Genomic DNA, 108,282 nt, shown 5'->3' with positions numbered 1-108,282 from the left:
GGATGGCATACAATCCAACTGAATAGTGTTCAAACTTTGAGACGCAGTGTGAAGTCAAAGTGAAAGAGTAATGATATCGCCTTCACTCATTTTAATGAGTCGCTCGGCACTTTTATGAGTCAAATTCAATCGACTTTTTTAAGTCTCACACAAGAGCACTCACATCAGATGGATGGATGGAGGATGGATGGATGGATGGATGGATGGATGGATGGATGGATGGATGGATGGATGGATGGATGGATGGATGGATGGATGGATGGATGGATGGATGGATGGATGGATGGATGGATGGATGGATGGATGGATGGATGGATGGATGATGACAGAGGAAGAGAAGAATATCCAACATGTACGGACATAATAACAGTGTGGATGACGGCAGATAGAAGAATAGTTTGATTGGTACATTACATTCTGGCGTGAACGAAAGAACGAACAAACGAATGACACTAATCAAGTTTGCGTAACCTGGCACCAACTCGGCAGCGTCGTGTATTTTTGTGTGTGAGTGTTTTTGTGAGTTATGTGTGTTGCAGGTGAATCACGCGCGAGACGTTGATGGAGTCAGCTTGTTGTTTCCAAGGCTGCTGGCAGCATCCCGCAGGCTTATCGTGGCTCCGCAGAGACGCTGGCTCATTCTTCTGCTTTGCTCCAAAATGACTTTCTCATCATCTTCTTCTTCTTCCTCTGCAGCCCCTGAAGCTCAGTTGTCAGCGGGAATCACCGCGGCCAAACTCTGGAGTCTGATGGTGGTGTGACCTTGACACACTGTGCTTCTCACACACTAACAATACGAACAGTAAAATTCATTAGCACCATTCTGGAATTAAAAAAAAATTAAAAACAAATATATAAAAATGAGAATTTCCCCCAAACTCTGTTATTTTTTAAAAAGTTTTTCCTCCTATATAAAAAAAAAGACTTTAAATCTAAATGAAATGTGACACTATCTGTGGCCTATATCGACTTTCTGGAGCTGGGCAAAGTACACCTAATCAATACCCAGCCCAAATCCCTCTTCCCCCCAGCCAAGCAGGGACACAACATTATGAATTGTTCTGCAAAACGCAAACTCACAACATCAATAAACGTGAGCTGAAGCCGGCCGGGCGTATCCGCTGCCGGCAATTCGCCATTAAGGACCAAAACGTGTCGCCGTGGGCTTGATGCATGGAAGGACGGAAGCTTGCTTCTCTCGAGAAGAGAACAGAAGCAGTACCATCGGGAATTTGTTCCATTTGCGCCACTCGGTTTGCTCGCGGCTTCCATTTTCTCCCAATTACCTACTTAGCCCTTACATACTGCTTGTTGTCCATTTGCACCGAGCCCAGAATATCCTCCAAATAATTGAACATGTCAATTGATCATCAAGAGATCTTAACAGAATGTGTTCAAGAAACCGTGTGACAAGTTGTCACACCAAAACACAAAACATTAAAATCATAAAAAAAAAAAAAAAAAAAAAAAAACTGTCAACATAAACACGAGGACTGGATTTGACGCGTTTTTTTTTTTTTTGTAAAAAGTGTTCCCAAAATGAAAAATCACCAGCACCAAAAAAAAACATAGGGTAATTTGTGAGGTTTAATTTTAAACTGCATGACTTTAGTATTTTTTTTTACACACATCAGATACATTGTTAATATTTACAGCAAACATGATAATAAAATAAGAAAAACAGATCATTTTTTTCTTTTTAACTTCACATGACGTCATCATTCCAGTAAGAAGCTACTTGGGTGCTACCCTTGCATAAATGCAAAAAAAAAAAAAATACAGAGTAAGAGGAAGGTGTGTCAGGTCTAAAAATAAATATACATATTTAGAAAAATAAAAGTTACAGTCTTACAAAAAAAAATACACACAACGGGAAGTGCAGTCAAAAGGTTTTGAGCACTAAAGGTGACAAGAAAACTAAAGTTTTGACACAGTGACAAACAAATGAATGCCACTTGAAGCAGACTTAACAACCCTTATACTTACATATACATACATAGTCATCATCAATGCTATAATAATTGTGTCACAAATAGAAGACAACAATGTGTTTCAGTGGTACGCTAACAAGCTCCTCAGCAGGAATTCATACTCGCTCTTTTAGGAACACCCACTTAAAGAAAAATCACTTTCAACACCTTTTTTTTTTTTTATCACATCAGCACAAACACAAATATATATTTTTTTCGTATACATCCGATATGGCAAAAAAAAGGAGCGAGCAAAAAACAGTAAATAAAAGCAAAAAAAATTGCCATGTCGAGAGTTCATGTCTGTGTTTTGTTTGTGATGTATTTATTAGCTTATGTATGGTTTCCAATGTAGCGTCACAAGAAGTGACGCTAAGTGCTTCTGTACAGTCGCAGGTTTCGTCAGGAAATAAAAGTAAAAATAGTCACAAACTTGACTGACATCTGGTACATGTCGCTAATTTGCCTTTCAAATTGTTGTTGACTTTCAAAGACACCGAGATGACGTTTTAGCCCCAATTATACTCCCAAAGCTAATGCTAATTATGTTCCTAACTACCAAAACAATTTCAAAGTCATTAGCTGTTCCTCAACCGGCAATGTTGTCCGTCCTTGTGAAATGTCGTAGCCGTCGTCCTATCCTAATTAAAAGTACGACTAAAAGAAGAACGCACGTAATACCTGGATGTTTTTCTTATCTGCTAGCTTAAAACAAGAATGCATCGATTGTTGACTTGTGAAGCCTTTTTATCATCGAAACAAATAAAACGACCCTCAGTGATTGTATATCTCGCATTGAAAAAAAAAATGGAGTTACTGTATGTGTCTTTGGCAACTACGACTAGAAAATATGTATTTACAAAAAACAAAGAATGCCTTGCGCGGATGGAACTAGAGAAATACAAAAGCATACTCTCGTATCGCAAGCCCTTGTTTTATTTTTTAATTTAATCGTGTGTTTCCTCATAACTATACGTGCTAACGTTCACCCTTAACAAGCCAAAAGGTCAAAAACGACGAGAAGGTTCACCATCACGTAACGGTCCTGCGGCGGTCGTAAAGGTTTTGCGGAACTTTTCACCAAGGAAAACTTACGCTCACTATACACTGCAAAAAGTTGAGCTCAACCTAATATATTTTCTTTATTAGTGTAGAGCTACTAAGACATTGATGGCATTTTTTGAGACTTTGCATTTTTCAATTTTTTTTTTTACAGAATCAAAATGTTCCTAATGCACTAGCAAATAACTTTCATTAACATTCTAATATATTCTTTATTTAATGTCTGTTTGTCTCTTTTTTTTAAAGACTCATTTTTGCAGTGTATTAGAGGGGAGAGCAAGCAAGAAATTCGATTGGCAGACGAAGGGGGGAGTAAGTAACGGCGGTTAGGGAAAAAGTGACAGCAAGCTAGCAAAGTGCCAAGAAAAAATACTTTTTGTTTCCTTTTTTTTTTTAACACAGTAGAAAACGACGCAAAGCTGGAAACCGGTGGGGGCAGGTGGGGGTAAGAGGTGGTTTTGCTGTTTGGGGGGGGGTCACACGGATTGCTCCTTAGGGAATTGTGGTCGTGGGGCGGCGGTGGCCGAGAAACCGGTGTTGGAGTACATGGGCTCGTTGGAGGGCGGCTGGGCGTAGGCGTGCTGCGGCAGGAAGTTGATGGGCGGGTGGTTCGGGGGCGCGGCCGGCTGACACTCGGGCTGCAGGTCCAGGTCACGCTGGTGGCTCATGTATTCGGTCGGGTTCAACGGCTCTGCCGGATGGTTCCCGGAGTCCTGTCGAGGGGAGGAGAAGAGGGGTCGTCAGGCGGGAGCGGGCGGGTCATGTTACCACGACAACTCGGCAAACCAGATGGAAAGCCATCCTGGACGTGATGCACCCACTAAAAGCCAACAAAGCCGTTTCGATAACTCATCAAGACGAAAGTAAAGAAACAAAACTTAAAAGGACATAAAAATAAACTACACGAAAACTCCCAAACTCGATTTGTACTCGCTAAAAGTTTGGGCCGTTCTGAAATTTCATGATGGACCTAAACTGGACACTGGGTCATCCTGAAATTTCACCCCAAAGCAGAATACACTTTTTTGTGAGCAGTGTATTTGTCAGTGTCTCACACACACATACACACACTCTTGACTGTTAAAATAACATTTTTTTTCCGTCTCTGGGCGCATCTCCGTTCACCTGCCCAGAAGATTTATTAGTCCTCCATTTTTGTTTGGCACCAGAGGAATGCGGTTGCAATTCCACACCGGAGCAAGACTTGATTCTTCCTCAGCATGGGGATCAGTTATTATGAAGCAGCAAGCCCGAGGTCATCTCGGATGGGAAAATAAGTCTACTCAAAAGTAATGGGACAGTTCTACTGTAAATGAGACTTTGTCCTGCCTGCGTTGGGTGGCTGAAATAAAACCACGGCAAGTTACACAAATGCTCTCCAGCAATGGCGGGAAAGAAAAAAATAATCGGAAAAACATTCTGCAATTCATCATGTGACAGTGCTCACTTACGCAAATAAAAGCCACAATGTGGCGATTATTTTGGTGGCCCATTTGTTTACAATCATGTATTTGGCATTCCGTGGTCTGCAGTGAGAAGGGGAAAAACTGAATTCATGATGGGAAGTTTCAAGTGAACAAAAACAATGCTATAAATCTAATAAGTGTCCCTCATAAGAGCATATACACCCCCCACCCCCGTCTATTTTAATTAATTACAAATGGTAAGCAAAACATTTGACACAACAAGAAAAGAAACAAGACTGAAGAAATGAGACAGGTGGGAGAGAAGGGAAGGAGCTGATTGGTCGGACATGGAGGGAGTGGGTGGGCCTACCAAGAGAGCCATTAATGGATAATGAAGGACATAAAAATGAACAAGTAAAATGAACAATGTTGACTAAACGAACAAGCACAATGCAAGTTTGCGGTCGCTGGCGGCACTTGTATAAAATTTTGGAATGATTTCAGAAATGCGACGATGGTCCCCCGCCGTTTTTACATTTGTGTGACTGGCAAATCAAACACACACAGCATGGAAACACTCGTTTTCCATTAGAAAGGAATTTGTGCGAGTCCGATTTGGGAGATTCGGAGCCGCGGCAGCTCATTACTCAGAGGAGACGAGCGACATTCGTTTAAGTCTGACGGGAACGTGTTTTGTTGTTGTTTGGCCTTTGGAATTAATTGAATTTAAAATTGCATGCATGTAATATTTTTGATGCCAATTGGCACCACGTGTAATGAAAACTTGGAAATTTGTCAAGCTGACCAAAAAAAAAAAAATGTCTCATGAATGCGAAATGTTTGTTTCGTTAAATATTTTTGGCAAAGTAAATTTTCTAGAATATTTAAAAAAAAGGCCATCGTCTCATGAATAAATAAAAATCAAATAAAATTTCTAGATCATTTCAAACTACACAAGAGAGGGGGCGAGGCACTGAGGGAAAAAAAGTGGTAAAATTATACAAAAAAACAACAACAACCATGCATCAAAAAAAGAAACGATAAGAGTGGAAAAAGAAAACTTACGAATATTCGTCACACATCTCTACATCTACGAAAACGACGATCCCCGCTCTGAAAAGGTTTCAGCGACAAAACCACAAACAGACTTCAAATGAATCTCACAACAACTGTTTGCATTTGAGAATTAAAAAAAAAAAAGCACAAAAGCTTAGCAAAGAATTAATTTTGAAGGGCAAAACAGAGGGAGCGTTGATGTTAAGCAGATCAATCGGGTGAAAGCGTCAAAGCACAAATACACAACTAATTTAGATTTTCAGGACCCGTCACTCAAACTTTTCAATTCTTCTGCTCCTTTTTCCAACTCATCAGCAAACACTCACTAACCACTTGGACCGATCACCAACCAGCATTCTTCCAAAAACGCCTGATGGTTTACATCACCGTATCAAACCGACAGCTGTATTGATTTCACATGCTAGTCAACCCGAAATGTTTGCAGAATCCAAAAATCACAAAAAGTTGGTTGTGTAGCTAGGATAAAAACATATGTCCAGATTGGCTCCAGAGGAATTGATCAGGTCAAACGGTGGCTAAAATCTTTCTGGCGAAATGTTACGTTTTACAGTGTATTCACCTCCCGCGGGCGGCTGGAGCAACACAACTCAACACGATTCACTCGGCTGTCAAAGGTTATTACTTCTCTGACAGTAAAATGATGGACTGAGAGGCAAGAACTCACATTGGCAAACATGGAGGCCAGAGTTTGATTGCCATCGATTTTCCAGAGAAAAGTGAACCGAAACTCAACCCGGCCTCGACTACCCTTTAACGTTGCGACACGTTGAACGACAACATTAAGCTGTCACTTTTGATGCCTTGCACATTCAATCTTTTTTTTTGGGGTCATAGTCAAGTTTACAGACATCTGGATCAAACATTGTCTGGACCCGGGATTGCGCAACCAGAGCCTGGAGCCCCAATTTATTTTTCAGTTTTTAAATTCCTGGCATTGTTTAGTGTGAATAAAGGTCAAATGCCGTCTCTTCAACACTTGACCAAACTATCGTAATATTTTCCGAGTCCATCGTCTCAACGTCGCCTTTTTCAAGCTCAACTATGAGTTCCTTCCTCTCTTCCCCTACTCCAATTAAAGTTCTTTGGAACTTTGAGCAAACAGGAGGACCAGGGGGGAGAACGAGGGGAACTTTATCAAGCGCATACATTTGAACCGGGGCGCTAATCTAAATGAAATCTGGTTCACCTTGAAGTCATTTTGTAGTAGTTTAAAGTCGAGGGGCCCCCAAATATCTGATAATGTAATAACTCTGTCAAAGCGACGCTCGGGAAAAAAAAAAAAAAAACACACAGGCTGCGATTAAAAGGCGACTGATTCATTTTATAGATTATTGTAGACTCCCAAAATGGCTGAAGTTGAAAGCATTTACTAGAATCGGTGTGATGTCGGGCGGGATGAACGAGAGGTTCAATCAAGCGCCGGACGGCGGATTTATCGAGCGGCGCAACCCGGGGGTAAGGGGGGGGGGGATTTCGACGGACCATTCTTCCCGGAGGACTTTCATATTGCAGGCGCGACTACCTGAGCTGCTGACGGAACAACCCATATTTACCATACTGCAGTCGATTTATTTTCTATTAGCCCGTCCATCGCTTTGACGATTCATCGGCTTTAAATCGTATTCTGTATTCTGAATGTTTCAGAAATTGGAATTTTGACCTTAACCTGACTTTAATCTGAATATTGGAACAAATGCGTCCCCACCAAAATGGAATTGGCTGACTGTCCTGTCACGATGTTCTTCCACTTGTACAAACTAATACGATTTGAGTAAATCATTCCAACACTTAATTTAGTCCGATAGGTATCGATTTACCCATCGGTTTGGTGTTGTCGTGTCTAGTTGCATAGCTTCCAAGTGGGAGCAGCATGACAGTACAGCTGTAATAAAATAAACATCATCATGAAATCAATATCCATCCAGCATTAATACCCGAGTAAACATGCCACTTCCACGGGATGTGGCCGGACGTAAGAGTAAAGGGAACAGCCGCCGCCGGCGCACTGTTTCAACAAGCCCCTTGACTCTGGCTCGACCCATCGGCACCTAAATGGCAAGGGGTTGCCATGGGGACCGCTCTGGCAACAAAGACCCCTCGGCTGCGTAGCCGTAATCCAAAGTGACTTCAATTGATCGACTGCTTTGTTCCTCACCGGCGCGATGTTGTCGAGAGCCGCATAGACACTTGACGGCTGGGCTTGATTTCTGCTTCTCGGTGACTGGCCGCACAATGCACGCGAAAGTGTGCTTAGCGGCAAAGTCTTTTGAAATAAGACATGTTGAATACAATGTCTGAAGACTAAAAGGCAATTTCTATTGTTATCTGGTCACACAAAAAATGTGTCAAAGACATGCTCTGCTTGACGTGTATCCTTTCGCAAAAAAAAAACTTGTTTTCTCCGCTTTTTGCTCAGAAACCATTTCGGACCGGTGATTAACAAAGAATAAAACAGCGAAATTTTTTTGGGGAGATTTTATGCAAGTACAGCATACTTTCGGCGTGACCTTTTGCTTTCTCCTGCGAGCAAAACTAACATCTTACGAGCTCTCGCCTAGTTTAACAGGCTCATTTTGTTCGCCACTAAAGTACGCGTCTGAGCCACGAGCGTTAAAATAACAGCCCGACGGCATTTCTCTGCAGAGGCGGCGAAAGAATCGGCGGCCAAGACCACAGGAGCAGCTAGATAGCGGGGTTGGAGGCAAAGTAGGTGGGTGGGGGGGGCGTGTATTATTCAAAAGGGTAGTCGGTGGATGAGAAAGAGGAGGAGTGCATCGGTCTGTGTACCTGGAGGCCAAAGTCTGAGGGGAAAGGCCTATAATGGCATGCGCTAGTGTGAGCTAGGCTGGATGGTTGCGTACTCGACAAGGTCCCCGGGGCCAGAGTGAGCCGAGCTTCGCGGGCTGGGGGAGGAGGCCAAGGCTGCAGTATCCAGCTCCGCGTACTGGACCTCGCAGTCTTTGTGGCCTGAGTTCTGGAGACAAGAGAGGGCGAGAGGCGAGTGAGGAGTGGACGCGAGGGGGGGGCCACCGAGAGCGGCGGCCGGCGCACGACCACCGATGCTGAAATCAACACAAATGACAGATGAGATGGAAAAATGCTGAGGTTGTTTGTAGACACTGGTATTTTTAAAAACTTGACCTCCATTATGTCGCTCCTTAGCTGTTTTCTGCAAAACTTGCCTATTTGTATTTTTCTGCTTGCTTTAAATGTCAACGACAAATAGGCTAATAGGAGAGTAGCAATTGGGATCAAGGACGGCTACTCAACTAATGCATCTTGATTGAGGCATGAGCTTTTTACGAAGCACTAACGTAGGCCTGGATTGCTAAATTGAAGTAATGGAAAACAAAAACAAACAAGCAAATATTAGATAGATGTTGACAATTTTAGGAAGCTTCAATTACTGGCTTTTTTCCATCGTCATACACCTAAACAGTGGACAAAAAAAAAAAAATGCTGTTTTTAAAAATACCTGCGTAACCTCAGATTCTTTGCATGCAGATAACAAGATGGCCTTCCTGTTTTCTTTCGGAAAACAGCCTCAAAACGCTTCCCATTTAGGCAGCGATAAAATGTTGATTTCATTGTCCTCGGAGATGCTGAGACGAGAATGTTAACGTTCGTGTGATTGAGCCACCAATTGACCCGGTGAGCAATTGGCCCGAGTGGATGACTGCGTAAATGACTTTGGCGAGCTAATCAATGGACAATAAAAGCCTTCAGCATTGACTCTAAAAAGACTTTTTTTTCCCCTCCACCATCCGCAGTATTAGCGTCCGTCGCTCGAGTGGACACTTGAAGGCGGCCTGGCCTGTCAATGATCCTTAAAAATTGAAATAGAAAAGAAATGTAACATGGATCGTGTATTTTTTTTTCCTAAATAGGCCACTCATGAGGTAATAAGGGTTGCAAAAGTGACAAAATCCATCCATCCATCCATCCATCCATCCATCCATCCATCCATCCATCCATCCATCCATCCATCCATCCATCCATCCATCCATCCATCCATCCATCCATCCATCCGTGATAATTGTTACTGCACAAAGTGCAGCCGGAAATGTCAACACATTAAATAAGTTCAACGAAAGCGGAACAAGTTTTAATAAAATGCAAATGCAGGTTCCATTTACTGTCAAACTGCAATCAGTGCAAAAAGAAAAAAAGAAAAAGAAAACCTCTGACAATTGATTAAAACCACAAAAAAAACATCCGCCTCCTCAGTGCGTTGGAGGAATGCAATAAATTATGAAAGCGATCAATAAAATTAAAGCCAGATATGAATTTTGCATTCAGTCTTTGGATGGCAGGCGAGGTGATGCGATGCCACCTCGCTTGCTCTCCATCCGCATCCATGGCGGGATTACAAAAAAAGATGGAGGCTTTTACAGAAAGGATTGTTAATAATTCAACTCTCTCCTCCTCCGCGTTGTCGTTCCTCGCCGGCTGCCTATTTAAATATCTCGAATATTTGTCACGAGCAGGGTGCAATCAGAGGGAAAATTACAGCCGCTTCGCTTTGGGAATTGGCGGATAGTGTTTTGCCCCCGGTGAATCGTCATTAGCAACAGCTGGAGCTCGCCGTGTTGCTCCCAAGTAGCGTTAGGCAAAATCACAATTTCCCAAAATGGAATCTTACATGAGGCAAGAATGGTCAGGTTCTTTTTTTTTTTTTACCTCCTCCGAGGCCTTAATTTAATACAGTCAATAACTCGTGTACCATAAGTGAAGCCATCCGAGGGAAAAAGGGAGTATTTAGTCACTGAATGAAACCCTCCAAGTTCAGACGAGCCTTTTAAAAAAAAAAAAAAAAACCTTCATAAATGCCGAAGCAGCAGTTAAAAAAATAAACTATGCTGACAGCTGAGAAATGCATCAACAGCGGAGCTCGCTTTTCCATTTTAGATGATGCCTGAGAGCACCGAGAGCTTTGACTTGGCACTTTCCCCTGTTGTCTATTCAAAGTAGCAAAGCGAAAAAATGTGAAAGATGCTCGCTATTGGGAAAACATTTCAACCAATGCAAGCCTTGACTGCAAAAAAAAAAAAAAAACAGAAAAAATGCCCAGAAGCTTGAAAGACTGTTTAGCCCACTCGACACCAATGGGATAACAAATTAGTCGGCGACCCACAAACATACCAACATTTCACAAAAATACATTATTTTTATACTGAATCCAAAACATGATTAAATTTTCTACTGCAACTTCATAATAATAACATAAATGGGTAAGAAATAAGCAGAGAATGTCGATGTTTGAGAGACTGTCAGCAATCCTTAACAGCAATCGAAGACTCTCCACACTTCACCTTTTTTTTTTTTTTTTTGCCACAGGCACATATGAAATGATAAATATGGTAAACATATCGCTGTAAAAAGCAAGATATAAAGTATCGGTGCTGCTTGGTAGTAACCGGCGGGCTCTTGCTCAAGGTAATTTCTGAAAAGATAGTTCTTGTTTAATTCTACGCACAAGTGGACTGCGCTGTTTATCGAAGAGACATATGGCTCGAGCATGAGGTGGTATGCTCCCAGCTCCAAAGTTCACTTGCTATAAAAAATGTTGAATAAATAAATGGGTCATAGTTCATTTTAGTGACCCGGCAACTTTTTAAATGGCTCATTTTGTTTATATGTGTTGAGAAAAAAATCTCCTAGGGCAAATGTAGAAATGAATTCAGACATCTGCCGCAGGTGGGCGTCAAGATGGAGCCTATTTGGCCTTGGAGGAGGTCTGCCCGAACTGAATGTCACTCTGGGGTTGCGTCGTTGAGGTTAACTTATTTCTTTCTTTCCTTGTATCGTCTCTGGCGTCGACATCAACACCATCTGCCGTCAAGGCTGCGATTGAGGAAACGTTCTCTCCCGACTTAACTTGGCGGCGGTGTTTTGTTTTACTTTGTTTATGAGGTGCTAATATATCACAATTAATGTACAGTATATTAGCGCAAAATAAAAAAAAAAAATATTCCGGAGCAACAGGTGCGGAGGCAGGTAACTTCCATCAGCTTGTGATGAATATGTATTTAATGTGTGCATGCGAGTGAGCTCGGTTAGCATCATTTCATCGTTGCATATTTTTTACGTTTGTCGCTGGAACAGAGTCAATCATGATCACACCAAGTTTCTTCTTGTCTGCTCTTTGCTAATTTAAATATTCAGCGCCCCTATGACTTGGCAGCTAGGCAGATGGAAAATGCGACATAGATGGAGCTAGCAAAAGATAAAGCTAAGTTAGACAGGGATAGAGAGTAAATGATAGCTACAGGAGTGTGTTGACTATCTTTAGCCACTGTAGCCAGCTAGCTAAACAAACAAAACAAAATTGTTAAACAAAATTAACAAGCTAAAATATAAGAACCGGTAAACAAAGGCAAACGCTAGCTAGCTAGCCAGCCTGCGCGTTAAACAAAATAAGCAAGCTAAAATAAAAGAACCAGTGAACAAAGGTAAGCGCTAGTAGGTTAGCACCCCGACCCTTGCGTGCTGAATGCCCTCGGCAGCGGATCAGCGTTGTGCGCCTTTGAACTCGGTTATAGTTGGATAGTTCCTGCAAATATTTGCATAAAACCCAGCGAGACGCACTCCACACACGCACACAATTCAGGCTCATTGTTTAAATGCCCCAAAAGACTTTGTGTAACTGAAACCGGGGACTGCAGCCAAAGCAAACGAAAGCTGCGAGGGGGGACTGGAGCGTTCCCAGGGGTGGGGAGCGCCTGATGCAACAAGGCAGCCGTTTCATGGTCAACACTCGGCGCCATGATGCTACACTTATCTTCACGTGCCAGCCCCACAAACGGCAAGTCATTATGGTGGATTAGTGGAAAGGCAGAGTGGAGGTGAGGCGGGGTCGGATGCGCGGCGGCTAGGTTAGCATAGGAAGCTCTGCGGGGGTTCTCAAAGGGGCTCCTTGAAAAATTATATTAAAGCTGTTTAAGACCTTTTGTAATGCCGCTTGCATCAAATCTAAAACCTACACTGGCATTATAAACAGAACTTTGTCCTTGATTTATGAAAATCCAACATTTTCATACCGATGTAAAGCGTGAGTCAAAACGCTTCGTCCAGCTCACCCTTTGCCTTTCACCACCGGGGGCGGAGGTCATCGCACGCCGACACGCCTCCGATCAAAATCAATTCTCCAGCCCGCTCGGTTTTTCACTGGCAATTACGAGCGGCTGAAGGCGGCGGGCGAGGACGCGCCCTCGCCGCGTACGAGTACTCACCGGCTTATCGGTGAACGGGGTCGACTCGGAGGGCGCCATGTCGTAATAAGGCGGCTGGAGAGGAAGCTTCTGCATCTCTTCGTCTTTGTCCAGATGGACCACCTGTGGAAGAATATGAAGCACGTCATCAAATGATGATGTCACAACAATGAATTATATTTTTTTAATCACATTGGATCATTTACATATTTGAATGAACACAATTTTTTTATGAAGATACTGAATAATTTCATTTATTGTGTAATAAACCACAAAAAAATCTTTGTGTTAATTAGAAAAAAAATTCATGTTTAATATTAATTAACATAATTAATATTAATTAATATTAATCTAATATTTTTTAATCACATTGGATCATGTACATGCACATTTCTTTATAATTTATAATTTTTTAATCACATTGGATCATATACATGCACACAATTTTTTTATGAAGATATTGAATAATTTCATTCATTGTGTAATAAACCACAAAAAAAATCATTGTGTTAATTTGAAAAAATGTACATCGTTTCAAAGTGAATTCTTTCACTCTCATATGTGTTTTTCTTTTAGTCTAAACTTCAACAAAACATTGCTTGCTTGACAGCGGTTTCAACTTTCGCCGCTCGGCTGAACTTGGCATTTTGCGTCCAGTTAACGGCTCACGCGTGCCACATGATGCAAACTGTGGAAATAACGAGACGCCGATGCTAAAAGAAGCGTTTGCCTCGCAGAGCGAGAAATTCAACACGCAGAATGAGCACCGCTTATTAGCATGCGTCCATCCGTTGCCTTTTGCGTGTGCTCTCATTAGGGTGCGCTGAAGCCTTTCTCAAGTGACTTTAGGTGAGATGCAACCGGCTCCGCTCTTGAATGATCACAGCCAATTGCAGGGCACTTATGGACAAACAACCGGTCCCACTCATGTTCACACTTCTGGACAATTTAGAATCCTCGGTGAACCGAATATGGGCGTTTTTGGCTGCTGGGTCCAAAAATATGCAAGCACATGGAGAATAGAAACTTCTCAACTATCATGTGCTTGGTCCACCAAGCTGCCAACAAAGAACATGGCGTAAGTGCCCATTAGAATGGATGGATGGAAGGCTCAGGTTAGCAACAGGGACGGCTAACCGTTAGCGTCACTTGTAGGATGCTGAAGCCAGTGTATGAACGTGATTATTATGCTACTCAATAAAGTAATTGAAAATGCACCGGCGGCTGTATCTGTCCTTGACGACTTGGTGTGGGTTTTGCAATATGTTCTAGCTAGCAGAGGTCAGCGACCTCTGTGTCCACGTTTGTAAACGGCGTCCTCCACAAGATGAATTGAATGGTCTCAACATTCCTCTTCTTCTACTTGCTTCTACACGAGGCTTTTCCAAATTTGCTACGGTTTATGCGGTCCTGCTATTGTGCACATCGCTAGCTCTTAAATGAGCTAATACGCTAATGCTAGCAATCGCAGACATTTGTTTTTGCGATCCTACCTGGATGTCATCGGATGTCAAATGTCCCTTCGTGTCGTTGTTCTTCTTCTTGGGCGGCGGCGGGGCGGGCTTGTGGGCAGGCGGGAGGTCGGTCCTGTTGAGAGGGAGACAGAGCGCAAAAACAACGTGACACTCGGGCAACGTCAGCGCCGGCCGCCCCGTCACATCTCCGTCACCTTCTACAACGCTCTCTAACGAGAAGGCCTGCCTGCACTTGCCTTTTTTTGCACTCTTGGCTTTTGATAGATCGGGACTTGGCGGTTGCGTGACGGCGGCGGCCGTGCGGTCTGCCCTTTCAAAGGCTGCAGACAGACACTGTGCTAACGAGAGTAGGCTGTAATTGGACACTGAGGTGAGGGGGATGGGATGGAGGGGGGGTTAGAGGGGTCGGGTATATGAGGGGGGCAAGGAGAATTGTGAGTCAGGTGCTCCGGGTCGGTCCAGCCGACCGGCCTGTCATGCTCGCTTGACATGACATCATCGACCTCAAGGCCGCCTCCGAGAACTGAACAGGAACTTTTAACCCTGATGATAGCGGCAACGTCCTCAAAAGCAGCAACCACACACCACTTTGACAAAAAGACAAATTTTGATCGACTGGATGGATGATAACTAATTATTGAAAATGTGACTGAGCATTTCGGTGAACCAAGCACTGTAAACGTGTCATGATTTTAAGTTCCCAACTGTTTGACGGATGCCGAAATAATTAGTTCACAACCATCAGGTTGTCACAGTCCAAAAACCTTCGCGCCGTGTCACAAGTCACGTCTCACATCCTGACACGACATCACCAGCCGTCGCGGATAACGAAGACGACGCGCCTTATCTGCGCCATCCGCCACCTCCCATTCGCGCTGGTTCACGTCCTTATTGAATAACACGACCTTTCCCGGCAAGGCCAAGCCGGCGCTTTAATGCGTAGAAAATTTGTGCATGAGCGCACCACTTAACTCTTTTTTTCACGCTCATTATTTCCGCTCTGCCAAAAAGCCCCGACACGGCAGCGAGACGAGACAGACGAGTCACTTACGCAACTTGAGCGCTCGCGTCTGAAACGACGTTGTCACTAAAGTCGTGTTTCTCTTCGCTTCATAAAACGAGGAGAAATGGAAACATGTTTTTTTTAACTGACATGAAAATAAGAAAATCGTTTTTATCGGAGTGTGCGGTACAGCACAACTCGACACACAACACCGCACATAAATTTTGCTTCCGACACATTTTGGAATTTCTTCCTTCAATGTCGCAAAGGAATGAGAAGAAACATGTGGGGAATAGAATTTTGGTATTATTTTTACAGACCCCCCCCCCCCCCCCCCCCCAAAAAAAAATCGCGTGACGAACGAGGACGTGCATCATCTCGCAGAGGTGAGACGGCGGGCTCATTAGACGACATTGTAATCTCGCTCACTTGATGCAGTCACAAACACAAAAGCTTTGACAGCTGCCTTGGAAGGAAAAAAAAAAATCTCATTTCCAGCCACAGTCGACGCAGCGTGACATCGAAACGCAACGAGTGAGCGAGAGGAGCTGCCGACCTACATGTCGCTCCTTTTCAATAACATCAGCTAACGTTTGACACTTTGTAACATCCGCCTCCATGTTGGGATGAATGGCCCGAATAGGCGCACGTTTTGCGGTGACATCTCTCCTCCAAACCTGCAGGGCCCCTCATGATGACATTCAATTGGCGGCGGCGGCTCGGGGAGGGGAGGCGTCACGTTTCACGGCGCGCGCCCGCGCACGCACGCAAAGACCCACTCTGTCCTTCCCGTCGCACCTTCTTTTCCTCCTCGACCATCGCATGTGAAAATGAGAGAATGCAAGGAAAGAGGCGACTGAGTGAGATGGTAAGGTGAATTTACAACAGTCACGTGGGGGGATAAATAGATTTTTCTAAAGACTCTAAATTCTGTGGGAATTTGTTAAAAACGGTTATTAATATCCAAAATGGTGATGCGGTTCAGACAGAGGTTAATACGTATGCCAAATATTTGCGCTCTCCCGGTTGAACAGCTGCCGTCCGCTAACGTCCGCGACGTCGCTGTTTGCACGAGTCGACGACGCAAATTTATTTGGGCAAAACTTGCGCAAATTTGGAAAAAAAGCTCACGGGAGAATATAATAACCGATGCTGTCGGATTAAAAAGTCATCAGTTTCAATTTGTACGCCTCTCAAGGCTTCAAAACGACAGCTGTCGGCATCCCTCGGGGGAATGCTTGCCTCACAGGCTGCCTAAAGGACGTCCCATCCCGGGAAGTTGGGGACTCTAACCCTTTTACGGTACAAGATGGCATTTGGGTTTGCAAAAAATGACACTGACGATGAATGGCCGCGGGGACCAACTCAACAATTCTCCGCCCTCGGAGACGCAAAGCTGTAACAGAGACTGGGTTCTTTTTATATCAAGGTCGCAAATGGTCCTCGTATTTTGCAAGGGTCATTTTGACATCTTCGGGGCCGACCACCTTACTCCTCATTATTCCGGCTCAAAACTTGACTTGTGAGACAGCTGCGGCAATATATGCCGAGTCTTCCCTTTTGGGCTGTGCTGTCGCAAAATTGAGCTGGGGAGTAATTAGTTCAGTTATATTTCCATAAAACTCCCTAAATGACATGAGTGTATTTTGCATACTCGTGGGTTCCCAGATTCCATTTTGAAAACGTCTTCCCGAAAGACAAAATCCCATTGAAATGCTAATAAATAAATAAATATATAAATTTCGATATTCGGGACGTGTCGTCTTTGCAGTCACAAAGCTAATCGAGCTAACCGGCGTGCGTGCCGCGTGTGGCGTCGTTGGCCAACTTTCGTACCTCAGCTGTGGCACGATGCAGTAATGAAGGTGGCGGCCATTCGGGGGCGACTGACGCTAATGGAAGCTGACAAGTGCCGCGCGCCCGCAAGGATGCGTTGAGCAGGGGGGGGGGGGAGCTACCAGGTTTGCACTCAGGCGTCCACCTTGAGGATGTTTCGCCCAGCACGCTCAGCCGGACACCAAAAGCTCAGGGCAGCTTAAAGGGAGATTTAAGGGGGATAGTGAGCGGGAAAACATTGCTAATCCCCAAAGTGAGAGGAGTAATCTGGGCGGGAGATTTATGGGCCAAGACCTACGACACACTCACAAAGAGGCGACCGCCACTCTTGACCGTCACTTCCAAACCCGCAGGAGCAATTTTTAGCCAATCAGGGCGAAGCCTGTTGGGATCACAATGCCGCTGTTTGACTAGTCTGAAACAACTCGGCGGAACGCTGGACTTGACCCTCGTCGCTCTCATTGATTTGCGCTGATCACAATCTTATTTGGCAATTTAAATGCTAATGATAGTTTTAATTGCGCTCAGGGAATCAAAGCGATGTGATCATCGGGAGGCAATTACTTTCTCGTTTTGTCTCGCGGATGAGGGGAAAAAAATAGAAAACACAAGAATGCAACAAATGTCTTTTGTTCTTGGATAAGTTTATCAAAAAATAATTCTGGTGGTAGCGCGGAACACTTCACTTTTACAATTATACATCCAGACCTCAGGCATTGAGGGATGAGACATCCACTGCGACGACAAGACGATAAACACCGCATTGTACAGCATTTCACATTCCAGAAGCAGTTTAGGAGCAATTAACAACAACAGTGACGCTTCGGTGGACATTTTCGAGCTAGCGGAGATCAACCACGCACACTTTGCATACATCTGTCATTCACACCTGGCGTTAGCGGGTTAGCATCTGTAGCGACACAAGCGGAATCCTCCAGTTGGGTTCAATAAAGCCGCGACGACGAGGAACCCGTGGCGTGAATGTATATTTGGCAACAGATTGGCAGATTTAAACCAGCGCTCTCATACACCGTGTCGAAATCATTCAACTGATTAGAGGTTTGATTAGAACTTGATTAAAAAGATTCTGATGACTTGCTTTAAGTTGTGGTAAGCGAGTACCGAGACTACGTATCGATATCGAACCGATATCAGGACTTATTTTAAGGTACTCGCGGAAGCTTTTTGTTCCTCTGGTTTACATTTGAATAGTTTGAACAGTTTAGCCTGGGTTGTTAGCGGAAAGCTTCTGTCGCATGTTTTTGCTCTGCAGAATGACCGAAAAACTTTTCTATGGGTTGCAAAGTTGGAAATAAATTTTTTTGTGTTATATTCATGGTAATTATTAATAAGGGCAGTGATCAAGATTTTCAATTATTTGCGGCGTACTAAATTCCTATGGGACGGTGGATAACGATCAGACCACGTGCAAAATTCTACACCAGGTGTGAACATCTCCACGGAAGCACTTTTGCATATTCCACAAAAATTTAAACGATATATTCAACATTCCCGCTCAAGTCAAATGTCTTTTCAGTCCCAGTTGTGGCAAGGCGTTGACGACGTCCAGCGTCAACGGGTTTCCCGCATCAGCAGAGACGGTGGTCGGTGCCAAAGTGATTTATCCCGGTGAATGTTTGCAACTGTGTCAATGTCAGGAACGCCAGTGAGCAAATTCATTTGGCGAGGGGGTGCGCCGCCGCCGCTTCACCGCACTTACGATTGCGGCCGCATTTTCGGGCGGGGGGTCATAAATCACAGCGGGGGTGAGCAAGAGCGATGAACACATTCTTACCAGACTATCGCTTTTGACAAACGCCCGTCTGTTTTGATAATCATTAGACGCTGGGGCCGCTAAACGGCCGTGTGATTTATTAGCCTTGACCGACGGCGAGTCCCGCAGTGTGCCGCTTGGCAGGGGCAAAAACAATCAGCAATGTTTGTGTCGACGTTGAGCGGTTAGCGTTCCGTTCTGTATCCCGATGTTTGGAAAATTAGCGATGGGCTAAACACAATCAGTGCACTGCCCTTTATTTACAACAAAAATTCTGATCTTTCTTTCATGAAATTGTAGACTATTGTCTTCATTTTGTAGCATTGGCGAGTCTATGTGGAAGCCTGGCATGGTTATGCTAGTTGTGTCCTTTTTTTGAATTTCTTAAAGTTACTTTTTATTTTCGTTCTAACTTTTTTTTCGAATTACTTCTAATTAGATCAGAAAGCAAATTTATTTGACAAATAATTCACGCTTCCAATGTAGCCGTCGCGGCTAACGTCAGCTTGTCTCCAGTGCTAAGGCTAGCTTAGTATTCCTAGCAATATTATTTATGTTGAAATAGGACATAGGTCCTGCGTGACTTTTTATCACGTCTGCTGTTGTAAATTTTTGTGAATCGCACTCGTGCTCCGAGAGTCGCAGCTTCCCTGTCAGGCTCGATATGTGTGAAGTGAGGCTCACTTTTAAATCTTGCTAGCAGCTTTAACACTGCAAACTCCCCCTTGAATATATTTTGTTAATCAGCACCTCTGGAAAGTATCATATATTCTTGATAGTTTTCAAAATCTTTGTCATGTTATGAAATGAAAATTGATCCTGTAGCGCTCCAGATGAAATTCTTGACACAGTTGCGTGCCGCCATATTGCAGTATTGACGAGCTTTATAATTGCAAGATGATAACGGTGCCATAAATCCCCCAGATCAAGTCCCCGCCGTACGCACCGATAAAACCGAAGAACCTCGTTCATTCTCTGGATGAAAGCTCCGAACACATTTTCATCTTAAGACACTGAACAAAGCGAACACTTGAAGCTCTAAGTCACATTTTTAACGACAGCGCATGCACAAGTTACACGGCACGGACACAACGCTCGTCATGCGCGGGCGACGACAATCATGCACGGCGGTGACCGGGAAGGGGCTTTCAGACCGGCAGACAAAAGGAGAGGAGGTTGCACTACTCTTAAATGACTTTATCGGAGAAGAAGAAGATGATAACAGCAGCCAAATCCTCTATCAGATCACGGATGATTTGCCTCTGATTAGCAATTTGATTTGATATGTTTGCCACTAGTCAGGCTGAGCTGGCCCAATCAGATAAACTTGATAGTCCCTCTTAAGGCTTTTAATGGAGTGTGATTTATCGAAGTTTATCAAACGAGACAGATTCGTTTGAGCAAAGTTTGATATCCAACGTGCGGCGCTGCTTTTTTTTTTTTTTTTTAAGACTAGGTGACCCAATTATTTTTTCCCCCTCACAGCGGCGTGCTCAAGTACGTCACTTGCAGGCCGCCGTTGGAGGCGGGCAAGAGAATAGAGGATCCGGGGGGGCAGGGCTCGGCGGGGGACAGACTGGGGTCGGGTGCCTCTACTTTCCTTGTGGCCGACTCTGGCTTCTCCGCAGCCTGTGTCACGCAACTGTCAGTTACGGCCGCGACGGCGATGCTGAAGGGAGGCGAGAGCGGGTGGGAGACAGACAGACAGGCAGACAGACAGCTGTTACTTCCATGTCTGAGTGAGAAAGAAAGACAGATTAGCAGAGGGTGGGGGGTGGGAGACTGAAAGCAGTGGTGTGTGTTGTGGGAGGGGGAGTGTTAAGAGGCTAGCGTGGTTGATTCACACTTTTAGAGCCAAAAAACATATTTGACACTCAAGAAAATCTCACAAACTCATTCACTGTCACGGACAATTTTATCCGTCAACTGGAATCCAACCGTTCACCGCCACCTACTGTATATTTGTCAAGTACGTTTTCAACAAGTCGGAATTTTGCCCAGCACGGTTGCCAAATTCAATTTTGTGGACGCACTGCAATGAAAAACTGTTTGAGTAGAAGATGAAGAATAAATGGTGGTTATCAAAATGGCTGACAAGTTCAACGGGCAGTGAATGAGTAAAGTAAAATTGGGTCATTTCTCACGGCAGGTTGAGAATCACGTTTAACGTAATTCCCGGTAGATTTTATTTTATTTTCAACCTGGACTACATTTTCATTTCATTCTCCCACTAGCTTAATTTGCCTTCTGTTTCGTGACTCGTTTTGTTAATATTCCCGGAGAGGCTGACCCCTACGCCCAAGCATGACACTTTCCTGCACGATTGCTCTTCGCATCTTTTCTTCCCGAGAGAGTGGCGGTAACCTCGGCAACCGAGCAATCTGCCCAGACCAGGTGCCTGCGACAGGGGTAATCAGCGGGACGCCACGCCGGCACTCACGTTTTTGTGCGGCGTGGCTTTTTGCGATTCTCCCTGCAACCAACAGATGGCTTTCTTTGTTCCTTCCACTTTTGCAAAGACATTTCAAATGATTTCAACTCAGTGGCTTGGGCTCTGCGGCATCTGGCCACGTTTATGGACCTGGCTTTGTAAAGAGGCAGATTAGCTGATAAATTTTAAAAGCAAGCTGGCTGTCTTAAAAGTCTCACAGCGCGACACTACTGATAAATAGCGAATTGATTCACTCGTTGGCTTTTTAAAGACCTGTTTGCATTGGAAAACAATTTTCCACAACATTAGATACATCTTTGTCAAGCCGGCATTTCTAACGCAGGGTCGCGTTTAAGACTTTAAGGCCACGTTGATCGAATAAAACAGCTTGTATTTTTGTTTAACTCACACATTTTCAAATGGCCGTTTATACATTTTTAAAGTGTATAAGTATGTCAAAATTCAGAATTGCACGTTGTGCCAGAACAAAAGAGAAAAGAGGAGGATGCCCCTTTATTGGAATGCAGAAGCATATTTTTCTATTTGAATATTGTATATTGATTGAATTGAAAACATTAACTATGCAAATTTCTGTTCGACTAATCATAGCTAAATGACAATATAAGCGTGCTGATAATTTCCAATTTTAGAATAAATAATAATAAAAAATACAAATCTGGAAAATCAAGTCCAGATGGATATTGATCTTTTTCCAGGCATGAGCGCCTCATCTCCAATTTTTTGCTGCACTTTCTTTTCTCAATAGGGTGCCCTTGATTGTTGTTTTCACATGAATGAAGCCTTGTGCATGCATCAGCCAACTGCTGCTCGGCCGCCTCAAATTATACATCTCAATGTACTCACAAATATTTTGTTGAAAACAAAGCCGTCCTGATGCGGTACCAGGTGAATATATTATATGGCGGATGAGCATTTAATTTATCTGTTGCTACACCTTACTGACATCCAATAAACAAAGAAACATAATTTGTAAAAACAGAAATTTCAATTAATTGATCAATTAAATTGGATGATTTCTCGCTGGCCTCAAAAACAAGCTGTCTCGCTCATTTCCATCCCGCGAAAAAAAAAAACCGTCCATTTTGTCCGCCGTCAGCCTGACTAACAGCGTGCTTCTCGGAATGAATGGGAGGGAGGCAGGCGGTTGCCTTTTTGCACTATTAACTCAAAGCGAATGGTGTTTTGGTGCCTTTCAAAGCCTTCGTCTCTCTGGAGGGACGACATGAGTTCACATCTAATCTCCCGCCTACCTCACCTGCTCGACAACACTCTTTTGGCAAAAGGCACTCGCTACTCACAGGTCATTATCTGTCTCCGTGCGGGTCTTCTGCTGGCGCCGGTGGACCATAACCACGGTGACGGCCACGCCGATGATGAGGCCGATGGCCACGATGCCTCCGAGGATCCCGATAACGCCGCCCGGGGGGCCCCGTGCCATCGGTTTCTCTGCGTGGGCGGAAAAGAAAAAAATCACAGTGTCAGCTGTCAATTGTTGCCGAGCGACATGTGGCAGGATTCGTCGGATACACATGAAAAGGGTTCAAAGATTAATTTGGCAAACTATACTCGGTGTCGACAAATTGACGATGTAGGCGGCTAATTCGCCACCTGCTGTCGAAGGAAAATGACTGGGAGTTTAGGATCAGGGGATGTTTGAGAATATTTGTCAATTTTTGCACGCCGTCCTGAATGTTGTTAGCTACTTAAATGTTGCACAGAGGCCGAGATCTACTGAAGTCAAATTCCTTGTTTAGCATGCTCAAACTTGGCAAATAAAAGATTGATTGATTGATTGATTGATTGATTGACCGATTGATTGATTGATTGATCACAGTACCTCAGGTAATGACCAATCACGGCTCACCTGTTTTCTGGGTTCGGTCATGTGACTGTGATGTCATTTTGGCAAAATGGCCACTACCCGAGAAGGATATATTTCATTTTATAGCAAACAAATTTTATTTTTTTGCATAATGTAACAATAAGACAATGTGAATGCTAACAATAGGATAATGCTCATGTTAAGAATAAGACAATGCTAATGCTAACAATAAGACAAAGCTAAAAATATTTAACCAAAAAGTTGTTTGCGTTTATCTGGACGCTAGCAGATCACTCCAAGCTTGGAAAACCCCCGAGGTGACGTGTTCACAGGAACTCTTGAACCGCAATGTGTTGCAGATAAAAATGACAATTTACAGCCGTGAGCGAAATGGTCACGGCCATCTGTTTCCTTGGCTTATCGGCGAGGATTCGCGATGCTCTGCAACGATGTGTCCAAGCTGTCTGTGCGAGCGTGCTCGCCAGGGACCAATCAAAGGCTGAGGGCAGCAAATTCTCGCCGTCTCCTCTACGAAGGGGAGAGCTCCCCTCGTGATGACTCCATTATTACGTGGCTATCCGTCCCCGCAGTGACAATACAAGGCCTCGTTCACCCGCTGCTTTGATTCACCGCCCATAATAGTGCATCCTCAAAGGACTATCTCACATATGAGCGCATGATACCGTGATAACGAGTCCTTGGACACAACAATGGCCGCCACGGAGCTCACCATTTTGATCTTCACAGAGACGTGATTGCAGACCTTTTTTTGTCCCTGTGTGTGTGTGTACAGTCAGGAAGAAAAAGTCAAGCTGGCGGACGTAGGATATTTTCCCGGGAGGTTTCTGGGGAGCTATGAAACAACAACAAAAAATAAACAAACCCCCAAAATTCTTCCCCAAAAAATTATTAATATTCAATATATGTTCACTACAGGGGACTGAGGGAAATGTGGGGGGGGAAAAAATCAAAATTTGAAAGTAAGTCAATTATAAGCAATTTTACTCTGCATATTTTTTAATATTTGATTTGTATGGCAAGGCTTGGCCCATTTTACGTCAAACCGCTTGATGTGACTTAACCGTAAACTTAAAATCAAAAAGTCTTCCTCTTAGCCTCCCACTTGTTGTTTTTGTGCTGCTATTCCCCCCCCCCCCCCAATATGATCAGCTTTGAAGCATGTGATCTAGCTGCAGCATGGCAACAGCTGAGCCGAAGCCGCTACTGTTGTCTCACGGCGCCACGCTCCGCGCCAGCTAGTGGGCTGATGCAAATGCCAGACACAATAGTCTGTTGTGTAAGCAACGCGCACATGCGCACGCAGCGACTGAATGGAGTCGAGCCCGCCAGCAGCTGGCACGGAGGATTTTGGAACTGGAATAGAAGGAGCACGCCGGCCATTGCGCTTCATAGGTGCCATCAAAAATTGAACACCTCATCCTGCGTACATGAACCGCATCCGACATCACAAACCCTCAAACGGATATAGCTGCGGGCTCTTGATGAAGAGCTTCATTTTTTTTTTTTCTCTCAACAAGAGAGGCGCAACGGCCATACACCTTGGCTCTCCGTTCAATGAGGCGGACGTGAGCTGGCGTGACTGGACCGAGTCAGGTCATTGTTTTCCTACCGCCGTGTTTTTTTTAAGGACATGCCCCCACGAAACAACACCATCGTGTTTATATAGGTAGCTCTGGAAATAATGATGAAGCAAATGACAAATACACAAAAAACAGCTCAAGCTCCCCGCATTGGCTCTTAGTAGCTAGCAGCAAATAAAAGTGACCCGTGAGTTCATTTCAAATGTCAGCAAGTTTGGTCTAAATTGACTCCTTCATAGCGTGCGTTCAAACGCAATCTGACTGATGTTCAAATATGTCTGGCCACCACCGCCGAGACATTGCAATTGATTTACAATAAGCGTGACGCGGCCGAGCGTGCGCTGCACATCGCTCCTTCGCTGTGGTGCATCGAACCTTGGCTTGTTTGCCACTAGCCTCATCCTTCGAGCAGGTTCTGTACTTCCAAATTATTTTTATCGTAAACCCCCACGTCCTCATGATTCTTCTCTAGCGCTGAGCATTTCCCCACATTTCACATTCAATTTCTACAGAATTTGCATCCAGCAGTTACTGTGATTATTTTTCGCAACCCCCTGGAAGGTGGCAGCAACCTTCATCCCGCTGCGCACGGACTCGCCTGCTGTTATTCACGGCCGCGCTTGATGTATGAGCAATTGTTGCTCGGCAAACATCCGCGTCTTCCCGAGCGCCCGCTCACTTCCCGTCAACTCCGTCGGGGCTCCCGAGCGCCATGATGGATATGTTGCAGAGCGTCACGCTTCCCACGCGAGCCTTCAGGTGCAGCCCCCGCCCCTCCCTCGCTGCTATTCTATGTTTGAGTCCTATGTTCCGAAGATGAAATGAAACTGGTTTTGAATAAGATTCCTTTTTGGCTCATATTTGCGGACCACACTTCCAGAGAACCACCCTTATATGTAAACAGTTGGATAACTGTAGTGAATGACCAACCTTAAGGATTAAGCTGCTAAATTAGCTACCTAAATTAAATTTAAAAAAGAAGAATTCAGGGTTGGGTGACCACAGAATGAATGCCTCGGCAATCGAACTCACCCGCACAAATATCGACCACTGGGTTAGCTGCTGGAACAGGAAGCATGACCCCTTAATACAAAATTGCCTATGAATAAATCTTTCAGAATGAAATAACATGTCAAATCAGTGTTGGGGGGGGGCAGCCGTCATTTTCAAATGATTGTATATCCACTTTAGAGTAAGAGCTTTGCTGCATTTCAGGCAGCACAAACACACCGTTCCACTTCTTTTCTGATCGGCCCCATGCTGCTACACGTTCCCAGCAGGAGGTGGTCAGCGTTTGGAGGAGCTCTTGCTAGCTCGAATCGATTAGTGCAACCCTCCTGCTATCAGAGCTGGCGGACGTTTATTTGCAATGACAATTGAAGCCATTTTTTCTGGGGGTGGGCTGTTGCGCTAGCATGCTCCCCACTGAACCAGTTAGTCTCACATTCTGAACAGAGCAGGTGGGAAGTCAAAGGATGAAAGGGACACCTGGAGAATGAGAAAAAATAACAACACCCGAGTCTTGACGTCATATAAGCAGGTGCTAGCAAGTGCCCTAAACAACCATTTGAACATTTAGATGAATAACAAAACTTGTGCATTTACTCTTTATCATCTGCAAAGAAAGTTTTATATGATTATTTTTAATATTAGATTAATATGTATTCTTATTTCCATGCATGTCTGTATTATACTGCCCCCGTGTGGCCAAGACCCACACACCAGGAGCATCACTATAGCCACGAAAATGAAGCAGACAATGAGGCAAAAACAGTTGACTTCTTTACGTCCTATTAAGTCATTCCTATATCTTTCTATAAAGTGCAATTTTGCAAAGTGCCAATTTCCTTTTCTTTTCAACGTCGCCGCCACATAAGTGGATGCAGGCTGTTACTGTAAGCCACTGCACTGCAATTGGAGATGATTGGAGCAAGCCGAGTGTTTTTACAGAACAGACAACAATGTGAGCACCTGCTGTGCCTCTGCAGTCAATTGGACAGTTTTTTTCCCCCCCAACCGATCGTTTTAGTCCAAGTGGTGCAAGGATGGAATGGGGTCGAGCTCCTTGAAGGTCTTGGCATCTAAACCGGACAACCACGGCCACCCACTTTGGCTCCAGCCCGGCGGCTGTCCTCGCATGTCAGCAGCCCCAGTTTAGGTATTTAGTGGCCTTTATCACCTCATTTCATCATTACATGAACCTTATGTGTGTGTAAAAGAGCAAGCTGTTTGCAATTAATCCACAATCACCCCCCATCCCACCCCACCACCACCACCACCGACCCCCCCCGCACTCACACACACACAAACCCACACATTTGGGTAAATACTGCAGGGCTGTCCAATAAAAAGACAGAAATGTAGCTTAATGGAGTTCATAAATCTGGATTTCACACTGCCAACTGGGACCCCCCCCCCCATCCCCCTACTAGAGTTCGGAAGTAACCTCGTTAAAGTTTCCACTGCGTCCTCCTAAGGGAACTGAAGGCTGCTGATGTCACCTTCTTCTACTTTTTTTTTTGTCTTCCTCACGCAACATTCTCTGGAGAGCATCACTCACACTACCACCTTGGCCCAAAATGGACTACAAAGGTAATTGCTGTTCCACACTAGCCCACAGAGGGCAGCACTTGATTAGGCCCAAAATGCAAGCACAGTAGAGGTGGCAAATAGACTCGCACTCAAGTTGCACTCATGTTGAAATACAGATATGTTAAAAAAATAAAAAAATAGTGGTAAAAGCAGCATATTATAATTTAGCTCAACAAACAAAATGTTTGTACTGTCATTTCCCACCACTGATGGACCAGTCGTGCGCCTCCTGTGTTACTGCTGTTGTCGTTCCTGCCGCCACACGGCTGACTAGACACACGCTGAGCTCTTTTTACAGCCCCCCCGCGTAGTTAACAATTGGCGGCTCAACAATACATCAAGAAAAATCCGCGCAACTAATCAGCCCGCGGGAATAATTAGGATGGAAATAAACAGTGAGGCAGCCGTTCACGCACGAGTCAACGGGAAGTGAAAATGAGATGAGCGGCTGCATTGTGAAGGACAAGTAGTGCCGTTTGTTCTAAGAAAACACATTTGAATGAACTCCATTTTTATTCTTTATTATTGGTGTAATTCCTTTTCGAGCCACTAGGTGGCGACCTATTGTTTTAACACTGTAGATAGGTGAAAGAAGAAGACAATAACAGCGTTTCAAGATCATCCTGATTGCAAAATACCCTTTCATCCTGCTTTTTACACCTACAGAAAGCTTTTTTCAACATGTTTAAAAGCAACAGACATCGGAATATTCCACAACAATAGGGGAGCCAAGGAGCAAAAAGGTCCAATTCCTCCATCACGCCCACGTAGCCCCAGAATTGAACCTGTGCTATCTTCAATACGCGAGGTTCTTGTTACAGCAGCCCGTGAACAAGTGCACGCATCATCACTAATCTACAAACCCGCTTCTGTGGCTCCATCAAATGAGCTTCATCTCTTCCGCCCTCCCTCCTTTTCCCTTTCATGTCTCGGCCTCCATGTTGGGAATGTTAATGCGAGCATCCCTTTGCTCTTCCTCGCTCGCTCGCACGCACATTCCCTCCGAATGTGTCAGCAGAAAGTCTCCACGCTCAGGTCACAGCTAATTTTCTCCGGCCAGTTAAAACCCGACAGCTCGGCTCGCTCGTGTTCTGCACAGACACATTTCAATTGTAAGCTTTTGAGGGGGGCTTAGTGAGGAGAGGGAGGGGGGGTTATGGAAGACCCCCTCTCCCTTAGTCCATCTTTTCTCTGGCTAAGCTGCCATGTCATCGCACGGCGGAGTGCATTCATACAAGCTCGGGACATTTGTATTCGCTGTCGGAAGTGCAGCTCAGTAATGCTAGCGTTTGTCGCGTCAGGCGTGTATTACTACTTTTGCTGAAGCGTGCATTTCTGCTCTCCCTTGTGGGGGTGGGGGACTGAGCAAAGTATGGCCTCCGCCGGTCTGGACCGCACCGGTCTTGTAATATTTATCAGACCACCGACGCGTGACACACAACAACTCAGATACTTGCTTCTCAAAGTTATGAGTGCCAAAGGATGAATTCACTTGGCTGTCATGATTCCTGCAACCTCTCGCTTTTATTTTTTTCAAGGCACGAGTGTACTATTTTGACTCCACCTGCTGATGAACCCAAAGTGGCCCATTTGCCGCTAATAAACAACGGCGCTCACCCGTCGCGACGTAACGACACATCGGAGACAATATCGCAACGCAATTAGCAGCTAGCGACAATCAAATATTTACAAGGCGCCGTGGGCTTTGTTGTTTTAACGACCGCTTCCATTCCTCGCCGTAAAACTGGAGATAGTTGGCCTGGTTACGCTGTGAAGATTCTGTTATATTTGAAAACATGAACGGTTCCAACATGAAGGTGACACTCGCAAGCTATTTTTCAAAATAACAGAGCCACCAATCAGCACCTCACGCTTGATTAAGAAGGGCAAAAAATATCAACATCAGCCATTAACAATTTGGCATCCTCTCCTTCATGGATGACACTTACTCACATTTTTTTACACCTTGACATCAATCAATCAAAACCCAATTAATATGAATTATCATCAGAGTGCGCCGAGCCTTATCATGATTGGATTTTGGACTGCGAGAAAAATGACAGTAATAAAATCTTTTTGTTACACCAGAGGAAACAGATTCGTTTACATTAAAGATGCTGTCGATGTGACAGATTAAATATGAACACGTAAAATGATATATATCATGACATATTATGAGTGGAACGTGGTCCATATTATCCATAAATATTGCGTCATCAAAGTCAAAGACGATAAATGAGTCGACACTCACTGGTCACTTGATTAGGCACGCCTGTGCAATCTGATGACGTCCGTTCAAGACAATAATAATAATATCATATCAACGCTCAATATTCGTGCGAAGCGTCTCGCTACTTGCAGTCAAATAAAATTCAGCCCAAGTGTGCAAGCCTTGGAGAAACTCTTCACTGAGCAATCAATACTTCTTTGTTCCTTGTGCAGTATTAACGCAGCCCAAGAGCCGATGATGTCCGATTCTTTAATGAAAAACACGAACGGGAAAAGAAAACGAGGCCCGAGGCCTGAATTTCCTTCTCTCGTTTGATCGGAATGAAGACAAAGAGAAGAGGAAAACAAACAAAGGTGGTCTCCTGAGAGATAACCATCTCGACTTCATCATGACATCACCAGAAAAAGAAACAAATACCCGAGGCAATCCTGATTGGTATGTTCATAATTATTCACGATTGAATATATTTCTATTAGTTTTAAATGGAATTTAATCTAAATGTAATGGAATGTACATTTTATTTCAAGATTAAGATGCAATTTTTATATGTTTCTGAGTAGGATTTAAAAAAAAAATTAAATATGCCTTTTCCGACAATTAATTTCTTCTGGATTCTGATTGGCTAACAGTCCAAATTGATTCACCTCCCACTTGATGCACTTCATAGCCTCCACATCTGCATTTCCACGTGGATAGAGATACCAACAGCTCATGAAGGGTACTTAATTAATAGCCATAACATGACATCACCGGGGGCACCAAAATTTAGTTTTTACGACCCGACAGTCTTCTTCCAGACTCCGAGACGTTAAAAACAAACACTAAAGCGACGGCGAGGCAGTTTGAACAGGCTGTGTGCTGCTTGACTGGAAGGTAAAACTCCTTTGACGTTGCGCTAATACGCACTCGACTGTGATTTATGGGATGCCGGCAAGCTACAAAAAAAAAAAAGCACTCATGCTCACCAAATTTGGCAAGACAAAAACTTTTGGGCGGAGCTGTAAGACAAGATGGAAGCGGTGTGGGTTGTTTTTTGTTTTTTTTACAACAGACTCTTCGCTGATGTGTCAGAAGAGCGCACAAGTGGAGTGGAATCCATTAAAGCAAGAAAAAATGCAATACCATCCGATACAATTGGCTGCTTTTATGCAATGAAGCACAACAAACAGAAATAGATCACGACATAGGAAACCAAAACAAACAATACAACAACTTAGAGACAATTTACAACTAGCGTGTCGCTAAGCAGAAAGCGCCGTTGTCGCTAACAGCTGTTAGCAGCTGTCTTTTCGTGAACAACATGACAAATATCCACTGTTAGATGGAACAATTCAGGTGAAGCGAGAAAGTCAATTGAGATTGAAGATGTGTTACTTTTTGTTTTAGTGAATTAGCTGAGCATGATGATAGTCCTCAGACTTGGCGCTAACCTTTAAGTAAAAAGAAAAAAATACACAAAGTAAATTTTGGCAAGGATAAGAAATGGTTTATAGATACATGTGTGTAAAGTTGTTTTTTTAAAATAAATATCTGGATAAATGTCAACATTTTGTTGAAGATCTGATGATTACTACAAAGAAGCACTGAGCTATCTTAGCTGGCTAAATTGGCTAGCATAATGTTGGTCCTGCGATATACTAATTGGCTAACCTACATTTCACTTTTCTGAGTTGATTGCTAATACCTCCACCAGGCCCAAAAAGCTACACTAAAAGTCAAGTGCCAAGGCTACAAATTAAGATCTTTTCAGGGCTAATGTACCCCTAAATGTAGTTTTTCTGGCCCCCGCCCCTGTTAGGGCGCGAGAGCGGCTCCAAGAGACGCTACGCTCGTAAAGTGCGGCTGTGGTGTTTGCAATGGCAGCGCTCCGCTAGCTCTCCGGCGCCATAGCGACGCCGCTCATGTCACGCTGATAAAAATGCAGGCATATGTGCACATTTATCTTTGCAGAGAATGGAGAGGAATTATTTTTTTGGTCTTTAGACAGCTGCTGATTTCTGGCTCTCTGTTGGATTTGTGAAAAACATGAAGCCACAAAGTACAATTTGAAGGCGATTACAGTCATTTCGATGAATGATTTGCCTATTTTGGGGGGTCTCCATATCCCTGAAAACTCACCAATTTTTGTGCATGTGTGCTTTTTATGTCAGGGTTTCTCAAACTTTTGGGGTCCAGGGGAAAATCATTTCCAAGGACCCATTATAAATCTAACACAAATTTAGAATAGCTATCACGTGTAAGTCTAAAGATGTAAAAAAATAAAATAAAATATAAAAAAAATAAAGCTATTTATATTTTGAGGTTTTTTTTTCGTTTTTCATGAAAGAAAAAAATATTGGATTAGAAATCATAATGCTATGAGACATAATTTAAAAAAATAAAAATAAAATTGAATACAGTGTTATGAAATTAAAGCGTAAATGAGACAATCATATCTCAAAATTGAATCAGTATATTTTATTAAGGCCACAAAAAGGTCACGTGAGTCCTTTATACTGTATTTGAAAGACCGTATTGAGTTTGCTTGTACAGCATAAATATGTGGTATTCTGTCGGAATGTACGTTTATGATGCATATCTTTTTTTCCCAAGAGTGGGTGGGGGTGGGGGGTATTGTGTGTGTGTATGTGGGGGGGAATTGTGTGTGTATATGGGGGGTGACTAACAAAAACCAGATCTGCCCTGTGATGTACGTCCGAATTACTTTTTAAGTTGAAAGGAGGTAGCGACACAGATCTGTCGAAGACCACATAACACAAAACAGGGGTGACGATTGGGATTCTGCATGCATACCAGCCGGCCTGCCGCCCAGCTGAGCACCCCCGCCCTCCCCCCTCGCTCGCCTTATAAGACGTTCAAAGGCCCTGCTGCATCGAGCCGCTCAAGCTGCTGACTTCCAGCGCTAAATACCGCCGGAGAATCTGGAGACTCGGCTGCGGTCGCGCGGAAAACGATCCGTGGTGGGAAAACTGTGATGGGAGAGAGTAGATAGGGAAGGTAGTAGGTGGGTAGGGGAGGGTCATTGAAGCTTCCCAAGAAATATAAAGTTGTGCAAGTCTTTGGGAATATAAAACAAGAGCAGAGCAGCATTACTGTCAAAACACTGACTTGGCTTTGTAATGGAGAAATTTGTGAGCCACATGCTGCTTCACCGAGACACCAATGACGACTGTTCTGCGGCCGCATGGACAGCGACCAAAATATGAAAATGCTTTTCAATTCTTCTATATTGGCTTTCATGTTATACTTTCATGTTGACAGAATGGTGCTAGCTAGCTAGCAACTTGCTAATTGCGCCCAACAAGACGATGTGAATTTGAAGACCTTGCAAATGGTATTTAAGTGCAGCTTTGCAATATTCAGTTTATACATGATGAATTTTCTTTTGTTGCATGAGGAACGCCTACACAGGTCAACAGAATCTTCCATTGTGCTAGCGAGACAAAAGCCAAATGGAATTTGCCTTCTCTTGACTGTTTATTACTTGGAAAGATCAGTCGGTTGCGGTGATGGAAATACAGGAAGGCAAATTAAGGGCAAAAAACATACTATTATGACCCTGTAAAAATATCCTTCATTATTCCATGGCAGCCTTGGAATAATACGCACACGCAGGCCGACAAAGAAGCCAATGCAAACACACGCTAACCTCGACTCTGCCTGCGCTTGTCCACCAAAAATAAAATCCAACACAGGCATGATTGTTTGATTCCAATTTTATTTCCGCCATGTTTACTACGGCATCAGTCCGGCTGCCAATCGCCACGTCAACAGGTTCATTGTTGAAGTTTTTATTACGTACCGAGGCAGATGACCCCCAAGTCGTTTGCCCCTTAGCCGCTACTCGCATTTACTCGCCAAAACGAAACTTGCGTTCTGGAAGTTTGCCCCATTCCAAAATGGTCTCCATTTTGGCAGGCAAAACGATAACACTGTTTGCTCCGTTGAATATTTGAAACATGAGAGTGGCTGGGGAGATGACACACACACACATGCACACACACACACAAAACAATGGTCGCTTATTCTGAAATCCCAATCATGGACTCGACCTTTACTCCAATTGTATCTCCCACTGAACATCTTAAAGTTGATTCGTCCAACTACATAAAGTCATAACAGAATGAGAACCGCCTTGAGCCCTGCTATTCAGTTTTAAAGTAGACTGTTGCTGTAATGATTGATTTAAAATAGTACAGACATGCAAATACTTTTAAAATATTCAGAGGGCAGAAAGCGCAATAAATTAGAATAAACTAATTCGTTGTTTTTTTCCCCCCTAAACGAACAAACTTAAGGGTTCGTTTCACATTGCATTTTAATAATGTATCTCCCCTAGTGGGTGAAAATGAAATTGCACTGCAAAATAAAGACCAAAACTGATTTGTATAACGCGAAATATAAAATAAATAAAAATGAAAGGAATGCAAACCCGCAGCCTTTGAGTAAAGTTGGGGCGGTTACTGTAATTCCCTTTTTTTTTTTTTTTTAATCATTACGTGTGTTTTCATTTCACGGTCGGCATGAATTTTTCCGTTAAACCGATTTCCCTTATATTTATAAAAGCAAACATCTGGTTCGGGACTCGGGATAGATGTTCGCAATCCCCTTTAAAATGTCTTGATGTCTAGCTTCAGTGCTCGTGAACAAAAGAGCCCGCTTAGCCGCCATGGGCCGTGCCCAGCGCCACATGGGAACACTTTGCAGGACGGTTTAGCGACGTGTCCCCAAAGTGCTTCTGTGATTTCTGCGTGATTAGCCGTCACGGGCCATCCTTCACTTATCACGAGTGACGCCGGGCCGTGTTTAATCAATAGCGGCTCGTGTAGGGCACGTATTAGGACGCGGATGACTAACAGGCCACTCTTTGCCTTGCTTGTAGGCTTCACTTCATTGAGCTTTTCCACATGTCGAAGTGCTCATTATGGGAAGGCTGAAGAGCATTGGTACATTTGCATTTTTTTTCATTATTCCCCCATATTTTGTCCTTCCAAAACATCCCCAGACATTTGTAGATTCATTTTTCTTATATTTTTTAAAATATATTTACTTCCTCCTTTCATATTTTGCAACATCAAAATAATCAGGTCATGTTTTAATGAAAGTATAACATGAAAGTCAATCTAGAAGAATCGAAAGGCATTATCATATTTTGGTCGCTGTCCATGCGGCCGCAGACCAGTCGTCATTGGTGTCTTGGTGAAGCAGCATGTGGCTCACATTTCTTAGAGCTAATATAGAGCTCACCAAGTGAGATACCAGCCAATTTCCATACACCACAGGTGTCAAACTCAAGGCCCGGGGGCCAGATACATCATTTTATGTGGCCTGCGAAGACAAATTGTGCATCAAATTCGTGTCATTACTCGAATTGCAAATTGTCTTTACTTTTAATATCTTTTTTTTTAATATTTGACCAGTTTTTACTCGTCTGATTTGAAAATGAGTTATTTGTCAGTTTGTTTTGTAGCTTTTACTGTATATAATACGAGGTGCTCATACATTTATTTGGGTTGACAGTCACAATGGCCCTCCGAAAGAAGCTATGACTACAATCCGGCCTGCAAAAAAAATGAGTTTGACACCCCTGCCATACACAAACACCCAAAAACTGAGATTCATCGGTAGTGCAACCAACAGCAGGTATTTTTTTTTTGTTTGTTTTACTACCAGACAGTCTACAACACTCATCGCGTATATCCAATTGACCCACGAAGCACAACAACCAGAGGCCGTGACGCACCTCGAAGCATCACAACCGGCAATTTACTGCAATTTGTAAACCAATCAAAATTTTACAGCCGGTTCGCCCGACAGGTGCGAAGCTTTATTCGTGCCACTGACAGCTCCTATTTCATTAACTTGTCTCAAGTGTGAAATAGGACGTCTGATTTCGCCTTGTGTCTGTTCGTCGTTGCGTAAGGCTGACGATTGCGGTGCACTGCCAAATAACCCATACTTAACGAAACTTCAATGGCTTTCACGTTACCGTAAATATGATATCGCAAATTGCGTCGAATGTGACGCGTAATGACAGTGTTTGAAGAGCTTGTGTTGACGCGGGTCACATGGGGAATAAACACTTGTTATGAAAGCGTTTTTCCGAGTTGCGTTCCAAATAAATCTTGAACTGTAGTATGTATTTTTCATAAGTAAACACCATTTACCAATTTGTAATTTTATGGCTTTATTATGGCTGCGGTGCATGATTTACATTTTTTTTCCCCATAATGCCGCAGGGTATGCAGATGTGGAAGTTGATACCTCGCGGCATTATGGGAAACAATCCTGAGCATAAAAAAAAAACACATAAAAGATAATAATTATTAATAGGCAAAACTCCAACCGAATATTATTCTTCTTCCAAATATTAATGGATTCTCTGGACCAGACAAAAAAAAAACCTCGTTCCAATACATGTTATACCCCAAAGACTGGTGCTAAGTGTTTTGATCCAATTACCCTTTATAAAAATGTCCCAACTATCTCAAACAAAGACCATTAAAATCTCACCTGTGCGCGGGGTATGCAAGTGTGCTCTAATTAAAGTTAAATGTTTTTTTTTTTTTTTAGTAGGAGGAAAGAGGTGGTAGGCAGAGTTTAATTTAGCAGCGTCAGAATGAAAAATGGTCTTGTTTTGGTGTCTTCATTTCTGTCGCTTTTTCTTTATCTCCAGTGCAGTTGGGGGCAGCTCGCGGGCTATCGCCAAATGACCCACACAACTCATTTATTCTTCACTCCGATTGGACCTCGGGAGAGAGGAGGTCGGCTCAAGCAGGTATTTGAAAACGAAAAGGAGGAGGCAATGGATTGAGATTAGACTTCTTTCTTTTTAACTTTATTTTTAGAATTTTTGCCTGCCCGTTCTTTAGTGTTTGGTTTCACCCAAAAATCTGGTTACATATTTTGTAAAAAAAAAAAAAAAAATTTTAGATTTATGGTTTACATTTTTTGGTTTGTATGGCGCATCAACCTTTTCGGAATGTTTGTTGTTTTGTCTTCAGCATGACTTTAAATGATTGTGAAAAGGATGTTTACAAAGTAAAATCGAAGCAGCTGAATGCAGAACAAGGTTGATCTGCATAAAAAGTGTCACCTCTCAGGTCCAAAGTGATTGAATTGAAAGTCTTGGAAACTTTTTTTTTTAATGCAAATTAAAAAACGATTTTGACCCAAGGCCATCCTCTGCATCGCACATACCTTCTCACTGGGTGATTTGCACTCAGAGACGGACTAACAAATAACCTTTGATATAAAAAAAAAAAACATCTGCGAGAAGGCCGTCGCGTGACGCACCGGTGCTTTTGTCAACTTCACAATGGAATATCAGTCTATTGAACTCTCTTTGTGAGCTCGAAAATTTTAAGCAACTTTTCCACAAAATTAACCATACTCATTTCACAAGCGCTACTGGAACGAAGCCATGTTGAATGGGCAAAACCTCAAGGTTACTCAACTAATGATTAGCTCGTCAAATATAATATAAATCTCAGCTCTTGCGGAACGCTTATTTAATTTGAGATTCTCTGAATTTGAAAAAAGAAAAAACCTAAATCGAATGTACTTTATTTCAACTTGTCGCTGCTGTAGTCCTGGTTTTTACGCCTACGGAAAGTCACGGCAGTAGATTCATTTTATAAAGTACATCTTGGAACAAGATCACTTTTGTATCTAAGTGTACTACAAATATGACTTATATCAGCACTATTATTTTTCTGTATTTTTCTTTATTGCGAATTTCACCGATTTCAGGGGTGGTCAGGAACATAACCTGGCAATGTTTACTGTACTGTGTTAGAGAGGATCTAAAGATTTCATTATTAGCGCTCCAGAGAGGATAGCAGACCAAAGCAAATGAGCCAAGATAGAAGAGAACGCCCCCCCCCCCCCCCCCCCCCCCTGAGAAATCACACTGGGTGAACTAACAAGCAACGGCGTCTCACCACACTCATGTGACAAGAAAGGCGGAAAAAAAGAAGAAGACAGAGTTGATGTCCTGTTAAAAACGATGCGGGGACTGAAAATGAGAAATATGCTCCTTGTAATCCATTTTTTAAATTGCAGCCAGTTGTTCAGCTCATGAATATAAAAGACATCTTTTCCCACTGCGTAATTACACCAGGGCTTGGCCAGCGCAGCTAACAGTGCTTCTTTCACTTTGTGCCTCGTGAGAAACATTTGGATAATCAAATCCTCACGTTGTTCGTTTGTTGTGCGCCTATGTGTGTGCGCGAAGCACTTTTAAGAGCGTCAGAACGGTCGCCACGGAGACAGGCCTCTCAATGATGATCCTTGCGCTCCCCCTTCGAACAAACCTCAGCTCCCAACATCTGCTTTCATTTTTCTGGCTTTGTATGACAAAGAGCAACAACAAAAAAAAAGAAATTCCAAACTGTGGTCACACCAGCCCCCTCTTCTGGCCTCGGAATCGTGAGCGCTTTGCCAGGCGGTCAGGCCCGGCGAGATTTAGAGGAGGGGGGGGGGGGGAAATGGTGGAAACCCGATCTGCAGAGGCGCTGTTAAAGCTTCCCATAAAGAGCCGGGAGCGTGGCCAGCGAAGACTAAAAACAACAGACTCATTTTAGGGCTGCTTTGGAAGAGTGAGAGAGAGAGAAAAAATGTACAACAAAGTTTTCATCTCAATAAGCGCTGAGCAGATGGAAATGGAGTGCGTCGCCTTTTGTTTCAAAGCAAGCTCTTGAAGTCTCGATTTGGTGGACTCCCATCATTTTGATAATTCCAAATGGTTGCCATCATAAATCGTTCAGTAGCTGGACATGGCGAGGTGAGTTTGTGAAGCAACATTTAGGGCGAATCCATTGTCAGGGATAGAAATAATGAGCTAAAAAAAAAACAGGATGAAATGAAAATCAAGATAAAATAGGAACATAAAAGCAGGACAAATTAAAAGATACACCTGGAAAAACACAGATTATAGAGATAAAATAAAAAAGCAAAACAGATCAATTCATCGAGGCAAGCCAGAGAATCCACAGCTAGCATGGGATGCTAACATAGCAAATCACACGCACCTACCAAAATAAAACCAGGATGCCAACACTTGACACCAGTCACATTTACAGTACTTCAAAGTTCTTTGGCCACAAAAAAACAGTCAATAGTGGCTCTAAAATCAGAGTCTGAACAAGCCAAAGCGAATCTTAAAAACAAACAAGCAATAAAAAACTACCAAAACAAAATACAGCCTGAAATTTACCAAGCTAAGAGAAATTGGGACGAAAACAAGTTGTCAAAAAATACCAAAATAAGTTACAAAAGGTGATGAATTAGTATGCCCGCCTCTGTGCGGTCCAACTTTATGCGGGCACTGAAAGTAGGGGGTAGCGACGTAGCGACACATGTGATCGATTAAGCGGTCTTAGATTTAAAGTTCCACCAGCGGGGCCGACCCAAGCGCCATCCGTCCTGGATAATTGCATCCTGAAAAGAGATTGCTTTCAGGGATGGTGTAATTGAGTGGCACGTGAGCCTAATCATTTCTTTCCCTTTCTGAGTCCCTCGAGGCCATCGGGAAGAAGTGGACTCTTTATCTCCACACTTTCCAGAAGAGACGCGGCACCTTTAATCAAAGTAAAGCACGAGGCGACGGCAACTAATGGGAACGATTGGGAACCCAGCGTCGTCTTTGGAGTCGCTCTGACGACGTTTCAATTTCGGCCTGTTCAGTGTTGTCATTCCGCGAAGAGGCTAGCTAATTAGTTTATTTGTCAGTTAAGCTGAAAGCAACTCATCTTAATTAACACGACGAGTTACTCGAGCCTCTTGTTTTTGAGAAATGATAGAAAATGAAGATTGGTGTGAATGCTTCTTAATCAAGCAGAGCGTCTTCACTTAGACTCGGCCCCACAAAACCTGGCCTGAAAGTATTTTTGGGTTAATCAACATCGTAAAAAAAAAAAAAAATACATGACCAAGCTATCGAGAAACTAACAGTGCTACTTCTGATTAAAAAGTACGAACAGATTAAGTCAAACCACTCTCAGAATATCCAAGGTAAAGGTCTTTTGTTTCCAAAAAGTAGCTCTGAGCATGCTAATCAGCTAGCGTGTAGCTAACATGCTATCTATATCTTCACTCAGTGCTTGTTGTGAGGTGATACGAACAGACGGTCGGTCGCAAATGTATGACAGCAGTCAAAAAAAATATCAAAAAGCTGTTCCGAGAGTCTTATCGGGCTAGTGTGAAGATAACTTGCGATAGATGTCTTTACTCGGTGCTCCATCTTGTCAAATGTCACAGATTGAGATACAAATGGCTGACAGCAGTCACAGAAAGCTCAAATTGAAGGCCTTTGTTCACAAAGATCTGCTTTGAGAGTCCTATCAGGTTTGTGCAAAGTTAACTTGTGATATACTTCACGATATACTTCACGTATGACAGCGGCCCCAGAAGTTTAAAAACAAAATCTTTGCTTGACTAAAAGCTGTGAATGGGCCACGGTCTGTGGAGTGCTACGAGTCAGGTTTGAAATGGAAGCCGTCATCGTGCGACCAGACGCATCGCTTAGTTTGCTTGTCAGTCGAGGCAAAAAACGACTTATCTAAATTAACGCGAAGAGCCACTTGTCTTGAGAGTATCTTGATTTTGAAGAATACATGGCAATGAAAATTGAAAGTTGGAGGAATGGCTTTTTAATGATGCAAATGTGAAGCTGCACTTGGAAGTGGAAATGGTCTGATATTCTCTTCCAGGCCAATAAATAGCGCTAATTTTAATGCATGGCTGACTTGTACGGCGCTGAAATAATTTTGTTTTTGTGGGATTCAAAGAACTGATTTTGAGGTAATATTTTGAATTCCAAAATAAGCTTCTTTGTGCTTTGTTAGTCCATAGAATTTCATACAGTACAACTGTATTGCATTATACTGAGAGCTGTCTCTAATATTTTGCTTCGCTGACTTCACAATATCAGAAACAGATCTCGGGTTTGATCCTCCACTGCTGACTACAACCACCCAGAGCACGACTGGAAGCCTTCCAAGCTTCAGTCAAAAGCTTGCCGGCTAATAGATGATGCTAGCGCAAAGGCATTAATAGCAAATTGCAATTGTTTTTGTGTCGGGTTTTATTAGCAGCCAGTGTGCCAACCGGAGACCATTTTGAGGCCGGCTGAGATAACTCATGAATGGCTTCCGTTTTTAGTTTGCATCAGAGGGTCGGATGACGGTCACTAAGCCTGTGAAGCGACTCCTCCATTTCGCCTCATCCGATTATATTTTATTGCGGTTCCAAAAAGAAACCGCTCCTCATTTGCGATAGGATCTGAATCAAAGTAAATTAATAACACGGCTTCCATTTTCCGCTGCTTCTGCCGTCAGCAGTCATTAGACATCTGCAGGAAGCGTGTCGTCACGCAACTGACACAACGGAGCTACTGGACGGGTGGTCATGTAAGGCGGGTGAGGGGGTGAGGGCTTTGGAATTGTATGTTGAGTCAGCAGAAAACTGCTGAGCTGTTCTCCAGAGCGTTGGCGACACAGGTGGTTGCCATTACCACACACGGGGAACTGGCTAATGGTCACATGCGCTAAATCAACACAAATTGAAACATACTCCATATATTTATCATATATTTATGTTCCTCCAAAAGAGCAGTACCTTTCCATCCCTGCCAAATAGCTAGCGCTACCGCCGCCGCCACGTGACTTCTTCGCTAGTCCCGTTTGAGCTTTTCCAAACAAAGTCAGCGTCTGCACATGCTCCATTAACTGAGGCCGCTGTTGAGAAACAAGCGTTGACACCCGCAGTCCGCCAGATTGTTTTTGTGCAGCTAAAATATTATTGATTCCACGAGAAAAAACAGCAACAAAGTTTACACTTGGTTTTGCTCGTCCTTTTCTATCCGCAAACTTTGTTTGTCTTTCCGAGCCGACGGCCGAGCGCCGACGGACGCCGGGGCGAGCAAATGAAGACGTACAAACCGCTCCTTCCTCATTTACGCTTCCAACAAAACGAAAACAACAAGCTCATCGATCAGCATCAGCTGGCCGCTCGGGTGTTTTTGCTGCCGGTTCCGCTCCGACGGCACGCCGACCAATCAGTCAGCTCGGACCGCTCAGCGCTTCATTACAGTTGAGATCAAAACAGAGCACTTTGGAAGCCTGATGTGGTTAGCCGCTCTCATAAACAGTCCATCCATCCGTTTTATACTGCACTTATCCTCATTGGAATCGAGGGGGGAGCTACAGGCACGAGCGGATAACTGGACTGCGAGTCAGCCAATCACGACACGTATAGTAAAGGTGGGATCAGGTCACAAGGAGGTAGAAAATACGGCCGGAAACCCGTCGTCAACGGTGAATGACTGTTGGAAGAAGGTACTTCACTATTGGTTCATTTGGATACTTGCCCCGCCCACTTTGCAAGCCACAGGCCTTCATTGCTGATCACAATCTGGTGGGTGGACAGAATGTTGAAGAAAGTAAGCATTTATTCGGGTATCTTTCGGATTTTGTTTGCACTTGGCCTCGTCAACACCCGCCCCCGTTTCAACCAATCAGCTCCCTCCAGCCGTTCGTGCCTTGTCTAGGTGCACTTCATTGTCTGCTTGCGCTTAGCTATTATTTTTGTTGCGATTTCATTATCCAAGCTATTTCCTAACTGCGGTGAGTCAATTTGTTCTCATTTCTTTAAAATTAATTAATTTGTCAAAAATCTGTGGAGAAAATGTGGTTAAAAACTTTTCACTGGCACATCCAGACTGACTTCCACCTCATGCTTGTTCACTTGGATGCTGAGTTGAAGTGGTTTTATTCACATGCTGCTAGGCTTTAGTTGATTGTTTCGGGGAGGACAGCATGAGATTAAATTCTTCCCGCAGCTCGGATCTGATTAAATCAGAAGAATTAGACTGTGTTCCATTGTTGGCGTTAAAAAAACACACAGGAAAAAAATCCTCAGTTTTGCCGCTCAGCTTGGATGGAAGGAGTGCATCAGGAGACACGGCGAGCACAAACGTCATTAGCCGCCGCGCAAAACGGCGACAAAGCGTGTGGCCTTTGCGTCTTTTTGCCGCCATGCTTGCGGCCTTCAGATTATAATGTACCCTGCCGTCGCTTCAATAGCATTGACGATTGAATAGACGAAACGGTTTTCCCGGTGAGCACAATAGATCACCTGATTGATGGCCGCTCCCGGGAGGAGGGACCCTGAACAAAACAAGAGCCTGCGCTTCAATTCCCTCGCCGCCGATGAGTTTCGTCAGGCGTCAGGACGGACAAGAAAAGGAGCGCGCGTTCATTGTGGCTTGAAACGAGATGACAGAATGAGGCTAAGGCGGTCAGACATTCCCGCCAACGCCAAACTAAAAGACCTGATGAAAAAAGCAGTTTAATTAGGCGCTACAACCAATCACATCCACGACGACAATTACTGCATACAACAGCCAGGTGGGCTTTATTTACGCAAATGCAGAGGGGAGGGGCCGAGTATTTGCAGATGGATGTTGCTAATAAATACGATTATCACCCAAGTAAAATTCCCAAAACAGTCAAATGTTGGAACTGTCGCTCAAGAACAAGATTTTGTCATCGCTGTCCACCATCACATAAGTAAACCTGAAAATCAAGATGGCCGCCCATCTAACAGTCCACCTGCAGCAAAGTCAATTAAAAACAGAACGGAACAAGAGCAGGTTACATTCTCCTTCATTCATTAGCCCAAAGTGCGTCTTCCCCCGAGAAGTCAAGAGGGTTGACATGGAGTGACCCGAGTTTCCATATCAAGCAAGACCGTGCTCTTGAGCGTCATTACGCCTTGATTGCAAACGGCTTCGCCTACGTGAGCAGAGCCAGGTCACGACATGTCAACGTGTTGATGAACGCCGCTGAGTTGCACGCACATGATGGGCTCATTTGCTGCGTTGCGCACACTTTGTTGGTTCCCCCGTTGGCACGGAGCCCCTGTGGCTTCACCGCTCCCCTGGCAGTCGGACCACTTCTCATCATTTTTAAAGACGTATTGATTGGTTAGCATTTCTGTTATGCTAACAAATAGAAGTGCGGTTAATGCGCAGCAATGGTAAATTTGATCATCATCACTTTTATTATTATTATTATTAAGTTGTGAAAAAACAACAACAGCATGACTACGACTAGCATGATAGCACTTTCCCTCCACTTTGTATGAATTCCCAAAAGACTTGATACAGAAGAAATGCCAAAGTGTATCTTTGTTCTTGCAGGTACATTCTTGTCTAGAGGCCATCAGCCGGCACACACCTTCCACTTCAGACGAAACCTCCGACAATAACAACAACAAAGCCCGCAGATCGCATTTCGCTTTCTACACAAAAGTTGCTACCCGCTCGCACGCCTCGACTTAGCATTCTATGAGGAAAACATGTTACACTTCGAAAAGAATCTTATAGCCGCAGGTAAAGTACTTTCAATTCAACAGAAATATTTTTTTCAGTCAAGTCACATGTGCTTTGATTGAGCACAGAGGGAGGCTAAATGCTAAGCTAAGCCTATCGAAGTCTGGCAGAATATTCAGCAGGTTATAAATAAAGATCAACAAGTCGCCGGGAAAAGCAATCAGCGAAGACGTTAAAGGTCGCCGACAAACAAAATAACCGCCTTTGCCTCGCATCGTCCTCAAGGAGGCATAAATAAACATCACTCTTGCCACTGCTTTAAATTATGCTAATACCTTCCCAGTTTTGATTGCTCAAGTAAAGCATGGAAGAGACCAAAAAAAGTCATAAAAAGACACAAGTGCGGTACTTGACGAGTGGTGTGCTCAAAAAGGAGCAAAAGGCAGCTCTGGCGGCTGATTAAAAAGATGCTGAGGAGTTTTGGCCACATAAAGTCACGACTAATATCACAACGGATTAAACGTGCTACGCATACCAGTTGTTACTCATGGAGTCCTTTTAGTGGCACCTAAGAGCTGCTTCAATGTTTTTCAATCCACCACGGTACATTTGTTTGCTACACGGTGTGTGTATATGTGTGTGTGTGTGTGTGTGTGTGTGTGTGTGTGTGTGTGTGTGTGTGTGTGTGTGTGTGTGTGTGTGTGTGTGTATTGGAATAATACAGCTGGCTGCAGTGAGTCAGCGGTGTTATTAGTTTGAGCACTTTGTGTATTAGTTTCATTCAAGACATGTGGAATGACGTCATCAAGCTCAATGAGAGTGAAATGTCAATCCAGAGCATAAAATAACTAAGAGTAAATATTAGTTCTATGGAAATATATTAAAAAGATGGTAACTATAGAATAAAATAAAACTTAATTTGTGTTTAAACATTCAGCCGTGCCTATGATAAACTCATAAAAAGGACACAAGCTAAAATAAAACATGAAAAAAGCACAGGAAAATATCATAGATTCGTATACTGAATTAATAATTAAAATTGCCCATGTTTTATATCATCTTAATCCCATTCAAATTGGCGCGTGAAGCACGCCGACTACCGTCGCTATCATTGCTTCCATCAATGCAAACATTCGCGTTTGTCTGTGTGACTGTTAATCATGGAGTAATCCTTTTTTTTATTTTACACAAATTAAACCGCAAATCAATATGCAATCAGAGATGTGGCAGCGTGTAATTAAAACGCAAACTGTGGACTGTTTGGGGAAATCCCCTCAAAGGCATCAACTGGAAATACGACTCTCATGTGCACACATCGGAAATTATTTCCACATAAGTAGTGTATTTTTTTTTTTTTTTGCAGTCATCATATCGTCATATATTATATATCATATAATGTGCGTATACGTAACAACATACACCCACAGCCGTTTGTTTAAGTTTCATTTACGTGAGATAATTTGTCAAATCACAGCCGATCCATTCCAATTAAACATCAGCAGGGGGGCAAAAGCGGCCAGGCGACGCTCTGCGACTAATCGATGCGCGTCACACATGACACCAAAGAGAACAAACAAAGCCCGGAAACGAGAACAGAAAGCTAATTGGAAGTGACGACAGGAAGCTAAACGTCATGCGGGAGCAAAGTTGGCTCGTTGCAAACTTTTTACTTGTTGGCTTGGAACAACGAAAGCGTTCACTGTTGGACAAAAACAAAACAAAAAAAAAAAAAAAACGACGCTCATCGATCAACGAGCGCTTTCCATTTCTCGGCAGGTGGATTCGTTAATTTGTGCGTCACGTGCACAATTGTTACAATTGTTACAATTGTTACAATTGTTACAATTGTTAATTAAGTAACAAATAATTCTTTAGGAATAAATGCAATTATATTTTAATTTAAAGTAAAATACAACAGAACTCCACGAACATTGTACGTACACACTTTGAAAATTGAATTAAGTATTCTCGATTACTGGCAATAGCTGAAGTACAGAAGTTGGTAACGCTACTCCTTCCAAGACAGGTTCATTATTTTGAAAAGTTATCCTCAAATAAACAATTGCTGCTTCATCCCGTGGCTTCTAAACACAAAAGTTGAACCACGAAGAACGAGCGAGCGAAACCGCCTCGACGTTAATGATTTTTTCACGCGAGTACACTTGACAATGATTAGCGAGTGTTGCTAACTTTGGCACCCAATCACTGTTTATCTAAGCGAGCCGACGCGGCCGATAATAGTCGCGCGGGGGCGAATGGAAGAAATTCTAATCAATACCATTCACGAGAGAAGCGTAAAGAAAACTCATTAGCTCTTAGCGCCGTACTTCAACTTCTCCTATGAAAAAGCCCCAAACAATCATCAGATTATTTTGTGCTTTGTCTTTAGTTAATAACAAATCGATCGCTTTTAATATAGTCGCGCCGACACTTTCAGCTTTTACATAAATTTATGAAAAATCAGGAGAGGGAAGCAGAATGGCGGCGCATGCTATAAGCCAAGCTTGGTCGTCTCTGTCAAAGTACTCTGAGGAGCAAACGGATGGCGCCGTTCCACTCCGCTTGGGTTGTCATCAAAGTGCCGATGGCAACATGCAATTACAGCATAGAATCGATAGAAGCCGCAACACCCTCCTTTATTAATTGCATACGGGTTTTAATGGGCACCCGCTGGGATTCCTTATATTGATTTTTTTTTTTTTTTTTTTTAAAGAGCTGTGTCCACACGTGGAATAACATCACTGAACATAGGAGAATTTATTGGGGCATATTGTCACTGTCCAATTAAATCGTTTATCTCATTCTCAATAAATAAATGAATCAGAATACGCATTTCTATGTATGTAGGAATAAATATAATTAAAATCCAAGAAACGAGCGTTTCATTTGATAGAAACAAAAAACTAAAGACTTGCTCCTACGAAGAAAAGACAAACTATTAAAGTAGTTTTCTCACGGGAGCGGTTTGCGTTTGGCTCAAAGTATCCGCAGGCACGTTTTCTGATACTGTGCGGTAATGTCCATTTTTGGGATTGATGTTCTTAAGTGTCGACTCGACTGTGTTTGCATTGCAGGAACGGTCATAGTCGATTCACATCATGTCGTGAGATGTGAGCTTGCATGCTGGGAAAGGGAGGTTGCATCAAGAGAGCCCCGCAGACATTTTATAGAACATTGGAAGTTCTCGTGCACGCCTCCATGTTTCGCAGGTGTAGGTTGAAGCTACAGTGGACATCTCGCCTGCTGGGTGGTCCGCAACATGGGCCTTTAATGCGTGCGCCAATTCGGCGAATAGCGTGACATCATTGCGTGGTGATTCAAGCGCCGTTAAATTCGCCGAGGCCACGCAGTAAACAACAATGGAGGACATTTTTCTTCTTGACATTTATGACAAGAAAAAGACAAGCTTTTGGTTTTTGTCATCTTTCCCGTTCGGGAAGTGATCACTCTTTTTCCCTCATCTGTAAATAGACAGCAGCCATGTTATGGCATTACCTAGTGCAATGTTTTCCAACATTAGAGCCAAGACGCAAATTTTCCAGGAGAAGCATCTTTATATCTAAAAGTTACACGAGCTGTTCATGTTGCATGTAAAAAGTCTCATACTAAAAAAAAAAAAAAAAAAAAAGGGGGCATTTACTTCTACAACACGCACACACCGAGTTGACTATTGAAATCATTTAATGCTTAAAACAAATACAAGTTACTTCACTGGGTCATCACAATTTTGAACAATTGTTTTTTTTTTCCATCTTTGTAACACCCTCAGAAATATACATTCACGTCGCTGCAGAAAAACAATTTCTCTCTTTTTTTTTTTCCTCACTGCCATCGATATCCCGGAACGTAACATGGACATTAAAAGCGAACGTGTCAACTGGCGCCCCCTAGTAGTGGTAAACTGAGAAACACGAGCGTTGGGGGGGAAGGGGGGGGGGGGGGGGGACGCTTGACGTGGAGTCTCTGGGGCTGCAGTTCCATTTAGATAACACCCTAACACACACACACTCACACACACACACACAGTGGACCTACACTCTCAATCTTATGTACACTATTTACAGCGCGATGAGTACAAAAAAAGCAGGATGGAATGAAGTTACAGTCTATTACAAAATGGTAAGACCATGTAAAAAAAAATGTCAACCAGCGTCTATGGCAGGACGTTGACTTTGTGCTTGGACAGCGTGCAAGTTTGTAATCTCTTTGATGGGGTTGTTGTGCTTACACATGGGGGCTAAGACTTTTTTTTTTTTTACTTGGTGGGGAACAAAAACATGTTTCATGATGTGAACTTATTGGCTGTGATAGGCACTGAATGCACCGGGATATTAACATGGAAGGAAAAACTCAAATTTTTCTAACGTGAAAAAGACAAAAATGGACGTCAAAGGTGGAGAAAAAAACGTGTTGGGTATTTAAATGGAATCCATATAAAAAAAAATACACAGAAGAGAAACGTCTTGACACCCTTTACTTTGTTATATTTTTACAAAAACGTTGACATGCTCATCTGAAAAAAAATTGTAAAACATTCACCACCTAGATACTTTCCCTCTCTCCTATTTATTTATTTATCTATTATATTTGTATATTTATATCGATGTCATTAAAATGCGCTAGCGTTATTTGTGTGCCCATCAACTTTTGACTGCAAATGAAAACACACTCTCTCTCTCTCACACACACGCACACAAACATGCACGCAGTGGCGGCAATAACGACTTGATCCCCTGCTGAATATTTAACAAGGATCATTAAAAGTCTTAAATTTGATGGATTTTATGGACACCCTAAAATAAAAGTTATTACAATGTGGAGTTCAGCCAGATCATCTGGTGCCTGTCAACCAATTGGCCACTTCTGATCTTAACAGGTCATGTGGAAGGAGACTGGGAATTTCAAAAGCTCTCAAAATCCAGATCCAGAAATTAGAAATGCACAGTTTGGCTTTAGCCACAGGCGCTAATCGATTGATTAGAAACCAAAGTGCGGCAGACTTTTTACTTTCTGGACCTGGTCTTGACCATAAAGTTTTGGGCCTGAACCTCTCGCCCAAGACCAGCTGGGCTACGCTCCAGCACACTCTGGGCTCAAATGAGGACAATCGCTATAAAAACTGGATGGACAGATGGATTCTGTCTTATTACCCTAATCAATTCTAGAAATTGCACATTTTTCCAAGTGAGCAAACTTCCAATTAATACCAGCAGGGAATCAAATTGTCATTTGTCCCACTGTAACATAAGGCCTAATACAATTTCAGTATTTTTCCACTCATTAACAGTGATTTTTTTTTTTTTATATATTAAAAAGACAAACAAGCATTCATTCTCATCAAAATAAACAAACATGAAAGCTGTAGGCGACCTGTCCCGCTCCAAGACGGCCGCCGTTCATGTTGGAATTCCCTTTTAATAGGTTGGAGCTTCCGCTGCAGTCCTTGTACCATAAACAGACGCTTAGCGCGCGACCTCAATCGCGGTGAGCGCTCGAGTGTCATTGATGACATTTGCCACCCCCTTGAGCGCTCTTGTAAATGTCACGTCACGGTGGACAAGGGGGCGGATTGAAAGGGGGGGCTCCAGTCCGTCTCCAAAAACGCCCCCCCAAAACAAAACAATAGCTGCTGTCTTTTTGATCGCAATATTACAAACCAAGTGAGACACGTAAAAGAAAACGATTTTTAAAAGCCACGATGAATCCAGTGTCAGACTTTTTTTGCCCCATAAATGTGCCCGAAAAAAAACCTCCACCGGCGAATGATCTACACGATAAGACATTTACAACAAAGCGATCAAAGACACCAATGAGCTCTCGCCTCCAGACTAAAACGGCGGTAAATGATCTTCGACTGGCGATGATTGGTGTCTGGCGAGACGAGCGGGCTTTGACCGACGTGGGTTGGTAATAGACATACCGAAAAAAAAAAAAAGCCCCGATGTATCCAGTGTCAAACTTTTTGCCGGGCGAAATCTCTCCCAGCGAGTGGTCTACACCTTAAGACATTTACAACATGATGATCCATTAAGTCTGTGTAGATTCTGCGTCTTCCAGGTAATCAATCAGTCGAATGGCGGCAAGTGGACTCTTCTTGTCGGTGAAAGAACTTTCACATATCATCCAAAACATTTCTTCAGTTCTAAAATTCTAAGTGTGGTGTCCAACAATAACATTTATCTCTACTATCGTGAACCTTAGGGCGTCCAAACCTAAAACTGAAGAATCATTTTCGATGAATGTAGAAAGTCTTCACCGACCAAAAAGTAGCCAGTTGCCTCGAATCAATTTAAGCGAGCATGGGTTGTGCCACCGTCCGAGTTCCCCACGTGTTTTTTCCAACGAAAAACCCTTCCACCTGCAAGCAGTCCACACGTTAAGACATATACAGTAAGATAATCCAAGAGATCAAAGACACTAAAGAACCAGCAGCTCTCGGCACCGGGTCAAAGTTTGTGATCCGATGGGGCTCCAGACAAAAACGGCGGTAAATAGAAGTGATTTCGAGGGTCCGGCAAAGGGGGGCGGGGTTAGTGAGGAAGGGACGGAGGGCCCCGAGGGTGGGGGGGGTGCAGTTTGACCAGTGTGGGTTGGTGATGGAGGTGAAGGGGTTGGGGGTGCGCCACCGCAGGGCTGGTAGGCTTCCTGGTGGGGGCGGCGCCCGCTACACGTACCACTCCTTCTTGGAGATGACAGAGCCGTCGGTTTGGGAGATCATGTCGTCGGCTATCTCGGGTTCGGCGTCGTACTGGAAGGCCAGAGTCCGCTCGTCGTAGTCGCGGCTCTCGCCCTCGTCCACCGTGAAGTAGGGCCTCTTCAGGTCCTCGGCTTCCGCGTCAAAATCGCGCTCGCCCCCCATCTGCGTGGGTTTCTTCTCATCGTCCGAGTCGTCCGGGTACTGCAGGTTCTTGGGCATGGGGGGGTGCACCGGGAGCCCCCCGCCGCCACCCGCCTTGCTGTAGCCGTTGCCGAACACGTGCTTCTTGGTGCTGTAGTCGCCCTTGAAGGTGCGCTGGCGGCGGCGGAGGAATACGAAGAGCAGTATGGCGGCGACCCCCAACAGGGCCACGCCCCCTACCGCCAGCCCGATGGCCACGCCTGCACTGTGCTGCTCCGGCGGGATCTCATTGCGCCCGGATGGGTTGTTAGGGAATTCTGGGTAGGAAAAGACAGATGGAAGGGAGTGTGTCAGTGCTCTGGTGGGAGGAGGTGTGGTTGTGCAGATGGAAGGACAGGAAAGACAAGGATGGGAAAGCAAAGGGGGAAAGGGAGGACACCCCAAGCCCGTGGCGGACCCCCGAACCACCCGACCCAAAAGGAGGCGGCATGCAAGTTCAGACTGGAAAAACAAAAGTAGAGAGCCCCAAGCATAACCAAAACATTGTGGCCACAATACAGTCATGGTTAACCAATTCCGGACCTTGGACTCCTCTGGTGACCCTTGGTCTCTGGACCACATATTCACAAACGACTTTGTGAGGGCTAACTGTTTTCTATATTGTGGCCACAATTGAGTCCCCCACCCCGTGCTTCAAACAAAAGTGCATCGTGAGTTGAAAAGGAAAAAAAAAGAATGCATGCATGAAGTTGGAATTGTCTGGAATTCCACGTGGTGTCATCAGACAAGCGACAAACATTCAATCAAAGCTCATCATCAGCTTGGAGGCAATGAAAGCAAACAGCCAGAGAGCAAACAAAGCAGCCGAGCCGTCACACAAACCAAGACGACCTCCTAAAACCACACCGAGGTGCTTTCTGTCAAATTTGCGTGACACAAAAAAAACTTTCAAGTCGCTGCCTGCACAACGATGACATCATCCACTTCCTCAGGCCGGGAGAATACCACAGCCGACAACAATTTCTTCAGCCGAGAATGAATTACCTGCATTCCTCCACAATTTACGACACCGTAATTCCATCCACTGATCAATCAGAAAACATATTTTGATGAGCGAAATGCATGAACAAACACATTTGCCATCACATCCCAGGCTGTAAATTCTCAATTTTACCACCCTTTGGTCATTATTTAAAAGCAATTAAAATAAAGACATGCTTCTGACAACACATTATTTTCACTGTCCCAAAGCGTCTGCCCATCCAGGCACTCAATTTTGTCACCAAAACGTTCTCGGCTATAAATCTTCCACCTAATCGCGTCTGATGTAAACGCGCTATGATGAATGCACTTCTACAGGGCATGGCGTAGTTGAAGTAATAAAAAAAAAAAGAAAAAAGATACAAGAAAAAAAAAAATAGGCTGCAGTATTTCATGTTATTCATTGCCCGTATAAATCTATCACGCCCCTGGATTGAATTATCGCCTCTCACTGCGCATCTTGGCACCTATTAATCTCAATGGTAGCTTTTAGTGCTTCCAAGTCAAGGTTAAGGCGCTATTGGAATATTTTCTCGGCGCATCGCGAATAGAGGCTGCCTTGTGTTGCTGGGAACAGGATCAGGGCTGTTTTATCAGTCTGTTGGCAGGTGTTGCCGCTAGCGACGACGCGTCGGTGGGACGTCGGCTCCCTCCTGCGCGCTGTCACAGACGATTCCGCACAGGCGATGTCATTTTCAATGTGCCATATTAATAGCGTTTCGATAACGACAAATTAAGACAAGGTGAGGATGCTGAGATTTTTGGCGCAAGGCCGACACCAGTGAGGCCGGGATGGACTTTTTTTTTTCCCCAGTGAGGGCCACATACAGGAAAAAAATAAATAAAAATAGCGTGTGTGTGTGTGTGTGTGTGTGTGTGTGTGTGTGTGTATATATATATATACACACACACACACACACACACACACACACACACAGACTATTTTATTCTATATATATATATAATAGTTTATTTTTAATGTATTTCAACAACTGTCGGTGCAATTTTCCAACTTGTGTCAATGAACACAAAGGATTGGAAAAGATAACATCAAGGCCATTAAATGACACAAGTAAGACGTTAATAGCATTCAATTTGCGTTCTCTTACAGGCAGACAAAAGAACAATGACCAAATGTGTGAACATCTCTAGTCAGTTTTGATCCACCGCTTTGTTTCAATCCAGATGTAAAAAAAATAATAATAATCCTAACAAGCTGCACGTCATCGTTGTATTTGTTCTTGCCTACTTGTAATTTCCCTCTTCTCCTTTTCATCCTTACTTTGTCACGTTACCACGCCCTATGTTTCACTTTGAAAGAACCCCCATTCGCCCCCTCAGCTTGTCCTCGCAGGGATAGGGATGTCTCATCGAAGCGTGTGCAGACACGCAAGTGGAAAAACGAGCGGCTGCAGGTTGCTTTTGATGAACTCGTTTTCTTCACAGCAGTGTTTGCTTGTCGCATTCTTGCTGGCGTCATGTTTATTTAACGTACGAAAATGCGGCGTGGTAGCTTCATGCTCGAGGGGATAGACCAAAGTCTTTGGACACGCCTTTGAATCAATGTTACATCTGTCGAGGGTTGGACTCCACCCCTTGAATGTTGATTCCTTATCGACGCAAACAGTTATTTGTGTTTGTGAGCCGTAGGCTCATGGCTACACTTACTTAGGTCTTCAAAAGCTCAAAGCCAACCAAGATAAAGCTATGAGACTGGGATAAAGCCGCGCCGTCGTCCGTATAGTTGAATGCCTTAAAAAAAAAAAAAAACTGGCAGACCTTTCTCTGCTTTGATGTCTTCGTATTAGCGCTACACCTAGCTTGAAATGCTAACCAACATCAACATTCATCGGCTCTTACCTGGCCTTTATTGTTAAAAAAACACATTCGATACCTTTTAGGGTAAAAAACAAGGCCTAAGCCAACCAAGTAAACCCATGCGGCTATTCAATTTCACACCAATCAAAAGCCACATCTTTGTCGTAGCTGTAAAATCACCATATGTTGTTGTTAGCTTCAAAGCTAACGTTATACTACCAAGGCAGCGACATTACACGCCCCTACTGATCAAACGTGAATTAGTCAAAAGAGCACACACGGCAATTTCCATTGTTCTTTTCTTAATCTCAATGGCACTCAATTCAAAGACTTGGTCTCTCTCTTTTACAAAGACGGCGTCTCCAATATCAACTTTTAAGCCAAGCAGCTAATGGGATTACAGAGACACAGCTCCTCATTACACACATGAATCAGAGGTCACCCTCCGCAGGAACACCTTGTCCCACCCAGCCAAAAGCGGGATAAATACGGTAAAGGCTTTCCCGTAATCCTCGGCCTTCGATTCACGGGTGCGTTGTCGCTCTCGTTATCGGAGCCTAATTAGCCCGGACAAGATGGACGACATGAAAGAGCGCCCGCCGCCCGGTTCCCATAAAGGATCAGGTGATGCCACCCTTTGACACCCGCCTTGGAAATTTGCTACAAGCCGTTGAAAGCAGAACTATTTTTAAAAGTTCCCAAACTAGAAATATTAGGATCGTTAGCTCCAGAGGGTTAAAGATCACAATATTTTGCTGTGAAGCCGTTCTACCGGCTTGACCGGTATTGAAAATGATTTCAATCCAACAAAATGTCTACATAGTGATTAAAGTCTATTCACGGAAACGACATGAGGGCCACACATTTTTACTTTGCTTCCCATGGAGGGAAGCCTGTGGAGCCTTTTGCCTTTCACATAAATCTGCTTTACCTGCCACATTTACTAAAAACCCCAAAGTGGTTTGAAAGAGGCAAGTACAAGTCATAACGGGTGGAAAAAAAAATCTAACAACTTTCTTTTTAAAAGCATGTCAAATGTTCCCCCGGCAGAGTCTCAGCGTACGTGTGGGACAAGATAACTCCGCATCAAAACACCAATGATGTCATCGGTGGAGGATGTTGTGTGGACTCAGAGGATGCTTTTTTATTTTTTTAACTTGCACAGTGGCAGCCTGCCCAAAACAAACATTTTATTTTCATTTGTGCAATATTTGCTATTTCATTCATTTGTTGATATACATCTTTTCTTCGATTCACTGTTTGCTTTTTTTTTTTTTTGCTACTTGATGTATTTGCGGAGGCGGCCATTTTGCTGAAGGGCTCCATAATGCGCGCATCGGTGTCAACAACTCGTCTGGCCTCCTTGATGCACTTTTTTGCAGTCGAGAGTCTGGAGTGCTGAGCGGACACGACGTAAAGAAGAGTTACTGGGTCAGCGGGTATTCCACCGTGAAGGCTTTTGCTCTTTTTAAGCAGGCGGCCATTTTACCCCAAACCTTCTACTTGTCTTCTTGCTTCTTCTATGTATTCTTTTTTCCCCTATTTTATCCGTTGATCATTATTATTTTTACATATCTAGAGCCGACGGCGTGTGACCTACATGACGCCGCTGTCGTTGAGGCGTGACTTGGAGATTGAGGACGGAGAACGCTCGGGCAGACGCGTCCCCGTTGCTTGTATCCTCGGGAGAGGCCAAACAAGCAGAGCTGGCGGAGAAAAATGTTGATGATAAATGGAGCTCGCCTGTCACGTGCGCTCTCCTGGTGACATTTTATTCCTTCACAACAACAAGATGGAGGAGCATGCCCCTAAGCCCCTTCTCCATCTTGTCAAGCCTCTGTCAATACTTTTGCATTATTTAGAAAGTATGTGCTAGCGGGACCGAGGAAATCCAGCACGGATTCGTTCGTTGTTGACAAAAACTGCAAATCTGGTCATTGTTGACACTAAATTGTCTATAGTAATTGCAAAATTGTACGTAAAATCATATATTAGGGTACTTGAAAGTGTTTTTGATGTTCTCCAAAAAGTTAGGCTTACTGTAAAAAAAAAAAAAAAAAACCTCTTGACAAATTTTTACATTAGGCTCAAGGAATCCAAATTGTCTTTCTTTTCATAAAAATTGAAAACGACATGGATATTTTCAAAAATGTTTGAAGAATACATATAGTGTGATGTTTGGGAAACTACTATATGTTCAGAGATTAAAGATTGATCGGATTAAAAATTGAGATTAAAGAGATTAAAAAAATTAACATTCAAGAGATTAATCTCATCCTTACGATTAAAAATTGAGATTAATAATTGTCTTTGGCGCGAACAAACAAATTGTACAAGACTAAATAGGATTGTCATGATAGGACGCACAAGTCTGAGGACCAAAAAATGCACAGCTTGGATTAACACGTCACTTTCAAGGGGTTTTAATTAGCATTAGTGGAAGCACTAACTCAACTAAAGCACGCACGTTCGCGTGGTCTGGAGGCGCGTTGACGCTAATGCCTCATTTGGATAATGAGGGGTGATCTTGGCCGAGGCAAGGCCTCCCGCAGCGAGGACGCGTCGCTTCGCCGTCGGCCCGACCGTGTCTGCGAAAGAGCGTTTCGGCCGACAACAAGGTCGAACCAGACAAGTCAACCTGCCGCAGTGTGCGATTATAAATATCTTTGCATTGCTACTTTCATTCCGTGCAGCAGAAGGTGGCTGTTTGGCCTTTGAAAACTCTCTTGGAAAATGTAAAATCTTTTTGTGGATGTTCTCCAAAGGTTATTCCCTGGCTAACTTTTCATCTCCATTTTGTATTTTTCTCAACGCCGACCGCTGCTTACTTGGTAACATGGGAATCTTTAAACAGAAGCACTGGATTATTCACACGTACTCCAAAAAGAGGTTTGTTAAGGGAGTAAAGTTTCTTTTGGCCTTCAATCCTTTCCAAAATCCACTTTCATCATGTGCCTGAGCCCGTCCCATTTCCCATTTTTTCCTACTGCCGGGTGTTAGCCATGCATTTGTCGACTTTCTTCCTGTTCCTGATGGATCTGGTTGAACAAAAAGCTTTAGTGCACCTTAACTCAGATAAAAAAAGAAGCTTCAGATAGAATAAAATATATCTCTGGAAGGTAGGTTTGCCCATGGGCTGAACCTTAACTTCTCTGATCTCATCTCCTCCTCCTTGATGGTGATAAAACAAGGATATAAAAATTGTTTTCAGCGCAAAGCACATTACAAGTATGGTTGCCTTCCTTAGGCTGGTTAAAACAGTGGAACTGCACAAATGTATAATTGTGTAATAAAAAAAAGTGTAACTGCACACTATAAACATGCTTAACCTTATCACGAACTATGTCAAAGTGAATTGCTGAGTTTCGTGCGGTGATTTGCCGCCACCTTGTGGCCGTTATTTACATTGCACCACATCTACAGTGAGATGGAATTTTAATAACATCAACAATAAACCCGATAAATTACACAATTCCCCCAGCATTTGATTAAACGTCTCTGTGGGGGTGTATTTAAAATAAAAAACCTAACAATAATAATATTTAAAAGAAAATTTCCACAGGTCGACCTACCGGAAGGGAAAATAAATGTTCCCACATTTATCAGTACAATGAAAACAAAAGACAACAACGACAAGAGAATCGGTAATTATGGCATAATTGAGAACAGAGAGGCCATTCATCAGCACTTATTGTGCGGGGAAGAAAATGAAGACGGCGGCATCATTTTGCCCGCCGCACAAAAACAGAGCGGGCTTGTTTCCGAAGGTGATTAGTGTAAAAAAAAAGAGGCTGATTTCCTTTTCTTACATGACCACAGTGCAAGTTCATTCAATGTTTATAAGAACTAGATTAGTTTGAACGTTTTCTTTGAAATGTATGAATATATACGGAATGCTCATTAGGTTGATGACTCGGAACTGTCTTTGGCTTTTACAAGAAAAGATTCATTCGAGACTTAACTGCTTTGGATGTTTACCAAAATGTACATTAGCTTTAATGAATGCTCAATTGTGTTTCATGTTTATATAAACATACTCTAGCGCAAATGAAAACACTTGTCTTTGTTAATAACGGTCTTTGATGGTCACAAAAAAATCCTGAAGAATGGATTGTCTTATTAATTGACAGTCATGGAAATGTTGAGTTGATTAAAGACTGAATTGCGTTATAAAATAGTATTTTAAAAAGAAAACACTAAGTAGTCATCATTGTCCAAAGTTGGGCATCACTTTTGCTACCGAGAATGAAATGGACAAACTGTAAATATCTGACTGCATCCCCAGCAGGAACTCTTGAGTGTCAGTATACTGTATTTTTCTTGAAATTTCCGATTTCCTAGTTATTGGAATAGCCTCAAGATTGACAGCTTTGACAGACTTCAGCCAGTCTGTGACGGTGACCAGAATAGGCAGAAGAAAAAATAATGGAAAAATGGACGGATGGATGGATGGAAGCTAGCCACAACTATTCCACACTGTTGCAAAGATGATACACACAGTAGAATTTACCAGCCAATTGCGGGTGCGTACAAATTAATTTTGACCTTTTCAATTTGCTGCCTTGATTGTTGAGAATTAGATGATCAAACGTTCACAACTTCAACAGCCAGCTGTGCATAGATTAATTTTAGAGCAACTATTTTGTTTCCGGGGTCGATTAGCATATCAATTTTCATTGACAAAAATTTAAGACCTAAGATTTGAGAATTTGCTTGATTAAAAGTGGGTAACATCAATACCCAGTTGTGGGCGTAATTTATTTGAGTCCAGCTAGTTAGCTACTAAACTAGGCTAAATGAGAAGCTAGCATCCCCATATCTATAGTAATAAGTATGAAAATTTGGCCAAATTTGGCCCCAACCAAAGAAAACATTCCAAAGCAAATTACAATTTCACTCGGCTAATTTGCTACAGAGACAAGCTAAGCGACCGGGTTTGTTTAACATCCGATGCCCTTCTCCAACGATTTGATTAATCGGAGCCGACTACTTGTCGGCTTCCCTTCTGTAGAGTTGTGAGCGAAATGGGAATAAGCTATTTGTTTTGAGAAAACCAGGCCTGTTTTTCTTCGCTTTATCTTAAGGGAGAAGTGATTAAAAGACGAAGGTGCTTCATTAGATTGCAACGAACGACGCGTGTCCTTGGAGGAAGCGCTCCGTGCCCACGTGACTCATTGCGGTTCGACGCCTTCCCCCCCAAAACTAATTGAAACAAGGCGCTCCTTGGCCGCTGCTATCTGCTGAGCGCTGACAAATGGCGGGGCGAAGAGCTTGATTAAAATTTGCCTCTCTTAAGTGCTCCATCAGCGTTGCTTCCCGGCGCGGCGAAAACAGATTTCCTCGGATACGCAACAGCTTGTCTCGGACGTTTTATCTTGGCGAATAGTGGAAGCAGGGATGTTTTCCCTGGCAGACTTATATTGCTGTGTCAGTCCACGCTCATGCATAATGCACATCGCACGCAGCGACCGCGCATTCGGATAACTTCCCATTTTGATAGACGCCGGACGTCTGATATTTCTTGTCAGCGTCTCGGGTAAAGGCCAAGGCGTGAACGCGTTATTGACTAAATATGAAATGATTACATTTCTGCCCTTTAAAGCAACATTTGGAAATCAAATGTAAGAGCAGGTAAACAAACTTGTCTGGAAGGCCAGAAACAAGAATTGACCGGAAGCCGACACCATCAAATGAAGTTATTCGACCACAAGAAACAATCTGTTGACATTTTCCGGACCGCAAAATCACATTGCTGTGGACTAATGCTACCTGTTAGCAGGTACGCGATATTAGCTACCAGTTGGTTCAGTAGTCTTCTCATCATAAGATATACTTTTATAGCACTTTTTCTTAATCAGTAAGGCGCTAAATGTTAGCATTACATGGATCTGAAAATTTAACAGAAACTAATACCAAAAAAGTGCTATTGGAAGAGTCAAGAGGTCCTTTGTAGCTAAGCACTCAGCTAGTTATATATAATGTTAGCAATCTTAATCCCTTGTGTGACACACTGCTAATCTTGGAGTGAGCAGAAATCAAGCTGTTAGCATTTTAGAGACTTCAAAATCAAATCGCTCCGGATAATGCTACCTGCTGGCAATGACACACTGTTAGCTGCCGACAAGTCGCTGCTAAGCTTGCCCCAAGAGTCTTCGAATCACAATTTAGCATGTCCTCGCTATTTCTATCCTGACAATATGTCGCTACACATTAGCATTTCATCCAAAGAAAAACCTTTCGCATCTGTTTAAATTCAAAACGCTTAAAAATAACTGTTTGGAACTCAAACTTTGAGATCGTAACCAATCTTGTCTGAGCCAAATAAGGATTCCGCTGGAAACTGAGTCGAAAATTTTAGACACAAGCTTAATGTATTGTAAACAATGCTAATCGTTTTGCAGACAGGTCATGTCAATATTTAGATGAAGCATTCCAAAAACAAATAATTACTTTGGCATTTAGGTCGTTAGGTTAAACTGGCTTATGAGGCTCTTTTTAAATGTACTCTCTTGAATGTAAAGAGTTTAAGAACCTCTGGCTTAGAGTGTGTCTTGCATTTGCTGCTCCAGATAATAAACAAGGAATTGGCATCGTACATAACGAAAACAAGTCTCGACTTGAATCGAACCAGGAAACAGTTTCATCTCCCCCGTCACGTAGCACCTGCAATGTCGAGGCGCGTGGGCAGGTTCCAGCATGCCGCCGCATTCCTCGCCACATCAAACGGCAACCAACCCTGTGTTTGACAGTCATCTGTTGCCCTGAAATTTGACAGGCCGGCGTGTTGGAACTCCCAGCAGCTATGTTGGGTTATACTGTGACCTTTCACCGCTCATATAAAAAAATAAAACCTGATTGTGAACCTTTGGGAACTTGTATATAGAAACTTGAAAACAAATATGTTGTTACTTCACCAGCAAGAACAAGTCAAGCCTGTCCTTACTCGTTGACTAGCTAGATACGCCTTGATTGTGCTTTATCGACTCGCACTAGGCCACTTTTAGTGAGCTGCGAAATCAGGCGGAAAAACCAAGTGTGCATTGAAACGACGAATGCAAACATCCAGCAGCTGAATGTGCTTAAATGAAGTATCGTCTCTCTAGAGTCACTCAACACAAAGACACAGACGGCGGCAGTAGAACAAAGCGTGCTCATTGACAATAAATAGAGAAAATGACTTCAGTGGCTTTTCCTCTTTGTCTTTGCGTCGCATTGTGTGGCGTTCAGGGGCCCTTTCGTATGAGCCGATTGCTTCCTCGCTTTCCTGTCTGGTGACTAACGGCCGCCTCTCACACCTGAATTATCACACAATACACCCCCCCGCTCTCCTATCAAGAAAGAATAGCAAATAAAAATAAAGGCACTGTATGGCAGTTGTTCCCGAGATGGGATGTGAGTCACCAACAATCCTAGAGTGTTGGTACAGCACCACCCCCGCCTGGAAGGAACGCAAAAAAAAAAAAAAAATCCATACGTTTAAGTAAGATGTTTCTTCGCCCACCACGGTGTTGCTGAATCATCCGTCAATAAACGCGCTACCAACTTCCCCGACGTTATTCAGGGTTGCACAACACTGCTTCATTCCCGCACTTTTACGATATTAGCATCGACGTATCATTGGCTACATCCAAGTGAAGCTAGCTTCTCCAATTTTGTCGCTAACCAATGAAAATCTCAAAACAACAAAAAGCTCACGGCGATTTTGGCAAACCCTGTCACTTAGCCAGCTAGCGCTTAGCGACTGCGGATTTTTGGCAGCTGCTAGTCACTTAAGTCCTTCCAACACTAGCAACTTGCATTTTTTACAACTTCTTTCATTTGTCAGTAATTGCTTAGCGACCCCACCGGTCGCTACACACTCACTACCACACTCATTCATGAGCAAGCTGTTAGCGAAACATAGAATCGGAGACGGCTTGTAGCTTTGTTAGTAGCTTTTTGCTCTTGCCAGTTATGAAGCCATGCCAGAGAACGCCAAAAGAACAAGAAAGCGCCGAGGAACGGCCGCCTACCGGTGATGTTGACGTCCACGATGCCGGTGCGCGTGCCGATGCCGTTGGTGGCGTCGCACACGTACGTGCCGGCCAAGTCGTAGGTGACGGGGCCCTTGAAGAACAAGCTGTTGTTCTTGATCTCCACGTTGCTCGGCAGTGAGCCGTTCAAGCTGAAAGGTGGAGGGAAAGAGCGTTAGAGAGAACGTAGAAAATACAGCACCGCTCACAGATCGCAACCATCATCCATCTTTCTAAATTACGAGGGAGGCCCCAACAGGAACATTCCACGCTGAAAGCTGAAAATTTATGAGAAACAAACATCCAGTATAACAAATAAAAATAGTCTGAAATAAAACGAATTGTAAAATTGTCAAAACTGGAAAAAAAAGACATTTTAATGACAAAAAACAAAATATAAATAGCAGAAAATACATATATTGAATTAAAACGAATTGTACAAATGTCAGAACACTGAAAATAACGTCAGTATATGAGAAGACTTATAGGCTGTGTTTCGGGGCTTACTTTGACAACCGGCTTATTGTCTGCATTTCATCAGGTAAGCTAGCTGCCCTGCGGGAGATTAGAAACCAGGAAAAAAAAAAAAAAAGAGCATTCGCAGGGCAGAAAATGGGGAAAGAGTAGCGTGCATGTCTACGCAATATTAGACAGTTGCATGTTGAATGTAATCTGTCATCCTAAATAACTGAGCAACCAGATCCCAACAGGTATGCTGCAGCCTGAGGGGGGGGTCGTTAAACAGGTATGTAAGTGGGAGATGGAGTCAACATTTGTGTTCGGGGGGGGCTTACTCCCCCTCCCACCCCGGAAGACCAACTGATCAAATGATAACATGTCGATGAAGTGGCCTCAGGTGTTTGCCGCCACGGCAATGCTTCCCCTCGCTTGATCAGGTCATGCATCGGATAGCCTCTTTATTCATTTACACGGGAAGGAGAGGCCGCCGTGTCGTTTGCGGCCGTATCGACTTCCAACAACAAGTCGCCCGTTTCCTTCGTTGGCTTCATTGACCGCGAATGGACGAGAGTGTCTGGCGAGTGCGCTTGGACGGTCGCTGTATTAACGGGAGTCCATTTCCTTGTGTTTGAAAATTTGAATAACATCTAAATAATGGTTAACATGTGTGTTTTATTGTTTTGACATTTTTAGTACTGACCGTTTAACATTTTTGACACATTTTGACACTTTTACTGTTGACAGTAGTTAACATGAAGAATTATTGTTTAAAAATGCGGTTAACTTTTTAAACACTCTTAGGTGGGTGATTCTTTTGACGTTGTTAACATTAACAGCAATTCAACAGACCTGAAATATGATGTCACGCTAATGACATGAATGTCAGTGGATGCACTGACACCTCTGCTATTTGCTAAGTGTGTGTGTGTGGGCGGAAGCCCTGGACCAGCCTGTTCCGGATGCTTCCGTCACAGCCTTGCGCTGACCTCCAGCGCCGAGCCCAGGGGAGCCTTCACAACAAATTTGGCGTCTGGCTTTCAGCGCCGCAATGGCCGTCCCCTCCGATCTGTCAGCGCCGCGCCCTCGTCTTGCTAGATCACATCTCTCCTCTCTGCCGCTTTTATCCACCCCCCCCCTCGCTTGCATCGTCCTTTGAGTTCTTTATCCAAGCTTCTCTTGCTGAGAGCTAGCTTGATATATATGCATGCATACATAAAAGCGCTAACCGGAGGGAGGCTCGCGCCGTGGCTACGATGATCAATTAATCTACGTCTACTCCGCTGGCGTGACTTATTTGTTCACCTCGCCGCCGCTGAGCATTTAGCGCATAAATTGCCGCATTTATCTGTGTACTTGGCCTCGACGCTGCTGTTTACAAAAAAAAAAAGTCTCATGTCCACGGAACAGTTTTTGTGGTACGCTGCGAGAATACAAAAAGGATGAAATCGTGGGAAACGTTAAAAATCTTTGTTCCTATATGAACTCTAGCATGTTGGCATTCGATTATATTCTGATTATATTAGCAGCTACGAGGGTATAAAAAAAATAATTGAAGTCTTACACTGTCAACTCGTGAACAATTTGAAACGGTCTCCGAATTTCCATTCAAGGACGGAGATTGGAACTGTTGTTTGTTTTTGGCATCGTTGCTCCAATGGAGCCATTGTGATCGGCCTCGGGTCAGGCTTCTTATCGCCATCAAAACAAACAAGCGACCAGAGAGAAGTAGCACGGCAAGGACACTGAAGATATCCTAGACGTGTTCGTACAACTCAAAAAAAAAAAGTGTCGAGCATGATACAGAAATTTCTGTCAAAAGTACGAAATTTGGGGAATATTTGTGGAATACTAAGAAACGTTACAGAATAACTGCAATACGCCATGCAGGAATGTTATTCAAATCTTTTACTTCCGCGTTTTATTGATCGACATAATTGCACCTGACTGGAAATGGAGCATTCTTTTTTCCATTTGTGAGACAGTCAAGACTTCTTTAGCTGTGTATCAGGAGGGCTGATTGTTGTGCTGTGTACGGCGCGCATCGACTGCTATGCGACGAGGCCCTGCTGTCATCATTTTAAAAAATGCGTCGCCACACGGAGACCAAGCTGAGCGCGCCCACTCATTCTGTTAACTTGACTTCATTATGCGCTTTTATTATGCTTTATTACCCGCGGGGGGTGCAAATTTGTCATACATTAGCCTGCCGTGTCTGCTCGGCACAGAAACCTTTGCAAAACTCAAGAAAAAAAAAAAGTAAGAAAATAGAGCTGTGCATCACTCTGCATGAAGCTTTAAACGGTTGGGTTAAAAAGAAAATGTTAAGAATGATAAATGAATAAACAGGGTAAAAACAAACAAACAAAACCTTTGAGTATTAAAAAAAAAACAGGCAAAAAGATCATTCGGATAAAAGAAAAATAGCTTAGGTGAAGTAAACAGACAAACCCTAAAATAGAATAAAATGAAAAATGTATAATAATAAAAAAATAATAATAAAAAGAGTTTTTTGTGACGTGTGGGCACCACTCACAGTTTCCATTGGTAGATGGTGACCGGCGGGTTGGCATCCGCCCGGCAGGTCAGCTGAACATTCTGGCGGTTCAGGTACCAGTTGGCATCAAAGCCCTCGATTTTCACCTCGGGTTCATCTGCAGAGCGAGTACAAGAGGCAGCTGGGTCACACAAACATGCTTTTGTGGAACCTCCAGATTAAAAAAAAAAAAAAAAAAACCAGCAGGAATTCAAAACAAGCGTGTTGAGTTCTGTCCTCGCTGCTTGGCTTCATACCGAAGTTCAGACGGCAGTCTCCACTCATCACGGTCGTATAATTTGTCAACAACTCATTCATCGCCTGGAGCTACATACTGTACGATACGTTTGACTTGGTTTACTGAGAGCAGCAAAACTTCAAGATGTATTTTGTTGTTGTTCGAATAGCACGATTGATACTGCTTAACGCTAAACAATAATATTTTGCTGCTCTGTAATTTCCTTCTCAATTCTCTAACCAAAAATATTCTTCCAAAATCCAAACAAAATCTCAATATCCTGACCAAAACCACAAATACAATTTTCACTCCCCTTAAATCCTAGAAAATTGGGGGGAAAAAAATCCTATCACCGTCCCAAACCCCTCCCCCCAAAAATCTCAAAAAATGATTAATTGGTGACCAGAATGTATTCCTGCCAAATCATCATCAAAAAATTAATATTGGTTAAGCCCTATTTAAAACTGATCAATTGTTCTCCAAATGTCTCCAAGGACAATAAAAGCAAATAAGCGAATGCTTACACTGCACATTGAGCACCACGCTGTCGGTAAACCTCTCATTGCGGTAGGTGACGATGCACGTCAGCTTCTGCTTGTGCGTCTCCCGGCCGGGCACGATCACGTAGTTGCTGCGCACCGTCACCGTGCCGTTCTGGTTGCGGATCTCCTGGAAGGTGGCCTCGCCCTTCAGCCTGGTGTCCCAGCGGATGATGCTGGGCGGCTTGCCGTTGGCCGACACGCACGTGGCCACCGTCATCTTGCGGCGCTGCGAGCGAGCCACGATGGTGGGCGTGGTCAAGGTCATGCGAGTCATTGGGCGAGCTGCAGAGGCGGGGAGAAAAATATTGATTCAAGGGGCAACTTAATTGTTATTAATTATGCAAAAAAAGGCACATTTTTACTCCTACCTTTGGTATTTGAATTCAATGAACAAAAAACTTTGTACATGACATGTGTTACCTCCCAGGGGGGGGCGTGCTAAGTAAGCAAAGATGCGCTAATCAAGAAAAGTTGTGCCGTGTTCTCAAAGCGAAAATGCAAGTCTCGCAGATGGAGAAGCCCAACGTGCGTACTCATCTTATTGGAAATCCTTTGTGAGGTGCCAATTAGCAATCTCCACTTAGTGCACGCTTGATCTTAAAGTAAACGCAAAGAGGGTAGGCGCTTTCGGATGCGAAAGAGCTCAGCGGGCTCTAAAGAAGAGCGCAAAGGGGCTCTCGGATCTAAAACGAACATCTAAGAGTTGTTTGGGAATAAGGGCCACTTGGGGTATTTCTTTCTTTCAAAGGAAAATGTATCAAGCCTCACATATTGGCTTTGATGAGAATTAATTCTTGTATTTTCTTCTAAAACCAGATGATTCAAGCACAAGTGAAGTTAAGGGGGCCGAAACATTTCAGTTTAACCAGTAATTTTCTTGAAAAGTGGATTAATTAACGTTTTCCAGCCAAGTTTAACTCACTCAATATCGCATGTTTCGATTTCCTAGAATTTGCTTTCCTGGACATCGCAGGACATTGAATTAAAATTAGCAACTAGAAATAAACTCGATATTTGGATTACCGAGATTCACCGGATTGGAAGAAGACATTGGATTTTATTAACACCAAATGAAAAAAGCAACAAAGTAACACCCCAAATATCTTGCGGAAGGAAATAAAATATAACTAGTAGGCCTTGTTAGCTAGCTAGCCAACGACATTAGTTCCAAGACAGCTAGCCAGTGAGCTAGTTAGCTAGCTAGCTAGAGACAGATCGATACCAAGGAAAAGGGTGCACCCATTGGAAGTCATTAGGTTACGTGGTTTAAACAAAGCTATAACAAGAATCTAACACAGAAGCGTGCTGTAGATTCTTGCCGGATCCTGTAAAAAAATCCCAAAAAAAACAACGCTTTGGTGGTGAGGCGTTCAAAGGGAGCGCCTCACCCCAATTAGCGCACTCGACCCGTGGTGGCGTCACTGTCAGAAGGCGGGGCGGGTGACACAGAGGTTGCGTTTATGCAAACTGTAAAAAGTCTCTTCAGACAAAAGTCTTCAGAGCGAAGGGAAAAAAAAGTGCTGCTTGCCCAAGGCCTTCAAAGGCAGTTTGGCTAAACAAGCGCCGAACTCAAAACGCGGCGATCATTCTTTAAACGCTTCACTAAATAGGAAAATTTACCTTTGACCTTGCTTTATCTGACTTGTGTGTAAAAAAAAGAAAACATTGAAGCATTTACAAGACTAATTCGACTTAAAAACCTTTGACCCATATTAAAAGAATCTTTCAGCAGCTTATCATTTTTGATCAATGGAATTTTTTTTTTTTATAGAAGACGTTCACTGCCATCCTCAAGGCAACTGGTAAATATTCTCAAAATTCAAGTTGTTTTCTTTATGAAAGAAGAAAAACGTTAAATATCTCCTAAATGCAACATAAGACTAAAACCCAACTTACCAAAGACGGTGAGGTTGACCATGTTCTCGCGGTTGCCCGCCGGGAAGGTGGTGTACTCGCAGATGTACGCCGCCTCATCGTACAGCTGCAAGTTGGAGAAGACGATGGTGGTGTCCTCCAGCGAGGGCGTGCGGTGGCGCACGGCCGCCTGCTTGAAGCTGACGCGCTCCTTGAAGGGCGCCAGCACGGAGACGCCCAGAGCCGGGTTGGCGATGGCCACGTTCTGCTTGGTGCCGTTGAGCAGCTTCTGCCAGGTCACCTGCGAGATCTTCACCGGCGGGTTGCTGTTGATGAAAATGCAGCGCAGCTCCACCTGGGAGCCCACGAAGCCCGACTTGCTCGAGTCCATCTGGACCATCTGGGAGCGGGCACCTGAGGAGGCAAAGATGAGAACGTTCGTCAGGAATTGCAGCCAAGTTCTGTGACGGCAAGAAACTGCGATCTGCTTTCATAGAAAAAAATCCAAATGGTAATAAAACCTACATTGAAATCCCCAAAAAAGCTTTTTTGTTTTTTCCCTCGAATCTATGAATGTCATGTCTTAACAATGACATTTTTTCTTGAAAAGTATCAACTTTTTTAATTCCCCTGGCATTTACCTCTGCATGATGATGTTTAATTGGCATACAGATTATGAGAAGGTCTTTGGAGAAAAAAAAAAAAACTTTGTAAAAGCCTTGCTGCACAAGCAAATGAGCAAAAGCCTGACCCTGGGACGACCATTTAGCGCTGAAAGTCAAAGCCTGCTGTTTAGGGACGTGCATACATAGCAGTACAGCCGCTTAAAATGCGCTAAAAGCCGAGGGGGGGACGTCGGGGTCCGCCGTGGGTGCCGTTCCTGACGAGAAGGGAGGCTTCCCGCGAGAAGAAATGTATCGCTAATGAACGAGGGCCTCGCCGGCGTGTCGTTTCCCACCGACTGCCTCCTCCTCGTGTAGCGCCGATGCTATTGCCCTTTTAATTACCTCCAACTTACTCCCAGGAACTGCCGGTGGCCATTATCAACCATGTGGAAGCTCTTAATAAACGTAATTTGAGCATGCGCGTAAAGAAAACTCAAGCGAGCTCGTTTGTCGCCGACATTCAAGGGCTTTAGTTATGAAATAATGAGGAAAAAAAACATCACATTTATTTAACCCACACAAAATAAGTCCCAGACTTGTAGCCCTTTTAATAGCCTAGCAAAAAGGCTCGCTCCAAGCTAATTTGAGATTATTTACACTTAATGTCCGTACAAATGGGAAACGAATGGTCACTAAGGAAACGCGGTACTCTAACGGCCCCATAAGAACAATTAAGTGAATTAACGTTATCTTTCGTCGGTTTACGGGATGTCACGAAGCCTAACGCCGGCCTGACAAGCGCACAACAGCGTGCCGTCACGTCCAGCTTTGTCTTTGCTGCATCTTTATTATCAGCCAGCCTTGATTAATGTTCACTTGCAGGTGAAATATGATGATGTCCCATTTCCTCCCCCCTGGCGTCTCCTCCTGCGAGGCCTCGGATTTACAAGCCGGCTGTAATCAGCCACAAGGCGCGAGCCAGCAGGACTAGCTGCGAGGGGAAAGTCTTGAGTTAACGACTCATAAAGCCACTGGTGAATCATGTCGTAAAAGCTGAGACAAAATTTGCTGTGGTACTTAGCAAACACATGGACCCAAAACAGAAACCCTAACCCAGGCCTGAAACAGTCACCCTAACCTGTTTTGAAACCCTAATTTCAAACAGTACCCCAGTTTTGAAATGCTAATTCGAGACCTGGAAACTGCACCTTGAAACCGTGGGGGGCTGGAAAACTCAATACATCCTTGAAACTCTAACCCAGGATCACATTTGAAACATTTCCCCAGACTTGAAGCCCTCTACCAAAGCTCAACCCAATCCTAAAATCATAATTTGACTTGTTTGAAACCCTGAAACACAAATCTGAACATCAACCAAAGCTTCAACCAAGGGTTGAAACTCTAATTTAAAACCCTAACCCGTGCCTGATATTCTGAACTCGACTTGAAACCCTAATTGGAAACTGATGGCTAGACTAGATAGAGAGATAGCGAGAGATGATCACATCAGATTGACAGGTGATGTGTCACGGCAAGCTTTTCTGTCAAAGCCGTCTAGGCCGCAGCAAATAAACGGCAGCGCATTCCATCTCCGACACACTTACGACGGACGCACTTGCGTTCTGAGGCGGAACACTGTGAAAAAAGACCAATTCCATGCATTGTTATGGCTTTCGCTCAAGCGCCGCCACCGCCGAAGAGACTTAAGTGACAACCTTTAGAAGTTAGCAAGCGCAACATCATCTTTCATTTCCCCCTCATCCCCCGCGTCGCGTCTGCGGAGATTTGGACTCGCACCACCCACCAGATGACAGATTGATTCACTAACCCGCTTTGACAGCGAGGACTAGCAACCTTGTCATATGTACCTTGAGGAACACCTGTGTCCTTGCGCACCTCTGCTCTGCTTTATCACCGCTAACATTAGCCGGCCTAACGCTAGCAGCCGCGAGATATTTCAGGAGACGGCAAACGCAATTTAGCGCCGCTTTAAGTTGGATCCGGAGCTCCTTCCTCAACGTTTAAAAACAGAACCAATCAAAGCTGTTGATGGCAACTGCTATGAACATATTCTACGCTAACTTTTTGTGATATTTACAGAAGACGTGTGCTAACGCCAGAGCTAAAGCCTGATATATTAGCTACTCAATTAAATGGGGGAAAGAGATTAAAGGTGAAACACCATCAGGCCAAATCGAAGGAAAGCCTAAACCAGGTTGTTAACTTTAATCGTCATCTTCTCTGACCCTGAGGTGTGGAATACAATTAATTGTCAGGTACATATTTACCACGATGTGAAAAACAATAGAACAAAGGGTGTGAAATTTAGCACGCAACACTTGCTTCGCCCTTCTCTGTGTGAAAAACAGAAGCTGATAAATGGCAGCTCTAATAGGCTGATTTGAAAAGAAACCATTACAGCTGTATTCTTGAAACAAACATGGAAGTCAAACTTTCCAGCAGTATAAAGTTAAAGAGTAGCCTAGACGCTCGCTCGCCTCGCTGAGTTCTGTGAGAAAGACCCCAGCTGCCGCTCCTGTGCCGTTGCTATTTTCCAGAAATATTGGGTCGGTCATGTTCTTTAAAAAACACAAAGCCTGCCAGAGCCACAAAATACTGGCAGGAGATTTTCTGGTGTGAAATACTGCAGTCCCTCCCATCATCTTTGCCGCTCTTCCTCCTCTTTTTCTGAAGCAAATAAACAGGCCCTCGCGCAAATGGAAACCAGAGGGCTACGCGTAATTACGAAGCCACAGAGCCCAGATCCCCGCTGTCGAAGGGCCAGGGGGCGCCCACGGGGACTTGAAAACTGGAAGAGTCCTCGCCTGACACGGTGGAGCTGTAATTACAGCGTTACATGGAAAAGGTAGACTTTGGGAGAAGGGCGGCGATTGAGGGAGATTTATTATCATGTGGTCGATTTAAAGCCGGGACGGCAGAGGACGTGGAGAGGACAAAGAGAGAGTACGAAACACTTCCAGGTGAGCCCGCTTGGATCGAAAACTGGGCGTCATTAAAGCAGCCGCAGTCGTCTGGCCCCCCACTGATAGCGACGCTCCTTTGGCCTTGCGACCAAGCATTCAGAACCAATCGGGTCCAGCAAGCGTGGGCTTTGTGTTGTCTGGCAAAAAAAAAAACAGCCGTCTCTAAAAACGGCCTTCCCACTTTCTGATAAGAGCCGAAAACATGGGGGAACAGGCTTGACTCGTTTCTCTCATGTGGCTGTGGGATGTTTGCTTTTTTATTTCTGCTGCTGGGAGAGAACGTGTGGGCCAATCACGTCGTTCTGTTCCTCGGTCTTGTGTCAGCGGAACAATAACTGCGGTGGTACCTTCAAGTGTGACCACAAACCAAACTGTCGCCGTCGTAAAGTCTGTTTGAACTGTATAAGCAATGTTTGAAGCCACGTTAACATTCGGAACTGTTACACAAAATTACTTCTCCATTTGTGTTTTCGTGCTCTGTCACACCCTGAGAACACAAAAGGGCGGCAGTAATGGAGGAGCTAAGGCTTATTAAAAAAAAAAAAAAAAACATTTGTACGTTATTAATTTAATCGTTTTATAGGATGAATTGGAAATAAGAAAAAATCCACTCAAATCCACCATACCAATTACAAAAAAACAAACTAAAGTTACTAAATTGAGCTGAAGGTGCTATTAAGCTAGCAAGAAGCTAACACTACTCAGTGCTAATGCTTCTTGGACACCATCTTGCCAAACATCAACCTCAACACTTTGCATTAAAAACGAGGACACCCTTCCCCCTAAAGGCTTTTTTTTTCTTTTTTTTGTCATGAAACAAGCGCTCCCTGGCAGTTACGCACCATCCAGCTGGCAGGCGCCCAGCCAGCTTTTCATAAGACAATTATTGGCTCGTTTGCTGGCACGCTCATCCCAGAAAAAAAACTCATTTGCGCCAGAGTCCAGGCATAATTCACGGGCCGTGACGTGAGCGAGGCCAAGACGAAGTAGGACCCGTTGCATATTTCAGAGGAGACGCTCATTAATGTCGCCTATTTAAAGCCAAGCCAGGGAAGCTTTGGCGGACAAATGGCGTGCTCGGAACGCTAGCGAGACGTCGCCGTCTTTTCAAGGGTGACGTGAACTTTACGCTGCGTTTAGAGTCGTGATGACAACACCTCCAGATGGGCGCAGCTGGTGAACTTTAGCGTAAACGTTTTGGTTAGTGGGACACGGAAGGATCAAACGCGATGCGACCCACTCGGGATAATGAGCGTTTAATGCGGTCGCCGTTCCCACGACGACCGTGCCCAGGCTGTCCTCATTGGCCCCTGGCCACACATGCAGCTATTGAGGGTGGCAAGAGAAATCTTTGAAGCATTAGCTTTTATGGAAAAATCTCAAAATGATCACATAAATCAAATTGGGGGGAAAAAATGGATACCTAGGCGAATTCCCTATTTGAGGTTTGGCAAAGCGTGAAATGGCTGCTTAGAAACAAAATGGCTGCTTTCTTGTTCATTTTCGGGCACGAGTCCTTGAGACCTTTCATAGCGTGCCCAACATATTCATCAAATTTCATGCCTTTGTTCATGAGAAGATTTTCCAATTCTTTCTTTAGTTTTTGTGAATTAAAAAAAAAATACTTCATTCGACAGCACACTATGGAAAAATTGCTTCATGTTTATCAGTAGATTTATTTTTATATCCTGTCATGAAACGATTAGCAAAAAAATATTCCTCATGAGGACAAAACACCAAATCCCCATTTGACATTCAATGTCACAGATCAGACAGGTTTTTTTTCCAAGTGGCAATTTGCTTTCCCACAGATTTATTCAGAATCCTCCCGCCCCTTTTGTTTATCGCTCGTGCCAATTAGCGCGCTGCCGCTGCTTTGTCAGTATTTCTTCGTAACTGTGACACTTGTCGAGGGACAGCAGCATTTTCTTTTTTCTTTGAAATGCGACATTTTGCAATTTGTGGAAAAAGTTAATTCACAGCCCGATGAGGTTTTGATGAATAAATTAGACTTTTCGGTGAAATGCGCTTTGAGGGCAGTGCATTTAAACGATGACTAATTAATGACAAAACATTCTTTTGTTCTGGCAGAAAGTAAATAAGAGACTTTTTGTCTACTAGGGAAATTAGACTATGTCAGTTCATATGACAAAAGCTTTGTGTAAACAAAAGAAAGTCTGTAGCAATAATAAGCGGTGCCGACAAACAAATACGATGACAAGGTAGCAAAGTAACTGATGGAGATGGTTCAAAACATTTGCATTTCACATTTTTTTGGACCATATCAAACCATTCTCACTTCAAAATGTTCATCATCAAATGTTCGGTTCATTTAAAAGCATTTCTGTATTTCGATTGTCCAAAACAACTTCAGCGTCACATGAAGCTAATTGGTTATGTGGCAACATTAGCATGTCAGCAACGAGCGCTTTCAACCCAAATGACAGTCTGGACCTGTTTGAAATGGTCCAGCCACCTGCTTCTGATTTCCAACGCGCAACCCACCGAGAACAATGTAGCATCTGCTGCAACGCTGTAAACGTTAATGATTATCGACAGTATTTACGGCCTTGGGCCAACGTCCCGGACTGACTTCTATCTGTGGCAAACGGTTGTTTGTTTTCAGTGATGGCTACGATCCCATCGATTCTAAGTAGGGATGTTCGATAAGACTTCTTTTCAAACCGAAACCAGGACGACTGTTCACCTTTTGAGCACTCAACGATACTGGGCACCGATACAGCTAGCATAACATGTCATTTAACAAAATTACAAAAACTGTCAGGTAAGCAAACAAACAAAAACATTTGTGCGTTTTGCTGAAGATGAGTCAAACTGCAGCAGTATAGCGCCAACTACTGCGGAGGAGGACTTATTAGAATTTTTTCCCTGGTCTTTAGTATCGGTGGCTGGTATCATCATCCTCTGTTAGTACCCAATACCTTAAAATAAGGCTCCATACTGATGTCCAGAATATATCTCAAATAGATAACAAGCAAACAAACAAAAAGAAGCTGTGGCAGTAATTTGTCGCATTTTTGTTGCTAGTCACAGGTTTTGGTTTTTTTGCAATGGAACATCGTCTGGCCTGGGCGACACTCGACTGTAGTAGTAAATGGTTACCGTGGCAACGATATTTGACTGAAAACAGACAAATAATAACGCCCAGAGCATCTTTAAGGCACTCCAAATGTCAAGGGAATTCATCAGTAGGGTGGCTTTTCATGACAATTCAGCGGAAAGCTGATTCGCCAAGGCGGCGCAACACAAACACAGCAACTCCATTTTTTCAATTTGGCTTTCCATTTTCATTTCTATGGAAGAGAATTAGGGCCACATTTGACAGCATTCTTATCCATGCTCTATCTATGGAATGTTTTTTAACAAAATGACCAAAATTTTCATGATATTTCCCCCCAAAAAACTCAGGTTAGCTATTTGTTAGCATACACATTTTAGCACTTGAGCTATTTTAATGAGAAATGATACATCAATTCAGGATCGACCGTATTTTCCTTCATTTCACTTCATTTTAGCTTTTCAGCATTCAGACCAGACAGCATCTTGACACAAATTACACTCTTGAGTTGTAATTAAAGCTTTCTTGTTTACAGACTACGCAGCATGTAGTGTAATCTGGGATTTTGCTCATTTTTAACCACAGCAAAGACACACACACACACACACACACACACACACACACATTTTTTGTGGCTAAATAAGTGTAAACAACACCCCCCCAATCCATGCAAGTACTGCCCACCCCCCTCCACCCCCCGTCTCGCTTCTTCTCCCCTGCAGCTTAACTAAACAAGGGCACAACCGGTTTCGGCGCGACGACACAAAATAAACAGTGATGACGCAATGACCAAATGGTTGGATGACATCACCCACTGATACCCGATACTAAGGGACCAACTGTCTGCAAACAACAACAGATCCTGTGCATGGGGGTCTGTCCACCTGGTGAACAAGTAGGCTTTCTAATCGTTCCGTTCTGGACACGAAACTGACGTGGTTGAGTGGGGAGGGTGTGTTGGGACTGGGTTGGGTTAGGTAATGCTATCTAATGAAGCCGTTGTGATAAGAGCAGTAAAATAAACGAAAAATTTAAATAAGAATAAAAAATAAAACAAGTGTAGCATTTGGACAGTTAATCAGCCATAAAAAATTATACGATTAAAATCTTGCCTACACTAATAATAGCATTTCTGCTACATTAGCCACAGCCTGAATATGAAATGAAATGTATTTCATTCCAAAAAAATACAAGGTACTAAATAATATAATATTTGGGAGGGCCTAAACATAAATAATTAAATATTCAACAACATTATCCTTCTATTTGAAGTTTAATATTTATTGGCTGAAGAAAGTATGCTGAGGTCTTCGCATACACAAGCACAGTGAGTCCATACACCCACTGCGAGGTGACCTTTACAAATACTCAACCAACCAGTTTTTTTTCTTTCTATTCAGTTTTTCTTCAAAAAAGGCCAGCTTGCTATCTCCAAGATGCGGGTATGTCTAAGGATATATATGTACACATGCGGAAGACCCCCGCTGTACACCCACCGGCTTCATTAAAGTGAAAAAAGCATGCTAGCCTCCAATCAATATTTGATAAGAGGAGCGCGTCGACTGTCGCCGAAAGAATCGTGCGTATCATGCATTTTTAAAGACGTGCGAGATGAAACAAACAAGGGCAGCCATCAAAGCGCATGCCTAATGTGCGGTAGGGACCTATGCAGGGCACGCTCTTCCTCAGCTCCTAAAAGCTCCTCCTCTTCCTCCAGCTGGATCCACCGTCTGCTATCAATTAGCTCATCGCGTCTGGATCGGCGACGTCGTGACCTGCACGCGTCGTCGCGTCTGCGCACGTGTCGGGAGGAATTAAAGGCAAATCGACGCGATTATGAATATAGCCCCCCTGCGGGTCACGTCGTTTAGGTACGGATTAGCGTCCCGTGTTTAGCCTTAGCTGATCCACTTAAGACGTGTTTTAGCGCGGAACCTGTTTTTCTCTTTATTGAAATCGTTTTTTCGCACAATAAGGATGAACGTGCTATATAATCGACGATCCTTCATCTGTGGCTTTAGTCCAGATCAATTCACTAGATGCTATGTACTATTTTTTTTACAAATTGATACGAGGAAAGTTACAAATCACTTCTTTGGAGGCATCATAGGTAGAAGGTTTCAGACCTGTCCAGTCACCAAACGTACTTAATCTCTCACTAATCTCGTCTCGTTGACCGCAGTGCTAAAATAATGCTAACAAAAACCACTAGCGCAGCGCTAGCACATGGCGGTGGTGGCGGCTAGCACGAGAACACACCAAGCTTTTCAGCATAGCGGTTCAGCCGCCAACCTTTGCTGTTTTCATGTGTGTTTTTAATCGTAAATCTCGGCGGTTGTCGCCAGCTCTCCGAGGCCAGGCCTGAAGCGTTTCCTAAACCACGACCGCAGCCCAGCTCGACGAGGCCAGCGCGGCTCCATGTTCCACATACATATGAGCATTGGAATGCTGGCCGCGTCGCACCGCCACATTCGCGCCACGCCGCATGTGCTCTCCAGCTGTAAGTCCTACCCGCCACTGTCACCCTTCCCCGATGTACTTTTCTCACAAGTAGTTAATCAAAACCCAGCTGGAATAAATAACACCTCTTTGTCATAATGCAGTTCACTAATAAAACTGTCCAGTTCTGGTGACGGTATTAAGAGCTGTGATTCTCAAACTAGGGCCCCGGTTATCTAACTCGGATTCCGGCCAATTGAAAGCTCTGATATGATTGCGATAAATCGTGACAAATTTGATATATGAATTGTTGCTGTTTTTAGGAGCATTTTTTTCAAACATAATTAGACGTTAGGATTGAGAGGGGGCTCTTGGAAAAATATCAGCCCTGGACCCAAAAACCTTCGAAATTGAGCTTTCAAGGGGAAGGCGGGGGAACCACAAAGCCACAGCAAGAGGGAGAGCGAGTGCAGCTTGAAAGGCGAGTGGCGCGGCGGCTTCGAGTTACTCGAATACCCGCCGCTTGTTAGATGTCTGACAATGAGTCGCGACATGCTGCAACCTGGGTCGACGAGTCGTGCGCCGGATTCCAAACGATGAGCGCCGCCAGAAAAACAAGACGCAGAGAAAAGGATGGCAGGCTGAGCTCAATCTGAGGACGTCTGAATCGTCGTGCGAATCCGGGTCGTCGAGGGTTTGCGTAGCGCCGTGGTGGGTGGGCTGTGGGCACGGTCAGGAAATTAACTCATGCCTTCCCCCCAACCCCCCGCTGTCAAAAAAAATCGAGGAGTGGGATTCACATAGCGCCAGAGAAAGGAACCATAATTGCAAACAGGGCAGCTCGTACATCGGAGAAGGTGGGAGGGGGTTAACCCTCCTGTCATGTTGCGGGTCAAAGTCAGCCATTTTAAATTGAGCAATAAGATTAGCATACAAACTCTTCTGAAGGCCTTACAGCTGTCTTCATTTTCCACATATTTATAATCATTTATATGAATTTGCTAACAAGATCCAATGCTAACGCTAACGTAGCTATTGGGTCAAAATGGACCAATCCAATCCTTGGATAAATTTAACCCATGTTTTGCACAGAGTAACTCTGGAACCTTAATCCCAGTAATGATTGCAGTATTCCATAATGTGCCCCCCCCCCCACACACACACTTTATTTCCTCCCCGATTGAACACGCAAGGCACAGAAAAGTGACAATTGAGAAGCTCCCAGGTAACAACAGTGCACTGAGCGGAGGTAATTGTGCACGTCATGCATTTCGAGCGCGGCCAAATGCTAAGCGTTTGACGGGCGCCCCCATTTGTGCGCTATCAGCGGCAATAAAAAGGGAGCCCAAATTACCCGGCAAGACGTTCGCTAGTCAAAGGTCCTCGCCAGCCGCCGCGAGACGGCAAACGGACCTGAATGTGCTGCGACTCGCCAAGCGCTTTGATGAAACAAAGGCAAAAGCATCGCTGACACATCCTGATAGCGTCGTGCTATTGATCACGAGGCGGCCGAGTGAAGCGGGCGAGATCCAGCAACTCAATTAGGACGTGTTGGAATCACTGTCACTCACCCCAGGAGAACCAACGATGCTAAAGTTCTGCTTTTTTTCCCCCTCCTAGTTGAGACAAAACAGCCTAATTAGAATTCTCAAAGCAGACGAGAAGGTTCGCTTTGTTGTGTCACAGAGGGAAGGCTTGTGAATCCGTGGCCTCTTCATGTAGGACAAGATGTTTATCTCCAAATCGAACATCCTTGGACTAGCTTGGGCGTTTGCAAAAAAAATGTTTTATTATTGTAATATACAAGTATATAATTATTTGTGACTATTTAATTCAATATATTTGCATTTGGTCATAACAAATACTTATTAATCATGAATTCATTCATTATTAATTTCATTATTAATTTTGCTATTATTAATGTATTAATATTTATTTTTCTGCTTTTTTTTAAAATTTAGACTGACCCAATACCTTAAATTTCCTTCTATCAGGTCACCCCCAAAAAAATCTTAACGGAAAGCGAGGACGTGGCTCTCCAATGGAGCGCTTATCTTAATTCCCCATCATCCCGAGTAAATTGAAATGTCCGCTTGTGGATTATGACTCCCGGACAGCACGACCGGTCCGTGTCGGACCCTCGCTCGCTGGTGGAACTTAATCGAAGAGGTTTCAAATGAACTCGAGCATCTCTTTCATGATCTATAATCCCTGGGCGGGCAACCGAAGACTGAAACGTTATTTTTACCAGTATGTAGAAAAGGATGAAAGAAGATCTGACTCTGCACATTCTGGGGATGGGACTAGAAATCACTTTAAAAAAAAAAAAAAAAAAAGATAAAACTAGGGATGTTTGATGTATGTTATCGGATTCTGGAAGTCCTTTTAGCGAGACTTAAAGGCTGAGCGTTTGGCGTCATGTTGCTACGTGCACTTTGATACGCAGGAAACCCATGCAGGGGTTGTTTGTGCTGCCAAAAAATAGAAAACGTCCCCCATCGATCTTGGGCGAGCAAGTGAGGGGGGTGACCTCCTCGGCGCGTACAGACAGGTGTTGTTCGATAGCCGTCCCACTTTCTTTGACCTTAAAGCTTTTAATCAACTCGGCCAGGGAGCTTGTCAATCCTGTCAAACAACGCGCAGGGCATAAACTGGGGGAGGCAGGACGCCCGGGCCAAGAGCTGCAAATAATACTAGTCTGATGTGAGAATAAGGTTGACTTTTTTTTCCCAAAAGAAAAACGCAACCTTTACGAGAAGAAAGATAACATTTGCTGAGGATAAAATGTTACAAGAATGAAGGCAGGGTGTTTTCCAAAATAGTCATAAAGTCAAACTGTCACAACAACAAATTCATTAGGGCTGTATCAAAAACTAGTAAGACCACATGAAACCCTCTCGACCTGATTATTAGCATAATTTAATCGGATTGTAATGCCACTGAAGTGACCCCCTATTGCTTTTACAATGGTATTTTCCATCAGGCTTTTCAAGGGTTGTGATACATTTTAAAGTCAATTTAGGCTCAACTGGGTAAAATTGAACAATGAGATTAATTCACATTCACGCCTGCTGTTACAACAATAAATTGTTTTTTGTGATTTTTCACTTGTCACATCAGGGGGGGGGGGGGTCAGGCCCTATCCCCTGCTAACAATTTCCTAGCGATATGATTTCAATAGGTAACATCTCAAGCTAGCGCGACTCAGACGCCTTTTATCGTGTTTCATCGAGCGGCTCGACCTTGAAGGCCATCTTTTCCGCCGCCGTCGGCTGAAAGAAGAGGAGGTGCGTAACATGGGGTTGGCTTGGTAGCCATTCAATGGCCGTCCACTTGAGGTAATTTCATAACAGACTGACAAAAGAGAAATAGCCTTCAAGCACGCACGTGCTATGCTGCTGTTTGGAGAATTCTTAAAAGGAGAATTAGCTATGTCATATGGAGCACTTAAAGCTGCTTTTACTTTGCGTGCCACAATGTACGCTCACATGCTATACACTCCGACTGCATATCCCTCATACATAATTAATGTGGACATAATAGCGGAGGAGGCTGGATGAAGGCCAAGAGTTGTTGTGGGCCAAATACACCATGAGGCTTTTGAAAGACAGATTTATCTTCTTTTTGTCTTATTAGGTACTGACCATTAATGCTAATTTCAGCATAAATTGGCTAAATGCGGTGTTGTAGTAGTAGTAGTGTTCATAAAGTTGATGAAGAATGCTTAGAATACACATTTATCTATAAAATTGATTAGTGATAATACGATCAATTTAGATACATCTGTCGTACTGATTGCTATCAGCAGTAGCTAAGTTAGCCGCGCTAGCTAAAACAGTGAGTGCTAGAAATGAAAGGTATTGAATTCACCCATTTACGTCAACAACGCTTGACCAGTTTTGTGTCAAGATGACGATAACTAAGTCAACAGTGTCTCCATGTAAATGGGAGTGATTTGTGATGTCTTCCAGTGTGTGTATTTGTACCAACAACAGTTAGCATAGATAATGTGAATCTAGCTAATGCTATACGGATGCTCCATATTTAAAGGCCACAAATCACCGGGACAGTTTATGAGTTGGAAATCAACCCTCGGGCTGACCCGGTTGGATATTTTGTTGCCCTGTTGAAAGAAAACAAACTAAAATAAAGATGAAACGAGAATCAAACCCTGAACCTGAGGAGTGCGAGACGGGCGTGCTACCCACTTGACCATTTCCCGTCATGTCCAACGAGAAAAATATTTTTCAAACACCACATGTAGAAAACCAATTTTTATTTATGAATCATCTCATCAGTGCCGATGAAATTCCGACTAACCAACTCATTTGCATTTAATTGCATATCTTTTGTCCGCCCAACAATCAAAAGACACTAACTCCCAAAGATATTGTATGCCAACTCCCCAAATGGCGCCATTTAGCTCGCCGTTATTTTCCCTGTGCACTTTATTTCATATACACACACGTCCTCTTTATTGCCCTTCAGAAAAAAACAAAATGCACACACAAGCGTGTGCACGCACACACGTGAATAGCTGTTAAATATTTATCTAGCTACGAGCTCCTCTCGCTCACTCGCTTGGCTGCACTAAAACGAGGCTGACCTAGTTAGGGGCTGAGATCACGTGACTGCGGCCGCGCCCACCCTGCCACAACGCGAGGGCGGCCAGGCGGAAAGCGGCCATGGCGTGCTAAGCGCTTTCCTCCAAAAAGAAAAGAGTCACCTTAGCTATCCACCTCAAAAAGATGCAGACTCCAAGTGAGTGACTTTGCGGCATTAAAACAAATGTTAATCCGCTGCAAACAAAGCAATTTGTTTTATAATAGCGGAGGGACCTGAAGTATGGAAAACAATATGTTAATTCAGTTATTTAAATGTTGCTTGCTGCGTCCCTGAAGGGGAATTGCTGTTCTACACTTTGAAGATAGATGTTGGGGTGTTTTACTTGTATTCACAAGCTAATGCACAGTGGAAGTGTTACATAAAACCTTCACGCCATAAAATGCTTTCGTCTCGAAACAGATTAAAACTCAAATTTAGTTAATTAAAGCGGCAACGATTAATCGACAATTAATTGATGATCAAATTAAATCTTTTTTCCCAGTAAAAACAGTGCTTCGTACAAAGCAACAGCACCAACTACTGGCCTGGCATGCATATTACATGGTATTTTCTCATCCATGTGATTGGTGTTTGTTTCTACCGCTTCTATACTTTCACTTTTTACATCGTGTTTTCGCATAATTTCACAAGCCCGCAGGGTTGGCAAGTCCTAACGGGTCGAGCCGACACGGCCGTCTCCGTCTTGACAACAATGGTTGCACCACAGTTGGCAAGCAAGCCAGCGGAAGCGGACACGTTGCCGACCTTCGTATCGGCGACACACTTGGATGCGCACCTGAAAGATCCACGCAGGCATTGTTGAGACAGGTTCATAGAACAAGGAAAAAAAACAAACAACAACACAGCGTCCTGATTTACCTCTCGGAAAACTTCCAAACCTGTGATGGCAGGAGCTGAAACCGTCAGCCAGGGAAAACTGCTTCACAAGTAAACAAAGCAAAGGGACGACGATAACGTCTTTGAATTAGCATTCTTGTCGCTTGCGTGCACCATCTGCACCTGGAGCTTGAAAGACTCAATGCCATCACTTAGGGAATCTCACAGCATCCTGCAGTGGTTTGGTTTTTGTATTGTTTTTTTTTCTCATTTGGAGATAGAATAATCAGTTGCAAACTCGCTCGCTGGAACGGAATTCATGATAAATGTTCATGCCTGGCTGAGTCATTGAAAAACTTTCGAGAAAGTTTGAAAAATAAAAAATCATCCAGCAAATGAAAGAGACAGTAATGCAAGTTGAAGCAAGTGAAATTTAGTCTCTTTTCTTCAAAGACACTTTTGCAAAATATTTTTTCACAATCATGAATTGACAAAACAAATTATTGCCCTTGAACTGAAACGTTCGAAAGAATTTACAGTAATTTCTACTCTTTTGCCGGCGCTGATTCTCAGCAAGCTAGCATTGAAAAAGCAGCCCAGCAATGACAACTGGCACATTTTTTGTTGTAATTGTCGGGTCGCAAACCTCACATAGTTATTTTGCAATCAGCTGCTTTTCTAAATAACTGCTTTCATAATTGATTTAGCCGGGGAATAAACCCCGCCAGCGGTGTTTGTAGCAAAAATTCGGAATGCATGAGGTGACTAACAAACAACAACTAATGAACTAACTAATATCAATATCAATATCAATAAAAAGTCAAAATCATCGTCGCCTCCGAGTCAACACGTGCCACAGGTAAAAATTGAGACGTACCCATCCAAGCTCAGCCTCATTTACATTCCAATGTTGTGCTGGCTCTGATTATAATGAGCAGGCAGCGTGTTGAAATAAAAGCTTGGCGGAGACAACTGACACATTGGCGGCTTGCAAGTGACCGACCGGATGCGAGCCTGTGGTTATTTTGTAATCAGCTTCATTTCTAAATAAGACCTCTCGGAATCAGTGGCAGATGGAGGCGTTTTCTCCAAGGTCATTTCACTTTTGTTTTGTATTGGATGACGTAATTAATCACTGACAACATCATTTGATTATTATAGATTGTAATATATACAAAGGGACTTCGACATGTGACGTACGGAAATTTTTAATGTATCGCCCCACCTTGGTGTCCTTGTTTAAATATCAACAAGGCATTTCTCATGAGATACAGCAGGATCCGAAAAGAAGAATTCCTACATGAAGACAAAACTATTGTGACGCTGCAGACAAGTCAAAGCCAGGCTGGAAAACAACAACAACGACGAAATCATAAGATCAAAGGACCTTGACGACGGAGAACTTGAGTTTTTCCATTTGGAAAAATAAAAGAAAAAAATCCCGTAAGTGAAAGCAATAAAAGAACAAAGTCGCACAAAAGCCTCAAACACAAAAGCTTGCTAATGAAAAAAAAAAAGAGAAACGCTTGGCCGAAATAAACATAGTCGAGATGAGTGTTATCATCATGAGATCAAAACCAGTGGATTCGCCAAAACTTCAAGAGAATATTTGTAGCACTTTTAATCAGCTGTTTGATGCAAACAATCTGAAGAGCGTTCATGTCGACGCCGGCATGAATTATTAAGAATAAAGAGGCGATGGCTTTTGGCTTTCACCCTACATTACCATGATTTGACACGCGCCAAGTTGACATTTCTATTTTAGCCACGCTGGCATTTGAAAATAATTAATAAGACGTATCGCCATCCAGCTCTTTGCTAAGTTGAAAAAAATGAAAGCCCCTCACTTATTACTTCGTCCATTTAGTTTAAGATCATTCACATGTGAGCTTGCTTCTTTATCATAATACAATATTTACTGTAGCTCCCTACAGAAATTTAACTAGCTAAACAGTCAATTAGTGAACGTTCCACCCTAAAGGATCAATAAAATATTGCTAATTAAACTAATTAAACTAAATAATATCTAACTAATTCACTCACTCAGAGGATCAATGAACTTTCTACCCAACTAACCTCATGTTCACACTATCTCACTAGCTAACAGACTAACTCGCTAGTTAACTGGCTAGCTAACTAACTGAATGATCATTACACTTTCTTGAACTGTCATGGTAGTTCTGTGAAGATGCAAAAAAAAAAAAGAAAGAAGAGCGAAAAAGAAAAAGAAAGAAAGAGACGTCCTTGGCGTGACCATGCAACACCTCATTAATCCAATGATTCACTAGAGCGGCCGCTGAGATCTAAGCGGAGAGGATGGAAAAAAAAAAAAGGTTCAACCCTGTTTCAATGAATATGAAAAAACATGCAGGCTGGCTCTGCTCAAATTCCATCTTGTCTGAAAGCATTCAGTAAATAAAATGGTGGTTCTTCAGCAAGAGTGGCTGCTGAGGCCTAGCTGCAATATGTTTTACTGGACGCAAAATGGTTAGCTATATACGTCGTCACGCTACAGTAATATTAGCGCTAAGCAGCTAACCAGTAGAGTTTAGCGGTAGCGTATGCTAATCCCTCCCAAAGTTTACGTTCCAGACCATCGAAACACTCAGCTAAAACACAATAGACAAAAAGCAATTAGACGAGAGGGCAATTTTGTAAACAATTAGCTAAAAGGCTAGCCACCAGAGCCTAATAGCACTACTTAAAACCACATAGTTCATCGGACTTCACTTTTCTTTATTTGGGCTGAGAGACAACAAAACATGACAATCAAGTGGGTAGCGAGAGCGGCAAAGAAGAGCGCTTTGGTTCCTCGGAGACTGATTTTATTAGACAACAATCCTCCTGTTCGCGTTCCTTTTTATTTTTGAGTTTACTTTTCTGTGTTCACTTTGCTGGCAAATACTCCTGCGTTGTTGAGAAAAAATAATTTAATTCAACACTTCACCTGCACTTCACATGCATCCACTTTTATATTTATCAATTTTTTTACACAAATTCAAGATCTTTGTTTCGATACCTTTTTAAAAAAGAACTAAAGCTAATAATTTGATTTAATTTGCCGGATATGTGAAAAGCAAGCAAGCAAGCAAAGGCCGTTGACACAGCAGGTACTCTGAAATAAAGTGAGTAATTAAGTCGATGCCACCTTTAGTCTGTTTTAATTAAAAAAAAAAAAAATTCAAAGAGTGGAGCCGAGTGCATTTCAGAGAAGCGCTGCCATTTTTTCCAAAAGAGATTTCAAAGGTCGGCCTATTTTCGTTCTTTTTTTTAATTCTCGGGGTGTCGCCCCCTGCCGACGTTGAGCGAAAAGCAGACGGCCGACATGACGGATCAGCAAAGAGTCAGGATGAAACATCTGGCAAAGCGAGAGCGGGGGTCGGGCGTGTTGAAGCGAGCGTGCCGTGCATGAAATTTTCATCGGAGCGTCAGTGGAAGTGCATTATGGAAGCAAAGCAGCAGAAAATCTCCTGGAGGAAGACGAGAATAGGAAGAAAATATATTCCTTATTTATGGCGTGCGCTGGCCAAACAGCTGACTGCATTCATTAAGCTAATTAAAAGGAAGATGCGTCGCGTTACGTTGCCATGTATCTGTGTGAAATATCAAAATATAGTATAAAGCCTCACTGGTCACACCATTAGGTACACCCAGATAATACAATGACCTTCCTCCTTCCATCCGAGTCTTGTATAAACCCCCGGCGCCCTCCCCAGTGCAATGTTATCTTTACTCCCGGCTGTTTACTCTGCTTTCATGTCAACTGAGGTTCTTTTCCGGACAAAACATAACAATGCCGAGGTCGTCCGGGCCAGGTAGCAGCTAAGAAAGCCAAGTGAACCTGCTCACAAGTTCCGGCTGGTGGACATCTGAGGATTCCAGTTTGAGAGCAACTACTTTATGATATCGTCTCTAGGCTGTGTGTGTGGTGCGGGTTCTCTTTATTGACCTCATCTGAAGCCAGCGTGCCTGTGACTTATTGTTTTACGGCTCGGGGGAGTTAAAAAGAAAAAAAAAAAAAGACAATGGACATGCTCCTGTGTTGCTTGTACTTTCTCAAACATTATTATATGGCAGCATGACTATATCAAATGTGTGTGTGGATTACAATACATGTGCGCCCCCCTCATTTGTTTGACACACACATTACACGGCAGCGCTTCCTCTCCGCGGCACATCTGCTCGCCGCATCTGGAATACGAGGGGAGCCGAGTAGAGGAGGAGGAGGACGAGCCGGGGATAGAAAAGCAGGTGTGTTGCTGAATTGTCGTTTGTCAGCCTCAAAGGCTTCCATCTTTTATTTAGGTCGCGCAAACATTTGGCGCTGTGCTTTTGGGGTCCAGGTTCTACCTTACAGGACTCCTCTGTTATGTCAATTCATATCTGCCCCGAATGCCATTTCTTTATATGAAAAACCTATTTTCAGCTTTAAAAAAATAAATAAATCAGAGTCCCTGGAGAACGCTGCCATAAAGTAGATGCAGATTAAAACAAAGTGACAGCCGCCGTAAATGCACAATTCTTTGTGCAAACTCATCTTAGCTAATCACTTGCCAAGGCTTGAATGAGACTCTCGATAAACTCCCGAGTGCAAACAAATCCCTAATGGACGTGCGCGCTCAACAAACACTCCAACGCATGCGGCAATCTCTCGTCCAGTTTAGCGGGCCGCAGCTGAGCCAGACTCGCGTGGGGGCGCGGGTGCGGCCGTCTTCGCCCACGCCGCAGCTTTGGCTTTTTGGCCCCACCGACGTATAATTTGCACACGTTTGGCTTTGACCGCGACACGACGCAAATGAGAGAGCCGCACGCGCCGCGGCAACCGTGTGTGGGTTCTGACCCGCTTGATTGTTGCTTCTATCGGAACCGCAGCGAGCGAGCCAAAATGCGTGCGCAAAGTAGTGAGAAACAACGCCGCTATTTCTTCGTGATTTAATTTGTGAGAGAACACAAGTTTGATTTATGTTTAAAAAAAAAAAATCTTTACAAGAATCTGTGCTTAGCATTTAAAATAAGCAAAATGGCGGCAGGTTTGTTCACCAAATGGTCGGGGAGCAGCGGGTGTGTGGTGGTGGGGTCGTTTTTCTTGTGAGCTGACAAGGAACAAATGTCAAGGTGTGGAAAAATGACACACAAAGAACAACAGCAGCAGTCATCGTTATTATGAGTAATCGTTTCGGCCGAGGAGACAGCAGAGTCGGTTTAGCGGGTCGGCCGCGGCGAGCTCAGACTTGTCCGCCTGTCGCAGATCGAAGCGTCATCTGATAAATGCACGCCCGCCATTATTTATTCAAAACCGCCAGTGGAAATTTTGCGACGTAGCATTCTTGAGGGCGAAGGGTAAAAAAGAGTGCAGCGGTGCTGATTCCAATATTTGGCAGAAGAAAATTGCAAAAAACGATTCCATAATCAAAAAAAATTGGTTCTCTCAATGGTGTTTATGAAAAATTGTTGAAACTCAGCTCATTGTACAGATCTCATTTCCTGTAGAGAATTGAAATAAATATTAAAACAAATTGCGCAATCATGCCTCTGAAGAAACCTCTCGTGCAAGTTTTTAGCAAACTTTTTCAATCACATACTGCCTTTCTGTCGCTCGAATTGACTGCCGGCCTGATGGCAACTGCTGAGGCAGCGGAGTTGCGTTGGCTGTCCTGCGGCGTGCCAACGCTCACCGCAACAACACAACAACGGAGACTTGCAAACAACCGCAATGCAAAGTCGACACGACACAACAGACCGCTCTGATTCCAAAACGCCTCATGTTTTGGCTTCTCCAGTGTGTCTTTGCGTTGCCACACCCTAGTTCAGGGAGAAACCATTTTTTTTTGCATGACACAGGCCAACCCCATTAAAAACCGTCTGATTTGTTGTCAAAGAAATGGGGGGGAAAACACAAAACTACTCAACACAGTGTTGATTATTTCCCAACAGTTCATCCACTTCAAAATTAAAACGAAATTGGATTCTTAATTGGATTCATTGAATTCAATTCCAAGCCCTTACTCACACACTGCCCCCTCCCATTCACAAACATGACACGAACCTCGAAGAAAAGTTCCCATTAGGGCTGGGGCACATGCCGCCTTTTGTAGCAGCAGCACATTAACAGCACAAAGTCTATTTGCGCTCATTTTTACACCCTCTGGCAAGCTGCCACTTCTGGAATAGACTTAATTCCGGAGTGTCGCATTTCCACAAACCGGATCCAAAGTGCACCCCCCCCCCGTTCTTTTGCATACTTCCAAGCATTCATCATCAACTACTGATTAGCTACGTTCTTGAGCTCATCTCGGAACTAAAAGGTTCAGTAACCTTCTGATTCCAGAGGTGACAAATGTGCGAAGACTGAAGTTAAAATTCAACTCCTTTACTAAATTAAACACAAATTATTGACAAAAATAACCTTGGCCTGAAAATTATACACAAGTAAATACTTTGCCTTTTAATTACCTTTTACTGAGCTCAAGATGAGGAGCAAAAAAATGAACAGTCATCTTTTGACCATAATAGCCCCAACAGTCAATATTTGTCGCAGTTCACAGCCCCACTTTCTAAAAGCCCCGCCCCCAACATGCCCCCCCTCCTAATTTCCCCAAAGTCCGCCGCTGCACTTTAGTGTCACACGGCTGCTCCTCTCTTTCACAACCTCTTCGAAGCTTTGCCTCCCTCCTCTAATTGCACCAAACTGGTGCCGCTACCTCTTTTTACACCCACTCAGCAAGGGGTGACGGAGGGCTTGATTACAAGGAGAACGGGCCAGTGACACAGCCAATTATTTTCACCTATGCGCCGCCGCCATGTAATCTTAAACGGCCTCTGTGGTCCCAGAACAGTTTTTGTGCCCCTTACCAACACGCTGCCGCTAGCCCCCAGAGACTTCGGCTGCACAAACAAAGCCCTTGCTAGCTTTCGCGAGCTCCTATTAAGCCCGCGCCACCTGACTTTTCAACGAGTAATGACTCACATTTTATATTTGTTTATTCCCAGCACAGAAATTGAGGATGAATACGTATATTGGTGTTCCGAGAAACAACCAAATTAACTTTTCAATTAAGATTTTTCAGATGGCGCTGTATGGCGGCAGAGACTCGGTTCTTTTTATAGCAAGCAGCAGATCGGGGGAAAGTGAACAATTGTTCAAAAAAAAAAGTCTTCTATCTGTTTTTGCCACTAACAAATGAAGTTTAAAACCATCAAACTAAACATAATACAAAGAGAATTAAATGACTTTGATTTAAAATAACCACATAGCTTAAACAAGCTTCATGTTAGCGCTAATAACTAACGCTAATCTACGGATTGCCCGTTCCTAGCCGACTTTACTTGAAGTTTTTGTCATTGCAGTTGAAATCAAACTTTCCTGGTCAACTGTTTCCATGTGACAATTTATTCCATTATGCCGTTTACGTCAACAATCTTTTTTTTTTCCAGTCGTATGACAGGCGTTAATTGATGTAAATCGTGTGAAAATGGCGTTCATTTGTCTTTTTAGCGCAGCAGTTGCAATTGTTTTAACACTTATTAAATGTGCAATTGTTTTAACACTTACTAAAATGGACTGCCTGATCAAAACAAAACAGGACTGAATCAAAAGTGGAACATTTATGTATCTAATCCACTGACCTTTAAAATCCTCCATGAAAATAATCAGTCCATATCAAGCTCACATTACACACGACTACAATATATATTATTATAGTAGTCCGACATAAATCCAAATCGACTTCAGGCATAAGTAATAGCATTATTAACAGCATGCAAGCCGCATTATTGCTTGGCTTTAGTAGGATTCATCCCTCCCAGGACGGCCATTCCACTTCTGCTCGCTTGGCTAACTTCACTTACAGAACACGCCGCATTATATAGTAGTAATGCGCCGTACATGTGTGGATGCAATTTCAGCTGTGCGGCGCAAAGAAATGGGCAGATAAAAAAGCAGAAGGATGCTTTTACAAGCCAAGCATCAGGTGACACCAACGTCTCTCCAGGTGCTTGCTAAAAATAATAAGACACGCGGCTGTGTGGGGAAAAAAAACAAAAAAAACACCGTAAACTTTCACCCTAAAGGAGAAAGTTGAGCACCCTGTCGATAATGAGTCAGTTTCCCCTGACCAGATGTCACCGTAGAGAGAGAAAATAATGAGGAAATGAATGTTGAGAAATGTGTTATATGGGACTAGGAGTGATCCTGTAAGCTAACAAGCTAACAACCTTCACGCGAATCCCAAACAAAGCCTTGACACATTGACAGAAGGGAGCCAGCCAGAATGACAAGTTTGCAAATGAGCCAACGCTAACCTGCAGTTTTCTAACACTACATTTGCATACTGCCGCATTTTCAACAAAAGACAAGAGGGGAAATGGATCCAAGCGAAACTCCAATACAGACACTTGAGTGGAGGCGATCGTGAGGAGAATCCACAAGAACGCCACTGTATCTGCGTCACACACAGAATTAGATATGCTTCGATTGAAAGGAAGATTGCTGATGCAAAACGGAACTATCGGATTGTACGCATGCTCATATTAGCGCAGTTATCAAAATACACATATCGGCTCCAGATATTTTTCTGAAAACATTTAACCCTAAAACCAATCAAAATTGAACAAAAAAAAGAATGAAAACTAATAAACCTGCTATAAAATGTGATTAAAATGAAGAAACGAAACAACAAAAGTTAAAAAGAAATTAAAGCTAACTGTAATGACAAATACATAGTAACTATTACAACCCTGATCTGATCCCAACCAGCCACCCGGCTGTATTGTGACAGCGGGTGGAAAATGGGTTTCATTTTATATTTATATTAAAAAAAAAAAAAAGGTGCCCTCCTTTATATTCTCCCCTCGATATACGGCGCTAAGAAGTGCGAGACGGCAGCTTGTTCCCAACAAATTGAAGCTTTTGAAGCACTTTCAATCACAGAGAACACGGCGAGGGTTTCCATGTACATTTCAAAGCGCATCTTGGACATCAAACCGGTGACAGTCAGGGGTGTCAGGAACGCCGACATAATCTGACGGCGGGCCCCGTAAGTCCCGCCGAGCCCCCCGGCGTCTATGGAAAACAGCGCTGTCAGCCTCCCCCCCCCACCCCTTTTTTGTCACTGTCATTTTGCATCTGCGGCCGCCTGTCATGCTGAATGCCAAGCCGACGCCGGCTGCGAGCGCCCGCATCAGACAGGATGCTGAACAAAGGCGGCGGGATGATAGATGATGTCGTACAACGCTCGCACTCTTTGTCAGGAGGATGGGGAAGGCCTCTGTCTGACGTCTACTGATGGATACCGCGATGAAATCACAGAAGGGGTCGAGAAGGAGCTATCGCGGATTGCAAAAAAATATGATCCCACTCCTGATTTTTACCCTTACTAACTCTTTGTAGAAACAGTAGTTGAAGAAATTTCTAGTTGTGAAAAATTACCTCGTACCTGTACAAATAATTTTTCCAAAAATATTTTCTCCATGTTTTCTTTTGTAGTTATATTTACCACTACTAAAAAACATCTTCTTCCACTAAGATGAAAGATATGATTCGCACTTGGGCTCCCTCCAGTGGTAGCCTAAACAAGCTATTGTGAAACATTACGCGTTGAGTTCAGGCTAAACACAATATTTCAATAAAGTTGGATTAAATTTACGTTTATATTTAAACAAACTTGATTTTACACCTATTGTGACGTTTTAAGGACAAAGGTGGCTCGCTACCTGCCTGATGGGAATTGACTAAGTCAACAGAGATCTTGAAGCAAAACGGAACCCGGTGCTAAATGACAACAATTCCAGCACAGCTGTTGTGTTGAGAACTGCTCCACTCGCACTTTCTCACCCACACCTCCCCCCCCATAGTATATCTGTTTCCGGGTGCTCAAGTGGAGGCACAAAAAGTACCCACACTCTCTACTTGTGCAGACGAAAAGAAACTGGTTAAAAAAAGATTTTATCAGGGGAAAAAAAAGAGCAAACTGTCAAAAGTACTTCAATATAAAACCACAAACGATATTATATTCAATTCAATTATATTCAGAATGCTTTGGGCATGCGTCAGCGCTTTTGTTTACTTCTCAGACACGCCCTGTCTTGGCGTTTCCCATTTCATAATTTGTCTGTACGGTGAGAAGTTGATAGGTTAATGAGTAAGCCCAGGCCGGGTTTAGCGGCGTCACGCTAGCATGTTGCACATGAAGTGCTTCCCCGTTAATAATCATGGCTGCTGTGATGTCAATTTATAGATTAAGTGTTATTCTTCAGGATAATTAAAGCTTTACATTTAGAAAAAAAAAGCAAACGCAACACTTTTAATGATGTGTGAAGATCCCGTTAAACGCAGCGGCGATCCGTTGTGAAATGCTTCATTGCTAATAGACGCGCCATAAAAGCTTTAATACCTACAGGAGGCCACTGCGAAATGAATGTCGATAAGCAGCCGAGAGGCAACGGTAGTAAGCGATATCGACGTTTGCCGCTGACCCGCGGACAATTCCTCGTGAGCCGCGCGCGCCGTAATTGATGGGAGCGGTGAGGGCGTTTTTTGGGGTTAATCCAAATAGAGTGTTGGATTTAACTATTTTATCAGTCAGCCGCTCCTTCGACCCACTCAGCTCGTGTTGTTGCCCAAACATGCACGTTTATGCGGGATGGGGCAACCGAAACTTTGACGTTATGTTCCGTGACGCAGCTTTCCGGAGAAATGCACATTTGTTTCTGCTTTTAAGGCGACGAAAATAACTGAACTTTCCAACGAAAGGTATCATCGTTTTGAAGGGCTGAGGTATTGAAAGAGACAATTTCGTTTTTATAAAAACAGCCACGCAAAAATGGTTCCATTTGGTGCGCTTGTTAATCATGAGCGGACCCACACAAAATATACAAGTCTTACAAAGTGCATTTGCCAAAAAAGAGCCGGCAAGTCTGCAGGCTTTTTGGTTTGAAGTGATGTCACTTCTACTCGTACAGCACCTGAGGACTTTTTTTTTTTTTTTTTTTATCTGTCCCTCAAAGAGTGTCTCATGTGGGGACAGGAGCTCCTTTCTTTTTGCGGTGTGTATTAAAACGTTCTTTGTGTCACACCATGTGAAAGGCGGGACGGGCGACAAAAGAAGTCCAAGTATGCTCAAGCACACCTGGAGACGGCATCGCTGACCCTCTTGAGTAGCGTTATTAACCCTCCCTCGCCCTTCTCATCACCACCTACGCAACGACGGTAACCCCCCATCTTTGTTTTCCCGCCGGCATCTGCTTCCAGCCAGCAGGAGTTAATGCGGCACTGAAGGAAGTTGGACAGCTGCGATGTTGGAACGGCCAAGGGAGTGGGTGGAGGTGGTGGGGAGACTTTTATGAGGCTAATGTTCATATCAACACAAGCGTAAAAAACGACTAGACTGGACATTTAATAGCCCCCCCAACGTGGGAAGTCTCCATCTTAAGCCAGTTTAAGGCTCTTCCTACTGACTGTGGTTTATAGAGTTGTACTTTTGGAAATTTATTTATTTGTTGACTTTGCACAGTGTGTAATATCTAATGGCACGATTGTGGTAAGATTTAGATTTTTTTTTTTTACACGTTTTCTGGAAATTACAGGTGTCTGATCTGGCTGACCTTCGTAACCATTATTTTTTTAATTGGCAAAACGTCATCTGCGTGTATGCCGACATGTCAATCAAATGAGGGGTAGAAGAACATTAACGTCTAAAAAAAATAAAAATAACACCAATCTGACTTTTCCAGCTACACAATTGGAAGCTGATGTAGGAAGAGGAGGGGGTGTGCAGGGAGGAGACGCTGAGCGTAACAAAGCATGTCAGCTCCCTTTTCCAAGGATAAAAATACTAAATCTCTCCCAATTTTACGAACGGATCAAGAAAAACGTTTCTGTCTCTGCTTTATTTGTGTCGGGGAAGTCAGTTGGTTTTTTCGCAGTAAGCCGCCTCCCAGATAAGTCACTCAGTCTCCCGTTTACGGCGGCCGTGATGCCGCCGAGCCTAAAGCCTACTCGTGCGCACAATGAGGTCAGCACGTGACCCAGCGCACCCCCCCGCCCCTCCCCGCACGCCTTCCAGCGCTGGGTACAAACTCATCCCTGCGCCCCCGGTGTTGAGGACCATCTGACTGAATCTTTAACATGATGCTGCCCCTGACACATTGCATGGGAAGCAGCCCATTCCCGTAGCTAAAAATAACCCCGCATCCCAACGCAACTTCGAGAAGTCGACCTGAAAGACATCCATGCGCACACGCTGTTGCCATGCGTGCCTCCCTCCCATGTAAAAGGCACCGCGGGGAGCAAGAAGCCTTTACTGAACATTTTAACCGACGCACCCTTTTCAACATTCCGACAAGGTTCGTAAATTCAGCTCCAATGGCAAAATAATCCGGTCAGTCAAAAGTATATGGAAACAAACTACACTTTCTCTATTGATTTTACATCGGGGAACAATATTTCGCAAATGTTTTACACCACACGCATTCTTGAACACCGTGAGGGCGTTGGCGCACCACTTTCCCAAGGCAACGCAGTCCAACTGACCAAAAATGAATTGCAACAAATTCCAATTTTGTGTTGATATTGACACAGAATAGCTACACAACTCCATCAAGCCAGCAACAGAATTGGCGCACCACTATTCAACAGCTCAACACACTAAACAATGTAAGCTGCGCACCCCCCTTCAAAATCCTAACAAAAATGTTTTTCCATAAATTAAATTGTAACAAATCCCACTCAGCAAAATTTTACATCAATTATATATCATGGAATGTGATTTCCCATATATCTTTTATACCATGCGCTACTTCAAACATGACAGAGTTGGCACACCCAAAACAACCCATAGTATATTTTTAAACAGATTTGAAATATTCATAATATTTTGAGAGCATAAAATGTACTCAAACTACTTGGCTATACTGCCATGTTAATTTGACACCTTGCCGATATTTAAATTACATCCAACATTACAATTTTAATCCGGCGCACCCCCGGAGGGCACACTGGTAATCCCCCAGATCGCAGCATGCGGTGCAAGTGGGAAGGTTACTGACTCCATAAATGGCTCCTTCTTGCGCACCTAGGTGGGATTTCTTTCCCTCTCCTGCTTTGGATACTGATTTACGACATCACGCAACTCTCCGTGGCTCAAGCCTTGTTGATTCATCGTAGGCCGCCGGCTCCTGACAACCCCCCATAAATATGAATCGTAAATCTAAGGTCGAAGTTACGGCGGGGGAATAATCTGACATTACCGACTCGGAATATTAAACGAGCGTATTTGAATAATCCCTTCTGGATGTCCTCCTACGTGAAGTCATCTCCGCCTGTTAGCACGTTAGCTTGTAAGCGCCTAGACATTAAGATAGGCATCCTAATCAGAAACTGGAATTCAATTAAGATCCCTTTTTATTAAGGACCGCGGAGCTGTGAGAACCAGATTCAGACCGAGCAAAGTAACCGCACAAAGAGACGGAATTACAGCAAAGTTACGGTAAAGCCCGTCATCCGCTCGTCATTCACAACTCTCGCATCTGTAAAAGATAAACAAATGAGTCGGCGCGTTAGAGTACAAAGAGGCTATTCATGTCGCTGAGATCCTGAAATGCTTTTAATGCACAATAACAGCATCCAACTCCTGCGGGACTAAATTACTCGGATGTATCGCGGAGAAAGGTTGTTGCTATTCGTAGTCCAGAAATAGTCGCGGGTCTTTTTATTCCGACATCACGCAGATGGACAGAGTATTTTCTCGCAAAAAAACTCCATTGGCCAGTCCTCCCGCCGACTTTATTAGCACAAGTCTCATCTAGTTGGGAAATAACAGCAACGGCGGCCTGGTTTTAAGCAGCCTCCGCCCTCCCGACTCGCTCCCGCAGCGATTGTTGTGTTTCTCTTTTGATATCGTCTGCTTGTTGTGATTGCAGATGGGCTGATTTTGCGCTGCTGGGGGTTCACAGAGAACACGGCGGGAATGCGTATATTCTCCACACGGAGTCTTAGGGGAGATGAGCCGGCTGATGAATACCGAAGCCGCTATTAGCCGCAGATATGTATGACAGGGTGGCTGTTAGCATTCATCACAGAGCCGAGTGGAAGCTTCGGAATCAGATGATGCTTTTCCACTTCTTTGCCGTGAGCCAGCCCTGGGCTTTATATTTCACGTGGTTGTTATTGCTGTTTTCAAATTGGATTTATTGTTTCTAAGGTATGTAACGTCTTGTGAAAGACGTAAAATGAAGTAAAATACCAACAAGAGGAAGGCATAGTAAATGTGGCACACCTAAGTTACACTGTTTTAGATTTTCCGACTCGTACTACATTTGCTTTTTGCACAAATAATATACAATGCGTTTTTTGGGATTTTTTTTCAGATTAATTTTATATTCTGTTGTAATATTTTGGTCATAAAAAGAGCATAAAATATTTTTTTATAATATTTTAGCCTTAAAATATTTTTGTAATGTGCAATTTTTAATCTAACGAGTATTTTTATAATATATATGTTTTTATTTTTTGAGTGTTATGTGATTATGAGAAATTTTGTATAATATTTTTATACAAGGTTATCTTTTTTAGGTATTTTAGCGTAATGTTTTTATAGTTTTAATATTTGTGGTTTTCATGTTTGTAATTTTTGTCTCAGCATCATGTTCTATGTGAGATATTTTTTGTCTTTATAGTTAGTGAGGGGTTTTTTTTTTCAATAATTTTTTTTTCCAAATATTGGCCTTCAGATTTTTCTTATAAATTCAATAAAGGTGGATTGAAGTCTCCCAGTCAGGCAATAATCAAATCCAGAATGGGCCGCTGTAAAGTGGACGAGCCAAAACTGTAATGATGCAAAACAGAAGCAAGGCCACAACCTGATCCGAAGGGCCTTGTTTGCGCAAGAGCGGCCAATAAAAGGCAGTCGCCCAGTCAAGGAGAGATGAGGCAGGCGTCCTTTGTCTAAACATATCACAAGCGCAAAGAGCGCTAATGAACATGGCCGCCGTTCAAACCGCAATCAGCACTTTGGCAAGCGCAATCGGCCACAGTTCTCCGGGATGCTCCAAATCCTTCTTTGCTTTTTCATGTCACATCATTCGATGCTCTGGACAAACAGACCTACCTTCCCTTCAAACAGACATGTGTCTGACCGTGATTCTTAGTTTTTTCTATTATTTTTACTCTAATAATTTTACATTTTTAATATTTCCTAATATTTTTTTCTCTATTCAGTTTGTACGTCTTTTCCGAGGCATTCAGGAGCCCATCCTGAGTTACAAACAGGGGCATCTTTGTGACACGAGTGAAACAAACGCCGACGGATTTCTAATGAGCTATTGACCTATGAATGGCGCCTCAGAAAATGACAGCTACCAATACTGACCTTTCAGCGAGACGAGTAAACATTAAGAAATTCCTGCAAAACCTCACCGCGCCATTCTGGTCCGTGCCAAAGTGTCTGTTAGAAACATTAACTCGGAAAAAAAAGGCAAACTTAAAGCTTAAGATGGAATAAAGAGGACACGCTTTGCTTGTTTGAGGAAATTACAGCATGTGGGGAAGTCATGACGATTTTTTTTTTTTTTCCAATTATTTTTAGTTAGTTTAGTTTTTTAGTTCATTTGCTTTTTTTCCTCCATAATATTAGTATAGTTTGCTTTGCATCTTTTACAAAAATGATCCCAATATTTAAATAGATTTCATTTAGAATTTGTGTGAGGTATTTTTGGGATGGTTTCCGTAATAGTTTAAGCATTACAGCGTTGGCTCTTCCATTGTGTCGTCGGCGACGATGTTGAGCGCTACGTTAGCTTCTCGTGCTAGCCACTGTGCATAATTCACTTCCCAGGTGCTGTCCTAGCACCACCTTGTGAATGTCCGGCTCACCCACCCCGGCCCCGCCCATTCGCCTGACCTCCATTTCCCTCTCGGTCACTCTACGGCAAATCCGAAAAGCCTCCCGGCATCTCCATAGCGACCGGGCTTCAGTCGGAGCAGATGGCCTCAGTGTGCCGCGCGGCAATTAAACAGCCAGCGATGAGCGGCGAGGAGAAAAGTGGGTCAGGATCGGGAGGCGGGGCCGGAGCGGCTCGCGTTTGGGACGTGCTCCACGGTCATGCCTTCGAGGCCTATCACGCCCCCCCACACACACACACACAAACACACACAGTTAAAACAAACACACGCCCAGAGAGCGCATTTCAAAATTTGAGATTCGAAAAACAAGGAGTGGTGAAAATTTGGAATCCAACAAACTTTTTTGTCAACATATGATCATGCAAATAACACACACACATCCCACCCTCCAAACAAAACAGAGTGAGGAGAGCAGAACTTCAGGCAGGATTACGGTGGCAAATCCCACCATCCAATCGATAGAATTAACCCTTAAATCCCTCCTCCAGATAAAGAGATGGAACACAACACAACTGGATTTCTTTACTCGCCTTAAGCAAAAAATGTGGGTCACTGCCAGCGTCGTGGTTGGCTCAGCTGACTTTCATTCAGACGAGCGGTGGGTGGGAATGCGAGTTTGAATGGTCGCCAAATGCCCTACCACTGACTGGCGACCAATCCAGGATGACGGTGGGCTCGTTTGTCATTGCGACTGACCGGGTAGTGGCCAACGCAGATCCACTTCAGGGGGTGAAAAAAAGGCTCACTGTGCCTTTGAATAGCTCATTAGACTCATTTAAAAAAAAAAAAAATTAATTCCAGCAAACGACGGCACTGTTAATTTAATTCTCACTTTTCCGTGTCATTAAGTCACAATTACGCAAAAAAGAGAAAAGATAGTGTTGAGTGGCTTTCCCGACAGGGGGAAAAAAAATAATACAGCTGGAAAAAATTAATGAGCTCTCATTGATACAAGCGTCCTCGACATGTTCAAAGGGAGACGACGCCAAGAACGGGGGAGCGAGGCGAACTGGAATCATGCTTGGACGTCGGCCACGTTGGGGAACAGCGGGTCCAATCCCCCTGCGGGGCCAACATGAGGATCTTCATCTCCTAACTTTCCTTTTTACATGCAAGCTTTGTTTTATTTTTATTTTTATAAAGCCCTGATAGCAAATTGACTTTTTAATTGCTTGTAAACAAAGAGCTATTTGTGTTTTGGGTTTTTTCCAGCTTCATCACACAACCCTAAGTATGAGTTAGCTTAGCTGGACCAGCCTTTTTTGAGGCTGGTAACTATTCTTTCCTGTTGATTAGTTATCCGTTTGTTACTACAAATTATATCATATATCGTTATTATTTTTATTATTTCTATTTTTATTATTTTTATTAATTATTTGTATTATTATTAAGATCCAGCACATTTTAACGCATCTATCCACCAACAAGATCAAGACAGTCTGGGGCTGCTTTGCCACTTCAGCACCTGGACTACTTTTGCTAAAACTATTTTCTTCTGTCTGCCACAAACTCCAGAAGGCGAAGGGTCGCCAACCCAAAATTCCGTGAGTCTTACGAGATCAGTCAAAACGTTCTAAAGTGGCTTGTGATACAGACAAGTCTGCTCTGAAAACAGTTGGAAGTGAAAGCAAGAAGCTCCACTCCCTAGCTAGTTGTTGCCGCATAATTTAGCGTCATGTTAACTCTGAAACACACGTTTGACCTTCAGGGGTCGCCGCCCTCGACGTGACATTTGTCATCTTCTCCGCTTGACTGACAATCACGGCAGGATACAAAATGGCTCCCCCAGCGTGATGCGGACTAGCGGGATTTTTCAAGATTCCGCTCGCTGAGGCAAGATGTCTACGTGCGCTCCCATGTGGAAAAACCCTTGAAAAGTTATTCAGCTGCAAGAGGCGAAGGGGGAGGCAGGGAGGGAGGGCGGGATGCGGAGGTGGGTAGCGAGAAGAGCAGGAATTTATTTCGAGGCATGACTAAAGATGCTAAAAGTTCAATATTTTGGCAGCGATACAATCTTTGCTTTCCGAAAGGGCACATTTCATTTCACAATTTTACCGTTGGCCATTAAAATTTCAAAGGCTAGACCGTTCTTGTCTTCAATTACTCCCAAATGTATTTCTCAGTAGAATTGTACAATTGTCCAATTATTAAAAGCTTTACATATGGTATAAAATGAATGTGTAAATACAAAAAGGAGTCTGTAAGGCGCATGCGTCTCTCGTGCTACACTTTAAATTAAACCGGAGCCAAAGGCACAAACAAACTTAATCTCAAGACGATTTAATGAGCTTAACCCAGAGAAGAAAGTCAACCTGTGGCTTTACTACAAGACGTGAGCTCCTTACTACGACTCAACATGTTTTCCTCACCAAGTTCTAAAAAAAAAAATATAATAATAACACCGGATTTATTCATCTTTGTGTCAGTAAAACAGCAAAAATTAAATAAATAAGGCAAGTGGGAGTCCTCCCTCGTCCGTCACATAAATAATACATTTGGGATGCGGCAGTGGCCTGGTGAGAAGCCTTCAACTCCGGAGGCGCAATCGTCTCGTCTCTTTCACGTCAGCTCGCTCGGTGTTGTGTGTTTTGCATTAGCGTGTTTGCTTCGCTCGTCTAATTGCGTCGAGGGAGCCCCGGTGCCGGTGCTGGCCCAGCTATTTGTGTCGCGCATTTTCTCCAAAGAAGCATTACAGGGCGTTGTGGTGGCTAATAAAAGCAAGCAGGTGAAGGCCGCTTGACACCTGACGTTACGCAAACATCGCACTGAAATGCAGCGGGGCTTGAAAACCGGGCTATCGATTGCTAGCTGCATTAGTGCCATTTGGTTCTGGCACGGATGGCAACACGGGAGGATCAATGCCACATTGCAGGTCACCGTGTTGTCTATTTTTATTCTACTCCTGAACTTCACTCGCAATAATATACATACATACAATATATAAATCAAAGTGAGCTAGCTTAATGCTAACATATGATGTGAACCGCTGTACGGAACGCTAACAGAAATTAGCCTACCTGTTTTGGTGATTATAAACCTTCAACCAACGGCTACTTTACTTATTTGGAGTAGCGACACATAAAAACAGAGCCGACTGCAATTTTATGCTAAAATTAATGACTGAATCTCTAAACCATGCCCTGCATGTTAAATTTGGCAACGTCGCTGTGTTGCTAGCTTTGCGCGCACATTCACAACAAAAAGTGGATTTCAATACCAAGCAAAGTCAAGCCAGCTGTTTCTATCCTATTGTTTTCCATTTGATTTCTATTTTAGCGGGAGCAAGTCCCAGGTCCTAAAATAGGCAATTAGAGACTCAAGTCAAGTCTCTCACCTCTGCTACGAATCCCGAATATCCCCCAGTGGGAAACAACAAACCAGTGTTATTTGATGCAAAACCTTCCTCACCGCTGCCAAAACCGCAGCCGACACTCGTTTACAAGCACGCCGATACTTTGAAGCCTCGTCATCTCCCGGTGAGATATCGTCGCGGCATATTAAATGAGCCAACATTAGTCATTTAAAAAAAGGAAGCATTTCATGCAACAAAGTCCCCCCTTTGTATTGCGAGTGCGGAGACTCGGCAGGGAGAGTCGAGATAGGAGACGTTTTTGGTGTGTGTGTGGGGGGGGGGGGGGGGGGGGGGTGAAGGGTGGGCTCGGAAAAAGATGTAAAAGTCTGGCAGTGGAATCTGACGAAAGAGCCACACGCGTGCGTGCGTGGGGAGGATGGAAATTTCATCGCAGCTTACTTTTCTGGAGCGTGAGGTTAGCGCTACGTTTTAAGAGTTAAAGACTTTCATCAAAAGAGGGGGGGCAGGTTTGACAGAATATGGAGGAAGGCAGGAACGGATGGTTTGAGTCACGATTTGGATGTGGCCACCATTCCCGAAATCTGAAATAAATCTCACGACATGCTGGAAAAATAAGTCGGTGTTGACGTAACAACGTCTTCATTCGAGGATTAAAAAAGACAGGGTCGTTGTTTCAAATATTTCATAATCAGGAAAACAACCAGAAGAGAGGAAATTCATCAATTGGTGAGTTCAATTCAAAATGGTGACCGGGAGACTTCCTTGGGGTCATTTTTTAGAGTCTTTGTTTTGCCAAACTGACAACTCATTTTTATAGCGCAACAAAAAGAAAGTTTTCTTAACCTTTCTTTAAGATCCAAAATAAGATAAAGCAACTTTCAATTGTCGGCTAGCCAGACCTCACAAATGTTAGCGATTTTATTTACACAAAAAGTAATTCTATTTTATAACCTTATCTAAAAAAAAATAAAAATAAATAAAGATGGGCAAACTAATATTTTTTGGGGCGGGACAACAAATGTTTTTTTTTTTAATGAAATAGTTTCTACCTGATCATTCTCAACAGCTTGACGTCCACCCGCTATCGACTAACCGCTATTGGCTAACCGTATTTTGTTTCGTGCTTGTGTCCTCCAAACTCTCTTTAGCCTGCATCTTATCGGAGGAATGGTTACAAGAACTAATGGAGGAGAGCAAATCTGCTTTATTTTAAAAGCCTCCAGCCTTCAAAGTGTTCGGAATTATCGGCCTTCAATCTCTTACGAACCAGCGATTTAACGCCCCAGTCGTGAATTTGAAGTCTTTTGACGAGTACATGAAAAGGCTGCATTAGCTTCCACTAAACATCTCGTAAAGAAATAAATATCATTTCCTTTGTCGTCGATGTAGTGTATGCTGAGAAAGGTTGTCGCTATGGTAACAACCGAAGAGACTCGTAGCAGTCCTATCAGCTATTTGCGAACCGATTAATGCGTAAAAAAATAAAAATGTCAGCTGTCGGATCTCCTCCAACGTTACTTTGGAGAAGATTAAGATCAATTTAGGAGGCATTACAAGCCTATCAAACAACGCCGGAACTGACAAACACAGAAGAGAAAGCGCGCGGGACGGAGAGAGTCAAATCGAGCGGGATTTTAACCGTTTAATCCCTCGACAAGAATCTGTCTGCTAAATAGACGAAGAAATGTTGAGGACAGATTAATGCCGAATCAGAAAAGCTCGGGGCGAGATTTGATCCCCTTCATTGATTTCCTCTTTTGCTTGGCTTTGCTGATTCCGCCATTCCGGTTGAAACAGTGTGGAATGTCAAGGCTTTAAAGCAGAAAATTGCAGAGAGCTGGAGTCCCCCCCCCTCATCTTGATACAACATAGACTACCAAGAAGCAAGACAAGACCAAATACGATCAACCTGCCATCTTACGTTCGTGACATATTGTCTTTGTCAATCATCTTAAACATGATTTCATTTCCCTTTTCATGGAAAATCGGCAAATAAATCATTCAACTGTGATGCAATGATCGGCCAAGAAAGCTCCCATAGCAGTTTCGGATTGGTCCTGAAGCTGAATAGGGCCAAAATACAAAAAGGACTTCCTGTTCAATTTCAACTACGGGTCCTTGGAACGTCCATCTTGTCAATTTTTTTGTTCACTAACTTCCCAGAGAGGGAAAATAAAAAAAAGTCAAAAATATCTGCTTCAAACCAAAATGGCTGCTTTCCCTTTCATTTTCTGACATCTGTCCTCATGAGTTTTTAGATTGGGCTAAATGTCAGCCCGATTCAATATTAACCAGTTTAACAAGTGTTGAGGGCTAATTTATTCCAACTTTCCAGGAGGTGCGGCTAAGTGAGTGTCTAGCAATGAGCATAAAATCGTCTTCATTAAACCGATGCGTGGGTTTTGCCTACAAGTAGTCAAAATACTCCAGGTGATATTAGCCTGAACGCGCAGGAATAACTTAAGCACAGAGAACAAATTCACGGCTAAACTGCTCAGCTGGGAATTTCAACCATTCATTTATTCCTCATCATGACTGGAGTCTCACCCGTAAGCAGATTCCGGGCTTGGGCCAGGCAGGGGTTGAACTTAATTCATCATTCATTCTTTCTCTCTCGCGATTGTATTAGCGCGCAGAGGGCCGGCGCTCTCGCTAGCACTCCGTTTTAGCGCTTTCATGTCATGTTTTATTCAGGCCCGCCCGTCCAAATGCGACCTTATAAGCAAAACGCCAAGCGGGCCTGTTTGAACTCTAGCGTGGAAAGAAAAAACAATTCAAATACTTTTAGTGAAAATGAAGTTTTGAGAGTGCAAATTACCGCTAGGCAACTAGCTAGCCCGAGCGGAATATAAACTTTGTTTTGCTAACAAAAGACATAAATAGAAGGGAAGAGAGTTTCCTTTCAGAAAAAAATTGTTTGATACCACTTATTTCAGACTAATTATTCGCCACTGGCGCAATATAGTGCCACCTACTGTCAAGGAGGACTTACGCAACAAACACTAGCAATGTAATGTCCGCTAATGCTAGAAGTTGACCTGCACTGTTTATTTAGGGGTTAGGTTTAGAAGTGTGGCTTGAGTGTGAAGCAGCCGCATTACGCAACCATTACCAAATTTATTCCACAAACTGCGGCATGGAAACACAAAGAAAGCAATTCAAATATTTTTTTGACTGAATAAAAGTGGTTTTGAAAGCTCGGATATTACTGCGGGGCAAGTCGTGGCAGACAAAACGGAATCTAAACTTTCCATTTCACGCAGCGTTCTGGGAGAGATTTGACAGCAGCGCCGCCGCCGCCGACAACGAGCCCCGAACGCTCAAAGACAAGTCGGAGCGAGCGAGGAAGCGAGCGCTTCCATTAGCTCCCGCCGGCAGCGCCTGCGAGAGAGAGAGAGCGCCGCGGCTTAATCTCCCGTCAGCTCGCCTTCAAGCAATTCCCCCGGGGACGCTGCTGCCCATCCATCACGAAAGGAGATGCCCCCCAGAGGAGGGCGGAATCACAGCAATTAGTAGTCACTCTCAAACTATCAAGCCTTACAATCCCCGTGCGATTTCGCCAACAGCGTGGGGGACAAATTGCCACAAACGAGCAAATAAGCGAAACCCGAATGACGCTCGCGTGAGCGCCAACCTCCGCCAAGGAAAGTCTTAATTTGGTCCAGCGCCAAAATGACAACACACGACATCATACATGAATTTTCAATTTTCATTCATTTTCAAGGAGTCGCTTCTGTGTGGCTGAGGAAATTCCAAAATTGACCTGGACTCTCCCCAAGTCCCATTTCAGTTAAGCAGTTCTCAGTTTATCTTAAATCACTGCATAAGCAAATGAACAAGTACATGCCTCCTCTAGCAAAGAAAGAAAAGAAAGAGTTATTTTGGATTGTTAAGCAAAGTAGGGAAAACAAGCCCTGGATCAGCTAAATCTAAAGAGCAGAGTCATACCACCACCACCAGGGCTCCACAGTCCTCATGCACCATTCACTGGGAAACTAAAGGAAATGGCGGGAAAGTCCACCAAATCGAAGGAGTCCCATCACAACAATGTGGAAGAGCTTTGTTATTGTAGGTTAATTTCCAGCAAAAAAACAAACCGGGGCTTACCTCCACCGAGGCTCGACATTTGTGATGCATCATTCCCTGGGAAATTGAGAAAAATTCAGCAATGTCTCATGGCTTCTCATTCAAATATTAACTTTCAAGTGTGAAATTCCAGAATCTGAATTTTGGGCGGGTGATTGCCTAACACCTCCGAGTCCCCAAACCTGAATGTATTACTCTTTGAGAAAATTTAAGAAAGTTTGGCGGAATTCAACAGGCCCCACCAAAAAAAAAAGCAAACATTTTTTTATTTGTTCATCTTGACGCCTCACACACATTTTTTTTTTTTTGCAAGATGGCACAATTAGTCCTTTATTCCTGGATCCAAACAACAGTTTGATTGCTCAACAAACAACGGTGCATACCTCCACCAAGGCCCAATTATGCTTCGGAACAACACTCTGGGGAATGATGTCGTCTAGCAAACAACTTGCCGCTTTCTCAACGCTGTGTCAAAGTAATTTGGATCCCCAGCAAACCAACAAATGGCTGAGGTCAAAAATGTGCAACGTCAGCATGCTAATTAAAGACACATGTGCATCCCCCGGCACTTTCCTGCCAGAGTCATCATCAAACATCCAGAGTAAGACCTTCGAGTGCCCCCAGTGGCCTCCGACCCGCCCGACCGCACTCGGCTTTGGTCCGAAATCCACGGCCGGCCACCTAAACAATGGAGCCGTCGATCACGACGACGCGTGGCTCGACTTAAACGGCCAGCCGCGCGGAAACACGCTCTGGCGGCCAATGCGCCGACTCGCGCCAAGGACGTCCGGGATGTGATTTCTACTCGCCCTACGTCTTGGTTAATAACTCACTGCTTCCCGTTAAATAAAAGAGACATCAGAGCCGTACCTCCGCCGGCCACCACCTGGCGGAGGATTCCAATTAAATCGAAAGTCTGGACTCGCGGCCTGCCAAAGACAGCAGGCGCTCGTATTACCCGCGCGCGCCGATCATCGTTTTGGCGAGCCTTCGCTGTTTTGGAATCTGGCGTGTGGGTTTATCGGGCAGCGTTCCCTCTGACGACGCAGGGCGTCCCGCTGCAAGCCCGGGACACGCCCACTCCAGTGAGGATCGACTAGGGAACAGGCTGTATATCAATAAGGACTTAAAAAAGAGGCTGGGCATTTACAGCGACGCCCTTTAACCCCCGGGGGCCACTGAGAGCAAATTCTTGTTGCTACGTGTCTGACAGACAATGATTCAGACAGCAGCTTTTTTCCATTAACTCCCAGTTCAAAATAAAACTGTGGAATAAACCAATGCGGGCTCTTGATCGTTTCATTTGGTCTGAACAATTAACAGGCTGAATCGGTATTTGCGTGTTCACACATCTCCACTTCCCACTGCTCAGGTCTTGTTAAAAAAAAAAAATTGAACGGGATGCATCGGGGTTTTTTTTGGCCTCAATTGATTAACGACGGCAGCTTCGCTGTTCAAATCCGATTTTTGAAGCATCTACGACCTCATTTGGATGCGACGCCAATTTCCCCAACTGTGGCAAAACATCAGAACGTTTTTTGCATGCGTGTAAACGCACCCTTAGGAGAATCTCATTTGACACCTGATTTCATCCTTTCACTTTCCCCAAAATGCTTCAAGTACAATTCTGGACACATTTTCCACACACAGCCTTGATTGAACTGCTTCACATGCCCCCCCCCCAACACACACACACAAGGGAACGGGACTAATCCTGATCTTCTCCGCAAGCAAAGGGATCATCTCACTGTAAATCACACGGAGCTCTTTGTGATCAAAGTATCCAATCGCTGTTAAAACACACCAGCGAGCAGGGTCGACATCCTCCTTGTTTTTTCACCTTGGAACAGGAGGAGGAGCCTGAGGGCCTTTTTTTAGGGGGAGAAAAATGGGGAATATGGCACATTTTCCATGAGGAGCACCACTGACCACAGATATTTATTGAGTTTAAATTGCCTTTGACAGGCTTTAATGTGCAAAAGCACATACAGCCAGTAGTCAGTGGCTGGAATATATTCCGAGACGCAACATTCCCACTGCAACAGGGTCGAATCCACAAAGCGGAATAAAGGATTTGGACAAGAGAGGATGAAGGGAGGGGGAGTCATTACATTAAGGAGATTCATCCCATTACAACTGGAGAGCAGAGGATGCTTTTATTCCAACTCCCCCCACTGCCCCCACTCAAATCTAAATTAGCCTAACTTTGCAGTGCCTCGCTCACAACGCCATCTGCCGATCATCCACGTAATTACACCTTTTTGTGAACGCGAAATAACTGCTCTGCAGCAAACACACTCCAAATGTAATATTATGCGGATTGGCCTGGGCATTTATCCATGCAATGACTAAAAAAGTCCGTGGCAACAAAATGAAAATAAACAAATAAACAAGGTTAAAAGTCAGTTTTCTTTTGTTTTTAATGGGCATTACCTTGGACGTGCAGCACCAAGAGGAGCACGCAAATCCCCGCACACAGCTGCGCCATGGCACCTCAGCTCTCCCGGGGGTCTTCTGCGTTAGAACCGCGCACAAAGAGCGAGCATGCAACTTGCGCAAATCCCACTTGTGGGGGCAAAAAAAAAAAAAAGAGAGAGAAAGTGGGGGGTCCCCTGGACTGAACTGGACTGCTACCTCCAAAGCCAGAAAAAGAAAACTAGAGGATCATCTAAAAGTCAGGAGGGTTCCACGCTTGACTTCCACGGCGCTTTCGAGTTGAGCCTCAAGCGCGCCGCTCTGGCTCCATCCAAGTCTCTGGATCGATGGCCGGAGGGGAAGTTTCCCAACACTTCGGCGTCCCGATTCCCCTTTGCTGGGTCAAGTTTCCCGCGGTGGCGCTGGGAGAATGGCGGGGAAAGATCCGCAAATGTCTCCCGGAAAGAAAGTCGGGTTCTCGATTTCCGATTGACACCGTGGAGCTCCACGCAAGTGACGGCCGTGTGCTCACGGCTGCTTCCCGAACAGTCGACTACTGGCCGGCTGAGTGAGTGAGCGAGTGAGTAAGTGAGCGAGCGAGCTAGCGAGTGAGCGTCCCCTCCTCCCGCTCTACCTTCCACAGGGAAACTGACGTCACAGGAGGGGGAGGAGTCGGGACGCTGGAAGGATGGGATGCGACGCGGCCCGCCAAAATGCGCGTCCACGCGAGCGCGCACCAGCGCTTCGAATTATACTTAAGTGCTGTTTTACATTTTATGTACAGTACTATATTACATAATATTTGCGTGTGAATGGGGAAACAAATATTCAAATCACACG

The 108,282-nt window shown here is 43.6% G+C and overlaps 1 protein-coding gene across 5 annotated transcripts; it reads right to left on the bottom strand.

Moving 5' to 3' along the window:
* Positions 1–1,569: 1,569 nt before the first annotated feature.
* Positions 1,570–108,046, bottom strand: nectin1b (nectin cell adhesion molecule 1b). Of its 5 annotated transcripts, XM_088380629.1 has the most exons (12): positions 107,461–108,046; positions 105,049–105,084; positions 67,224–67,595; positions 65,310–65,609; positions 64,548–64,665; positions 61,556–61,707; positions 22,565–22,712; positions 20,417–20,483; positions 14,220–14,315; positions 12,748–12,849; positions 8,303–8,489; positions 3,502–3,745 (listed from the first exon to the last, which is right to left on the bottom strand). In XM_088380629.1, the coding sequence occupies exons 1-11, from the start codon at positions 107,513–107,515 to the stop codon at positions 8,346–8,348; spliced, it is 1,590 nt and encodes a 529-aa protein (XP_088236755.1). In that variant the 5' UTR covers positions 107,516–108,046; the 3' UTR covers positions 3,502–3,745; positions 8,303–8,345. The 5 variants fall into 5 exon arrangements, with proteins under 5 accessions (XP_088236752.1, XP_088236753.1, XP_088236754.1 ...); XM_088380626.1 differs by lacking the exon at positions 8,303–8,489 and having other exon boundaries at positions 1,570–3,745; XM_088380627.1 differs by lacking the exons at positions 8,303–8,489; positions 105,049–105,084 and having other exon boundaries at positions 1,570–3,745.
* Between the last annotated feature and the right edge of the window lie 236 nt (positions 108,047–108,282).

The sequence above is a fragment of the Syngnathus floridae genome, chromosome 7, assembly GCF_059516105.1.
Source record: "Syngnathus floridae isolate MCC-2025c chromosome 7, RoL_Sflo_1.0, whole genome shotgun sequence".
NCBI classification, from domain to species: domain Eukaryota; kingdom Metazoa; phylum Chordata; class Actinopteri; order Syngnathiformes; family Syngnathidae; genus Syngnathus; species Syngnathus floridae.
This window is presented reverse-complemented; position numbering and strand designations above follow the sequence as displayed.

Bases quoted from the DNA above. Each gene is read 5' to 3' on its own strand.
- nectin1b (XM_088380626.1), bottom strand. From the start codon at position 107,515: ATGGCGCAGCTGTGTGCGGGGATTTGCGTGCTCCTCTTGGTGCTGCAC. The intron at 65,610-67,223 runs GTAAGTTGGGTT...CCGCCTCTGCAG, and splicing joins GGTCAACCTCACCGTCTTTG to CTCGCCCAATGACTCGCATG. The intron at 61,708-64,547 runs GTGAGTGGTGCC...TCCACCTTTCAG, and splicing joins ACCATCTACCAATGGAAACT to CTTGAACGGCTCACTGCCGA.